At 44.8% G+C, this 143,599-nt stretch overlaps 3 protein-coding genes and 3 pseudogenes across 12 annotated transcripts; 4 read left to right on the forward strand and 2 right to left on the reverse strand.

Moving 5' to 3' along the window:
• Positions 1 to 3,866: 3,866 nt before the first annotated feature.
• Positions 3,867 to 47,761, reverse strand: LOC103237660 (uncharacterized). Of its 8 annotated transcripts, XM_073018542.1 has the most exons (6): positions 47,651 to 47,737; positions 47,127 to 47,286; positions 44,834 to 44,955; positions 44,526 to 44,692; positions 39,042 to 39,155; positions 3,867 to 7,155 (listed from the first exon to the last, which is right to left on the reverse strand). In XM_073018542.1, exons 4-6 carry the CDS (start codon positions 44,647 to 44,649, stop codon positions 5,045 to 5,047), a joined length of 2,349 nt encoding a protein of 782 aa, XP_072874643.1. In that variant the 5' UTR covers positions 44,650 to 44,692; positions 44,834 to 44,955; positions 47,127 to 47,286; positions 47,651 to 47,737; the 3' UTR covers positions 3,867 to 5,044. The 8 variants fall into 8 exon arrangements, with proteins under 8 accessions (XP_072874643.1, XP_072874646.1, XP_008000222.3 ...); XM_073018545.1 differs by lacking the exon at positions 44,834 to 44,955 and having other exon boundaries at positions 47,127 to 47,257; positions 47,651 to 47,761; XM_008002031.3 differs by lacking the exon at positions 44,834 to 44,955.
• On the forward strand, positions 39,448 to 40,190 carry LOC140712261 (transmembrane emp24 domain-containing protein 10 pseudogene; annotated as a pseudogene).
• A 59-nt stretch (positions 47,762 to 47,820) lies between the features above and the next one.
• LOC103237658 (putative uncharacterized protein ZNF252P-AS1) lies at positions 47,821 to 49,705 on the forward strand (annotated as a pseudogene).
• Positions 49,706 to 87,443: 37,738 nt separating this feature from the next.
• On the forward strand, positions 87,444 to 92,151 carry C8H8orf33 (chromosome 8 C8orf33 homolog). 3 transcript variants are annotated; one of them, XM_008002032.3, is made up of 5 exons: positions 87,444 to 87,694; positions 87,783 to 88,094; positions 88,261 to 88,345; positions 88,496 to 88,642; positions 89,214 to 92,151. In XM_008002032.3, exons 1-5 carry the CDS (start codon positions 87,689 to 87,691, stop codon positions 89,351 to 89,353), a joined length of 690 nt encoding a protein of 229 aa, XP_008000223.3. In that variant the 5' UTR covers positions 87,444 to 87,688; the 3' UTR covers positions 89,354 to 92,151. The 3 variants fall into 3 exon arrangements, with proteins under 3 accessions (XP_008000223.3, XP_037855831.2, XP_037855832.2); XM_037999903.2 differs by having other exon boundaries at positions 87,589 to 87,694; positions 87,783 to 88,133; positions 89,214 to 89,819; XM_037999904.2 differs by having other exon boundaries at positions 87,589 to 87,694; positions 87,783 to 88,133; positions 89,226 to 89,469.
• Positions 92,152 to 110,605: 18,454 nt separating this feature from the next.
• Positions 110,606 to 112,073, forward strand: LOC140712282 (tubulin beta-8 chain-like; annotated as a pseudogene).
• Positions 112,074 to 121,561: 9,488 nt separating this feature from the next.
• LOC119624787 (olfactory receptor 2V1-like) lies at positions 121,562 to 126,971 on the reverse strand. The gene is made up of 3 exons (XM_073018663.1): positions 126,924 to 126,971; positions 126,269 to 126,324; positions 121,562 to 122,558 (listed from the first exon to the last, which is right to left on the reverse strand). Exon 3 carries the CDS (start codon positions 122,527 to 122,529, stop codon positions 121,591 to 121,593), a length of 939 nt encoding a protein of 312 aa, XP_072874764.1. The 5' UTR covers positions 122,530 to 122,558; positions 126,269 to 126,324; positions 126,924 to 126,971; the 3' UTR covers positions 121,562 to 121,590.
• Between the last annotated feature and the right edge of the window lie 16,628 nt (positions 126,972 to 143,599).

Here is a 143,599-nt window from a genome sequence, read left to right on the forward strand (position 1 = left end):
GCCTGGGCGAAAGGAGTGCCCTCTTGTATCTCCTGAGCCTTTGAATCCATTCTGTTGTAAAATCAGGCAATTCTGCATGTCAGCCTCACTCAGTGTAGGCCATGACCAAATATAGTCTTCCATTAACAAGCTGCTACTGCAACTAGTACAGTCAATCCACAGCCCGCCACGTGTGCACTCATATAACAAATCCAGTCCAATCCAACATTACATTATCTCTAGTCAAACAGCCTTAGAATCTGCTCCCTTTCATATCACCCACACTTCTGCCAACAGTAAGCTGGAAAAATCTTCCAATTATTTGGCACTCCCTCTCAGGTCACACTTTCCTCTCATGCCCCAGGTCTTCTGCAGTTTCATTACAGGAAGCAATCAAAGTTGGTCAGTATTGAGAACAATCCACATGCCTGTGCAAAGTGACAGCTTTAAGAATAATATGTGTAGCTGTAGGTAATTCATTTTGACATAGTTTTCTGCTATGTTATACTTATAATCAAACTTCTTTTCTCCCCCTCTCCATGAACACTGGACTTGTTTTTCCTTTTCTTTTTTATGCTATTACAGGAACAGCTACTATCAAACATTTTGGGACACATCTTCTAGTTCTCATGCAAGCACAGCCCCAACACATAGGTGCAGGAGTGGAACTGGGTTGTGGGCTACATTTTTTTTTTTTTTTGAGACGAAGTCTCGCTTTGTTGCCCAGGCTGGAGTGCAGGGGTGCTGTTTCAGCTCACTACAACCTCTGCCTCCCAGGTTCAAGTGATTCTCCTGCCTCAGCCTCCTGAGTAGCTGGGATTACAGGTTCCCACCACTACACCTGGCTAATTATTTTAGCAGAGACAGAGTTTTGCCATGTTGGCCATGCTGGTCTCAAACTCCTGACCTCAGGTGATCCACCTGCTTCGGCCTCCCAAAGTGCTGGGATTACAGGTGTGAGCCAGTGCATCTGGCCAGGGCTAATTTTTAACTGTATTAATAATGCCAAAATATTTTCCAATGTGTCATACCAATTTCCACTCCTATCAGCAGAGTATGAGAGTAACTGTTGCTAAATATTTTTGGTGTCATTCTCTGTCAGATTTTTAATTTTTGCCAACCTAGTGAGGGTAAAATGACATCTTGCAATATCATTTTGCATGTCTGTGATTAATAATGACCTTTGCCCCTCTTTTCATACAGGTTGGTCGTGGGAATGTTTTGGGTGATGAAGAAGACTTGGCAGGTTTTATGGCAGAGACAAATCCAACTCAGTCATGCTGCCTGGAGAGTCAGGGCCTCAGAAATTGGGATTAGAGGCAGGAGTTTTAGTCCTAAAGATCTTATAGATTCCCAACAATACAAAGTGCCTCTCACCCTACATGAAAATGGGCAACAATGGAATCCGCCAATTACATTCTAATGTGTGTGAATACACGTATAAAACACAAATTAACCTTAACAATTGGTGGGGAAGATTGACAGCACAGGACTAAGCACAACAAATTAGCAGGCACTGAGGCAGAATACTTTTCACAGCAGAAAGACCAAATCTGTCCCTTTCTGATGCACATCTTCAGTTTTGGGTCAAAAGCTAGTGGTGGAGGTCAAGGCCAAGGTCAACCTAGGGAGTCCACAATAGCATGCATCAGTGGAAATGCTGCAGGACAGACAGACATGGAGGAAAAAGTAAAAACGCTCTTGTGACCATCAGCACCTGCCTTCACTGCCTAGGGAGTCCCTTCTCCTTGTAGCAAAGGCTGAGCAAATTCTCTGGGATTTTCACTTAGTAACCTGATATTCTGGCAAGTCAGACAACTGAATTAACTACGTTGAATGTTCCACTCCAACGCCCATACGTGAACCCAGTTGTCCTCACAGCCTACTGCCTCACTGCTGTGATGTCTTGGGCAGATCCTGGAGCATGATTTTGAAGACAGACCAGGGCCCTTCTCTACATCCCCCATCTCTGCCTCTCAAGTCCAGTCAGGCTATAAACATATGGCACGGAGTAGACCATCAACTACTGTGAACTCTACCAGTTCAATGAGTAGCAAATAATGTCAACAAAGTATGGCCACCAAAGTTCTCTTCTGTTACAACCGACATAGCCTGCGGTGAAAATTGATGATGCATAGAGATATGAGGGGTAGGAAACACCATCTATTTACTACAGAGCACAAGTGGGAGAGAACTATAAGGAAACACCTTTCCCTCACTACATCCCAGGGTGACCTGCAAATATGCCACTTATTCTTTTCTCTTGAGAGTATAGTGAGCATGACTAAACACAGTAGCTCTCTGGGAAGAGCAAGAATAAAGGAGTCTTCAGAATGAGTTGTAAGGTATGTATGATGCTTACTAAGCAGAACTCACAATTGTCCTGTTTAATGTCAGTCTCCTTGTTTTGAGAATGCTTCAGATGACAAAGGCCTGTGTCAGCAGTACGGATCATAATGAAATTCCTGGAAGGCTGAACCTCTGCTGGTACAGGCATAAAACTCCTCCAGAAATGGCTTCTTTTTATTAACTAAAGAAACTGAAAATGCCTTTCTCCTCTCAATTTTAATGTAATTGGTTAAGCAGCCAGGAGAGGCGAGTGTGGTGGTACACACCTGTGGTCCCTGCTACTCATGAAGTTGAGGCAGGGGAATCGCTTGAGCCCAGGAGTTCAAGGTTACAGTGAACTATGATTGCACCACTGCACTCCACCCTGGGCAACACAGCAGGATACTGTCTCAAAAAAAAAAAAAAAAAAAATGCTAGGAAGTACCAAGTGTATGATTGCTCTATGTCAATCATCGCATAGAGCAGAGACCATCTAGCTCCCAACCAACATTAATGCCATCATCAAGCCAAGTAATTAGGAAACAGAAATTTCTGACTTGAATAGAACCTTAAAAACCATGATAAATAAAATTCAGTATAATTTGGATGAAATATTTAATGGAAAATAAAAACTTATTCCAAACGGATAAGGTTAATCTGGAGAAATGTTTTAGCCATAAAACCTAAAACTGGATTTGAGTAAATACTGAGGTTCTTAGTTAAGTAAACACCTCCATTGTATGTAAACAGGTTTAAAACAAAAAAAATTATTTCCTGATTTGGTTCTGTAATCATGGGCCTCAGAGAAAGACACTGCCAAAGCTTCCTAACCCTTTTGGCATTTTTTTTTTTTTTTTTTTCCGGAGTCTTGCTTTGTGGCCAGGCTGGAGTGCAGTGGTGCAATCTTGGGTCACTGCAACCTCCGCCTCCTGGGTTCAAGCGATTCTCCTGCCTCAGCATCCCAAGTAGCTGGGACTGCAGGTGCCCACCACCACGCCCAGCTAATTTTTGTATTTTGTACAAATGGGGTTTCACCATGTTGGCCAGGATGGTCTTGATCTCTTGACCTCGTGATCTGCCTGCCTCAGCCTCCCAAAGTGCTGGGATTACAGGCATGAGCCACCATGTCCAGCTCCCTTTTGTCATCTCTTGATGGAACCTCAAAGAAGAGATCCTTGGGGGAAACTGAATTTCTTTTTGCTTCCTTCTTGAAAGTTCTCTAGAAGAAGTTGTAACTGGGTAACAAGCTCTAAGTCCCTGGCTCAGCCTGCAGGCAAGAGAGCAGGGTGAGTTGACATTGAGTTTTGACTTAACTTCAGGAGATTAAGGTTTCCAGTCACCTCAGGAAAAGACAAGAACTCTGTTCTTGCAGTGGAACATAGCTATCTGTGATGGGTAAAGTGAAGACATAAGCCACAGGCTCCCATTCTTGGACATTTTCCTGAATTTTCTTCATTACAACACATCTAGAAAACCCATCTACCGAATCCTATTTAAGTAAAATGTTGGGGTCCACGTGTTTCCTAAACAAAGGAATGAACACACAAGACAACACAGGATGAGACAAACATGGTGGCTACCCCAAACGACACGCTCTGTTTTATTTTATACAGTTGTTTGTGGAATGTTGCCAAGTCACAAGACACACTGTTGTTTTTCTGACCTTTCCCTGACTTTCTGGATTTTCAAGATGTTTACACATAAACCAGCCCCCAGGGTCTGCTGTTTGCAGCTGGCTCCTTTGTCCTCTCTGTTTGCAAGGAAGGAACACCCTGCTTCGTTTGCAAGAGCAGGACTTATCGGGAACGTCTCGTTTGCGAGCACGTAGTCTTCTACAGTAAAATGTACAATTTCCCATTTTGAATTAGTTGGATATATTGGGCCAGCTACAAGACTGCAAGCTCCTTGCTGGCAGCATCTTAACTCTTGCAAACCTGGAGGTGGAGTACAGTGTTATTTGACTTTTTAGCAAGGTCTCAACTATTTTAATCTACACAAAGACTCACCTTATTTCTTAACAACTTTTGCTTATAATCATGTTTTTCTTCCCTGCGAATTATCTGATGTTGAAAAATAACACTTCTGAAGCTTAAGGTACCATACTCCTTATCACAAAATAAAAACATTTTGAATGGGCCCAAACAAAGAAAACCCCAGTCTGGTTCCATCACACTTGGAAGTGCAAGGATCTCAACTACTTTCTCTGAAGTTGAAATAAATGATACACACACACAAAAAAAGGAAAAAAAAAAAAAGAAAGAAAATAAAAGCAAGTGGTCTCAAGTGAAATACCTAACTGTACCTTAAGGTCTGGTGCTATGAAATGCATCTAAATAATTAAGTTTCACATACCTACAGGGCTCAAGAAGGGGGCCCATCCTCTGAATCTGAAACAAGGTGTGCTATTGTGGGACTGTCGCTATACACTTCAGTAGCCTGCCTTTAGTAAGCAGCTCACTGGGAGAGTGAAATCCCTTAAGAGCTGAATCTCCCAGGAAAACCATAAAGTGACTCATTTCTCACCAGCATGACTCTCGTATAACTGTGAAGAATTTATAGACTAATCAGTTACTCTCCATTGTGAACTGTACAATGTTGAATGAAAGATGACTGTGCACTAGAGTTCCCCACACTTACTACATTCATAGGCTTGCTCTCTAATGTGAATTGTGTGGATTTTCTCATGACTACTAAGAGTTATTCTCTGACTGAAGGTTTCTCCACATTGATTACATGTTTAAGGTCGCTTCCCACTGTGAATTCTCTGATGTCGAGTAAGGTGAGACCTTTGTCGGAAGGATTTTCCACATTCAGCGCATACATAGGGTTTCTCTCCAGTGTGAATTCTCTGATGTTGGATAAATTGTGAATGCTGACTGAACGCCTTGCCACACTCACTACATTCATAAGGTTTCTCACCAGTATGAATTCTGCGATGCTGAATGAGAGAGAAGCGAATATTGAAGGCCTTCCCACAGTCACTGCACTCAAAGGGATTCTCTCCAGTGTGAATTCTTCGATGGCGGATAAGGTGTGCACTCTGGCTGAAGGCCTTCCCACAGTCACTGCACTCATAGGGCTTCTCTCCATTGTGTGTTCTCTTATGCTTAATTAGGGTGGATATCTGTCCAAAGGTTTTCCCACACTCACTACACTCATAGGGTTTCTCACCAGTGTGACTCCTCTGATGTTGAATAAGGTGTGACCCCTGGCTAAAGGCCTTCCCACATTTGTGACACTCATAGGGTTTCTTTCCATTATGTATTCTCTGATGCTGAACAAGGGAAGAAAGCACACTGAAGGCTTTATCACATTCATTACATTCATAGGGCTTCTCGCCATTGTGTGTTCTTTGATGGTGAATAAGATTAAAACTCTGGCTGAAAGCTTTCCCACACTCACTACATTCATAGGGTTTCTCTCCTGTGTGAATTCGCTGATGCTGAATAAGATGTCCCTTTTGACTAAAGGTTTTCCCACACACACTACAACCGTAAGGTTTCTCTCCAGTGTGAACTATCTGATGCTGGATAAGGGATAGACGAGCGCCAAATGATTTTCCACACTCATTGCAGATATAAGGTTTCTCTCCAGTGTGAATTCTCTTATGTTGAATAACTTGTGAGCGTTGACTAAAGGATTTCCCACATTCATTACACCTATAAGGTTTCTCTCCAGTGTGAATTCTCTGATGGACAGTAAGAGTTCGGTTCAGGCTAAAGGATTTTCCACACTCATTACATTCATAGGGCTTTTCTCCTGTATGGATTCTCTGATGCTGAATGAGAGATGATCGTGTATTGAAGGCTTTGCCACACTCCTCACGGTCATAAGGTTTCTCTCCAGAATGAATTCTCTGATGTTGAATAAGGTGTGATTGTCTGTTGAAGGCTTTCCTGCATTCTCTGCACTTGTAAGGTTTCTCTCCACTATGAATTCTCTGATGATGAATTAGATTAGAGCTATGACTAAAGGCTTTTCCACACTGATTACACTCATGAGGTTTCTCTCCTGTATGAATTTTTAGATGTTGAATATAAGATGAATGTGTACTAAAAGCTTTCCCACATTTAATACACTCATAGGGCTTTTGTCCAGTGTGAATTTTACAGTGCTGAATAAAGTATGAGTGAGCACTGAAAGATTTGCCACAATCCTCACATGTGTAGGGTTTCTTACCATTGTGGATTCTCTGATGTTTACTGAGGATAGAGGGCCGACTAAAAGCTTTTCCACATTCATTGCACTCATAGGGCTTCTCTCCACTATGAATTCTCTGGTGCTGGTTAAAAGCTGTGTTCTGATTGAAAGTTTTTCCATGCCCAGTACACTCAAACGGTCTGTCTGGATTGTTCATTCTCTGATTTTCACTAAGAACTGAACTCTGTCTGGGTACTTTCACTAACACATCTGTCTGACAGGCTCTTTCTCCTAATTGGAAAGTCTGGAGGTTAGTGAGGTCCTCATGTTGTTTCAAGTTTTCTACACTTGACACACTTGGATGGAGACTCTTCTCTCTAGACACTCTAACATGTTTGTCAAGATTTGAGTCTGTAATGCAGTTTTCTCCAACAGCATTGAACTCGTGGCCATTCTCTCTAGAGAGGGTTTTCACACATCTCATAGTAATTGCTCTGAAATTGTTCTTCTGGGAGAAGGAGTTCTTAACTCCTTCTACTGCATATTTTCTCCAGCGATTCTCTAACTTTCCCTCAGTTTTACTCATCTCTTCGGTTTCCTTAAAAATATTCCTTACATGATCTTCTGATTTTGCTCTCTGGGATTCCAATTCTTCAGAAATTTCCTGCTTTGGAATCAATTCCTCTTTTTCAATCATAGAATCATAACCTGAAAGAATGAAAAAAAAAAAAAAAAAAGTGAAACACTTGCATTTTACTATGGGAGGAAGAATTACAGAATAAGCAGGAATATTTATATCAAACAAGTATCTTGTAGGATAACACTGATACTCAGAATGCACATTTTAAAAAAGCAACAAACATGACCCCCTTGGGAAGAGGAAAAAGAGAAGCATGCTGGTAAAGCAATGAACACTGGTGTGGGAATGAAGAAGGAAGGTAATATGCCCAAGGTCAAAGGCTTAAATCTGCAACTAGGCTGACCAGGAACACATGGAGTAGGAAAGGCAAGATCTGAGAAAGGATTTGAGGAGGGTTATCAGGAAGGAGGAATTGGAGGCTGCCTCCACTATTCATGTCATTGCTGCATACTTTGTAAACAAGGTATCTTCTTATGGCTTACACATAGCATATTCAAACATTTGTTGAATATAAGTGATAAATGACTCATAATGAACGAGGTGTACATCAGTGCAACACACGATGAAAAAAAACTATTTGATCTGGACAACTTGGTTTCACAGAAGCAAATCAGGAAAAATAGAAAAAAGCAGCAACCTACTCAGGCCAAGTACACACAACAGTCCCAAATCACACATTTCCAGTGAACAAAAGTGTCCAAAAATTTGTGAAAACTATAAAACTGAATTCTGAGACCCAATGAAAGCAAGCTTATTAAAAATAAAAATCCAAAACCAACCAACGAAGCAAACAAAAAAAAAAACAAGTACTAAGTCACACAGATACAAAGACTGTGGGAAGGATAACTGAGGTTAGAACAGTAAGAGGACAGCCCTGTGTTGAGATACCACAAAATAACAATGGAATCTCCCTTTTGCAAATGGTGGTTATCATTAGTTATAACAGGATGCTCCTTGAGACTGCAATGCTTGAATAGGGAGACTGAGCTAAAAATACTAACTGGATGAGCTCTAAAATTGGGCTAAATATGGCTGGGTGCAGTAGATCACACTTGTAATCCCAGCACTTTGGGAGGCCAAGGTGGGTGGATCACCTGAGGTCAGGAGTTCCAGACCAGTATGGCCAACATAGCAAAACCATATCTCTACTAAAAATCCAAAATTTAGCTGGGCATGGTGGTGGGTGCTTCTAGTCCCAGCTACTTGGGAGGCTGAGGCAGGAGAATAGCTTGAACTCAGGAGGTGGAGGTTGCAGTAAGATTGTGCCAGTGTACTCTAGCCTGGGTGACAGAGCAAGACTCTGTCTCAAAAAATAAAATAATAAAATACAATAAAATAAATAAAAAAATTAAAAAATGAAATAAAATAGGGCTAAGTAATCTTAACAGATTTCCATGAACTACTCACGGTACTACAGAGGGACTGATTTTGCCATTCAGAGTATGAAAGGAAAAAAGCAAACTTCATAATTTACTCTAAAATCTACAAACAGTGTCCTAGACGATAAACATCCTGAATTTAGGGAGAAAAATTTCTGAGGTATCTGAGGAGTTGAGTCCTCAAGGTAGTCTCAGGACTAAAGTCTAAAAGATGATTCTATTAGGTGTTATTTTGCTGGGGAGGAGACAAAATAAATGTGAACAAAATGAGAAACCACAAGACAGAGTCATCCACAAGACAAGAACCAACATCTCACACTAAAGTTCATGTTGCCATTTCCCTCAGATATCTGGTGATCCTTGGTTGGCTGTGTGTATTTTCTTTCTCTTTTTTTTTTTTTTCTGAGACGGAGTTTTTTTGCTCTTGTTGCCCAGGCTGGGGTGCAATGGCAATCTTGGCTCACCACAACCTCTGCCTCCTGGGTTCAAGCGATCCTCCTGGGTTCAAGTGATCCTCCTGCCTCAGACTCCCAAGTAGCTGGGATGACAGGCATACACCACATGCCTGGCTAATTTTGTATTTTTAGTAGAGACAGGGTTTCTCCATGTTGGTCAGGCTAGTCTTGAACTCCTGACCACATGTGATTTGCCCACCTTGGCCTCCCAAAGTGCTGGGAGTACAGGTGTGAGCCACCACGCCTGGTCGGCTGTGTGTATTTTCAAATGAGACAATAAAAAGATGCTTGGGACCTCTGTGTATGAGTGTACTTGTTAACTGGAAAGGTACTTGAGTGAGGTGATTATAAGGTCACAGCACCCCTAAATACTAAAAACTGAGCTGTCTTTGCTCAGCTTTGGTTTCTTTTGAGGCAATTTCCTGGGTTTTGCCCTAAATATACGATGCCTTGCTGTTAGGTATTCTTAGTGCAGGGTAGGGAGAAGGATGTGGTAGTAGCATCAATCATTTCTGTATTTAGATTATTTGGATAATACCTTAGGTTCAGGTTTTTTAGGACAAAAAAACTCCAAACAAACAAACAAACAAAAAACTTCATAAGTGGTATATTTTTCTATCAAGAGGTATAAAACATCTGGTTATATTTTTTCGTGTGATGTTAACATACTTAATGGTCATTATCTAGATTCACTTTCAAATTTGGGATTGCAAAATAGTGATGTTTCAGTTCTGTCATTCCTTGGTTTTTTAGCCAAAATTTCCATGAAGTTAAACTTCTTGTCATCAATTGGGTATCCTGCCTTTCTAGTACTGTACCCAATACCAGATGTACAATACATCTAGTAAAGGCAGAATGCTCGATTCTTTTATTTACCAGTTTTCAGAGTGATGAATCAGTTTCCTAGCTTTCCTCAAACGTGACCAATGAGTAGGACTTTCTTTTTTCTACCAGCCTTAATAAAGCCTAGGACCAGCCTTTGATAAGATGACCCAATGGCATGTTATCTTCCTGTCAAAAGGAGACTTAATCCTCTCAAGAGGATATCATACAGAGCCTCTATGCCTTTTTATCTATAATAATTAACACTCAGAGCTGGCACAGTGGTGTATGCCTTTAATCCCAGAGACTTGGGAGGCTGAGGTGGGAGAACTGCTTGAGCCTGGACATTACAGACCAGCCTGGTAAGCATAGAGAAATCCCATCTCAAACACACAACACACACACCACTCAAGTATCAGAAAGCATGTGGGGAAAAAAAAGAAAGAAAAAATAAGAGATCAAGAGAGAAAATACATGATAGAAACAAACCCACAGGGGTCCCAGTGGCGTGGGCAGTGCATGGAGCAACAGTAGGCAGCCCAGCTTCGGGAGGGCTCTTGGCAAACTGCATCCCACAGGCACCTGCCACATGCCCTCCCTGCTACCAAGATGCCCAAGAGGAGGGTCAGCTCAGCTGAAAGGGCAGGGAAGGAAGAAGAGCCCAGGAGGAGATTGGTGAGGTCGTTAGCTAAACTGTTTCTGCAAAAGTGGGAATGAAGCCCAAAAAAGGAGGAAGGAACAAATCTTCAGAGAAGAATGCAAATAAAAGAGAAAATGAGAACACAACAACAAAACTGGCCAAAGTGACTAATCAGGAAACTAAAAATGATTCACCTGCAGAAAATGAAAGCTATGGTGGCAAGCACCAGTAATCCCAGTTACTTGGGAGGCTGAGGCAGGAGAATTGCTTGAATCTGGGAGGTGGAGGTTGCAGTAAGCCAAGGTTGTGCCACTGCACTCCAGCTTGGGTGACAGAGCGAGAGTTCTCCATCAAAAAAAAAAAAAAAAAAAAAGAGGGCAGGTGCAGTGGCTCACGCCTATGATCACAGCACTTTGGGAGGCTGAGGTGGGCGGATCACGAGGTCAGGAGATCAAGACCATCTTGGCTAACACGGTGAAACCCCGTCTCCACTAAAAAATACAAAAAAATTAGCCAGGCGTGGTGGCAGGTGCCTTTAGTCTCAGGTACTCGGGTGGCTGAGGCAGGAGAATGGCATGAACCTGGGAGGTGGAGCTTGCACTGAGCTGAGATCACGCCACTGCACTCCAGCCTGGGCGACAGAGCGAGACTCCATCTCAAAAAAAAAAAAAAAAAAAGGGAAGGAAGGAAGGAAAGAAAAGAAGAAAATAAAATTGAAACTAAAAATGAGAGCTGGGTGTAGTGGCACACATCTATAACCCCAGCTATTCGAGAGACTTAGGCAAGAGGATGGCTTGCAACCAGGAGTTAGAGGCCAGCCTGGGCAACATGGCAAGACCCCATCTCTAAATACAAAAACAAAACAAATCAGCCAGACATGTGACTCAAGTCTGTAATCCCAGCAGTTTGGAAGGCTGAGGCAGGTGGATTGCCTGAGTCCAGGAGTTTGAGACCAGCCTTAGCAAAATGGCTGGGGAGGTCTCACAATTATGGCGGAAAGCGAAAGGCAGGTCTTACATTGCAGCAGACAAGAGACAGAACGAGAATTAAGTGAAATGAGCTTCCCCTTATCAAACCATCAGATCTTGTGCGATTTATTCACTACCACAAGAACAGTATGGGAGAAACCACTCCATGATTCAATTATCTCCCACCTGGTCCCTCCCACAACACAGGGGAATTATGAGAGTACAATTCAAGATGAGATTTGGGTAGGAACACAGAGTCATACCATACCACCACATATTCAAGAAGCTCTGAGAATCCTAAGATACAAAGAAAACCACACCTGGGTATAACACAGTCAAAACTACTGAATACCTGAGGAAAAAAAAAATCAAAAAACAGCACGAGGAAAGACATATTATCTTCAAGGTAACAATAAGACTGAAAGCTGACTTTGTGATTTTAGAGGTGGAAAACAACAGACAAAAGGACATTTTTTAATTTTGAAGAAAATAACTGCCATGCTAGAATTCTACATCCACCAGAAATATTATTCAGAAATAAAAGCTTGAAAATTCCACTTCCAGGATAACAGTATAAACTGGAATTCAGTGGATTCACTTCTTGCAAAACAAAGCAAGAACTATTTAAAAAGAAAAAAACAAACCAAACAACCATTTAAAGTCTCTAGCAATTGCCCTGAGGGAAAACAGCAGAGGAAGAAATATTTATGCAAGAAATTCTACTACAATTTGGTAAGAATAGGGAGAGTATGTAGAATTCCTCATTTTGTTCTCCCCCTCTTCTCCTCCATCCTCTCTCTCACTTCCCTCTCTCTTCCCCGCACCAGCCTCCTTCCTGGAGAGTTTGTGGCATTTGAATCACAACCTGCTCCACCCCCTCCCTCACCCCGCGCTCAGTACAACAGATGGTCCACTCTAGGCAGATGTGGCCAAGAAGGGGCTCCCTCTCCCCTCAGTTTCCAATGAAAGTTTACCATATCTCACCAGGAGGATAGGCCTCCTGCAGTTTTCATCCCCTCCAACTCCAAGTTAAAGACGCTAAATTCCAGTGAATGAGGCTGACAGGACAAGGGCTCCCTTCCTTCATTCAGCCTCTCTCCAAGGGCAGAGGCACAGCAGGCCAAGACTATTTGGGACCTGACTGCTCTGGCCCCAGCTTGCTCATAGGCAGAGGTTCCACAATGGGAAGACCATAGACTACTGCCTCACTCACTGCCCAAGGAAGTGGCTCTGAGAGTTTGCCTAGGAGGAGAGGCAGTCCATAAGAGAATTCTCAAGCTCTCCCTTAAAGAACTGACTTTATTTGAAACAGAGCATAGGGGAGGTTCAAGTCTAGGGTAACTCTCAAGAATAGCTCTTTAAATTAATAAGACACTAAACCACAGGTCAACTGGTTTATCAGAGAGAACTAGGGAAAGAGACAGCTTTTGGAGTCAGAATAAACCTCAAAGATGGACTTTAAACAATACTCCTGCCCACATTTAATTGGATCAGACTGCTGAGCAATTCATGCCCTTGGGCAGGGGTCCCCAACCCCTAAGCCATGGACTGGTTTTGATCTGTAGCCTGTTAGGAACTGGGCTGCACAGCAGGAGGTGAGCAGTGGGTGAGTGAACGAGCATTACTCCCCGAGCTCTGCATCCTGGCCGATCAGCCACAGCACTGGATTCTCATAGGAGCATGAACCCTGCTGCGAACTGCACACGCACGGGATCTAGGTTGCGTGCTCCTTATGAGAACCTATTGCTAGATAACCTGAGGTGAAACCGTTTCATCCCAGAACCATCCCTTCTCACCTAATCCATGGAAAACTGTCTTCCATAAAACTGGTCCCAGGTGCCAAAAAAGTTGGGAACCACTGCCCTAAGGCACTGTCAAAAACACCAGAGCAATCTGCCTACAATTAGTGGACCCTAATGGGAACGATGTAATACCATCTGAAGTGGACAGCTTCACAGGCACATCAGGGAGAGAGACAGAGAGTTGTGCCAAAAAGGTTATCATTGCAGGATGACTCTGATTATGCTCGAGGCTCCACATGGTGAAGAAAATGTATGCCACTGAAACAGTCTCATGAAGTCATAAAACAAATAAACTAGCAAACAACAAAAACAAGCTCTAGAGAAGGGGGAGGGGAACTAGTAACCAGAATTCCTATATTACCTAAAATGTCCGTTTTCAAAAAAAGCAGGAGACATGCAAATAAATAAATAAATAAATAAATAACAATAAAATGTGACCCATAACACAGGAAAAATGCAAGAACACAAACTGCCTGTGAGAGGGGCCAGAAGTCAGATTTAACAGACTTCAAAGGAGCTATGATAAATATGTTCCAAAAACTCAATGAACCATGCTGACTGAAGTAAAATTAGGTATGAAGACAATGTCTTGTTGAGTAGAGAATATCAATAAAGAAAAAAATTATTTAAAAAGCAACTAAATGGAAATTCTGAAGTTGAAAAGTACAATAATCAGAAATAAAAATTAATTTGTGGGGCCAACAATAGATTTGAATGGGCAGAAGAATCAACAAACTTGAAGATAAACTGCGAGAAAAAAGAATTTTAAAAAATGAATGGAGCCTCAGGCAAGTGTGGAATATCTTTAAGCACATCTATACACACACAATAGGGGAACCAGGAAAGGAGACAGAGAAGGTGCAGAAGAAAATGTATGAACCACCAATGGTCAAAGAACTCTGAAAGGAAAATATCTTGGGCCCCCAAAATCACTAAGGAAAACTCAAGCTGGAAACTGCTTAGGGCAAACCTGCTTCCCATTCTATTCAAAATTATCCCTCTGCTCCTTGAGGTAGATGCATATCTGATTGCCTCCTTTGGAAAGGCTAATCAGAAACTCAAAAGAAAGTAACTGTTTGTGTCTCACCTATCTGTGATCTGGAAGCTCCCTCCCCACTTCAAGTCTTCCTGCCTTTGCTTCAAGTTGTCCCACCCTCCCAGGCCGAACCGATGTACTTCTTACATATATTTATTGATGTGTCATGTTTCCCTAAAATTCATTGAAAATAGATTTAGAAACTTAGAAACCTTTAGAAACTTAGAGACCTATAGATTTAGAAACTTAGAAACCTTTAGAAACTTAGAGACCTATAGACTTAGAAACTTAGAAACCTTTAGACTCATAGACTTAGAAACTTATAGACTTAGAAACTTAGAGACTTAGAAACTTAGAAGCTTAGAAAAGCCACACCAGGTGGCCATCTAAAGCACCCACCCAATGACCAGGTGGCCATCTAAAGCACCCGCCCGATGTCCGTGTGGCTATCTAAAACACCCACCCAAATTCCTGGAACTCAAACAGAAGAACAAGTCCGGGAAATACCCCGCGCGGGTTCAAACCAGGTTCAAACCAACCAATCAGAGTAAGACACCTTGCTCAGGCCATAACCTGCTCCAATCATCTTGCGCCTCAAGCTTTGTGAATTTTTGTGGTTTTTGCCTTTATAAACTGTCTGTACTAGGCATTCGGGGTCCTGTAGCCAACTTCGGACATAGGACCCTAGCGCGCTAGCAATAAATCTCTCCGCTGTGACTTCCGTGTCGAGTGGTCTCTCGCGACGACCCCTGCCCAGGAAGGAATCTAAAAACTAGGTTCCTACACATAAAACCAAGCTGTGCCCCGACCACCTTGGGCAAATGTTGTCAGGACCTCCTGAGGCTGTGTCACAGCACATCCTCAACCTTGGCAAAATCAACTTTCTAAATTACCAGAAACCTGTCTCAGGTTTTCTGGGTTCACAAAACTATCAAAAGAGTTTAGAAAGTATCTCAAAATAAACATGGAAATGCTGTCAGGCCTCTGAGCCCAAGCTAAGCCATCACATCCCCTGTGACCTGCACATACACATCCAGATGGCCGGTTCCTGCCTTAACTGATGACATTCCACCATAAAAGAAGTGAAAATGGCCCGTTCCTGCCTTAACTGATGACATTACCTTGTGAAATTCCTTCTCCTGGCTCAAAAGCTCCCCGGCTGAGCACCCTGTGATCCCTGCCCGTGGCCACCAGAGAACAACCCCCTTTGACTGTAATTTTCCTTTACCTACCCAAATCCTATAAAACAGCCCACCCCTATCTCCCTTTGCTGACTCTCTTTTCGGACTCAGCCCGCCTGTACCCAGGTGAAATAAACAGCTTTATTGCTCACACAAAGCCTGTTTGGTGGTCTCTTCACAGGGACGCGAGTGAAAAATGCAACATACCAAAACTTAAGGGATGAAGCAAAAGCAGCACTAAGAGGGAATCTTATCGCAATAAATGCCTCCATTTTAAAAGATCCAAAATAATCCCAATTTTATACTTCAAGGAAGTAGAGGTGAACAAACTAACCCCAAAGTGAGAAGGAAGGAAATAATTGAGATTAGAGTAGAAATAAATACAATCTGTAGAAAGCAATAGAATAGAAAAACAATAGAAAAAACAACAAAACAGTTGGTTTTTTGAAAATAAAAAATGGATAAAGCTGTAGCTAGATTAACTAAGAATAAAAGAGAGAAAACTCAAAATCAGAAATGAAAGAGACATTACAACTGATGCCACAGAAACTAAAAGATTGTAAGATACTGCTGTGAACAATTACATGCCAACAGATTGGACAATGTAGAAGAAATGGATAAAATCTCAGAAATATACAATCTACCAAGACTGATTCATGAATAAATAGAAAGTCTGAGTAGACCTATACCTAAAACAAGGAGACTGAAGCAGTAATCAAAAACCTCCCAATAAACAAGGCCCAGGCCAGGTGTGGGGGCACATGCCTGTAGTCCCAGCTACCTGGGAGGCTGAAGGAGGAGGATTGCTTGAATTTGGGAGTTTGAGGCTTCAGTGAGCTATGATCTCACCACTGCACTCTAGCTTGGACAACAGTGAGATTCTCTGTGAAACAACAGACAACAAAAATCATATGTTGAATCACAAGGTGATGGTATTGGGAGGTGGGACCATTGGGAGGTGATTATGCAGGCAGGTCCCTCATATTTGGGATTAGTGCTCTTATAAAAGAGACCCCAGAGACCTTTGCTTCCTCTGCCTTGTGAGGACATAGCAACAGGTTGCAATTCAGAAGGGGCCGTCATTAGAACCTGATCATGCTTGCACCCTAATCTTAAACTTCCAGCCTTAAGAACTGTGAGAAATAAAGAAAATTTATTGTGCAGAGGAGGTCAAGAATGCAGTGAGCTATGATGGCACCACTAGCTTGGGCAACAGAGCAAGACCCCATTTAAAAAAAGATGGGCTAAGTTTTTTTCTCAAAGAAATGGTCAACAGGTATCAATACATGAAAAGATGCTCAACATCATCAGGAAAATGCAAATGAAAACCACAAAGAGGTATCACTACACACATTAGAATGGCTATTACTTTTTAAAAGCCTGAAAAATAACAAGTGTTGATGATGATGTGTTGGTAGAAATGTAAAATGGTGCAGTCATGCAAATCAATATAGAGGTTTCTTTAAAAATTAAAAATAGAACCATCATATGATTCAGTAATCCCACTTTTGGGTAACTATCCAAAAGAATTGATATCAGAATCCTTTTTCTTTTTTCTTTTGAGATGAAGTCTTGTTCTGTCACCAGGCTGGAGGGCAGTGGTGTGATCTTGGCTCACTGCAACCTCCACCTCCCAGGTTCAAGCAATTCTCCTGCCTCAGCCTCCTGGGTAGCTGGGATTACAGGCACATGCCACCATGCCCAGCTAACTTTTGTATTTTTAGTAGAGACAGGGTTTCACCATGTTGGCCAGGATGGTCTCGATCTCTTGACCTTGTGCACCCACCTTGGCCTCCCAATATAATGTAATTATATTGTTTAGGCTTTAAGATGTCAACATGTATTATATATGACAACAGCACAAAGGAGGTGGATCAGAGCAGAGTTGGGATTACAGGTGTGAGCCACCGCAGCTAGCCAATGTCAGAATCTTGAAGATAGGTTTGTGCTCCCATGTTCACGGCAGCATTATTCACAATAGCCAAGAGGTGGAAACAACCTAGATGTCCATCAACAGATGGAGGTATAAAGAAAATCTGGTATATCCATATGATGAAATATTCAGCCATAAAATATTGTAGAAAAAAATGTCATATGCAACTACATAAATGAACTTTGAGGATATTATGCTAAGTGAAATAAGACAGTCATACAAGGATGAATACTGCACAGTTCCACTTATATGAGGTATCTAAAATAGTCAAACCCATAGAAGCAAAAAGTGCAATGGTGGTTGCCAGGGGTTGGGGAGAGGGAGAAATGAGGAGTTGCTATTCAGTGGGCATAGGGTTTCAGTCATGCAAGATTTTGAGAAAGTTCTAGAGATCTGCTATACAGCGTTTTGCTATTGTATTGTACACTTAAAAATGTTTAAGAATGTAGAGTGATCCTCATGTTATATAGTTTTACCACCATTTAAGAAATACTTGAATAATGGCTGAAAACTTCCGATATTTCCTGGAAAACATTAAACTGCACATCCAAGAGGCCCAAAGAACTCCAAGTAGGATAAACACAAAGATACCAACACTCAGAAACATCATGGTAAAAACATTAAATGTTAATGACAAGGAGAAAATCTTGAAAGCAAGAGAAAAACAACTGATCATGTACAAGGGAACCCCAATAAGATAAATAGTAGACTTCTCATCAGAAGTAATAGAGGTCAGAAGGCAGTGGATAACATATTCAAAGTTCTGAAAGAAAAAGACTCTCAACTAGGAATTTTCTATCCTGGCCTGGTGTGGTGGCTCACGCCTATAATCCCAGCAATTCTAGAGGCCGAGTTGGATGGATCACCTGAGGTCAGGAGTTTGAGACCAGCCTGGCCAACATGGTGAAACCCCATCTCTGTTTAAGAAAAAAAAAAAAAAAAGAAAGCTGGGTATGGTGGCGTGTGCCTGTAATCCCAGCTACTCAGGAGGCTGAGGCAGAAGAATCACTTGAACCCAGGAGATGGAGGCTGCAGTGAGCTGAGATCACACCACTGTACTCCAGCCTGGGCAACAGAGCAAGACTGTCTCTAAAAAAGAAAAAAAAAAAAAGAAGTTTCTATCCAGCAAATTATCTTTCAAAAGTGAAGATGAAATAAAAGCATTACCAGATAAATATAAACAGATAATTTATTGCTACTAGACCCACCTTATAAAAAATACGAAAGAACATTCTTCAGGTTGAAATCAAGTAAACCCAGATAGAAATGAGAACCCACCAAAAACACAAAGAACAAAGATAAAGGTAATTCTTTAATTATATAAGACAGTATAAATGTATGTATTTAATCTCTCAATTAATTTAAAAAGCAATGTTATAAATCAATTTTATATAATTATATTGTTTAGGCTTTAAGATGTAAACATTTATTATATATGACAACAGCACAAAGGAGGTGGATCAGAGCAGAGTTGTACTGGACAAAGGAAATGACAGCAGATGGTAACCTGAATGTACAGGAACATATGAAAAAAACCATAAATGGTAAATAAGAAAGTAAACATTAAAAATTTTACCAATATATACTTTCTCATTTCTTTTCTGTTTCTACAATTGACATAAAATTATATAAAGTAAAAATTATAAAAATGTATTTGTGGGTTTATAACGAACATATAATTGTAAAACAACAGTACATAAAGGAGGAAGATTAAATAGAGCTATATATGAGTAACAATTCTATATCTCATTGAATTTTGTTAGTATAAATCAGAGTAAATTCTGATGAAATGTATGTGGTAAGCTCTAGAGTTGTCATTAAGAGAATAACTTTCAAAAAGTGAAAATATCAGTAAATAAATTAAAATGTTATAATAGAAAAATTGTACTCAATGCAGCTGGGCATGGTGGTTCACATCTATAATCCCAGTCACTTGCGAGGCTGAGGTAGGAAGATCACTTGAGGCCAGGAGTTTGAGACCAGCCTAGGCAACATAAAAGCAAGACCCTGTTTCTAAAAATAAAATTGGAAAAAAAAAAAAAAGCAAAACAAAACAAAACAAAAAAAACCCCACACGCTTAGCCAGGCATGGTGGCAGACACCTGTAGTCCCAGCTACTTGAGGCTCAGGAGGAAGGATCCCTTCAGCCCAGGAGTTCAAGGCTACAGAGAGCCATGATCAGGCCACTGCACTCCAGCCTGGGAAACAGGGCAAGACCTGACTCTAAAAATAAAAATAAAGTAAAATTTACTCGATGCCAAAGAAAAAAGTTAAGGAGGAATGGTGGAACAGAAAAGACACAAGATACACAAAATACAAAGAGCACAATGGCAGATGTAAACCCAACTACACAACAAACTACAATAAATGTGACTAAACAATTCAGAGAAAAGGCAGAAAGAAAAAAAGAAAGGAAAAAAAGGCAGAGTCATAGTGGATTAAAATACAATATCCAACTATATGCTGTCTATAGGAAATATACTTTAGATTCAAAGATATAAACAGATTGGAAGTAAAAGAATGGAAAAAGATACACAGATGCTCCTCAACTTACAATGGTGTTACGTCCCGAAAAACCCATCATACGTTGAAAATATAGAAGTTGATATGGTTTGGATCTGTGTCCCCACCCAAACCTCATGCTGAAATGTAATCCCCAATGCTGGAGATAGAGTCTGCTAGGAAGTGATTGGATCATGGGGGCAGTTTCTCATGAATGGCTTAGCACATCCCCCTGGTGCTGTTTTTGTGATAGAGTTCTAGTGAGATCTGGTTGTTTAAGTGTGTGGCACCTCCTTCCTGTATCTCTTCCTCCTGTTCCAGCCATGTAAGATGTGCCTGCTTCCCCTTCACCTCCTGATATAATTTTAAGTTTCCTGAGGCCTCCCTAGAAGCAGAAGCTGGTATGCTTCCTGTACAGCCTGCAGAACTGTGAGCCAATTAAACCTCTTTTCCTTACAAATTACCCAGTATCAGGTATTTGTTTATAGTAGTGTGAGAATGGACTAATAAGTAAAAAATGCATTTAATACATCTAACCTATCAAACATCATAGCTTAGCCTAGCCTACATTAAACATGCTCAGAACATTTACATTAGCCTACAGTTGGGCAAAATAATCTAATACAAAGCCTATTTTATAGTAAAGTGTTGAATATCATGCAATTTATTGACTACTGTACTGAAAGTGAAAAACAATGATTTTGTACCATTGTGAAGTTGAAAAATCATAAATCAAATAAGATACCCTGTGTTATGCAAATAGCAACCATAATAAAGCTAGAGTGGTTATACTAATAACAACAAAATAGACTTTAAAATGTAACATGCTACCAGAGATAAAGAGGGACATTTTATAAGGATAAAAGGGTCAACTCATAAGTTATAACACTTGTAAACATATACACAGCTAACAACAGAGCTTCAAAGAATGTGCAATGAAAGGTTGAAAGAATTGGGGTGTTGGGAGCAAGCCCCCCAAAACCTGGCCATAAACTGGCCCCAAAACTGGCCATAAACAAAATTTCTGCAGCACTGTGATATGTCCATAATGGCCTTAACGCCCAAGCTGTAAGGTTGTAGGTTTATGGGAATAAGGGCAAGGAACACCTGGCCAGCCCAGGGCGGAAAACCACTTAAAGGCATTCGTAAGCCACAAACAATTAGCATGAGCAAACTGTCTTAAGAGCGTGTTCTTGCTGCAGTTAACTAGGCCAACCTATTCATTTAATTTGGCCCATCCCTTCATTTCCCATAAGGGATACTTTTTTTTTTTTTTTTTTTTTTTTTTTTGAGACAGAGTCTCGCTCTGTGCCCCAGGCTGGAGTGCAGTGGCGCAATCTCAGCTCACTGCAAGCTCCGTCTCCCGGGTTCACGCCATTCTCCTGCCTCAACCTCCTGAGTAGCTGGGACTACAGGTGCCCACCACCGCGCCCAGCTAATTTTTTGTATTTTTAATAGACACAGGGTTTCACCGTGGTCTCGATCTCCTGACCTTGTGATCCGCCCACCTCGGCCTCCCAAAGTGCTGGGATTACAGGCGTGAGCCACCGCACCCAGCCCATAAGGGATACTTTTAATTTAATATCTATAGAAACAATGCTAATGACTGGTTTGCTGTTAATAAATATGTGGGTAAATCTCTGTTCAGGGCTTTCAGCTCTGAAGGCTGTGAGACCCCTGATTTCTCACGTCACACCTCTATATTTTTGTGTGTGTGTCTTTAATTCCTCTAGCGCTGCTGGGTTAGGGTCTCCCCTACCGAGCTGGTCTCAGCAAGTGGCGTCCATTTGTGGGGGTTCGAATCCAGGTCAAAGGGTCGCCAGAGTGATGGCTGGAATGGAAAACTAGCTGGAGGACACGCAAGTACTCTTAAAGCAATCCCCATGGTGAGTAAGAAGGGGAGCTCGGAAGCGTCAGGGTAACAATGGGGCAAGTTTGGGGGCTGGTTCTTTCCACCTTGGAACTTTTTCACACTGATGATGAGGAGGAACAAGAGTATAACGAAGTAACAGTAGAGGTTACAGAGCATGTTTATTTGCCAGCCAAAGCTAAACCGGCAAAGGAAGGAGAGGTTCATCCCTACTCTTCTGCATCCCCTCATTATTATTTTGAAGAAAATGACCCCACAAATCTTTCTTTTCTGGAGGACACTGTGCAAAAAGTAGTTGCCCCAGTGACTTTTCAAGCAGTGCCTCCAGTGACTGCTCTTAATTCTATTCAGGCAGGAGTTCAGTAAGCTAGATGAGAGGATGATTTAGAGGCTTCGCAGTTCCCGGTTAGAATACACACTCCAGTTCAAGGAAATATTACAGCTACATTTGAGCCTTTTCCATTACTCAAAGAGTTAAAACAAGCTATAAATCAGTATGGACCAGGTTCTCCTTTTGTAATGGGACTGTTAAAGAATGTTGCTATTTCCAGTCGGATGATTCCTACTGACTGGGACGCTCTTACTTGAGCTTGTCTAACTCCTGCTCAGTTCTTACAATTTAAAGCTTGGTGGGCAGATGAAGCTTCCATTCAGGCTGCTCGCAAGGCCCAGGCCCAACCTCAGATTAATGTAACCGCGGACCAACTTCTGGGGGTTGGCAGCTGGGCTGGTTTAGATGCACAACTGGTCATGTAGGATGATGCCAAAGGACAGCTTAGAGGAGTGTGCATTAGAGCTTGGGAAAAAAAATCACTTCAGGTGGAAAACAATACCCTTCCTTTAGTGCTATAAAACAGGGACCAAGGGAATCATATGTTGATTTTATAACTCAGTTACAGGAGTCTCTTAAAAAGATGATTGCAGATTTGGCTGCTCAGGATATAGTATTGCAGTTATTAGCTTTTGACAATGCTAATCCCGATTGTCAGGCTGCTCTGTGACCCATCAAAGGGAAAGCACATTTAGTTGATTATAACAAGGCTTGTGATGGTATCGGAGGTAATCTGCATAAAGCTACCTTGTTGGCACAGGCAATGGCAGGACTGAGAGTGGATAAAGGAAACACTCCATTTCCTGGAGCTTGTTTTAACTGTGGGAAGCATGGTCATACTAAAATAGAATGTAGAAAAAATCAGCGAATCAGGCCGCCAGATAGGGGAAAAAAGAAAACTGTTGAGCCTGAAATATGTCCAAAATGTAAAAAAGGAAAACACTGGGCTAGTCAGTGTCACTCTAAGTTTGATAAAGATGGGAACCCGATTTCGGGAAACGCCATGAGGGACCCGTCCCTGGCCCCATTCTAAACCGGGGCATTTCCAGTTCAGGCCATTCCCTCACTCCTGTACAATGTCTGTCCCCCGCCACAGCTGGTAGTGCCACAGTAGATTTTTCCGCACAAAAGCTGTGAACCTTCTGCCTGGGGAACCCCTGCAAAAGGTCCCAACAGGAGTCTGTGGACCCTTGACAGCAGGGACAATAGGATTACTTTTAAGAAGGTCTAGTTTAAGTTTAAAAGGCATAGATATACATACAGAAGTCATTGATTCAGATTACAATGAGGAAATTCAGATTGTTATATCTGTTTCTGTTCCCTGGAAAGCAAAGCCAGGAGAGCGCATAGCACAGCTCCTGATTGTGCCATATGTGGGAATGGGAAAAAGTGAAATTAAATGAACAGGAGGATTTGGAAGTGCAAATAAACAAGGCAAAGCAGCTTATTGGATAAATCAAATTACTGATAAACGTTCTACCTGTGAAATAACTATTCAAGGAAAGAAATTTAAAGTTTTGGTAGATACAGGAGCGGACATTTCAATCATTTATCTACAGCACTGGCCGTCCACGTGACCAATTCCACCCACTCAATTTAACGTGGTTGGAGTTGGTAAAGTCGCTGAAGTTTATCAAAGTAGTTATATTTTGCATTGTGAGGGGCCTGATGGACAACCTGGGATTATTTAACCAATTATAACTTCTGTACCTACAAATTTATGGGGAAGAGATTTATTACAACAATGGGGAGCACAAGTTCTAATTCCAAAACAATTATATAGTCCTCAAAGTCAACATACAATGCTTGAAACGGGGTATGTCCCTGGTATGGGACTAGAAAAAAATTTGCCAGGTTTGAAAGAACCGTTTCAAGCGGAAAAACAGAGTTCCCACCAAAGATGAGGAAAACATTTTTGACGGCGGCCATTGTTAAGCCTCCAGAACATATACCTTTAAAATGGTTAAAAGATAAGCCGATTTGGATAGAACAATGGCCGCTAAGTAAAGAGAAACTGGAAGCTTTAGAGAAATTAGTTGCTGAACAACTAGAAAATGGGCACATAGCGCCAACATTTTCTCCTTGGAATTCTCCAGTTTTCGCAATCAAGAAAAAATCAGGAAAATGGAGAACGTTAACTGACTTAAGAGCCACCAATTCAGTTACACAACCTATGGGAGCATTACAGCCAGGATTGCCTTCTCCTGCTATAATTCCTAAAAATTGGCCTTTAATAATCATAGACTTAAAAGACTGTTTCTTTACTATGCCTTTAGCTGAGCAAGACTGTGAACGGTTTGCGTTTACAATTCCTGCAGTAAACAACCTGCAGTCTGCTAAGCGTTATCATTGAAAAGTGTTGCCACAGGGCATGTTAAACAGTCTATTTGCCAGATGTATGTGGGGCAAGCAATGGAACCTACTTGTTAAATATTTTCACAGTGTTACATTATTCATTATACGGATGATATACTTTGTGCTGCCCCCACTCGAGAATTACTCCAATGTTATGATCACTTGCAAAATTCAATTTCTCGTGCTGGTTTAATTATAGCTCCTGAAAATTACTAGGGGATATTAACTGGATATGACCTGCTCTAGGCATTCCTACCTATGCCATGAGTAATCTGTTTTCTATCCTTAGAGGAAATCCTAGTCTCATTAGCCCTCAGCAATTAACAAAGGAGGCTGAGGTTGAGTTACAACTGATTGAGAAGCAAGTCCATAAAGCTCAGATAAATAGAATAGATCCAGAGAAGACTCTAGATTTGCTAATTTTTTCAGCTCAGCATTCACCTACTGGTGTTATTGTTCAAGAACAGGACTTAGTAGAGTGGTTTTTTCTTCCACATACTAATTCACGGACTCTAACTCCTTATTTAGGTCAAATCGCTACTATGATAGGGATTGGGAGAACTTGGATTGTTCAATTACACGGATATGATCCTGGAAAAATTATTGTACCTCTCACAAAGGCACAAATACAGCAAACTTTTATAGTCTTACTTGGCAAATCCATTTAGCTGACTTTGTGGGCATTCTCGATAATCATTTTCCTAAAACGAAGCTGTTTCACTTTTTGAAATTAACTAATTGGATTCTCCCTAAAATAACTAAATTTAAACCAACTGAAGGTGCTGAGAATGTTTTTACAGATGGGTCTAGCAATGGCAAATCTTCTTATTTTGGCTCAAAAAGTAAAGTTTTCCAGACGTCCTATACTTCAGCTCAAAAAGCAGAGCTTGTAGCTGTAACTGAGGTATTGACTGCTTTTGATATGCCTATTAATGTGATTTCTGATTCCTCATACGTGGTTCACTCCACACAGTTAATTGAAAATGCTCAGTTATGATTTCATACAGAACAACAACTGATGACAAAAACAAAAAAGGAAAAGAAATATGGATTACAGGACAGCCCATACACAACTGAATCTAGCATCATTTGGTGAAAAGATCCAGTAACAAAAAGTTAAGAAATAGGCAAAATAATAACTTGGGGTAGAGGTTATGCTTGTATTTCTCCAGGCCAAAATCAACAGTCGATTTGGATACCATCAAGACACTGGAAACCTTACGAGCCAGAAGTCGAGGAAGAGACTCTGGGAGGATCCTGAGGAGCCCGAGGACCCCTCAGTTGCAGCCATGTCGAGGCTGGCGCTGAGGAGGACCCCAACTGTCACAAACAACAACCGTTGAACACAGCCACCCACCTGGGGACAGATCAAGAAGCTGTCACAGATGGCAGAAGAAAACCTAAAGAAAGTGGGGCAACTAGTCACAAAGAGTAATTTAATTGTAGCTATGATAGTGGTTATCACCACAGCCATGAGTATTCCTTCCATAAGGGCTGGTAATAATGCCTAGATGCAATCACTCTGACACAGTTACACATGCTTTCTGATCTCAGTATTTACCATAATAAATCTGCTCCTATAATTGAGGCATACTACCTTCAAAAACCTATTTGAACGTACTTGTTTAGGAAGATTGCTTTGCAGAACAGGCAGAGAGGTGCTACACAACGATTCCTATGGAATCATTATTAATTGGTCCCCTAAGAGGATGTTTAGCTTGAAATGCACCTGAGTCTGCGTGGCACGGTCACACTATGTTCAGCTGATCTGAACAAAACAGTCAGATGGTAGAAATTATAAGAAGCACGGCAAAAGTTCCTATTATCTGGAACCACGGCGATATAGTGGCACCTCAACCTCAAATGATATGGCCCGCTCTAGGAGGTAAACATAAGGATTTGTGGAAACTATTAAATGCTCTTAATAAGATCAAAATTTAGGGAAGAATAAAAAAGCATCTAGAAGGACATTCTACAAACTTGGTTTTGGATATAGCAAAATTAAAAGAACAAATATTTAAAGCATCCCAGGCACACCTGACCTTAATGCTAGAAACAGAGTGCTTAAAGGAGCTGCAGATTAGCAGCTAGTAACCCATTTAAATGGATAAAAACACTTGGAAGCTCTGTGATTTCAATGATATTGTGCTTTTAATCTGTGTTGTCTTTGTACAGTCTGCAGATGCGGATCCCAACTCCTGTGAGAAGTAGCTCATCGTGACAAAGCTGCCCTTGCCTTTATCTCTTTGCAAATCAAAGAAGGGAGACACATTGGGAGCAAGCCTCCCAAAACCTTGCCATAAACAAAATTTCTGCAGCACTGTGATATGTCCATAATGGCCCTAACGCCCAAGCTGGAAGGTTGTGGGTTTACGGGAATAAGGGCAAGGAATACCTGGCCCGCCCAGGGTGGAAAACCACTTAAAGGCATTCTTAAGCCACAATTAGCATGAGTGAACTGTGTCTTAAGAGCGTGTTCCTGCTGCAGTTAACTAGCCCAACCTATTCATTTAATTCGGCCCAACCCTTCATTTCCCATAAGGGAAAATTTTTGTTAATTTAATATCTATAGAAACAATGCTAATGACTGGTTTGCTGTTAATAAATATGTGAGTAAATCTCTGTTTGGGGCTCTCAGCTCTGAAGGCTATGAGATCCCTGATTCCCCACTTCACACCGCTACATTTCTGTGTGTGTCTTTAATTTCTCTAGCGCCCCAGGGTTAGGGTCTCTCCGACTGAGCTGGTCTCCGCGTTGGGGGGAAATACATAGTTCAACAACAGTTGTCAGAGACTTCAAACCCCACTTTCAATTTGGATAGAACATCTAACCAGAAGACCAACAAGGAAATACAGCTGGCCCCTCTGTATCTAGGTGATACAGTCTGGCTCTGTGTCCCCATCCAAATCTCTTCTCAAATTGTAATCCCAACATGTTGTGGGAGAGTCCTGGTGGGAGGTGACTGGATCATGGGGGTGGTTTCCCCCAGGCTGTTCTCATGATAGTGAGTTCTCACAAGACCTGATGGTTTAAAAGTGCTTGGCAGTCGACCCTCCCCGCCCACTGCTGCTGCTATGTAAGACGTGCCTTACTTCCCCTTTACTTTCTGCCATGACTGTAAGTTTCCTGAGGCCTTCCCAGCTATGTAGAACTGTGAGTCAATTAAACCTCTTTCCTTATATAAATTACTCAGTCTCAGGTAGTTCTTCACAGCAGTGTGAAAATAGACTAATACACTAGGGATTCTGCATCAATGGATTCAAGTGACCACAAATAGAAAAAAAATTTGGAAATTAAACAAAAAGCATGGTTGCATTTGTACTGAACATACACAGATTTGTCATTATTCCCTAGACAGTACAGTTTAACAACTATTTACATAGCATTTACATTGTATTAAAGTATATAGGAGGGGGATGTACATAGGTTATATGAAAATATTACACCATTTTATATAAGGGACTTGAGCATCTGTGGAGTTTGGTATTTGAAGGGGTTCCTGGAACCAATCCCCCATGGATACTGAGGGACAAGAGTAGAAGATTTAGAACACTATATACAAACTAGACTTAACAAACATATAAGCTGTTAGAGAATACTCCACACAACAACAGCAGAATACACATTTTTCTCAAGTACACATGGAATATTTTCCAGGACAGATCATAGGTGAGGCCATAAAACAAGCCTTGATAAGTTTAAAAAGACTGAAATTATACAAGTTTCCTTGTCATTATGTTTTATAAACATAATGGAATGAAACTGAAACTAATAACAGAAAACAATTTGCTAAATTCACAAATATGTAAAAATTAAGTAACACAGTACTAAATAACCAATGGGTCAAACAAGAAGTACAAAGCAAAATTAGAAAATACTTTGAGATGAATGAAAAGGAAGACACAACATATCAAAACCTGTGGGATGCAGCTAAATCAGTGCTGAAAGGGAAATTTGTAGCTGTCAATGCCTACATTTTTTAAAGTTAAAAAAATTTTTTTTTCTTTTTCAGAAATTTTACTTTAAGTTCTGGGATACATGTGCAGAACCTGCAGGTTTGTTACATAGGTATACATGTGCCATGGTGCTCTGCTGCACCTATCAACCTGTCATCTAGGTTTTTAGCCCACATGCATTAGGTATTTGTTCTAATGCTTTCCCTCCCCTTGCCCCCCACCCCGTGACAGGCCCTGGTGTGTGATGTTCCCCTCCCTGTGTCCATGTGTTCTCACTGTTCAACTCCCACTTACGAGTGAGAACATATCGTTTTTGGTTTTCTGTTCCTGTGTTAGTTCGCTGAGAATTATGGCTTCCAGTTTTATCTATGTCCCTGCAAAGGACATGAACTTATTCTTCTTTATGGCTGCATAGTATTCCATGGTGTATATATGCCACATTTTCTTTATTCAGTCTATCTGTGATGGGCATTTTGGTTGGTTCCAAGTCTTTGCTATTGTAAATAGTGCTACAAGAAATGTATGTGTGCATGTATCTTTATAGCAGAATGATTTACAATCCTTTGGGTATATACCCAGTAATGGGATTGCTGGGTCAACTGGTATTTCCGGTTCTAGATCCTTGAGAAATCACCACACTGTCTTCCACAATGGTTGAACTCATTCCCACTCCCACCAACAGTGTAAAAGCATTCCTATTTCTCCACAGCCTCGCCAGCATCTGTTGTTTCCTCATTTATTTATTTCTTTTTTGAGATGCAGTCTTGCTCCGTTGCCCAGGCCGGAGTGCAGTGGCACAATCTTGGCTCATGCCTGGCTAATTTTTTTGGATTTTTAGTAGAGATGGGGTTTCACCATGTTAGCCAGGATGGTCTCAATCTCCTGACCTCGTGATCCACCTGCCTTGGCCTCCCAAAGTGCTGGGATTACAGGTGTGAGCCACCGTGCCTGGCCGACAATGGGGTTTTCCAAATATACAGTCAAATAGACACAATTTGACTGCCTCTCTTCCTATTTGAATACTCTTTATTTCTTTCTCTTGCCTGATTGCCCTGGCCAGAACTTCCAATACTATGTTGAATAGGAGTGGTGAGAGAGGGTATTCTTGTCTTGTGCCGGTTTTCAAAGGGAATGTTTCCAGCTTCTGCCTATTCAGTATGATATTGGCTATGGATTTGTCATAAATAGCTTTTATTATTTTGAGATATGTTCCATCAATATCTAGTTGATTGAGAGGTTTAACATGAAGGGATGTTGAATTTTATTGAAGGCCTTTTCTGCATCTATTGAGATAATCATGCGGTTTTTGTCATTGGTTCTGTTTATGTGATGGATTACATTTATTGATTTGCCTATGATGAACCAGCCCTGCATCCCAAGGATGATGTTGACTTGATCTTGAGCATTTTTGCATCAATGTTCATCAGGGATATTGACCTGAAATTTTCTTTTTTGTTGTGTCTCTGTCAGGTTTTGGTATCAGGATGATGCTGGCCTCATAAAAAGGGTTAGGAAGGATTCCCTCTTTTTCTATTCTTTGGAATAGGTTCAGAAGGAATGGTACCAGTTCCTCTCTATACCTCTGGTAGAATTTGGCTGTGAATCTATCTGGTTCTGGGCTTTTTTGGGGTTGTTAGGCTATGAATTACTGCCTCAATTTCAGAACTTGTTATTGGTCTGTTCAGGGATTTGACACCTTCCTGGTTTAGTCTTGGGAGGGTGCATATGTCCAGGAATTTATCCATTTCTTCTAGATTTTCTAATTTGTGTAGACGTGTTTATAGTATTCTCTGATCATAGTTTGTATTTCTGTGGGATCAGTGATAATATCTCCTTTATTATTTTTTATTGTATCTGTTTGATTCTTCTCTCTTTTCTTCATTAGTCTAGCTAGTGGTCTACCTATTTTGTTAATTTTTTCAAAAAAAAATCTCCTGCATTCATTGATTATTGAAGGGTTTTTCCTGTCTGTATCTCCTTCAGTTTTGCTCTGATCTTAGTTATTTCTTGTCTTCTGCTAGCTTTTGAATTTGTTTGCCCTTGCTTCTCTAGTTGTTTTAATTGTGATGTTAGGGTGCCAATTTCAGACCTTTCCAGCTTTCTGATGTGGGCATTTAGTGCTACAAATTTCCCTCTTAACGCTGCTTTAGCTGTGTCCCAGAAAGTCTGGTACATTGTCTGTTTGGTCTCATTGGTTTCAAAGAACTTATTTCATTCTTAATTTCGTTATTTACTCAGGAGTCATTCAGGAGTAGGTTGTTCAATTTCCATGTAGTTGCATGGTTTTGAGTTTCTTAATCCTGAGTTCTAACTTGATTGCACTGTGGTCTGGGAGGCTGTTATGATTTCTATTCTTTTGCATTTGCAGAGGAGTGTTTTACTTCCAATTATGTGGTTGATTTTAGAATAAGTGCCATGTGGCACTGATAAGAATGAGAAGAATTCAAGTCCTGAATATCCTTTAATTTTAAAGGATGCTGGCTGGGTGTGGTGGATCACACCTGTAATCTCAGCACTTTGGGAGGCCAAGGTGGGCAGATCATGAGGTCAGGAGATTGAGACTATCCTGGCTAACACAGTGAAATTCTGTCTCTACTAAAAATGCAAATAAATTAGCTGGGCATGGTGGCACGTGCCTGTAGTCCCAGCTTCTCGGGAGGCTGAGGCAGGAGAATGGTGTGGACTCAGGAGGCAGAGCTTGTGGTGAGCTGAGATTGCACCACTGCACTCCAGCCAGGGCAACAGAGTGAGACTCCATCTCAAAAAAAAAAAAAAAAAAAAAAAAAGAATAAATTAAAAAAAATAAAGCATGCTAATTTTTTGTCTTGTTAATCTAATATTGACTGTGGGGTGTTAAAGTCTCATACTATTATTGTGTGAAAGTCTAAATCTCTTTGTAGGTCTCTAAGAATTTGCTTTATGAATCTGGGTGCTCCTATATTGGGTGCACATATATTTAGGATAGTTAGCTCCTCTTGTTGCATTGATCCTTTTACTATTATGTAATGCCCTTCTTTGTCTTTTTTGATCTTTGTTGGTTTAAAGTCTGTTTTATCAGACTAGGACTGCAACCCCTGTTTTTTTGTCTTTGCTTTCCATTTGCTTGGTAAATATTCCTCCATTTCTTTATTTTGAGCCTGTGTGTGTCTTTGCATGTGAGATCGATCTCCTGAATACAGCACACGGATTGGTCTTGACTCTTTATCCAATTGGGCAGTCTGCATCTTTTAATTGGGGCATTTAGCCCATTTACATTTAAGATTAATATTTTTATGTGTAAATTTGATCCTGGCATCATGATGCTAGCTGGTTATTTTGCACGTTAGTTGATGCAGTTTCTTCATAGTGTCATTGGTCTCTATATTTTGGTGTGCTTTTGCAGTGGCTGGAATGAGTATTTCCTTTCCATATTTAGCGTTTCCTTCAGGAGCTCTTGTCAGGCAGGCCTGCTGGTGACAAAGTCCCTCAGCATTTGCTTGCCTGGAAAGGCTTTTATTTCTCTTTTGCTTATGAAACTTAGTTTGGCTGGATATGAAATTTTGGGTTGAATATTCTTTTTTTTTTTTTTTTTTGAGATGGAGTTTTGCTCTTACTGCCCAGCCTGGAGTGTAATGGTGCAATCTCAGCTCACTGCAACCTCTACTTCCCAGGTATGCACCACCATGCCCAGCTAATTTTTGTATTTTTTAGTAGAGACAGGGTTTCTTCCATGTTGGTCAGATTGGTCTCGAACTCCTGACCTCAGGTAATCTGCTCGTCTCAGCCTCCCAAGTGCTGGGATTACAGGCATGAGCCACAGCACCTGGCCAAATTCTTTTCTTTAAGAATGTTGAAAATTGGCCCCCATTCTCTTCTAGATTATAGGGTTTCTGCAGAGATATCCATTGTTAGTCTAATGGGCTTACCTTCGTAGGTGACCTGACCTTTCTCTCTGGTTGCCCTCAGCATTTTCTTCCTTCATTTCACTCTTGGAGATTCTGATGATTATACATCTTGGGTTTGATCTTCTTGTGGAGTATCTTAGTGGTGTTCCATGTATTTCCTGAATTTGAATGTTGGCATATCTTGCTAGGTTGGGGAAGTTCTCCTGGATAATATCCTGAAGTGTGTTTTCCAACTTGGTTCCATTCTACCCATTGCTTTCAGATACACCAATCAATCATAGGTTTGGTCTTTTCACATAGACCCGTATTTCTTGGAGGCTTTGTTCGTTCCTTTTCATTCTTTTCTCTCTAATCTTGTCTTCATGCCTTATTTTAGCAAGGTGATCTTCATTCTCTGATATCCTTTCTTCTACTTGATCAATTCAGCTATTGATACTTGTGTATGCTTCATGAATTTCTTGTGCCGTGTTTTTTCAGTTCCATCAGGTCATTTATGTTCCTCTCTAAACTGGTTATTCTAGTTAGCAGTTCCTGTAACCTTTTATCAAGTTTCTTAGCTTCCTTGCATTGGGTTAGAACATTTTTCTTTTCTTTTCTTTTTTCTTTTTTTTTTTTTTTTTAGCTCAGAGAGTTTGTTATTACCCACTTTCTGAAGCCTACTTTTGTCAATTTATCAATCTCATTCTCCATCCAGTTTGGTGTCCTTGCTGGAGAGGAGTTGTGATCATTTGGAAGAGAAGAGGCTTTTTGGAATTTTCAGTGTTTTTGTACTGTTTTTTCCTCGTCTTCATGGATTTATCTACCTTTGATCTTTGAGGCTGATGACCTTTGGATGGGGGTTTGTGTGTGTGTGTGTGTGTCTTTTTTGTTGATGTGGTTATTGTTGCTTTCTGTTTGTCAGTTTTTCTTTTAACAGTCAGACCCCTCTTCTGCAGGTCTGCTGCAGTTTGATGGAGGTCCACTCCAGACCCTGTTGACTTGGTTATCACCAGTGGAGGCTGCAGAACAGCAAAGATTGCTGCCTGCTCCTTCCTCTAGAAGCTTCATCCCTGAGGGGGCACTAACCTGATGCCATCTGGAGCTCTCCTGTATGAGGTGTCTGTTGACCTGTTAAGAGGTGTCTCCCAGTCAGGAGGTATGGTATTCAGGGACCCACCTGGGGAGGCAGTCTGTCCCTTAGCAGAGCTGGTGTGCTGTGCTGGGAGAATCCCCCTTGTCAGGATCAGCTGCTCTCTTCACAGCCAGGCAGGAAAGATCAAGTCTGCTGAAGCTGTGCCCACAGCTGCCCCTCCCTCCAGGTGCTCTGTCCCAGGGAGATGAAAGTTTTATCTATAAGCTCCTGACTGGGGCTGCTGCATTTCCTTCAGAGATGCCCTGCCCAGTGAGGAGAAATCTAGAGAAGCAGTTTGGCCACAGCTGCTTTACCGCACTGTGGTGTTCCACCCAGTCCAAACCTCCTGGTCTCCTTAGCACTATCGGGGAAAACCGCCTACTAAAGCCTCAGTAATGTCAGAAGATGTTCCTTTCCCCTCCAAGCTTGAATGTCCCAGGTCAACACCAGACTGCTGTGCTGGCAGTGAGAATTTCAAGCCAGTGGTTCTTAGCTTGCTGGGCTCCATGGGAGTGGGACTCATTGAGAGGGACCACTTGGCTTCCTGGTTTCAGCCGCCTTTCCAGGGGAGTGAACAGTTCTGTCTCACTGGGATTCCAAGTGCCACTGGCGTATGAAGATAACCCCTACGGCTAGCTCGGTGCCTGCCTAAACAGCTGCTCAGTTTTGTGCTTAAGACCCAGGACCCTGGTGGTGTAGGCTCATGAGGGAATCTCCTGATCTGCAGATTGTAAAAACCATGGGAAAAGTGTAGTACTCAGGCCATGTAGCACAGTCCCTCATGGCTTCCCTTAGCTGGGAGAGGAGGGAGGTCCCCTGGCTCCTTGCACTTCCTGGGTGAAGCGATGTTCCACCCTGCTTCCACTCCCTCTCCACTACCTAACTGGTCCCAATGAGATGAACTGGGTACCTCAGTTGGAAATGCAGGAATCACCCTTCTTCTGTGTTGGTCTCAATGGGAGCTGCAGACCGGAGCTGTTTGTATTTGGCTGTCTTGGCCATCCCTCAATGCCTACATTTTTTTTTTTTTTAAAGGGAGCAAATCAGCAACCTAATCTTCTACCTTAAAACACTGGGGAAAACAAACAAACTAAACCCAAATCAACCTTAAAACACTGGGGAAAACAAACAAACAAACAAACAAAAGAACTACACCCAAATCAAGCAGAAGGTAGAAAATAAGGGATATAACAGAAATTAATGAACTACAGAATAGAAAAAAAGGCTTAATACTAATTCTTCACAAACTCTTCCAAAAAAACAAAAGAGAACACTTCCCGATTCATTCAATGAAAACAGTATTACCCTGATACCAAAAACAGACAATAAAAACAACAGATCAGTATCTCTAATAAATACAGACACAAAATTCTCCAACAAAATGCTAGCAAATCAAATTCCACTATATATATATATATATATATATATATATATATATATATATATAAAATTATACACCATTACTGAGTGGGACTTATCCCAGAAATGCAAGGTTTGTTTACCATCCAAAAATCAATTAATACATCATATCCATTGAATAAAGGAAAAAATCAAGAAAGGAAAACAAAGACATTTTCAGACAAAAGCTCACAGAATAATGCCAACTTAAGTACAAGAAATACTAAAGGAAAAATTTCAAACTGAAAATAATGATCTTGAACAGAAGTACAGAATTGCAGAAAGGAATGAAAAACACTAGAAAGGGTAACTCTAAATGAATATTTACTGTCAAGAAATAACAAAGGAATAAACTCTCTGGTGAGGTTTCAAAGTAGGTAGTACAAAATAAGTGAGAATAATAATGAAAGGAAGGAGAGGGACGAAAGGAATTGTAAGGATCTTGCATTTTCCAAGAAGTGGTAAAAATATTAAGGTAGACCATAGTAAGTCAAAGAGACATATTTAATCATTAGAGTCATCACTTAAGAAAGAATGTACAACTAAAAAGCTAAAGGAGAAGAAACATAAAATTACATATAAAGTTTGATTTATTCAAAAGAATATAAGAGGCCAGGCGCAGTGCTTCACGCCTGTAATCCTAGCACTTTGAGAGGCCGAGGTGGGTGGGTCATGAAGTCAAGAGATACAGACCATCCTGGCCAACATGGTGAAACCCCATCCCTACTAAAAATAAAAAAATTAGCCAGGCATGGTGGTGGGCACCTGTAGTCCCAGTTACTCGGGAGGTTGAGGCAGGAGAATCACTTGAACCTGGGAGGTGGAGGTTACAGTGAGCTGGGACTGCACCACTGCACTCCAGCCTGGGTGACAGAGTGAGACTGCATCTCAAAAAAAAAAAAAAAAAAAAAAAAAAAAAAAATATATATATATATATATATATATAGTATAGGAAAAAAGAAATAGATGAGACAAATAGAAAACAAATAGCAAGATGGCAGACTTACTCTCGACTTTATCAATAATTGTGTTACATTTACATGGACAAAGCACTCTGCAAGGAGTACCCAAATCCACCTTCATGTTCGATAATTTACTAATTTTCTGACTCACAGAACTCAGAAAAGCTGTTATGCTCACAATTACACAGTTTATTAGTACAAAACGATACAATTAAAAATCAGCAAAGCAAAATGCCACACATCGTCCAGCAGAGACCAAGTGTGAACTTCCAGGTATCCTCTTCCAGTAGGGTCACCTGGACAGACCTTAATTCTTCCGGCCACCATGTGTGACAACATACGCAAAGTGTTGATGACCAGGGAAGCTCACCTGAGCTTTAGCGTTCAGGATTTTTATTAATGGTTAGTACACCGACTTGGGGCACTCAGGTACCTTGACAGCTCCCCTCAGGGGTTAATCTGATACACTGTAGTCCAGGGACCCAGGCAAACAGAAATAAGCATTTGCTTTAAATCACATAGTTAGCATAAACTAGCATAGCCCAAGGCCCCAGGTATACTCAAATACTTTTACCAGGCAGAATATTCCAACAGCTTAGAGGTTACCTCCAAGAAGCTAGTCAAGGGGTTAGTCCTAAAGACCTTTGGAATATGCAGGATTTGGGCAGTGCAGGCCTCTGAGTTAACCCTTTACTGCACACTCTAAAAAAAATGACTGTCAGACTGATAAAATAATTCGACTTATAAGAAGTTTATAAAACATTTCATACATAAGGACTCAGAAACATGAGGGTAGAATAAAGCCATATTGAGACACAAAAGGGCTCAACCTATTTGAGGATGTACTTCAGCAAAACAAGGAATAAATAAACAAACAGACATGGAATTCAATAGATGGTGACTCCAACGTAAGAGAGTAAGAATGGAAAGTGCCAGGAAGATAGCTATTCAGCAGCCCTGGAAAGCAACGAGTCCTGGCCTTAATGCTGGACCAGTGACTGCACCTGGGGGACAAGGGAGAGAATAGTAACCATTCTTGACAACTCACAATAACTTAGGGAGGTACAAGATGAGTGGAAGGCAATGTTCACAGCAGCTTTATGTATACTGACCAAAAAACGAAAACAACTCAAATGTTAACAGAGTATGAACAAATTGTAGTATATTCAAACAATACAATATTATTCAGAAATAAAAAGAATTATTGATATACAACATAAACACATCTCAAAATAACTATGTTGAATAAAAGCCAGACCAAAAAGAATACATGCTCAATGATTCCATTTTCACATAAAACTCTGAAAATATAATTTATAGTGACAGAAAAGAGATCAGTAATTACTTCAGGATATAAGTGGGAAGGAGTGAGAAAGGTGGGAAGGAATGAAAGATGATGAAGGAGGAGAAAACTTTTGGGGGTGATGGATATATCTGCCCTAGATTGTAGCAATGGTTTCACATGTGTATACATATGTCAAAACATATAAAATCATATACTTTAAATATTTGTTTACATATTGTATGTTAATTACACCTCAATAAAGCTGGTTCCTTAAGGAAAATAAATAAGAGTATGGCGCTGAGATAAATCTGCCAGGGACCCAACCCTGTTCTGTCCCTGGCCGGCTGTGTGATCTGGGGCCACTATTTAATCTCTCTGTGCCTCAGTTTCCTGGGCACAGACTGTAAAGAGATATTGGCAAATTCCATAAATTCACTGTGACAGCACAGTGCCAGGCCTGCATCAAGCACAAATGACCAACGTTAGCTGTGTGGCAGCATGGAGCCCCAGGACTCTGTTCTGCTTACTGTTTACATGCCCAGGCCCCCCACTACACAGGAAGAAACGCTTTCTAGCTCCTCTGTTTCCCTAACACCCAGAATCAGCCTGGGATGCTCTGAGTGAATAACAGCAGGAATGAGAGACTTGGAAGACAACGTCTCTCTAAGTGGCGTCTCCAAGCAGCCAAAACAGAGCTGGTCAGCAAACCCTGTGGGCAGTGTGAAATATATATTTGGTCTTCACCCCCATGACCTGGCATACAACTCCTAAAATCCTTGTAATCTCCAAAGTGCTTTCTTTTCGTAGGCTTATGTTGACTGACAGCTTTAGGATGAAGCTGATCACTGGAAAGGCCAAGGCATGATTTCAGGGTCGGGATTCTTAGCCCCAAAGCCCCAAACTCAGAGAGGGGAAAGGAGCTAAAGGTTAAGTTGATCACCAATGGCCAATGGTTTAATCAATCATATCTACATAATAAAGTCTCTATAAAAACCTAAGAGGACAGGGTTCAGAGAGCTGCTGGATAGCTAAGCAGATAGGATCCTAGAGGGTGATGCACCCAGGGAGGGCATGAAAACTCCACACCCCTTCCCCCATACCACAGTCTACACATTTCTTCACCTTTACCCTTTATAATAAATTGGTAAATCTTTTTTTTTTTCTTTTCTGAGACAGAGTCTCACTCTGCCACCCAGGCTGGAGTGCAGTGCATGATCTCAGCTCACTGCAACCTCTTCCTCCTGGGTTCAAGTGATTCTCATGCCTCATCCTCCTAAGTAACTGGGACTACAGATGCACATCACCATGCCTGGCTAATTTTGTATTTTTTGTAGAGATGGGGTTTCACCATATTGGTCAGACTGGTCTCGAACTCCTGACCTCAAGTGATCTGCCCACCTCGGCCTCCCAAACTGCTGGGATTACAGGCATGAGCCACCGCGCCCGGCCTAAACTGGCAAATCTAAGTGTTTCCCTGAGTTCTGTGAGCTGCTCCAGCAAATTAATAGAACCCAGAGTGAGGGTCATGGGAACTCCAAATTGAATCCTGTTGGTCTGAAGTTTGGAAATCTTGAACTTACAAGTAGTGCCTTGAGGGGACAGTCTCAGAGACTGAGCCCTCAGCCTGTGGGATGTCAGGCTATCTCCAAGAAGAGAGCACCAAAACAGAATTGAATTAGAGCTGTTTGGAGCATGGGAAAAGCCCTCCACACATTTGGTCACGAAGTCTTTGTTGATTGTTGCTGTGGTGTCAGAGCAGAGGAAAAATTAATTAGCATTTTTCCCCAACAGCCTAAGGAGTGGATGACATGGAAGTGAAGGGACTGGGAGCCAGCTGCCAGAGAAAGACACTTGAGCTCTTTTTTGTGGCTGAAAGAGCATTTTCTAGGGTAAAGAAAACACAAACCTACTTATGGAGAGATAACAGGGGCAAATAACAGCAAGAAAAGAGGACAAGATAGAAAAAGGAGGAGGAAAGCAAAGGCCTGAGGGTAACAAGAGATTTGTCTGGAGCTTGCAGAGAAGGGATTCGTGAGTGAAGCTGCAGCACCTGCCACAGAAGCAGAGAGTGGGAGCAGACTCACCTTCTCTCTTGTGCCTCCAGCTCCAACTCCTCTGAGTTCTCAGGATGTGTGGGGTCCATGGTTCTTCCCCCTGCTCCAGCCTGGAGATGACATCAGGTTTGGAAGCTTGAAGTCCTGTTCCAGAGAAAGGAAACAAGAGCCAAAAATTCACCCAGGTAGAGGGTGGGATGGACCTGTGGTCTGAGTCTGTGTGATGGTTGTGTGCTTCCCTGCCACCTGGTCTCTAACCGTGAAGACAGACACAGACCTCTGCCTAAGCAGAAGAAAGGTCAAAACGAGCTTTTCAGGGGGACAGGGGGCATAGATAGGACAGCACTGTGGCCTGAACACATCATGGTAGAGGACTCATAGTAGGAGGTGTTGATGCCCAGCAGAAGGGTTAAAGGGGGAATGAGTCTCCAACACCATGTCTGGTTTGTCCGGCCCACCAGCCTGGCATAGCCCGTGTCTGTTGGCATTGCTGCTTTTGTTCCTGCTCAGCCCCAGCTTGGTCCTTGCCATCTCCTTCCATCTGCCCATTAATTCTCACAAGTGCCTCCATGAGGAGATCCACAAGGACCTGTTAGTGACTGGCGCGTACGAGATCTCCGACCAGTTTGGGGGCACTGGCGGCCTGCGCAGCCACCTCAAGATTACAGATTCTGCTGGCCATATTTTCTACTCCAAAGAGGAGGCAACCAAGGGGGAAATTTTCCTTTACCACTTACCGTTTGAAGTGTGTTTTGAGAGCAAGGGAACAGGGCAGATACCTGACCAACTCGTGATGCTAGACATGAAGCATGGAGTGGAGGCAAAAAATTATGAAGAGATTGCAAAAGTTGTGAAGCTCAAACCATTAGAGGTGAAGCTGCAACACCTAGAAGACCTTTCAGAATCTACTGTTAATGATTTTGCCTACATGAAGAAGAGAGAAGAGGAGATGTGTGATACCAATGAGTCAACAAACACTTGGGTCCTATACTTCAGCATCTTTTCAATGTTCTGCCTCATTGGACTAGCCACCTGGCAGGTCTTCTACCTGCAATGCTTCTTCAAGGCCAAGAAGTTGATCAAGTAATGAATGAGGCATATTCTCCTCCCACCTTGTACCTCAGCCAGCAGAACATCGCTGGGACATGCCTGGCCTAAGGCATCCTATCAGCAGCACCATCAAGGTGGGTTGGAGCTTTCTTGCCAGAACTGATCTCTTTTGGTGTGGGAGGACATGGGGTACCACCTACACCCAACAAGTCAATGAGGGACTTCTTTTTAATTTGGTAGAATTTTGACTGGTTTTTGCAACAATAGGTCTATTATTAGAGTCACCTATGACAGAAAGATAGGAGTTACCTAGATAATGTCAAAGTCAGCATTTGTCCTGGGTTCCCTTGTGTGATCTGTTTGAACCATGTTTTCTTTTCTTCTCCCACTTGCTCAGCGGTTTGGGCTTCCATTCTAGTTCTTTTACCAAGATTTTTGTGTGATCATATTGACTTCATTTGGATTGCCCTCTTTCAATTTCCTTGCGAAAACACTCTTAACTTTCTCCTTACCCTTAGCTGAAACGTTTACGTAGCTTCTGGTGATATCTTTTCATGATTTTATGTCTCTTAAAATGGTGATGGATGTGACACTTCGTAAAAGTGAGCTTTGAACTGTAGATAACTCTTAAAGAAAATGTCATTTTAGACAATTAAAATATTCGTGCTTAACTGCTTGAACATTTTTCGTGTATGTGTATTTAATTCTATGCAGTATTATCACATGTGTAGATTCATGTGACCACCATCATGACAGACAGAACAGTTTTGTCACATGGATCCCTTCCACTGCCCTTTTACAGCCACAGCCATATCTCTTTCTTATCCCCTCACCAAAACCTGTGGCTGCCACTGTTCTGTCCTCCAACTCTGTAATTTTGTCATTTCAAGAACGTTGTATGGATGGAATTATATAGAATGTAATCTTATGAGGTTCACTTTTTTTCATTCAGCATAATTCCTTTGAAATTCATCCAAGTTGTTGCATGTATCAATAGTTTCTTCCTTTTTTTCTTTTAAAAATGTTTTATATATTTAGGGGGTATAAATGCAGATTTCTTACATGCATATATTGCATCGTGGTGAAGTCTGGGCATTTCCTTTTGATTGCTGAGTAGTATGCTATGGTATGGATGTACCACAGTTCGCTTAACTATTCACCTACTAAAGGACATAAGAGTTGTTTTCAGTTTTTTGCCCTTACTAATAAAGCTGCTGTGAACATTCATGTACAGGTTTTTATGTGAATATATATTTTCATTTTCTGGGATAAATGCTCAAAAAGGCAACTGCTGGGTTGTGTGGTAAACACGTACATTTTTGTAAGAAACTACCCTACTCTTTTTCCAGAGTGGCTGTACCTTTTACATACAGCCACTCACACAATTCATACAGCAATGTATGACTGATCCAGTTTCTTCACATCCTCACCAGTGTTTGGTATTACTACTATTTTTTTATCTTAACCATTCACATAGCTATGTGTAATGATACCACATGTGGTTTTGATTTGCATTTTCGAGTGGCTAATGATGTTGAGTATCTTTTCATATGCTAATTTGCCATCTATATACCCTCTTCATTGAAATTTCTGTTCATGTCTTTTGTTTATTTTCTATTTAGGTCATTTGTTCTTTTTACTATTGAGTTTTGAGAGTTTTTATACATCCCAGATAAAACTCCTCTGTTAGATATGTGGTTGCTTGAATTTTTAACATAACTTCTACCAAGGAAAAATAAGTAAAATTTCCAACTCTTCTTGCATGGCCAGTCACTTAATTCCTGTCCTTCAGTGTTCCATCTAGAGAACTAAGAGGATATGATGTATAAAGTAGACATCTAGGAGGGCCATTAATAGAGTAAATACTTAAAAATCCAAAACAAATGAAAGCAAAGCCAATAATCACTGTGGTGCCTAAGGGTCAAAACTAATGTAAAGAGAAAACGTGAATATAAATGACCACGTTTATAAACAGTTATGAAAAATGTTGTCACTTGAAATCTTTCCCACATCTCCCAAGAAAGTAGGCAGGAGTTTATCCTTTCTGTAATCTCTTTTTAACCCTGCTGACTATTACAGGGCTTGTTTAATCACAGTGGCAAGAATTACATGTATCTTACAGTAAAGCAGCAGAATACTAGAATTGTTAGAGAATCCTGATGTGTTGACCTGGATAAAGTACAAAGGTGGTAGAGGGAATGAGTTATGTTGTTAAAATCTCAGGCTATTCTGTTTATGTTCCTGCTACTATGAACCCAAATCGGTTCTATTTTTTTTTTCCCTTTTGACTTCTTATATCTTCCTCTGGGGTGGCATAAAAGTAGTTCCGTTGTTAACTTGCACTACATTGCCATCTGCTGTTAAGAACTGGCAGGTACTGCTTTTGAGAACCTGGCTGCAGGTCCCTACCATAGGCAGCAGATGTTGAAAAAATCTATCTGTAGTATTACATATACTAAGTTACAGAGGATGCATCCAAGTAGAGAAAATAATATGTGGGTTAAGATCCATCCTAAAGGGTGGGCGCGGTGGCTCAAGCCTGTAATCCCAGCACTTTGGGAGGCTGAGGCGGGAGGATCACGAAGTCAGGAGATCGAGACCATCCTGGCTAACACGGTGAAACCCCGTCTCTACTAAAAATACAAAAAACTAGCCAGGTGAGGTGGCGGGCGCCTGTAGTCCCAGCTACTCGGGAGGCTGAGGCAGGAGAATGGCATAAACCTGGGAGGCGGAGCTTGCAGTGAGCTGAGATCCAGCCACTGTACTCCAGCCTGGGCAACAGAGCAAGACTCCGTCTCAAAAAAAAAAAAAAAAATCCATCCTTAAACTTTTTCTTTTGAGACAGTCTTGCTGTGATGCCCAGGCTGAAGTGCAACGGTGCTATCCTCCTGGGTTCGGATGGTTCTTCCGCCTCGGCCTCCCAAGTGGCTGGCAGTGCAGGCACACACCACCACGCCTGGCTGGTTTTTGTATTTTTGGTAGAGACGAAGTTTCACCATGTTGGCTGGGCCGATCTCGAATTCCTGACCTCAAGTGATCTGCTGGCCTCAGCCTCCCAAAGTGCTGGGATGACATGTGTGAGCCACCATGCCCAGCCTCCATCTGTAAACTTTTTAATGTGAAATTCTATCATGTACCATTAGCCTAACAAGATTTTCTTTCCTATTTCTGACTGGTGTCTTTCCCCTTTTTAGGAGCAATGAAAGCTACTCTGTTATGTTCTTCTGATGTCACAAAATGTCAAGAAGATAGAAGAGAGTATTTTATTTTGTTGATGCTTTTGTTCTCAAGTGTGACCCTAAACTTAAGTTTTGTAGGAATTGACATTCTTTCATGTCCCTTCCCTGTACTCATGCCAGAACTATCAACTGGGACATTTTGTGCTTTTGGTTTAAAAGTTAATTGATATTATACCTTGGTTTTATCCAAAAAGTAAAAGTATTTGCCTTTGACAAAAGACTGATACAAGAGGAAATAAGCTTTAAAAACAAGGGTGTTAGGTGCTTTTCTCCATTTTTGAGCATATTATCCAAAATGGTCTGTATAACATAAATGAGAATGATGCAGTTTAAGTAAATCTTGTTATACCATTGTCATGGACCCGTCATAAAGCCATTTTTCAGTATGTTTGGGAAAGAGGCATATGGGATTTATACAGATTCACTTGTAAATGTTGGATTGGAGATTTTTGTGTAAATTTTCTCAAATAAAGGCTAGCAGAAACAAAAACAAAAACAAAAACAAAAAAAAAAAAGGGTTAAAGGGAAGAATACATTCCAGTGAAAGGAAAGCAGGGCCCTGAAACTGAACAGATCCAAATCCCAGATCTGCCACCAATAGGCTGTGTAAACTTATGAAAAGTGACAGTATTTGTTAGCTTCAGGTTCATTTATAAACTGTGTATCCTACCACTGATCTTCAAGATGCAGAAAGATTAATTCAGGGATAGGAATGTACTAACTGTGCAATGAATAATATTCTCCTTCTATACATCAGGGAGGGTTGGCCAGGCATGCTGGCTCATGCCTGTAATTCTAGAACTTTGGGAGGCCAAGGAGGGAGGATTCCTTGAGGCTAGGAGTTTGAGACCAACCTGGGCAACATACAGGCTCTGTCTTTAAAAAAATAAGACAGGCATGGTGGCCCTTGTCTGTAGTCCCAGGCACTTGGGAGGCTGAGGTGGGAGGATCTCTTCAACCAAAGATGTCAAGGTTACAGTGAGCTATGGTCTTGCCACTGTATTCCAGGATGGGCAACAGAGTGAGACACTGCCTAATAAAAAAAAATCAAGGAGGGTCCCAGTACCACCTGTTCCCATCTCTGTGCAAACTAGACCTGCATGGTACCAGGGTCAAAATGTCTGGTCTTTGGGCCCAGAATATGAGGAGCCTCTGAGCCCCAAGCTTGAGCCTCATGGTTAAGGAGCAGGAAGCCCAGGAGCTGAGCCCCAGGGAGGGAACTTACCTAGTGAGACTAGGTTCTCATAGGTCTCCAGCATCACATCCCTGTAGAGGCCCCTCTGAGCAGGGATCAGACAGTCCCACTCCTCCTGGGAGAGGGGTACAGCCACATCCGCAAAGGAAACCATGATGTGGAATGACAAGGTCTTGATGCAGCCCTCAGGTCAGGACCTGGAGGGAGAAGACACTAGGCTCAGGACTGGTAAAATCCCTCTGGGAACATGTACCTGTCTTCCCCACTAATGTCAACTCTTTAAGGCAGACACTATATTGGCTCATCTTGGTGTGCCCCAACCCTGACCTCTACTGTACCTGGTCCAGGGACAGGAAAACAGTGAGAAATACATTTCAGGGTCTTGAACTCAGGAACAGAGGACATCGGAGGAGACAGGGAGCTGTCCACCCTCTGGGACCAGCCCCTCATAGACAGACTCCTGCCAAGAAAAGGCTGAGGTCACATGGAAGAGTCTCCATGAGGACCACTCACCTGGAGCCCACCAAGGAGCTGCATGACAGCCTTCACTAGGTCTCTGAGCTTGTCCTGAGGTGTGGGCAGAGCCACAGGGAGAAGAGGGTGATGGAGCCTGACCAACCTTCTGCTCCCCATAGGTGCTCTAAGAGGGCCCAGACCTTTTGTAGTAGCAGAGACCCAATTATGAGCTGCCCAATTATGAACCCCAGGAAAGGTGGATGAACTAAAAGTAGCCAGTGGTCTCTGAGATCATATCCCCTCCCCACTTTCCTACTATACTTCTCCATGTCTCAAGAGAGGCCTTCCTGAGGCCCCTGGGATGACAGCATCCTGAGGCCACCATGTGAAAGCCAGGACCCTTGCGGTGCACTTGGCCAAGAGAGAGAATGGACTGCATTTCCCAGGCCCACCTATGAGGTCCTGGGCAAACAGCTGAGAATAGCGGACCAGGCTCTTGTGCTGAGGCAGTGAATGAGCAAATGGAGAAGTTGACACGTATGTGTGACACACAAAGAATGAATGCCACAGCATGAGGGCAGCGGCTGGTGGAGATATTTTACACAGGATGGCCAGGGAAGACATCTCCGATAAAGTGACAACAAATCGGAGATCTGGATGGAGCGAGGGTAGGCACCATGTGGATATCAGGGAGGTACATCCCAGGCAGGAGGAGGGCACAAGTGCAAAGGTTCTGAGATGCAAGTACACCTGTGTTCAAGGACAGGCAAGGAAGCCAGAGGGGCTGAACAGAGTAGGGGAGAGTGAAATAGGTGGGTATCCTCTGGGGAGGGTACCTTGGAGGCCTTAGGGCTATGTGTTTTATTCTGAATGGATGGGAAGTGCCTGGAATGTCTGGGAAGAGTGATATGACCTCAGATGTGGTCTCTACAGCTGCTGCTTTGAGGGTGCTTTGAATAGACTATGTGGTGGGGGTAAGGAAAAAACCAGTCAGAAGGTTCTAGCAACAATCCAGCTAGAGATGAATGTCTTGGACTAGACTGGTGGTGGCAGAAGTGACAAAAAGCAGTCAGATTATGGATACATTTCAAAGGTACAATCAATAGGATTTGCAGATGAATTTCATGTAGGTCGAGACACCAAGAGTTTTGGCCTGAGCAACTGAAATGATGAAATTTCCATATACTCAAATGAGTAAGACTGCAGAAGGATTAAATGTAAAAGTTGTCTTGTATACAGTAATGTTTAAGATACCTATTAGATTTACAAATGGAAAATTAGGGCATTTGGATATACAAACTGAAAATTCAAGAGTGAGGTTGGGCTGGTTGGGTATATACTGAAACCTGTCAGTAAACAGATGACATCTAAAACCACAAATCTGGTTTTATTTTAGCAGTGACATGTGTCACTCCCACAAAAGCCTTCCCAACTGGCCTCGGCATACACAGCAAGTCACCTCCCCACAGCCCTCTGGACATAAACAAATTCCTTCGTTTAGTTCAGGAGAAAATGCGCCCTTTTCCCTCAGCTCTAGGTGACCGCAAGGCCCAGTTCTCGTCACCGAGATGCTAAGGGAAGTTTGCCAAGAGGCATCTGAAGGGAAGTAAGGGGAATGGAGTGACCACAAAGGAAAGTCAAGAGACACATTCTAGAGCCCTAGCACTTCACAACAAACTTTGGAACAAACCCTGCCTCATCATTTAAGCCTCTCTTGGACAGATTTTCTGACTGGCCGATGAACACAAGCTCACTGATGTCTTCACAGTCTCCAGCTGAGGCACACCTTGGTCAGAGGGAATCTTCCAGTCGTCAGACAGGGCTTGCCTTTGACTGGCCCCTGCTGCTTATGCCCTTTGTGAATCACAAGCGGTGCCTCTCAACGCACTCTGCCTTCACTCCTAAACTCATGCGGGAGGCATGTAATGCCGCCGTTAGGCGCATGGGCTCTGGACTCGAATAGGACTGAGTTCTAACCTTGGATCCACCACTTACTAATGCGGAGGTCTCAGGTAAGTGACTTGAGTTTTCCCACAGACCATAAAATGAGATTAACACTACTCCTTAAGTGACTATATTGAGTTAAATGAGAATATGTATAAAATGCTCAGCACAGTATTAGCAAACCGCAAACAATACTGTCTCAATTGTCTTAATCAGTAAGTCAGCATTTACCGAGTGCCTACTAAACGAATGAGCGTTCAGCCTGTTCCAGCGCATGTGTGAGATACCATCTCCTGCCTGTTCCTTTCCTTCCCCACAGCAGACGCTCCTTCACACCACAGCTCTACCCTTTCAATCCATTCCTGCTAAATAAAATACACTTTTCTGTCTTCTGAAAAGAAAAAAAAAAGCACAATTCAGCTCATCCCCTTACATTGCCCAAACTCCCTTCCTCTGCGAGGCCTTTTTATCCATCTGGCTTCCCTGCTTCAATGTTGCTCGGGAGCGTGGAGGACAGCCCGCGGACCCGCACGCCCTGCCGCCTCCGCTCCCGCCTCACACCACCCTCGCCCTGCCCGCCCCTCGGTCAACACAAAGCGGGCGCTCAACAACCCGCAGCCGCCCTCGGCGCGTCCTCTACGGGTCACTGAGGCCGCGAGCTGCGTGCTTTGGCCCCTGAGAACCCCGGCACCGCCCCTGCCCGCCCCAGCGCCCCTCCGGCACCTCCGCACCAGGCGCCCTAGCTCGGGACTCACTCAGCTCGACCACGGAAAGGGAAGGAGCACGAACGCTGACTCCCGTGCCGCGGCGAGCCAAACCCCCTGGACCGGAAATGCCTAATCTGAACTTCCGCCCTGCCCCTCAGCACATCAACCAATTGAATTCCAGGTTTCGTGGGTCCGCTCTAGGCGGCTGATAGTACTCAATGCTCCGGCAGTCCTGTTCCTTCTTGGTTAAGTCCATACAAGCCCGTGGCGGAATCTGCGGGTGAGAGGGCGCAGGCGCAGAGGTGCCGCCGGCGGGGTGCGGCTGCGAAGGAAGGAAGGGATCCCAACACAGGGCGTTCCTGCGGACGCTCCTCAGCCGGGGGTTGTTCTACGGCCTCTGGACCAGGCCCATGCTGACCTAGGACGTCTGGCTGCGCACTGTCCCCCTCTCGCGGGCGCCTTTTCCCCACCTCCAAGTAGTGATCAAGCTCAGAATCCAACTCGCGTCCACTATGCACCTTGCACTTCCCACCTGTAAGTCTTTTGACCTCACCGCCGCCTCGAGAAGGCTGCTGCCATCGCTTAAATGCGGAAGCCGAGGTGCAGAGAGGTTTCAGACCTGTTCCGGTGGAGCTGGAACCGCCTGGTGCTGAGACGCGCGTGCGGAACGGGCGGCGGGCGGGGGTGAAGCGGAGTGAGGAGAGAGGGCAGGTGCGACCTGGGCAGGTGAGGAGCACGGGCCCCGAGGTAGGACTTAGAGAATGGAAAGGAAAGCATCCTGTCTTCAGCGGGACAGTGGGAGCACTGAGATGTCAGAGAATGAGCAGTTGTGGGAAGAGCCATAGGGTATGTATGTTATTTTTTAGAGATGGGGTTTTGCTCTGTCGCCCAGGCTGCAACTTCGACCTCCCAGGCTCAAGCGATCCTCCTGCCTCAGCCTCCCGAGTAACTGGGACTACAGGCAACGTGCCACCACACTAAATCTTTTATAATTTTTTTGGGGGAAGGTTGGAGGTGGGGGCGGGACAAGGTGTCTCTCTGTCTCCCAGGCCAGAGTGCGGTGGCGCAATTACTGCCCGACTCCTGGGCTCAAGCGATCCTCCCACCTCAGCCTCCAGAGTAACTGGGACCACAGGCGCCCGCCACCACACCCAGCTCATTTTTGTATTTTTTTGTAGAGGTGGTGTTTTGCCATGTTTCCCAGGCTGGTCTTGAACTCCTGAGCTCAAGCGATCCACCAGTCTCAGCCTTCCAAAGTGCTGGGATTACAGGTGTCAGCCACCACGCCTGGCCCTAAATATTTTTTAAAAGTTGGATTTTTCATGGTGCCCAGGGGAAGAGACACTCCTTTCCCTTCACCAAGACCATTTCTTTTAGAAAACTTTCCAATAGAAAAATCTTTCTTTGCCCTCTTGAGATATATGCAAATTTTTAAAAAAGCTACATAAGCCTCTTGCCAGTTTTATAAACCAGGAATGTCTTTCTTAAGGACCTTAGAGTGATTTCTTTGAAATATAAAGGCCAAGGAAGATATTTCCCCTCCTTGTCTCTAGGAATTTAGCAGGTGGCTGGCTCCAAGTTGTAATTGCCTGCTTGTCATAGAGATATGAGGTTTGTTTTAACTTTGGATAAAGGCAGTTAGCTAACATGGATGGCCGCCCCAATTACCACGTACCTGCCTTCTCCTTTAGAAACACTGTGGGCCTTAGGGGCAACTCATGCAGAAGACCCAGGAATCTTCCAGGTATACTCCACGGGATGCCTGTTCCACTCTGGCCCATTGGCACAAGCCGGCCTTTTAAGGACAGTAGGGTCGGTTCCTCACTTCTCCTGTTGACTGCTATTTCTTTTCTTCCAGCTTTCCTACTCCCTTGATCCCAAACTTACTAGGGGTATTTAGTGAGCACTTACTGTTGCAGTAAAGCTTTAGCCAAGGAGGCCGGACGCGGTGACTCAAGCCTGTAATCCCAGCACTTTGGGAGGCCGAGACGGGCGGATCACGAGGTCAGGAGATCGAGACCATCCTGGCTAACACGGTGAAACCCCGTCTCTACTAAAAAAAAAAAAAAAAAAACACAAAAAACTAGCCGGGCGAGGTGGCGGGCGCCTGTAGTCCCAGCTACTGGGGAGGCTGAGGCAGGAGAATGGCGTAAACCCGGGAGGCGGAGCTTGCAGTGAGCCGAGATCCGGCCACTGCACTCCAGCCTGGGCGACAGCGAGACTCCGTCTCAAAAAAAAAAAAAAAAAAAAAAAACCACACAAAAAAAAACCACACACACTTTAGCAATGGAAGACAAAGAGACCTTTGGAGACCAAAGACAACTTTAAATCGGGCACCAGGGCAGACAGCGGACTCATGCCCAAAATGGCTGCCGACCCAGACAGAGAAAGCAGGCTTGCTTATTTGTCATTTGAAGCGTGAAAAACAAGGCAGGATACAAGTTTCAGACAAAGACAGTAAATTATTCAACCTGTGACAATTCTGAGAAAACTTACATTTAGTGATCTTGACCAGTCAACCTTGAAGCTGGACAGAGTTGGGGTAAGGGAAAACAGGAATTACAGAAGTATGCGGGAGTCGGGAGGCCGGAGGTAAGCTTGGAAGGTTGGGATAAGCTTGCAGCTGCACCTTCTTAGAAATGCTGGGCGGGGCTGCTTAAATTTCTTAGCCTATGTATAGATACCTACACTAAATGTTAACTATTACCTATGTTATGTTTATTATTTAAACTTTAATATTACTTATTTTATTTTATTTTATTTTCCTTCCGCATTATCTCTGCTGTTAGCAGCTTTGAGAAATGCTGCTATAAGATGTAGGACGTCATTAAAGGATTTAAGCAGAGAGAGGCTAGATCGGATTAATGTTTCAGAAAAATATTTACTGTTTTCCAGCTGAAACTAGTACAGTGTAATTTACTTTCTGGTCACAGCACACAGCAGTCACATCCTGGAGGAACTGTACTGCTCTAAGGTCTAGCCTGACCTGTGGTTTAAATGACATTTAGCAAATTGTCTTTATTACATTTGTACACTGCATTCACCAGTCTGCTCTTCCATGGCGAAGGGGGCAGAACTGTTATTGAGGGTTTTCTGCATCCAGTATGTTCATAAGATTTCTACCCTGTGTGAACTTCCAGATGTCGAATAAAGGCTGGATGCTGACTAAAGACCTTCCCACATTGTTTACATGTGTGTAGGGTTGCTCACCAGTAGTATTCCTCTGAGGCTTCATAATGGTTGATCCCAGAGAGAATGCTCTTTCACACTCATTACATTCATAGGGTTTCTCTCCAGTGTGAGTTCTGTGATGGCAAAATAGAACTTTGAACAAAGGCCTCTCCACATTTGTTACACTGATAGGGCTTATTTCCAATGTGGGTTCTCTGGTGTTACACAAGATTAGAGCTGTGGTTGAAGGTTTTCCTACACTGTGCCTTCATAGAACTTGTCTTTATAGTGAAATCTATGGTGTTTTCTAAATTGCATTAGTCCTTCTTAAGGCTTACCATGTTCACTACACTACACAATTCCTCTCCACGGTAATTATTTCAGTGCTCATTAAAGGCTGTACTCTGACATCCTGCGTGTTTATGAGATTTCATTAGGATGTGGGCTTTCTGGTGATTGTTAAAATGTGAGTTATCTGAAGCTGTGTCCAGATGAATTACCTTAATAGGTTTTCTCTTTTGTAGAAACATTCAGATATGCTACAGGGTTTGAGGTCAAGTCTAGGATGCTGTCAACCTTGTTATACTCCTGGCTTTTCTCCCATGGAATGTTTTTATGGATCACTATGACTTATCTTCACATTTACTTGACTAGTACTTAAACATTTTCTTAGTTTTCCTCTACAAAGATTTCCCTGATATTTCTCTAGTAGATTCACAACTTCATAGGCTTTAAAAAAGTTGGGTGCTTAGTCAATATCTCCTTTTTAACACTTACACAACCCACTGTGGTTTCATGCTTTAGGGGTTCCTTTTGGAGAGGCAACTCTTGGTTATCTGCCTCACAACCTGAAACAATACAGCAAGCAGGAAACATGGTATAATAAAAAGACCACAGCTTTTTAATTCTAAAGACCAAGGTTCTACATTTCCTCTTCTCCTTTTCAGACAACTTAGTTCCAAAGGTATAAAGTAAAGCTGAGCAAGGTAGCATCCATACCAGGGCTGGGGGAACCAAAACAGGAAAGAGCAGCAGGGTGGAGGCCATCCATATAGCAAGCCTGGCACAGTGTGTCCAGCCTGAGCAGGCTAAAGATGTCTTCATGGAAGGGCAGAGGCAGAAGGGCAGGAAGCAGAGGTTGCAGTGAGCCAAGATTGCGCCACTGCACTCCAGCCTGCGTAACAGAGCAAACCTCTGTCTCAAAACAAACAAAAATCAAAATGATGAAACCCCTATTTGTAAGACTAAAACTATAAAACTCTTAGAAAAAAAAAGGTATACATTTTTGTGACCTAAAATTAGGCAATAGTTTCTTATAAGTGACACCACAAATGCAACCAAATAAAAGATAAGTTGGACTTCACAATGAAAAACTTGTGCTTCAAGAAATACCATCAAGAAAGTGAAAAGATAACTTATAGAATGGGAGAAAATACTTGCAAATGATATATCTGATAAGGGCACAGTATCCAAAATATATAAATAACTCTTACGACTTGTCTAAATGGACTACCATAGGATAAATGGCTTTGACAAAAATTTACTTCTCACAGTTCTGGAGGCTGAAGTCCAAGATCAGGGTGCCAGCTGGCTGTTCTTGGTGAAGGTGACTCCCTGGTTTGCAGACTGTTGTTTTCACACTGCACCTTTGCCTAGCGGAAAGGGGGAGCCTGGGGATCTTCATCCTAATCCTGTCTTGGGCCTCCATCCTCATTACCGCATCTGAACCATCTCAGTGGGGACTGGGTTTCAACACAGGCATTTTGTGGTGGACACGAACATTCTGCTGTAGCACGACTCGACAATAAAAAACATCTCAACTGTAAAGGAGCTGGAAAGGCAGAAAGCAAAGGTCAGTGGGGGATTCTCTGAGCGTTTGAAGACGGTGCAGGTATCTATAAGGATCACATGCGGCTTCCCTCGCCTCCTGCTGCGCAAGGGCCGGTGCGTTCAAGGAAGTCCCACTGGGGCTTTTGGGGACCCAGCACATCTCAGGTGAGTGGGTGAGGGTAGAGAGGATACCTCAGTGTGTCCGGACACCACCGAGACCATAGTCCTCCACGGGCACCTGGAGTGGATCCAGCTGCGTTGAAGTCCAGAAGCACGTGGACTGCCTCAGGACCATGCTTCCCACCCAGGTTGTTTCCTCCCTCTGGGAGCAGGAATGGAGATGAGTCTTGGGGTGTGCGTGGTACCCCTGGCCTGGTGCTGCTGTCAGCTCTGAACCCTCCCCTGCTCTCTCCAGGAATGCACAGTTAGGCTCTTCGCGCCAGTCCCTCTGGTAAGGCTGGCCGTCTGGGACGCTCAGGCTTCCTTCCCTGACCGGCTGCAGGGTCTTTTGTGGCGTTTCTGTCTCCTTCGCTGCTGTGTGATCTATTGTTAACAGTGGTAAGTCCACATGGGTCTGCGGCAGCCTCAATTCTTGCCTCCTCAGAAGAGAGAATTTGACAGAGAGGCATGAAGCATCAGGCAGAGGGAAAGATGGAGGCAAGTTTTAGAGCAGGAGTGAACATTTATTAAAAAGCTTTAGAGCAGGAACAAAAGGAAGTAAAGTACACTTGGAAGAGGGCCAAGTGGGCCACTTAAGAGATCAAGTGCATGGTTTGACCCTTGACTTGGGGTTTGATACATTGGCAAGGTTGTGGCGGTCGGGGTGGGGGTGCATCCCTTCTCTGATTCCTCCCTTGGGGTGGGCTGTCCACATGCCAGTGGCCTGCCAGCACTTGGGGGTGGAGGTGGGGCACATGCCCAGTGTGTTTACTGGAGTTGTGCGTATGCTCACTTAAGATGTTTCTTTCCTTACCAGCTGAGTCTTCCAATAAGGTCATCAACCAGGTAAACTCTGCCACGTCACCTCCCAGTGTGCATGCTCCAGCCCGCTTGCCCAGCTCCTAAGATCTTATTGGGAAGCTGCTGATCACCAGCTTCAGGTGTTTTCTATCTGTTGGGAGACTGCCTTTCCCTGGTGCTGGCAGCAACCAATTGTTATTTGAGAGAGACAACAACTGCCTGACTATCCCCTGATGGTCACCTGGTGTTCCTGGTGGGTGGGGGGCTCTCCTGACTGCCTGACTACCTACTGTAACACTATCACCCCCACTGAAGCTCCAGAGATCTTGGGAAGACGTTATCCACTAAGCCTGTTCCCAAGAAGCAAGATTTTGACTTTACTAAGCCCTCCACAATCTGTCAGATACAGTGCTGCATGGATAAATAGCCATGGATGGCTGACCCAGGAAGGTGCTGAGGTGAGCGGGCTCCTGAGAGACAAACATGCTCGTGAGAGAACTTTCTGTTCAGTCAGCCTCTGAGCAAGCGCTTCTGTTAAACACAGCAGGCAGGTATATCAGTCTCTTCTTAGGCCTGGCGCGGTGGCTCACTCCTATAATCCCAGCACTTTGGGAGGCTGAGGTGGGCAGATCATGAGGTCAGGAGATCAAGAACATCCTGGCTAACATGGTGAAACCCCATCTCTACTAAAAATACAAAAAAATTAGCCGGGCATGGTGGCGGGCACCTGTAGTCCCAGCTACTTGGGAGGCTGAGTCAGGAGAATGGTATGAACCCGGGAGGTGGAGCTTGCAGTGAGCCGAGATTGTGCCACTGAACTCCAGCCTGGGCAACAGAGCAAGACTCCATCTCAAAAAAAAAAAAAAAAAGAGAAAGTCTTTTCTTTCATTGCTATATTCTGTCATTACTGAGACTGGGCAATTTATATTTTTTAAAAAAGGTTTAATTGACAGTTCCACAGGCTGTACAGGAAGCATGGCTCAGGAGCCCTCAAGAAACTTACAATCATGGCAGAAGGCCAATGGGAGGCAGACACATCTTACATGGCTGGAGAAGGAGGAGGAGAGAGCAAAGGGGGAGGTGCTACACACTTAAACAACCAGATGTTGTGAGAACTCACTATCATGAGAGCAGCAAGGGGGAAATCCACCATCACGATCCAATCACCTCCCACCAGGCCCCTCCTCCAACACTGGGGATTACAACTAGACATGAGATGTGGCTGGGACACAAATCCAAACCATATCACATGGATAGGCTGGGGTTGCCATAAAGACTCTATGGTGAAGGCCTAAGAATAATATAGTGCAGCCACCAGCGCAGGCCTTCCCAGATGGAGGTGGGGGCTGGGAGGTGAGAAGGAGGGAAGAGAGGGTGAAGGCGATGATGTGTGTGTGTGTCTGTGTGTGTGTCCTGAGGGGCCTGGGAAGATTTCAGGGGAGAGGATTCAGGCAGCTGGCATTACTGAGAGTTCTGATTATGCTCTGTCAGTACTTGCCCTGACAACAATGATATCATTTAGCATTTATTGAGTGTATATTCTGTGCCATTTATTCCCCAGAACAACCTCTTCAGGTGGCATATTAATCATGCTTCTCTAGAGAAGCAGAACCAGCAGAAGCTAGATAGGTAGATGGATATGGAATGACTCACACAATTACGGAGGCTGAGGAGTTCTATGATCTGTCTGTAGTCTGGAGGCCCAAGAAAGGCAGTGGTGTAATTCAGTCTGAGCCAGAATCCAAAGGCCTAAGAACCAGGGGAGCTGACGGCATAAACTTCGGTCCCAGGGCTGGAGAAAATGAAAGTAGATATCTCAGCTCAAGGTGAGACAGGAATAAAGGGGCAAATTCCTCCTTGTTCCACTTTTTCTATGTCACGTCCTCAACAAATTGGATGACATGCACCCATGTTGGGAAGGGAAATCTACCTCGCTGATTCAAATGCTAATCTCATCCAGCAATGCCCTCGCCCAGAAATAATGTTTAATCTGGGCACCCCATGGCTAGTCAAGTTGACAGGTAAAGTTAACCATCCCGGTAATTACTATTGTTTTTTCCTACTTCATAGATAAGGGACCTAAATCATATAGAAGCTGAGTAATTTGGCCAAAGTCACACTTCTAATAATTGACCAAACTAGAACTCAGCTAGACTGGTGCCCATGTACTATGATGTACTCACCAGCTGAAAAGTCTAAGACTTTGACTCAAGCTTACAGATCTTGGGCAAGTCCCTTAAGCTCTGAAAATCCATTTCCTTCATGTATAAAATGGAGATGATAACAAAATGTACCTCATCTGCCTCATTAATTAGTTGTAAGATCAAGGGAACTGTTAATAACTGGACATGAACTAATTTTTGTTAGTGTTCTCAGAGCCATATTTGTCAGCAAATGTACCTTTGATAGCTTAGGACTGTCTTTAACTGTTTTAGAAAAGAAGCATATGCTAAAATCTTGCAAAATCCAGTCTAAGTAAATGTGACTGTTATAGGAAGACCATCTCTGGAGTTGGGCCCTTTATAAAGAAGATTCCAGGGCTCTGATACCTGCCTTCTCTTCAGGACATGCACATTCCTGTCCTGCATTTTCACTGATTTTTGTGAGATGCTTATAGTCAGGAAAATTTACAGCAGTACCCTTTCCCAAACATTCTCTTTATGGAAGTATCCGGTTATTTTTTTCCTTAATTGATATCATATTCTTTTTTTCATCTTCCTTCTTGGTATATATTTTCTCATAATTTTTCCTAACTTAAAAATTAGATGTTTTTTGGCTTTTAATTTCTTGTGTGGTGGTGTCTTTAATGACTTTGTGCTTTTCATTTATTTACTGACATCCATTCTCCTATATTTTATTTTATTTTTTGAGACAGGGTCTCTGTCTTCTAGGCTGGAGTGCAGGGTGGTGCAATCATGGCTTACTGCAGCCTTGAACTTCTGGGCTCAAGTGATCCGCTTGCCTCTGCCTCCTAAGTAGCTGGGACTACAGGTACACACCACTATGCCCAGCTAGTTTTTAAAAAATTACTTTTGTAGAGACAGGGTCTCACTGTGTTGCCAAGGCTGGTCTCAAACTCCTGGCCTCAAGGAACCCTCCCAACTCAGCCTCCCAAAGTGCTGGGATTACAGGCATGAGCCACTGCACCTAACCTTCTTCTATATTAAAAAAAATCTCTTATACATTAATTATTCTTAAGATTCCAAATATTCTTTGAGGAATCAATAATCTGTAATCTTCACCTTTAGCTCATTTTTAAAAACAAATTTTGTTTGTTTGTTTTTTTAGAGGCAGAGTCTCCCCTTGTTGCCCAGGCTGCAGCCTCAAACTCCTGGCTCAAGTGATCCTCTTGCATCAGCCTACCGAGTACCTGGGGTTACAAGCACACACCATTGTATCCAGCTTTCTCTTCTATTTAAAAGAGAAAACTCAGAGGATGAAATCACTTCCTCCTCTGAAAGCCATCCTCTCTAGCTGTTCCTGATTTAGCCCCTTCCTCTACAGTCCCAGCACAATTGTAATCTTCCACCACCAAGTATCCTCTTTAACTTTACAGTCTCCCTGTCAAGTTCCTCAGTCTACAAATACCTGTAAGGAACTTTCATCCTAGTGAAACTCTTCTTGGTTCTTTGTCTCCTTCTAGCTATTGCACTACCTTTCAAGTTTACTGATGGTTTTCTATGACTACAGTCTTTGCTTTCTCACCTGTTTCACATCTTAACTGTTGCCTTCTCATTTATGTGCCTTTCTCTTTGCCAGAAATGTGGTGACAGAGATCACTGGTGACTATGTTATTGCCAGATCCAGTGTGTGCCTCAGTCCTTAATTCCCTGGACCTCTGCTGAATTTGTCATTGTGGTTAGTTAGTCCCTCTTGAAAGTTCATGCTATCTTCCCCATAAGATGTTGGTCTCTTCAAGTTTTTTTGGTTGTTTTTGTTGTTGGCTATTGCTATTGTTACCACTTGTCACTATCTCCATGTTAAAATGTCAAAAATGATCTAGTTGTTTTGGCTTTTTCCCCTATTTTCCACACCAGTCACTCTGTATGGTGACTTCTGCCCTTGGAGGGCACGTAGCAGTGTCTGTCCCACCAGTCCCAAGGCCCTGTGGGAGGAGACTGGCCTGCATCTCTCTAAGACTTAGTCTGATGCCATGCGGATCTCTTGTTCTGTGTTAAGTCAGTAGTCCAGGGGAGAAGCTTCTGCCACTTCAGAGCTTTGCTAAACTATCCTAATTTGTCCAAATCTCCCCCAAACCAGCATCTCTGACTCAAGCTTCCATGTGACAGCCTAATCCATTTCCCCGGACAGGTCTCTTTCCTGGGATGCAGCCCAGGCACCTATGCTCCTGGCACCCTTGAGGTCTCTCCTTTGAGTTGTGGTCACTAAGAGGGTTGAGGAAGCAGCACCCAAGGTCCCAGCCTTTGCAGGAGCCACCTTGGATGGAGCTGGACTTAGATCTTCTGGTGGCCTCATGTAAATCCAGCCATCAGCCTCTTCTAGAGCCCTAGCCAGGGACTGGGGCAGGAAAGAGATCACTGAAGTGAAGATTGCCTTGTCCTGTACCTCCTTCTGGCTTAGATTGAAAAATGAACTTCCTAATGGGTTAAATCCCTTAAAACAAGGAGTTGGGGGGAAGGGCGTCCTGCACTCCTAGAGAAAGGTACGCAGTCGCCTGGCTGGGAACATGCTTGGCACCGACTCCGTGGGCATCTGACTGGGTCTTCCATCTCAGGAAAAAGAATTTGGAAGAGGCTTAGCATGAAGGGGAATCAAAGAAGAGGTTGTGATTTGGTTGAAGGTGCCTGGTTTAGTTAGTGCTGTAATTGTCTTTTTATATATATATATATTTCTTGGAGTAAACATTTTAAATAAACAACATAATTGTCAAAAAAAAAAAAAAGGAAGTTCATGCTCTTCCTCTGTGAATATTTTTTCCTTGTGCCCCTACCTTCCTGATAGTTCATTCTTGGTATTCTTCAGGGGCCTCTGTCCTGTCAAAGGTCTTAGCAGTGTCAGTGTCTCTCAGGGTTCTGTCCTTGCCTTCTGCTCTTCTCTGGCTACACAGTTTTATTAGGAAACCTCTTTTCTTTCATGGCTTCAGCTACTACCTGAACTCCACCTCATATCTACTTGTGTGTAAGAGGAAATTTCCACCCAGAATTCCCAAAAGTCTCACAACTAAAAGTGTCCAAATTCAATTCCTCATGTTCTCCCACCAAATCCCCCAGATCTGAGTCTGTTTCCTTTTTCTGGACTTTAGTTATAGGAACTGTAATCTGGACATCATCTTTGGACCCTTTTCCACAGTTATCTCTCCCACACCCAATCAATACCAAGTCCTAGTGATGCCGCCTATGTATTTCTTGATTCCACTTATTTTCTTCCATCATTAGCGTTACTTCCTTAGCCCACATCTTCCTTCTTTCCTCAGTGGGCTGCTGCAGTAACCTTCTAACTATCCTCTTGACATATATTCTTGCTTTTGATCTACCAATCAAAGCCAGGACTCAAAAATCCATCACTTTTCCTAAGATAAACTTCAAATTCCTCACTCTTTGTATAAGGTATGCATTATCCGGCCTTAGTTATAGGAACTGTAATCTGGAATCAACATCCAACAGCCTGATTTCAAATCACCTTCCACCTGTCACTTCTGATCGTGCTGGCCTTGCTGTGTGTTCTCAAATACATACCACTCCTTCCTCAGAATCTTTGCCATACGTCGTTCCCTCTGCTACAGCACTCTTCTCCTACTCTGTTTCCCTGATGAATTTCTACTTACTCTTCAAGTTTTATTTATTTTTAAAATATATATTTTTTGAGACTGTCATGCTCTGTTGCCCAGGCTGGAGTGCAGTGGTGCTATCATAGCTCACTGCAGCCTCAAACTCCTAGGCTCAAGTAATCATTCCACTTCAGCCTCTTGAGTAGCTGGGACTACAGGCATGAGCCACTGCACCCAGTCACTCTTCAAGTTTTAGTTTAAACTTCATTTACCTAACCTTCCCTGAGCATCCAGGTGAGAGATTAGCAGTTCCTGAGGCATTTTTGTTTCACCCATGGCAACCACACTTATAATCCCTTGTTTGGTGTCTGTACCAATAAGCCGTTTGCTTCTTGGACTGCTTTGAGGATTAAATGACTTGCTGTATGCAGAGCTTTTGGAGTTTCTTGCACTAACGTAAACAAAATGCATGTTTTTTTATTATTATACTTTAAGTTCTAGGTACATGTGCACAACGTGCAGGTTTGTTACATATGTATACATGTTCCATGTTGGTGTGCTGCACCCATTAACTCATCATTTACATTAGGTATATCTCCTAATGCTTTCCCTCCCCACTCACCCCACCCCACGACAGGCCCTGGTGTATGATGTTCCCCATCCTGTGTCCAAGTGATCTCATTGGACATGCGGTGTTTGGTTTTCTGTCCTTGCAACAGTTTGCTCAGAATGATGGTTTCCAGCTTCATCCATGTCCCTACAAAGGACATGAGCTCATCCTTTTTTATGGCTGCATAGTATTCCATGGTGTATATGTGCCACATTTTCTTAATCCAGTCTATCATTGATGGACATTTGGGTTGGTTCCAAGTCTTTGCTATTGTGAAGAGTGCCACAATAAACATACATGTGCATGTGTCTTTATAGCAGCATGATTTATAATCCTTTGGGTATATACCCAGTAATGGGATGGCTGAGTCAAACGGTATTTCTAGTTCTAGATTCTTGAGGAATCGCCACACTGTCTTCCACAATGGTTGAACTAGTTTACAGTCCCACCAACAGTGTAAAGGTGTTCCTATTTCTCCACATCCTCTCCAGCACCTGTTGTTTCCTGACTTTTTAATGATTGCCATTCTAACTGGTGTGAGATGGTATCTCATTGTGGTTTTGATTTGCATTTCTCTGATGTCCAGTGATGATGAGCATTTTTTTCATGTGTCTGTTGGCTGCATTAATGTCTTCTTTTGAGAAGTGTCTGTTCATATCCTTTGCCCACTTTTTGATGAGGTTGTTTGATTTTTTCTTGTAAATTTGTTTAAGTTCTCTGTAGATTCTGGATATTAGCCCTTTGTCAGATGGGTAGATTGAAAAAATTTTCTCCCATTCTTTAGGTTTCCTGTTCACTGTGATGGTTGTTTCTTTTGCTGTGCAGAAGCTCTTTAGTTTTAATTCGATCACATTTCTCAATTTTGGCTTTTGTTGCCATTGCTTTTGGTGTTTTAGACATGAAGTCCTTGCCCATGCCTATGTTCTGAATGTTATTGCCTAGGTTTTCTTCTAGGGTTTTTATGGTTTTAGGTCTGACATTTAAGCCTTTAATCCATCTTGAATTAATTTTTGTATAAGGTGTAAGGAAGGGAACCAGTTTCAGCTTTTTACATATGGCTAGCCAGTTTTCCCAGCACCATTTATTAAATAGGGAATCCTTTCTGCACTTCTTGTTTTTGTCAGGTTTGTCAAAGATCAGATGGTTGTAGATGTGTGGTATTATTTTTGAGGGTTCTGTTCTGTTCCATTGGTCTATCTCTCTGTTTTGGTACCAGTACCATGCTGTTTTTTACTGTAGCCTTGTAATATAGTTTGAAGTCAGGTAGCATAATGCCTCCAGCTTTGTTCTTTTGGGTTAGGATTGTCTTGGCAATCTGGGCTCTGTTGGTTTCATATGAACTTTAAAGTCGATTTTTCCAATTCTGTGAAGAAAGTCATTGGTAGCTTGATGGGGATGGCATTGAATCTATAAATTACCTTGGGCAGTATGGCCATTTTCACGATATTGATTCTTCCTATCCATGAGCATGGTATGTTCTTCCATTTGTTTGTGTCCTCTTTTATTTCGTTGAGCAGAGTTGTAGTTCTCCTTGAAGAGGTCCTTCACATCCCTTGTAAGTTGGAGTCCTAGGTATTTTATTCTCTTTGAAGCAACTGTGAATGGGAGTTCACTCATGATTTTGCTCTCTGTTTGTCTGTTATTGGTGCATAAGAATGCTTGTGATTTTGCACATTGATATTGTATCCTGAGACTTGGCTGAAGTTACTTACCACCTTAAGGAGATTTTGGGCTGAGACGATGGGGTTTTCTAAATATATAATCATGTCATCTGCAAACAGGGATAATTTGACTTACTTTTTTCCTAATTGAATACCCTTTATTTCTTTCTTCTGCCTGATTGCCCTGGCCAGAATTTCCAACACTATATTGAATAGGAGTGGTCAGAGAGGGCATCCCTGTCTTGTGCCAATTTTCAAAGGGAATGCTTCCGGTTTTTGCCCATTCAGTATGATATTGGCTGTGGGTTTGTCATAAATAGCTCTTATTATTTTGAGATACGTCCCATCAATACCTAATTTATTGAAAGTTTTTAGCATGAAGGGCTGTTGAATTTTGTCGAAGGCCTTTTCTGCATCTATTGAGATAATCATGTGGTTTTTGTCTTTGGTTCTGTTTATATGCTGGATTACATTTATTGATTTGAGTATGTTGAACCAGCCTTGCATGCCAGGAATGAAGCCCACTTGGTCGTGGTGGATAAGCTTTTTGACGTGCTGCTGGATTCTGTTTGCCAGTATTTTATTGAGGATTTTTGCATCGATGTTCATCAGGGATATTGGTCTAAAATTCTCTTTTTGTGTGTGTGTGTCTCTCCCAGGCTTTGGTATCAGGATGATGCTGGCCTCATAAAATGAGTTAGGGAGGATTTCCTCTTTTTCTATTGATTGGAATAGTTTCAGAAGGAATGGTACCAGCTCCTCTTTGTACCTCTGGTAGAATTTGGCTGTGAATCTGTCTGCGTCTGAACTTTTTTTGGTTTGTAGGCCTTAATTATTGCCTCAATTTAAGAGCCTGTTATTGGTCTATTCAGGAATTCAACTTCTTGCTGGTTTAGTCTTGGGAGGGTGTATATGTCCAGGAATTTATCCATTTCTTCTAGATTTTCTAGTTTATTTGCGTAGAGGTGTTTATAGTATTCTCTGATGGTAGTTTGTATCTCTGTGGGATCGGTGTGATATCCCCTTTATCATTTTTTATTGCATCTATTTGATTCTTCTCTCTTCTTTATTAGTCTTGCTAGCGGTCTATCAATTTTGTTGATCTTTTCAAGAAAGCAGCACCTGGATTCAGTGATTTTTTTTGAGGGTTTTTTGTGTCTCTGTCTCCTTCAGTTCTGCTCTGATCTTAGTTATTTCTTGCCTTCTGCTAGCTTTTGAATGTGTTTGCTCTTGCTTCTCTAGTTCTTTTAATTTTGATGTTAGGGTGTCAATTTTAGATCTTTCCTGCTTTCTCTTGTGGGCATTTTAGTGCTATAAATTTCCCTCTACACACTGCTTTAAATGTGTCCCAGAGACTCTCGTATGTTGTGTCTTTGTTCTCATTGGTTTCAAAGAAGATCTGTATTTCTGCTTTCATTTTGTTATGTATCCAGTAGTCATTCAGGAGCAAGTTGTTCAGTTTTCATGTAGCTGAGCGATTTTGAGTGAGTTTCTTAATCCTGGGTTTGATTACACTGTGGTCTGAGCGACAGTTTGTTATAATATCTGTTCTTTTACATTTGCTGAGGTGTGCTTTACTTCCAACTATGTGGTCAATTTTGGAATAAGTGTGATGTGGTGCTGAGAAGAATGTATATTCTGTTGATGTGGGGTGGAAAGTTCTGTAGATGTCTATTAGGTTCGCTTGGTGCAGAGCTGAGTTCAATTCCTGGATATCCTTGTTAACTTTCTGTCCCATGGATCTGTTTAATGTTGTCAGTGGGGTGTTAAAGTCTCCCATTATTATTGTGTGGGAGTCTAAGTCTCTTTGTAGGTCTCTAAGGACTTGTTTTATGAATCTGGGTGCTCTTGTTTTGGGTGCATATATATTTAGAATAGTTAGCACTTCTTGTTTAATTGATCCCTTTACCATTATGTAATGGTCTTCTTTGTCTCTTCTGATCTTTGTTGGGTTAAAGTCTGTTTTATCAGAGACTAGGATTGCAACCCCTGCTTTTTTATGTTTTCCATTTGCTTGGTAGATCTTCCTCCATCCCTTTATTTTGAACCTATATGTGTCTCTGCACGTGAGATGGGTCTACTGAATACAGCACACTGATGGGTCTTGACTCTATCCAATTTGCCAGTCTGTGTCTTTTAATTGGAGCATTTAGCCCATTTACATTTAAGGTTAATTTTTTTTTTTTTTTTTTTTTTTTTGAGACAGAGTCTTGCTGTCACCCAGGCTGGAGTGCAGTGGCTGGATCTCGGCTCACTGCAAGCTCTGCCTCCTGGGTTCACACCATTCTCCTGCCTCAGCCTCCCAAGTAGCTGGGACTACAGGCGCCTGCCACCTCGCCTGGCTAGTTTTTTGCATTTTTTTAGTAGAGACGGGGTTTCACCAGGTTAGCCAGGATGGTCTCGATCTCCTGACCTCGTGATCCGCCCGTCTCGGCCTCCCAAAGTGCTGGGATTACAGGCTTGAGCCACCGCGCCCAGCCAAGGTTAATATTGTTAAGTGTGAATTTGATCCTGTCATTATGATGTTAGCTGGTTATTTTGCTTGTTAGTCATTGTAGTTTCTTCCTAGCATCGATGGTCTTTACAATTTGGCATGTTTTTGCAGTGGCTGGTACCAGTTGTTCCTTTTCATGTTTAGTGCTTCCTTCAGGAGCTCTAGTAAGGCAGGCCTGGTGGTGACAAAATCTCTCAGCATTTGCTTGTCTGTAAAGGATTTTATTTCTCCTTCACTTATGAAGCTTTGTTTGGCTGGATATGAAATTCTGGGTTGAAAATTCTTTTCTTTAAGAATGTTAAATATTGGCCCCCACTCTCTTTGGGCTTGTAGGATTTCTGCTGAGAGATCCGCTGTTAGTCTGATGGGCTTCCCTTTGTGGGTAACTTGACTTTTCTCTCTGGCTGCCCTTAATATTTTTTCCTTCATTTCAACTTTGGTGAATCTGACAATTATGTGTCTTGGAGTTGCTCTTTTCGAGGAGTATCTGTGTGGCGCTCTCTGTATTTCCTGAATTCGAATGTTGGCCTGCCTTGCTATGTTGGGGAAGCTCTCCTGGATAATACCCTGAAGGGTGTTTTCCAACTTGGTTCCATTCTCCCCGTCACTTTCAGGTATACCAATCAGATGTAGATTTGGTCTTTTCACATAGTCTCATATTTCTTGGAGTCTTTGTTCATTTCTTTTTACTCTTTTTTTTCTCTAAACTTCTCTTCTCACGTCATTTTATTCATTTGATCTTTGATCACTGATACCCTTTCTTCCACTTGATCGAATTGGTACTGAAGCTTGTGCATGTGTCACGTACTTCTTGTGTCATGGTTTCCAGCTCTATCAGGTCATTTAAGGTCTTCTCTACTCTGGTTATTCTACTTAGCCATTTGTCTAATCTTTTTGTCAAGATTTTTAGCTTCTTTGTGATGGGTTCGAACATCCTCGGAGAAGTTTGTTATTACCCATCATCTGAAGCCTTCTTCTCTCAACTTGTCAAAGTCATTCTCCATCCAGCTTTGTTCTTTTGTTTGCGAGGACCTGCATTCCTTTGGAGAAGAGGAGCTCTGATTTTTAGAATTTTCAGCTTTTCTGCTCTGGTTTCTCCCCATCTTTGTGTTTTTATCTACCTTTGGTCTTTGATGATGGTGACATACAGATGGGGTTTTGGTTTGGATGCCCTTTCTGTTTGTTAGTTTTCCTTCTAACAGTCAGGACCCTGAGCTGCAGGTCTGTTGGAATTTGCTGGAGGTCCACTCCAGACCCTGTTTGCCTGGGTATCACCAGTGGAGGCTGCAGAACCACAAATATTGCAGAACAGCAAATGTAGCTGCCTGATCGTTCCTCTGGAAGTTTTGCCTCAGAGGGTCAGTCGGCCCCTACTGGGAGGTGCCTCCCAGTTAGGCTACTTGGGGGTCAGGGACCCACTTGAGGAGGCAGTCTGTCTGTTCTCAGATCTTAAACTTGGTGCTGGGAGATCCACTACTCTCTTCAAAGCTGTCAGACAGGGACATTTAAGTCTGCAGAAGTTTCTGCTGCCTTTTGTTCAGCTATGGCCTGCCCCCAGAGGTGAAGTCTACAGAGACAGGCAGGCCTCCTTGAGCTGCAGTGGGCTCCACCCAGTTTGAGCTTCCAGGCCTCTTTGTTTACCTACTCAAGCCTCAGCAATGGTGGGCGTCTGTCCCCCAGCCTCACTGCTGCCTTGCAGTTCGATCTCTGACTGCTGTGCTAGCAATGAGTGAGGCTAAACCTTAAAGTACTTATAGAATCAGGAAGGAGCCATCTGTACCAATTCTAAGTTAGTATGAACTGAACGAGGTCTTATTAATAGCAAAGAATATTGAAATTTCAGACTTAACAAGGTTTTCAGCAAAAGTAAAGTTTGCTAAAAGTTAACAGTGTAACATATATTATCCTAACTTCTAATCTTATGGAAATCAGATCCTATCAGTGCCCCTCAAAGCTTAAGTCCATCAGCTCAGGGCCATACAACTAATACCCCTAGTTATAGGGTTAGGAAGGACCACTGCTACAGGAACCAGAATAGCAGGTTTATCTACTTCTTTATCCTACTATGACATACTCTCAAAGGATTTCTCAGACAGTTTGCAAGAAATAACAAAACCTATCCTTACTCTATAATCCCAAATGGATTCTTTGGCAGCAGTGACTCTCCAAAACTGCCAAGGCCTAGACCTCCTCACTGCTGAGAAAGGAGGTCTTTGCACCTTCTTAGGGGAAGAGTGTTGCTTTTACACTAACCAGTCAGGGATAGTACAAGACGCCACCTGGTGTTTACAGGAAAAGGCTTCTCAAATCAGACAATGCCTCTCAAACTCTTATACCAACCTCTGGAGTTGGGCGACATGGCTTCTCCCCTTTCTAGGTACCATGACAGCCATCTTGCTATTACTCACCTTTGGGCCCTGTATTTTTAACCTCCTTATCAAATTTGTTTCCTCCAGGATCGAGGCCATCAAGCTACAGATGATCTTACAAATGGAACCCCAAATAAGTTCAATTCAAAACTTTTACCAAGGACCCCTGTATTGACCCACTGGCCCTTTGGCTGGCCTAGAGAGTTCCCCTCTGAAGAAACTACCACTGCAGGGCCCCATCTTCACCCTTATCCAGCAGGAAGTAGCTAGAGCAGTCATTAGTCAATTCCCAACAGCAGTTGGGGTGTTCTGTTTAGAGGAGGGACTGAGAGGTGAAACCTGCTGGACTTCCCGGGTTGAGTGGGGACTTGGAGAACTTTTGTGTCTTACAAGAGGTTTGTAAAATGCACCAATCAGTGCTCTGTAAAAATGCACCAATCAGCCAGGCGTGGTGGCTCACGCCTATAATCCCAGCACTTTGGGAGGCCGAGGCAAGCGGATCACGAGGTCAGGAGATCAAGACCATCCTTGCTAACACGGTGAAACCCAGTCTCTACTAAAAATACAAAAAATTAGCCGGGCGTGGTGGCGGGTGCCTGTAGTCCCAGTTACTTGGGAGGCTGAAGCAGAATGGCATGAACCCAGGAGGTGGAGCTTGCAGTGAGCGGAGATTGCGCCACTGCACTCCAGCCTGGGTGACAGAGTGAGACTCTGTCTCAAACAACAACAACAACAACAACAACAACAAACAAATGTACCAATCAGCACTCTGTAGCTAGCTAAAGGTTTGTAAAATAGACCAATCAGCACTCTGTAAAATGGACCAATTAGCACACTGTAAAATGGACCAGTCAGCAGGACATGGACAGGCACAAACAAGGGATAAAAGCTGGCTACCCTAGCCAGCAGTGGCATCCTGCTTGGGTCCCCTTCCACACTCTGGAAGCTTTGTTCTTTCGCTCTTCACAATAAATCTTGCTGCTGCTCACTCTGGGTCTGTGCCACCTTTAACAGTTATAACACTCACTGCAATGGTCTGTGGCTTCATTCTTGAAGTCAGCAAGACCATGAACCCACTGGAAGGAATAACTCCAGACACAGAAGGATTGCTTGAGTCCAGGAGTTTGAGACCAGCATGGGCAATGTAGTGAGACCCTGTCTCTAAAAAAGTAAAAAAATCAGTTGTGTGTGATGGCACAGGCCTTTAGTCCCAGCTACTCAGGAGGCTGAGGTGAAAGGATTGCTTCAGCCTAGGAGTTAAAGGCTATAGGGAGCTAAGATTGTGCCACTGTGCTCCAGCCTGGGTGACAGAGTGAGACAATGTCTTAGAAAAAAAAAAAGGAAGGAAAGCAAACAATTTTTGGTTATGTGTGGACCTTTCATGTTCAGAGCCTCCATAGCCATAAATCATTGCTACCCTATTCTTGTATGCTTCATAAATAAGGCTCTATGTTTTGTAACTCTCCAGATATAGACATATCTTATCCCCCTCCCCAAAGTCTGAGAAGTCATCTTCATCAAAATATTTACAACTTGTATGATATTTATTTCCTTTGGATGCTATTCTGTGAATCATCAACCTGGCTAATTATCTTACCAGGTTTTATCCCCCTTAAAACAGTATATTAGTCTGATTGGGCTGCCATAACAAAATACCAGATGCTGTGTGGCTTAAACAACAGAAATTTATTTTTTCACAGTTCTGGAGGCTGGAAGTCCAACATTAAGGGGCGAGCAGTGTTGGTTTCTGGTGAGGACTTTCTTCTCAGCTTACAGATTGTGCCTTTTCCCTGTGTCTTCATATGCCTTTTCTCTTCGTGTATGCACAGAGAGAGATCTCTAATGTCTATTCATCGTTTTGTAAGGGCACCAGTCCTATCTAATTAGGGCCCACAACTTGAGACCTCATTTGACCTTAATTAACTCAAAAATACGGTCGCACTGGGGTTAGGGCTTCAACATATTAACTTGGTGAGGGAAACACAATTCATTCCATGACACATAGTCTATGGCCATTTTAATGTCTTCTAGTTATTTTTAAGGTCTCTGAGTATCAGTAAAGAAAAAACAAGTAGATACTGAAAACAGATTTTAAAATCTTGACTGATTACCTGTGATAAAAAGCCCCTCCCATTAGATTTTCTTCTGCCTTTAGGAAGAATGTCACTGAGTATCTGTTCTGTGTCAGTCCTACTTTGTGATAAGTGATAGGAAGAATTCAAGTGCTGAGATGAAAAAGCATAGCTAAGTGAAATAAAAACACAAAAGAAGCCAGGTGTCCTGGTTCCATTCTGTTTCTGCTGTCAAGTCTAAGGCAGAGCCTTTTCCTAGTTCCCTTCCCATATATCTTGAAGGTTTATCATCTCACAACTTGCTTACTTACTCTCATATTTGGATCTATCCTTTTGCCTATCCTTGTCAACCCCAACACACAATGAACTGTAGTTACTCTGTGGCTACCATATCTCCTACCATTTTGACTTTCCTTACTTCTTTCTTTGTTTTTCTTTTCCATTCTCTGGCCATGGCACATAGGGATTAGTTAGCACAGATCCCTTCATTTCCTAAGAAATAGCTATTTCATATAGTTTTCTTTTTGAATGTAACAATATTTTCTTTTCCTGTAGGATTAAAGAACAGATGATACTTACAACTTGTGTTTATTTCAGAATTGGAGGCCAAGCCTGAGAACAAAGATTTATATTTAAATCAGAAAATTTGTGAAGAAATGGAAGCACAAGAAATGGTTACAGCAGGATCAAAGCTTAATGAAATATGGGAAGTGAGGTGAATGTATGCAAACTTGATGGAAGTATGAATTTGAAACAATCTCATTCTGAGAATACTGGTTTCAGGCCCATGAAATGTATCCAGGAGGAAATCCCTACAAAAGAGTAAAGGTAGGAATGCAACACAGAGCAGATTTGGAATCAGAGCTCAGAGGCTGTATCATTTCAAAGTTTTCTGCAAGAGATATCCCAGCCATGTGATACATGTGATGGGGACCTCAATCAGAATTCACATAACAATGACTATCAAGGAATCCAGATATCAGGAAAAAACTTATATATTCACTGAATTCCAAGGACTCTTCAATTACAGTAAAACTCTTAATGAAAAGCAGAACATTCAAAAGAGAGGGAAGCTTTATGAATGTAATAAGTGTGGGAAGGTCTTTAATAGAGTACTGACTTCATTAGACATCAGAGGTACCATACTGGAGAGAAACCTAGCAGCTTACTAAATGTGAAAAAGCTTTGATTCAAATCTTTAATCTTATTCAACATCAGAGAATTCACACTGGAGAGAAGTCTTTTGAGTGTAACGATTGTGCAAGAGTATTCAGATCTCTAATCTTATTCAGCATCAGATAATTCATACTAGAGAAAAGACTTATGAAGATAATGGTTGTAAGAAATATTTTAGTGATTTCAAAATCCTCAGTGAATATCACAGAATTCACACTGGAGAGAAACCTTGCATGTGTGATGAATGTGGAAAAGCCTTTGTTAAGAGCTCAAATCTTAGCATCAGAGAATCCACACTGGAGAAAAACCCTATGTGTATAATTAATGTGGAAAGGCCTTCAGGCAAAGCACCAGTCTCATTCAGCATTAGAGAAACCATAATAGAGAGAAACCCTATGAGTGTAGTGAATGTGGGAAAAACCTTAAGACACAATTCACACTTTTGTCAGCATCGAAGGACATGATATTCGACTGACAGTGGGTAACAAAGGGAAGCTTTGTTTATGTAATAAACGTGATAAGGCCTTTAACTAAAACGTAGTTAAATCTTATCTAACATAGAACTCATACTGGTGAGAAATCCTATGAGTGTAATGAATGTGGGAAGGCTTGTGGTGCATAACCAACTCTTACTCAGCATTGAAGAATTCACACAGGAGAGAAATGCTATGATTGTAATGAGTGTGGACAAGCCTTTAGGCAGAGGGCCCAACTTACTGAACACCAGAGAATTCACTCTGGAGAGAAGCCTTATGAATGTAGCAAGTGTGCAAAAGCCTTCAATCGTAGTTCCAATTTTATTCAACATCAGAGAATTCACAGGAAAAAAGTATCTTAAGTAGGACTTCACCCCCCATATCTCATAAGCTACCTGATTCCTGTGACTCAAATACCACTTTCACAGTTCTGACATTGTGTCTGGTTCCCACTATACTAATGGGTAAGAATAAGCAAATATCAACTGTAATTAGATGGCATTATGAACATGACTATAGAAAGGGGAGAGGCAAAGACTAGCCAAGTGACCACAGGCAAGTCTGAGTCTGGTTTTGTAGCTCCCCGTTTCATTCCTTAGCAGCCTGGTGAGCCCAAGAGAACACTTTTGTATTGAATAATCACCACTAGCCAACAAAAGGATCTTTTCTGTTTTGTTACATATAAGAATGGAAAGCAGATACAGGTTGGAGGAGTGTAAAGAAAAGGATTTATGAAACAATTTAAAGTTCAAACAAAACACCCTTCATTTTTCCAAACAACTTTCCTGATACCCAATTTTTTTAAGTCACCACTATGATATTTTCCCTAGCCCTAGTTGTGAACAAAGTCCGCTATGATTTAAACCTTCAAACCTTCAAACTATTCAGAAGTGTTTACTGAACACACAAGCAAATGCTATTGAGCAGGTGTTGCTACTCACAGCCTACTGTATGCCAAGCATTGCACCAGGCACCACACTGGAGAGATGGAGAAGAAAGGTGAAACATCTCTGTTATTTGGCTTAGAGTCTATCGGTGAGAGAAGGATGCTAAAAGTGATATAACTTATTTAAATTGTGAATACAATAAGGTCTCTGAAGGAGGAATGTAATGGTGCCGAGTGAACCTATAATAGATGCCCTGTTTAGTGGATTCATGACAGAGTAACTTCTGTGGGCTAGTGGCAGCATACTCCAGGCAGCCTAGTCCTGTCCTCTTTACCTCTTTTGCTTGGTTCCATATAATTCAGCACTTTTTTTTTGAGATGGAGTCTCACTCTGCCACCCAGGCTGGAGTGCAGTGGTGTGATCTCAGCTCACTGCAGCTTCCACCTCCCGGGCTCAAGTGATTCTCCTGCCTCAGCCTCCCAAGTAGCTGGTACTGCAGGTGCCCACCACCACGCCTGGCTAATTTTTGTAATTTTAGTAGAGATGGGGTTTCACCATACTGGTCAGGCTGGTCTCGAACTCCTGACCTTAGGTGATCCACCCGCCTTGGCCTCCCAAAGTGTAATTCAGCACTCTTCAATTGAACATATTGAAATATGCATTCAGAAAAGTATGTAAATCATAAATATGTACAACTCAATTTTGAGTATGTGAGCAAGAAAGTAACCACTATCTACATAAAAATGCAGAGCAGATTATCCCCCAAAGCCTCCTTTATGCCCACTCCTGGTTATTACCTTCAAAATGGTGCCTAATGAGAGGACTCAGAGTACCATATAAAACTATAAAGGTGACAACTGGAACAGAAATCAAAATCTTGCTAAATATTGGAAACTCGACAATAAAAAGGATTGAAAGGGAAAGAAAAGTTAATATTGCTATGTCTTGGATGTGTATCCGCTCTGAATTTCATGTTGAAATGTGATCCCCAAAGTTGGAGGTGGGACCTGGTGGAAGGTGTTTGGGATGGATCCCTCATCCCTTGATGCCTTCCTAGAGGTAAGGAGTGAGTTCTCACTTTGTTACTTCATAGAGAGCTGGTTGTTTAAAAGAGGTTGGCTCCTCTCTCTTGCTCCCTCTCTTGCCATGTGACATGCCTGTTCCCTCTTAGCCTTCTTCCATGAGTAAAAGCTTCCTGAGGCCTCACCAGAAGCTGAGCAAATGCCAGCATCATACTTCCTGTGTAACCTGAAGAACCATGAGCCAAATAAACCTCTTTTCTTTGTAAATTACTCAGCCTCAGGTGTTCCTTCATAACAATGTGTAACAGATTAACACAAATATATAATGAAAATATAATATGACAGAATTAAAACTAGAACAACTATCTTAACAAATAGGATTAACTCACCTGTTTTGAAAAATATATAGTTTTGAGCCAGGCACAGTGGCTCACACTGTAATCCCAGGACTTTGGAAGGCCAAGGTGGGTGGATCACGAGGCCAGGAGTTCAAGACCAGCCTGACCAATATGGTGAAACCCTGTCTCTACTCAAAATACAAAAATTAGCCAGCCATGGTGGCATGCACCTGTCATCCCAGATACTCAGGAGGCTGAGACAGGAGACTGGCTTGAACCCAGGAGGCAGAGGTTGTGTGAGCCAAGGTCAAGCCACACTCTAAGCTAGGCAATAGAGCAAGACTCTGTCTCAAAAATAAATAAAAATGAATACAAATATATAGTTTCAAATTGAAATGAATTAATGGCATTCACAGCAACCTGGATGGGACTAGAAACTATTATTCTAAGTGAAGTGACTTAGGAATGGAAAACCGAACAGCGTATATTCTCCCTCATAAGTGGGAGCTAAGCTATAAGGATGCAAAGTCATAAGAATGATATGATGGACTTTGGGGACTCATAGTGAAACGGTGGGAAGGGGATGAGGGATAAAAGACTACAAATTCAGTTCAATGTGTACTGCTTGGGTGATGGGTGCACCAAAATCTCACAAATCACCACTAAAGAACTTCCACTAAAGAACTTACATAACCAAATACCACCTGTTCCCCAAAAACCTATGGCAATTAAAAATTTTTAAAAGTATAGATATATAGTTTCAAACTGGATCACAAAACAAAGTCCAACTCTTAAAATACAGTGATTCTGAAAGGCTAAAAATAAAAGAATAAGCAAAGTATACCAGGGAAATTTAAAAAAGAAGAAAGCATGATATTAAGATGGTAATGTTAATATCAGACAAGGTGGAATTCAGGTTAAAATGCATCAAGCAATACAAAGAAATTTACAATGATAAAGGCTATGATTCCCAATGCAAATGTAGCAGTTGTGAATATTTATGCACAAGGAGCACCGAGCTGCACCTGTGGATTTTCACAGTAATGGCCACAATGGAGCGTGCCTCCTGGTGTCCATCCCTTCTCACAGCAACTGTGGACTTCAGCCAGTGTGAAATAAGCAAATGTCACAAGCAGAGAATTGATAAGAACTGTCTCGCCAAGCCCAGTCTAAATTTTGGAATTGTGAGCAAATAAATGGTTGCTTGTAATGTGAATGCCTATAAAAGAGGAAAAAATTAATAGGATGGATGAAAATTACAAAAAATGTTAGTAAGGTAGTAGTAGCTTTTGAAGTATTGGTAAAACTCTAGATATGAGCAAGCAACTAGTGTGTGAGCTATAGGCAGGACTAGTAAGATATGTTACATGTAGATATGAAGTTAGTATCCTGTAGGACATGCTAAAGATGGAACAAATGGAATGTCTAATGCAATCAACAAGAATATTCCTTTAGATAAAAAGAGATGGGAAGATAAGTCATAAGGTGTGATCAGGCCACTTCTGGGCTGTGTTGTGTCATCAGCTGCCCATTTGTGACACCCATTATGGTCCCATTCAGGCTCCACATGTGCTCTGCCCAAGAAATGCAGATAAAACTTAGGTTTTTGTTTTTGTTTTTGTTTAGCAAGCTAATTGGTAGACTATGCAGTGGCCAGGAGTACTTGGTCTTGCATCCCTCTGATAGCACAAGCATGTATATTGGCCCCAGATAACGTCCATCTGTGGGCAACCTTGCTCCAACGCAGCTCTGGTCCTTGTAACCACACTGCTAGCAGTGAAGGCTGATAAGTCCCCATTCTTCTGAGTGCTGGACCCTTGGCAGCTACTTTTCTACTTCCTGAGATAGTGCCACTGCACTCCAGCCTGGGTGACACAGCGAGACTCTGTCTCAAAAAAAAAAAAAAAAAAAAAGGTGAAGATTTATTTGATCAATGTGTTTATTGTGTGTCTACTAAGAAGTGTGCATGCCAGACAGTATTGTCGGCCACATCAGTAGGCATAGAATACAATGGCAAACAAAGCACAGGCCTGTTCCCAGGAGCCTACAGCTTAGTAAAGGGGGCACTTAGTGTATAGGATAAACGGCCTCTGTAAGCAGGAGGGGGACTCATGGGAAGGGCATTTAAGCAGGATGCAGGAAGTGCCAAAGGCAGAAGGGACTTATAAAGCAAAAGCAGGGGACAAGTGGGAGCCAGCCCCTTGGAGAGTGAGGACAGAGGGGCAAAGCATCCATGCCCACGAAAGAGACGTGCAAGAGAAGCGGTGGCAAGACTTCCCAGGATTACCAGAGACTTTGCTGAGAGGTACAGCAGTAGAGTATTGGATCTTGACATCAGACTGAGGTAGAAGGTGGGACTCGACTCCAGAGGCAGGGCTCAGACACCAGACCAAATTGAGAACTAACTGAAACAGGTCTGGGGCAGAAGCAGCATTCCATAAGACATGCCTATCAGTGTGCCATGTCAGTTTACCATTGCCATGGCAACACACGGAAGTTACCATTCTCATCCTAGAAATTTCTGCATAAACTGCTCCCTAAATTGCATATAATTAAAAGTAGGTATAGATATGACTACAGAACCACCTTTAAGGTCTTACTCTGGGCTCACTGCCTATGGGATAGCCCTGCTCTGGAAGGAGCAGTCCCTCTGCTGCTGCTTCATTGAAAATTGCTGTCTAAAGGCCAGGCATGGTGGCTCACGCCTGTAATCCCAGCACTTTGGGAGGCTGACACGGGCAGATCACTTGAGGCCAGGAGTTGGAGACTAGCCTGGCCAACATGGCAAAACCCTGTCTCTACTAAAAATACAAAATTAGCTGGTATGGTTGCACACACCTGTAGTCCCAGCTACTCAGGAGGCTGAGGCATGAGAATCGCTTGAACCTGGGAGGTGGAGGTTGCAGTAAGCCAAGATCGTGCCACTGTACTCCAGCCTGGGTGACAGAGTGAGACTGTCTCGAAAAAAAAATGCTGTCTAACACCATGTCTCACCCCTGAATTCTTTTCTGGGTGAAGCCAAGAACCCTCCTGGGCTAATCTCCAATGTTCGGGCTTGCTTGTCCTGCATCAAGACCACAAAAGGCTGAGAAATGTGTTGAGGGGAGGGTCAGTGAACAGAGTAACTGTTAGATGTTTGGCTGTGAGTGACAGTAAAACAGGAGTGCGGCTTGAGATGGATGTGGGCATGAAGGAGAGTATGCCATGAACTGAGGATTATGATTGATTTCTTTTTAAATGAAGGGACGTTTGTTGACTTTTGGTTTTGTTATTTAATTGAGAGAGAATTAAATATGCCAAAGGATGTGAGGGACTTTTTGGAAGGGGGAAGATTTGATGCCTCAGGCTTCATCTTCTTCGACCTGTTCCATGTTTGACACTGTTGATTACTCTCTCCTTCTTGAAGCATTTCACTTTGGCATCTCAGACCATACCTGTCTCTTGGCTTTCTTCCTACCTTTGGTCACTTGTTTTAGACTCCTTTGCTCATTCCTCATTTCTCTGACCTCTAAGTATGGCTTCCAAGGCTTACTTAGGTCTTTCCTTCCTTCCTTCCCTGCCTCCCTCCCTCCTTCCTCTCTCTCTCTCTCTGTTTCTTTGTAACACTCACTCCCTGGGTGATCTTATTTTATGTTTTACTTATTAAAAAATTTTAATAGACTATTTATATATTATTAATCATCCATCCCAAAATGTCAATTAAAAAAATTTTTTGAAGGCCGGGCGCGGTGGCTCAAGCCTGTAATCCCAGCACTTTGGGAGGCCGAGACGGGCGGATCACGAGGTCAGGAGATTGAGACCATCCTGGCTAACCCGGTGAAACCCCACCTCTACTATAAAAAAATACAAAAAAGGCGCCTGTAGTCCCAGCTACTTGGGAGGCTGAGGCAGGAGAATGGCGTAAACCTGGGAGGCGGAGCTTGCAGTGCGCTGAGATCCGGCCACTGCACTCCAGCCTGGGCAACAGAGCAAGACTCCGTCTCAAAAAAAAAAAAAAAATTTTTTTTTTGAAACAGGGTATCACTCTGTGGCTGGAGTGCAGTGGCACAAACATAGTTTACTGCATCCTCCATCTCCTGGGCTCAAGGGATCCTCCTGCCTCAGCATCCTTGGTATCTGAGACTACAGGTGTGAGTCACCACGTCTGGTCCTAGACTTTGCTTTACAGATCAATTTTATGTTGATAGCAAAACTGAGTGAGAAGTCCAGAATTCTCATATACCCACTCCTCCTGCCACCTACAGCCTCCTCTGTCAACATCCCATGCCACAGCAGTACATTTGTTACTATCAGAAAACCAACACTGACACATAATTGTCACTCAAAGTCCATGGTTTACATTAGGATTCACTCTTGGTGTTGTACATTTTATGGGTTTTTACAATGACATGTAAAATGACATGTATCCACGATTGTACTACTTACGGAGTAGTTTCACTGTCCTAAAAATCCCCCATGCTCCACCTATTCATCCTTCCCTCCCCCTAGCTCCATGGCAACCACTCATCTTTTTACTGTCTCCCTAGTTTTACTTTTTCCAGAATGTCATATAAGTCGTTTGAATCATACAGTGTATTTCTGATTGGCTTCTTTCACTTAGCAATATACATTTAAGGCCCCCCAATGTCCTTTTGTGGTTTCATAGCTCATTAACTGCTGAATAATGCTTCATTGTAGTGATATAACACAGTGTGTTTATCCATGCACTCATTAAAGGACAACTGAACTGTTTTCAAGTTTTAGCAATTATGAATAAAGTTACTACAAACATTTGTGTGCAGGGATTTTTTTTTTTTTTTTTTGGACAGGGACTTGCTCTGTCACCCAGGCTGGAGTGTAGGACCATGAACATGGCTCACAGCAGCCTTGACCTCCTGGGCTCAAACAATCTTCCTGCCTCATTCTCCCAAGTAGCTGGGATCATAGACATGTGCCAGCATGCTCCACTAATTATTTTTTATTTTTTGTAGAGACACGGCATCACTATGCTGCCTAAGCTGCTCTCGAACTCCTGGGCTCAAGTGATCCTCTTGCCTCAGACTCCCAAGGTGACTGGGATTATAGGTGTGAGCCACTGCACCTCACAATTCAATTTCTTTAGTAGATATAGGCCTATTCTGGTTATCTATTTCTCTTGCATGAGTTTTCATACACTGTATTGTTCAAATACATTGGTCCATTTCATTTAGGTTATCAAATGTGTGGGCATTGAGTTGTTCATAGTATTTCTTTATTATCCTTTCAGTACCCATGGATTGATAGTGATGGTCCCTCCTTCTTGTATTAGTAATTTGTGTCTTCTCTCTTTTTTATTATTAAATAGTTAACTTGGCTAAAGTTCTATCAATTTTATTGATCTTTCAAAAAGCCAATTTTTGGTTTCATGGATTTTCTCTGCTGGTTTCCCATTTTCAATGTCATTGATTTCTGCTCAAATTTTTATTATTGATGTTGGAAAAGGAGTCTTAGTCTCCACCCAACCATATAAGAATGGGCCTTGGGTCCAGAACACTTCCTTATGAGAGAGATAAAGAGCCCTCACAGCATGTGCTGGTCTTATTAGTTTGTATGGGGATATTATTCCCTGTTTTAGACTCATGTGTAGTCTTTAGTCTTTTGTTCTGCTTGATTGTATGCATCGATGGATCTCAGGCAAGCCCATAGCTTTCTATGTTTCAGACCCCATGGGAGAGGAGTTGGGGTTCTTCTACTGCAGCAGGAAGTGGGGTGTGGGGTGTGCAATGACACTGCCCACATTGGCTGTTGATATAGTTCGCATATTTGTCCCTGCCCAAATCTCATGTTGAATTGTAATCCACAGCATTGAAGATGGGGCCTGCTGGGGGGTGACTGGATCATGAGGGTTGATTTCTCATGAATGGTTTAGCACCATCCTTTCCATGCTATCCTCACCATAGTAAGTGAGTTCTCTTGAGACCTGGCTGTTTAAAAGTGTGTGGCACCTCCTTCTCTTTTACTTGCTCCTGATTTTGCCATGTGATGTGGAAACACTAAGAAAGAATCAAAAGAAAATGCTAGAAATCAAAAACATCACGACAGAAATAAAGACTGCCACCTGTAATCCCAGCACTTTGGGAAGCCCAGACGGGCAGATCACCTGAGGTCAGGAGTTTGATACTAGTCTGGGCAAAATGGTGAAACACCATCTCTACTAAAAATTCAAAAATTAGCCAGGCGTGGTGGCACATGCCTGTAGTTCCAGCTACTCGGAAGTCTGAGGTAGGAGAATCGTTTGAACCCGGGAGGTGGAGGTTACAGTGAGCCAGCCTGGGCGACAGAATAAGACTCCATCTCAAAACAACAACAACAAAAAGACTGGACACAATTGAAGAAGAATCAATGATTCCTGAAGACGTATCAGCAGAAACGTTCAAAATAGAAATTCAAAGAGAAAAAAGAATAAAAAGGATGAAACAGAATATCCAAGAACTATGGGACAATTTCAAAAGGTGTAACATGCATATTGGGAATACCAGAAGAATGAAAGAAAGGAACAGAAGAAATATTTCAGCCAATTGTAACAGAATTTTGCAAAATTAATAACATGCGTCAAACCACAGTTCCAGAAAGTACAGACAATACCAGCAAGATAAATACCAAAATTCTATACCCAAACATACCATATTCAAACTGCAAAAAATGAAGAACAAAAAAAATCTTCAAAGAAGCCAGAGGGCCAGGCAGGGTGGCTCACTCCTGCAATCCCAGTGCTTTGGAAGGCCGAGGCGGGTGGATCACCTGAGGTCAGGAGTTCGAGACCAGCCCGATCAACATGGTGAAACCCCATCTCTACTAAAAATACAAATATTAGCCGGGTGTACTGACGCATGCCTGTATTCCCAGCTACTTGGGAGGCCTGAGGCAGGAGAATTGCTTGAGCCCGGGGGGCAGAGGTTGCAGTGACCCGAGATCGCACCATTGCACTCCAGCCTGGCCAACAAGAGCAAAACTCCATCAAAAAACAAAACACCAAGTGGTGGGGATTACAGGCATGTGCCACCACACCTGGCTAATTTTGTATTTTTAGTAGAGATGGGGTTTCACCATGTTGACCAGGCTGGTCTTGAACTACTGACCTCCGGTGATTCACCCGTCTCGGTCTCCCAAAGTGCTGGGATTACAGCTGTGAGCCACCATGCCTGGCTAGTTATGGTTTTCTATGTTTTTTTTCTTGATTGTTTCAGATTCTGAGATCCAGCTAACTACAAAAATGGAAGTTTTTAAAGAAATAGAGCCACTTGAGGCCGGGCGCAGTGGCTTACGCCTGTAATCCCAGCACTTTAAGAGGCCGAGGCAGGCGGATCACGAGGTCAGGAGCTCGAGACCATCCTGGCTAACACGGTGAAACCCTGTCTCTACTAAAAATACAAAAAAATTAGCCAGGTGTGGTGGTGGGCACCTGTAGTCCCAGCTGCTGGGGAGGCTGAGGCAAGAGAATGGCGTGAACCCAGGAGGTGGAGCTTGCAGTGAGCTGAAATCGTGCCACTGCACTCCAGCCTGGTTGACAGAGCAAGAATCCATCTCAAAAAAAAAAAAAAAAAAAAGAAAAAAAATAAATAGAGCCACTTGAGGTGGGAGGTGGATATTGGAAAGATTTATATGTAACATTCTGCAGGAAGCCAAGCTTGAAGAAATTTTTAAAAATTAGGGAGACTGGTGGCCAGGCGCGGCGGCTCACACCTGTAATCCCAGCACTTTGGGAGGCTGAGGCAGGTGGATCATGAGGTCAGGACTTTGAGACCAGCCTGGCCAATATGGTGAAACCACGTCTCTACTAAAAATACAAAAAGTAGCCGGGCGTGGTGGGGGGCGCCTGTAATCCCAGCTACTCAGGAGGCTGAGGCAGGAGAATTGCTTGACCTGGGGAGGCGGAGGTTGCAGTGAGCCGAGATCGCCCCATAGCACTCTAGCCTGGGGGACAAGCAAGACTCCATCTCAAGAAAAAAAAAAAAAAAAATTAGGGAGACTTAGAAAATTATTACAAACATCTTGCAGATGATAGGTCAAATATTTTCCTTTCTTTACAAGAGAGAGATTTCCAGGCAGTGATACTGATCCATATAAACAGTCATGCAAGGGAGGGAGGTCTTAAATGTAACAAATATAGGAGCTACATGAGTCTGTGCTCAAATGCTATTAAATATACTAGTGTTCCTACAGAAGGTGTCAGAAATGACAAGTGTGTGACTAAAATTTCAAATTAAGTTCAGACTTAACGAGACATCAGAAAAGCCTCATGAGAGAGAAATGCTGTGAATGTATGTGGAAAAGCCATTATGCAGAAATCATTCCTTATTGAACATCAGAGAATTCATCTGATAAGAAACCCTGTCAATCTAATGTATGAGAAAAAGCCTTCAGCCAGAGCTCAGTTCTAATTCAACATTAAAAAGTTCTAGGGTTGGCCGGGCACAGTGGCTCAAGCCTGTAGTCCCAGTACTTTGGGAGGCCGAGACGGGCGGATCACGAGGTCAGGAGATCGAGACCATCCTGGCTAACATGATGAAACCCCGTCTCTGCTAAAAAATACAAAAAACAAACAAACAAACAAAAAAAAACTAGCCGAGCGAGGTGGTGGGCTCCTGTAGTCCTGGCTACTCGGGAGGCTGAGGCAGGAGAATGGCATAAAACCCGGGAGACAGAGCTTGCAGTGAGTTGAGATCCGGCCACTGCACTCCAGCCTGGGTGACAGAGCAAGACTCTATCTTAAAATAACAAAAAAAGAAAAAAACAAAACCCAAAAAAGTTCTAGGGTTAAGCGTGGTGGCTCACGCCTGTAATCCCAGCACTTTGGGAGGCCAAGGCAGGTGGATCACATGAGGCCAGGAGTTTGAGACCAGCCTGGCCAGCATGGTGAAACCCCATCTCTACTGAAAATACAAAAATCAGCCAGACATGGTGGCAGGTGCCTGTAATCCCAGCTACTCAGGAGGCTGAGGCAGGAGAATCACTTGACCCCAGAGGGAGGAGGCTGCAGTGAGCTGAGATTGTGCCACTGCACTCCCTCCTGCACTACAGAGTAATACTGTGTCTCCAAAAAAAAAAAAAAAAAAAAAAGTTCTTACTGGAGAGAAACCTTATGAATGTTATGAATGTGGGAAAGTTTTTATCCAGAAATTTATTAAGTACCAAAGATTTAATCCACATAGGATCCACATAGGAAATAAGCCATATGAATACAAGCAATGTGGCAAAAATTCTCATCCAAACTTGTACCTTATTTGACATCAGGATATTTATTGCAGAGAGAAATCACAGGAGTGTAATGAATGTGGGAAGGTGTTTGGTCAGAGTCCAACCCTTCTTATACATCAGCAGATTCACATTAGAATGAAATCTGATAACTACAGTAAATGCAGGGAAGTTTTTTTTTGTAGATTCATAGCCCTTGCAGAACCTAAGGCAGTTCCAGGTAAAGAGAAACCCTATGGGTACAGTGAATATGGGAAGACCACCCAGAATTCATACCACTTTCTGGATTAAAAAGAATCAAAGAAGAGACAAAGCCTATGAATCTCATGCATGTGCAAAAACCTTATAATATGTGTCAAAACCTATTAAATATCAGGGTATGTAGTCTTTAGTAGTTTAGAGCCTGTTCAGTAGCAGAAAATCCACTGTATAGATAAACTTTATGAACATAAATACTGTGACAAAGTCTTTAGGCTAATTTTAACTTTAAAAAATCAGATTTTATCATAGAAAAAAAGAAAGTAAAATGTAATCCAAACTCGTAATTATGTTAATGGAGAGACTATATATAAACATATTTAGATGTATGTTTTCTTTCTTTCTTTTTTCTTTCTTTTTTTTTGAGACTAGGTCTTTGTCACCCAGGCTGGAGTGTGGTGGTGGAATCTTGGCTCACTGCAACATCCGCCCCTGCACCATCCCCCTTCCTGCCGCTGCCCAAAGCAATCCTCCTGCCTCAGCCTCCCAAGTAGCTGGGACCACAACCGGCTAATTTTTAAAATTTTTTGTAGAGATCATGTTGCCCAGGCTGGTCTCAAACTCCTAGGCTTAGGCAATCTGCCTGCCTTGGCCTCTCAAAGTGCTGGGATTACATGTGGAGCCGCTGTGCCCAGCCTGGATATCTGTTTTCTCAAGCTGTGTCCTTCAAGGTCTGGGTACTTCTCTTGTTCTTTCACTGTACCCATCCCATTGCCTTATTCATTCAACACCTTATTAAATATTTTGTTGTGATTTGATAAATACAGAAAAATCTTTTCTAAAGACTCATGTTTCCTGCCACAAGAGGAATCATAGAAAATATAGCATTGGAAAGGCAACAGTTCAAATCCAAGGTTATTTATGATTACGTCAACCTACAATTACTGTGCAGTTCCTACGTGCCCGGTAGTGTGCCTGGCAATGGCAAATCAGAGATGCAGAAACACTTGGCCTCTTTTCCTCGGATGTCTCAGTCTAGTTGGGATACAAAGGTACATAGAGACAGATAACCAAATCAGTACAGTAATAGAGGTAAGAATACAGGGTTGAGTGGGGTCCCAGAGGTAGGAGAGGTCTGCAGAGATGGCTCATTTTCAAAATTCTGAGAGACAATAACTGTTAACCTCGAATCGTGTTTCTATCCAAACTATCTGCCAGGAATTAGAATAAAAATAGACATTTTCAGATGAGCAAAACCAAAACACCATAATAGATTTCATTAAAGGAGCTTTAAAAGGATGTACATTTAAAGAAATGATATCAGAACTGAGATATAAGGAATGATGCCAGGCATGGGAGGCTGAAGTGGGAAGATTGCTGGAGCCCAGGAGTTCAAGACCAGCCTGGGCAACCTAGTGAGACTCCATCTCTACAAAAAATTACAAAATTAGCCAGTATGATGGTGCATGCCTGTGGTCCCAGCTACTTGGGAGGCTGAGCTAGGAAGGAGGATGAGTTGAGCCCAGGACAGCCTAGGTGACAGAGTGAGACATGGACTCTAAGAAAAAAAAAACAGTTGTGTATTTGAAAACACTGACTGTAAACAGAATTAAGTATAATATGGGGGATTTAAAAACAAAGATAGAAATGAAGTCAAGACAAAAATAGCATATGAGTCAGGAAGGTAGTGGATAAAATCAGAGGATTAAAAGTGGGGCAGGATAGGTAGTCAAGGAAGTAGCCATGTCCTCGGAATGCAGCAACTGTGGTGACTGTACAATCAACACAATAAGCCTCTGCATTCCCATTGTAGTTAAGCTCTTTCAAGCAAAACTATCTTCAGTAGGGAATTTTCCCTGCAAAGAGCATATACATTTTGATTTTACCTGTCCTCAGACTGACCCTTCGCTCATTATAATAGTAAAAAGCAGAGCCCTGGTTGGAGATTTAAGATGTTAATGAGACACGCGACATGTATGAATAATCATATACAAGTATGTACAAGCATTGTATGACAACAAGCATTGTATGAACAAGCATGTAAGAACATACAGCTACCGCACATGTGCACTCAGAGGACCGTCCAGAATGTACTAGTATCACCTCTTCCCACTTCCTTACGAATAATCATGTAAGACCCCCATAAAGGGAGTCTCCCTCATGCATCTTTGCTGTCTCCTCCTTACGAGCAGCTGGCCCTAAATCCTCTCTCTCTCAGGGTGTGCTGTCTATTGTGCACTTAACTTTCCAAATATTCTTTCTCCTTTGTAATAAATTACTCCATGCCGCATTTCCTTTGCTGTGGGTCTCGTTTAAAATCGGTTTTTTTTTTTTTTTTTTTTTTTTTTGAGACGGAGTCTTGCTCTGTCGCCCAGGCGGGAGTGCAGGGTGTGATCTCAGCTCACCGCAAGTTCCACCTCCCAGGCTGACACCATTCTCCTGCCTCAGCCTCCCGAGTAACTGGGACTACAGGCGCCCACCATCATGCCTGGCTAATTTTTTTGTATTTTTTAGTAGAGACGAGGTTTCACCATGTTAGCCAGGATGGTCTCGATCTCTTGACCTTGTGATCCACCCGCCTAGGCCTCCCAAAGTGCTGGGATTACAGGTGTGAGTCACCGTGCCTGGCCAAATTATTTTAAACTACAAAGACAAGAACCGAGGTCTCACAATAGCCATCAACAAAAGATTCTTGCATTAGTCATGAGGAGAGGTTTCATTATACAGGCATAATTGTGTCCATTGGCGATTAACTCGATCTCCAGCCCCTTTCCCCTTCCCAGAGGTTGAAGGGTGGGTCAGAACTTCCAAGCTTCTAATCAAGGCTTGATCTTTCTGGTGACCAGCCCCTATCCTAAAGCTATCTAGGGGCTTGCCAAGAGTCACCTCAGAACAAAATAGGCTGCTGTCACCCTTATCACTGAGGAAATTCCAAGGGCTTTAGGAGCTCTCTGCCAGGAACCTGGGAAAAAAACCAAACTTTTTCTTAATCTACCATAAGGATATAGATTATTTATGCTCCAATTTGAAGGCTGGTGGCAATGAAAAATGACATGTCTGGGAATAATTAACACAATGTGAAAGGTATTCATAGAGAAAGTTATAAAATTGTACTAAAAATATTTTTAAAAACCCCTATGTAAATGAAGAGGTATACCAGGTTCGGGTTAGTCTCATGATTACTAAATATGGAGATTCAATTCCCCCCAAAATGCTCTATAGAATTAATTCAATTCTAACAAAAATCTCAAAGAAGTTTTTAATAGGAAAAAAAGCTGATTTTAAAAATGTACGTGCTGGTCATGTACAGGAGCAGTGGCTCATGCCTGTAATCCCAGCATTTCGGGAGGCTGAGGCAGATCAATTGAGGTCACGAGTTCAAGACCAGCCTGGCCAACACAGCAAAGTCCGGTCTCTACTAAAAATACAAAAATTTGATGGGTATGGTGATGTGCACCTGTAGTCCCAGCTACTTGGGAAGCTGAGTCATGAGAATCACTTGAATCACGCAGGTGGAGGGTGCAGTGAGCCGAGCTCATGCCACTGCACTCCAGCCTGGGTGATAGAGTGAGACTTTGTCTCAAAAAAATAAATAATGAAAAGTATACACAAAGACAAAGGGCCAAGAATAGTCAAGGTGCCTGTCTTTGTTTTTTGCTGCTATAAAAGAATATGTGAGACTGCGCAATTTATAGAGAAAATAAATTTATTTGGCCCCTGGTTCTGGAGGCTGCAAAGTCCAAGATTGGGGGGCTGCATCTGGTGAAGGCCTTCTTGCTGCATCCTCAGAGGATTGAGGGGCTCAGTGGAGGCAGAGTACATGGAAACAGGTATGTATGATTTGTAGGGCATGGGCTGGCTGGACAGTCAGGCAAAGGGTAGTCCATGGCAATTAAGGACCTCCCGGGTTCACGCCATTCCTGCCTTAGCCTCCAGAGTAGCCGGGACTACAGGTGTACGCTGCCACGCCCGGCTAATTTTTTTGTTTTTTTTTTTTAGTAGAGACGGGGTTTCACCGTGTTAGCCACCGTCTTAGCCAGGTCTCTATCCCCTGACCTCGTGATCCGCCCACCTCGGCCTCCCAAAGTGCTGAGATTATAGGCGTGAGCCAACGCGCCCGGCCAATCTGCTGAATTTTGGGGGTAATCTGCCACACTGCAGTAAATAACTACCAGCGATGACCAAACTTTTACCCTTCCAGACCTTGCAGACCAGGCAGCTAACACTTCCCATCCCACGGTCTCAGAAAACACCACTTTCCACTCCTGTGTCCCGGACAGGAATCATCAGACAAGTCGAACTCTCACCTTCTCAAGCAACACAACCCACCCTCCTGGCCTAGCCCGCTCCTGAAGCCTCACTCAGTCTCACCTCAGCCCCTACGCAACTCCTCTCGGTTGTCAGGCCTCCATCGGCGGGGGTCGAGTGTTGTGTGTGACCCCAGGTCTCCAGCAAGGTATAGTGGGAGGGAAGCATCCGGGAGAAGAGAGGGGGTGGGATTGGGCTCTCCCTCTCCCCCATACCGCCACCCTCCCTCACGCCCATATCCTGTCCAAGGCTCTTCCAGCTTCTGCTTCTGAAATCCCTCCACATCCCTCCACCCCATGTGCCCTACTCGTTGCACAGGAGCAGAGAGATCCGCAGAACACACGTCTACGATTATGCCACTCTTCAGATTTACATCTTGCAGCAACTTCCCACTGCGTTAGAACGGAAGTAAACCTCCATGACGGGGGCCCTCCCAACTCACAGACCTCACCCGAGCCCCCACGTCCCGCGTCGCCGGCCTCTCAACCGACCGTGCCCTGACCCTCTCGGAGCGAGCGCCGCGGGCTGCGCCGGGTCCCAGGCCTGCGCCTCTTCCCCATTTCCCAGGGGTCTTTGCCGACCACCCTCCTGCGCCACAGCTGCTCAAGTTCTGTTTACTTGCTTTTCCCTCCCCACCAAAAGGTGAGCCTTGAGAAGACACACCCTTGTGTAGAGCTTTGAACTTTTATCCGGAAAGGTGCCGGACACATAGGCGGTGCCCGCGAGCACTCGCTCACAAGGTTCCTTCCGAGACCGCCCTACAGCCTCTTTCCGGATCCCCCAGGCACCCCCGACCTCGGCCTCGCCCCGCCCCGCCCTCGCCCCAGCCCCGCCCCGGCCCCGTCTCAGCTTCGCCTCGGCTTCATCCCGCCCCAGCCTGGCCCAGCCCCTCCTCTCCCCTCCCTGCTAGTCCCCTTCCCGCCCCCGCCCCGCCCCGCCCCGCCTCGACCCGCCCCAGCCCCGTCCCAGCTTCGCCTCTGCCCCCTCCCGGCTTCGCCTCAGCCAGGTCCCAGCCCCGTCCCAGCTTCGCCGCGCCCCAGCTTCATCCCGCCCTAGCCTCGCCCCTTCCCCTCAGGGCCCCGCGCCCCGCCCCGCCCCGCCCCTCCCCGTCCTGCCCCGCCCCGCCCCTCCCCGTCCTGCCCCGCCCCGCCTCGCCCCGCCTCGCCCCTCCCCAGCCCCGTCCCAGCTTCGCCTCAGCCCCGTCCCAGCTTCGCCGCGCCCCAGCTTCATCCCGCCCTAGCCTCGCCCCTTCCCCTCAGGGCCCCCGCGCCCCGCCCCGCCCCTCCCCGTCCTGCCCCGCCCCGCCTCGCCCCGCCTCGCCCCTCCCCAGCCCCGTCCCAGCTTCGCCTCAGCCCCGTCCCAGCTTCGCCTCAGCCAGGTCCCAGCCCCGTCCCAGCTTCGCCGCGCCCCAGCTTCATCCCGCCCCAGCCTCGCCCCTTCCCCTCAGGGCCCGCGCGCCCCGCCCCGCCCCGCCCGCGACCCTGCGGAACCTAGAATCGCAGGCGCCCTCTTGGAGGACGGAATTCGACGTCGGACTCTGCGCCCCGCGTAGTTCCGGTGGCGACTGCGGAGCATGGCGGTGAGCGGTGTGGAGAAGACGCGCGGGTGGCTGGGCGTTGCACTGTCGGTGGCCCTCCGTGACCCTCGTGCTGCCCCCCTTTCTCCAGGCCCTAGGACGTCTTGCCGGGGAGGCAGCGGCGGCCCCAGGCCCGGGTACTCCCTGCGCGTCCCGCAGACACCGGCTTCCCGGCGCGGTTTCCAGCGTCCGGAATCCCTCCACTGTCTGTCTCTGCCCAGGGCAACCCACGAGCAGTAACGCCGACACCAGAGCGCACCCGTTAGGCGATGAAGCCAGTGCAGCGTCGAAAAAACAAAAGAAGAAGAAGAAAACCCGGAACAGGGCCTCTGTGGCAAATGGAGGCGAGAAGGCCTCAGAGAAACCCGCCCCAGAAGAAGTTCCCCTAAGCGCTGAGGCCCAGGCAAGGGCGGGCTTCAGTCAGGAAGGGTGGAATCCCCTGGTGCGAATCCACGGGCACATGTGATCTGGGGTCTGCTGAGTTAAGGCGGGGAGGGGGATGGGATGGGGCCAGACGCTGTGTTGTGTCCCCGTGCCCTCTCACAGCCACTTCCCCAAATCTGTCACAGGCGCAGCAGTTGGCCCAGGAATTGGCTTGGTGTGTGGAACAACTGGAGCTTGGCCTCAAGAGGCAGAAACCCACCCCGAAACAGAGTAAGGGACCTTTCTAAAGAGTTGGGGAATGTGAACAGTGGCACCGCCTGGCCTGCAGGTGCTGGCAGAGGATGAAGTTGTTTCCTTTGCGGTCGGGCGGTAGGAGGTCAGTAGTAGAGGTTTTCACTAGTCCTTTGTTTTTATTCGCAGAAGAGCAGGCTATTGGAGCAATCCGAACCCTGCGCAGCAAAAGAACGCCCCTCCCCCGGAAGAGGCAGTTGATGCACTCCTTGTTTGGAGACTATAGGGCTCAGATGGAAGCCGAATGGCGTGAAGCCCTGCGGGCTCTCAGATCTGGTGAGGAGCTAGCAACTGGTTGATTTAGGAAGGCCTAATTTAAGGAGGAAGTGCCTAGGGGGTGAAAGGAAGAAGGCCCAGAGCAACAAGGCTGGTGGGGGAAGGAGATGAGCTCAGGGAAGCCTGAGGGAACAGGGAAAGAGCAAGGGTGGACCTGTCTCTCCTTTTCCCAGGACTGAACCTGGGAAGCAGCGGGGAGGTCATGGGAGGAGCGGGAAAGAGTGTGGCCCTATGTTGGTCCTGCTTCTGTCTTGGGGAAAGCTGCCTCATGTCTTTGTGTCTTGGCTCTCTCTACTGGCAATGAATCCATATCTCATAACAGTTTGAGTGCAATTCCTGGAGCCAGATGAGCTAGGTTCAAATCCTGGATCTACCACATAGTAGTACTAACACCTTTTGCAAACTACTGAACCTCTCTAAATGGTGGGTGATAGTAATATCAACCTTACAAATTTGAGGAATTAGTTAATTTATTCAAAGTGGTTAGAATTGTATGGGCAAACATAACTGTACAGGTAATGTTAGCTATTGTTATTCAGTTCTCACATACGCTGCTTCTCTCCCCTGACAGCTGCTTATTTAGCCCAGGTGCAGCCTGTAGATGGAGCCACCAGAAAGAAGAGCCGAAGGGTCTGCAGGCCTCGCCCTATAGGGCGAGCCAAAGCCACTCTGGACACTCCTGATGAAGAGTTTAGGTTCAATTTCTTTTAGCTTCTCCCCCAACTTGGAACATTCCCCCTCCCTTGGGGTGGTGTAGGGGTTTGTTTTGAGTGCAGAGCCTTTCCAGGACTTCTGTTGGCAGAGAGCCCTGGGGTTGGTCTGTCCCTGGCTGGTGCAAGGATTTGGAGCTGTTGTGAAGGTGTGAGACCATCAGATAGACAAAAGACCCCATTTGTTTTGTGATGAAATGTTCTCTCTTTCAGAACAGAGAGAGGTGCATTTAGAAAATATACAATAAATTGAAGTGACTGTTTGAAGTATTGTAGAAAGAATATCGTACTCAGTCTTTAGGATTAGATTAAGTGGCTGTTGGTAACAAAGATTAGTGGAGAAGCTATATAATTATACACTGTTTTTCACTTTTGAAAGGAATTCCTGTCAAATGGTTTAGTGCTTAATGCTGTTATGTCACATTGCCCTAGTCTCTATTTGTGATAAAATTGGATAACGAGTGAAAGAGTGTGCTGACCACCTGTGTTAGAGGAAGTACAGAAAACGGCAGGGATCTGGTTCCCTGGGTCCAGTCCCTTGCCTCGGTCCTTTGTCCATGTTGCCTTCATTCCTGAGCAGGTGTCATCCTCAGGGAACCAGCATGGCAGCCACCAGGCATGGCTCTCTTCTCAGGAGGAAGGAGCTTCTTGCCCTAACAGTTCTGGCCTGAGACCTGGATTGAGCCTCAGCAGACTTCTTGTCTAAATGTTGGCCATGTCAATCTCAGGCCCTCTGTTCCATGGAATTGGGAATCTCCAGGTGACCTAATCCTCGTTAGTGGCTTGATGTTTGCTGGTATGTTCCAAACTCGGTTCCCAGACTTGATTGATACCTGGAGCCCAGCTGCCTACTCAGCATTTCCACTTGGGTGTTTCATAGGCATTTCAAACTTGATGTGTTTAAGACACTTGATTAGGCTCCGGTTTCCCTTTGGTGAAGGGGTGGCCTGCTCCTCCACACCTGTGGGCATTTCTCGTTAGGTGGAACGAGAGACTTGAGAAAAGAAATGAGACACAGAGACAAAGTATAGAGAAAGAAAAAGTGGGCCCAGGGGACCGGTGCTCAGCATGCAGAGGACCCACGCCGGCACCGGTCTCTGAGTTCCCTCAGTATTTATTGATAATTATCTTTACCATCTTAGAAAAAGGGAAGTGAGAGGATAATAGGATCATCATAGAGAGAAGGTCAGCAGTAAGACATATGAATAAAGATCTCTGTGACATAAGTTTAAGGAAAAGTACTGTGCCTTGATATGCATATGCAAACATCTCCATAAACCTTTTTAGTGCATAAAGAGCAGCATTGCTGCTAGCACGTCCCACCTTCAGCCCTAAGGTGGTTTTCTCCTTTCTCAGTAAACAGAACATACAATCGGGTTTTACACTGAGACAGTCCATTGCCCAGGGACGGGCAGGAGACAGATGCTTTTCTCTATCTCAACTGCCAAGAGGCCTTCTTTCCTCTTACACTAGTCCTCCTCAGCACAGACCCTTCACAGGTGTCAGGCTGGGGGATGATCAGGTCTTTCCCTTGCCACGAGGCCATATTTCAGACTATCACATGGGGAGAAACCTTGGACAATACCTAGCTTTCCTAGGCAGAGGTCCTGTGTCTCTGGGTACTTGAGATTAAGAGAATGGTGCTGACTTTTCACAAGCATACTGCCTTCAGGCACTTGTTCAACAAAGCACACCCTGCACAGCCCAAAATCCATTAAACCTTGAGTCACCACAGCACATGTCTCTTGCAAGGACAAGGTTGGGGGTAGGGTAACAGATTAACAGCATCTCAAACACAGAACAAAATGGAATCTCTTATGTGTACCTCTTTCTATATAGACACAGTAGCAGTCTGATCTGTTTTTCTTTTCCCCACATTTCCCCCTTTTCTTTTCAACAAAACCACCATTGTCATCATGGCTCGTTTTCGATGGTCGCTGTCTCTTTGGAACTGTTGGGTATACCTGCAGACTAACAGCAGACAGCACAGGCACACAAGGATTAATATGAAATTTACAATAGTAGTACTTTAGATGGTCTTAACCGAAGTTAAGATTTGCGAGGCCATCAGCAACTCCTGCAATTGCCTCAGTTTATGGTACCAACACAGAGAGCACATACTTCACCAGGTAATAAAATATCACAAAGCAAGTGGAGGCAGGATGAGATCATAGGACCACAGGATGGCGTTAAAATTAAAATTAAAATTGCTAATGAAATTTCCGGTACGCATTGTCATTGATAACATCTTATCAGGAAACAGGGTTAGAGAGCAGACACCCTGTCTGACCAAAATTTATTAGGCAGGAATTTTCTCGTCCTAATAAGCCTGGGAGTGCTACAGGAGACCGGGCTTATTTCATCCCTTCAGGTTCGACCGTAAAAGGCGGCACGCTTCCAAGGGGGTCGTTTATGGGCCTACCCTCAGAGCGCATTCTCTTTCTCAGGGATATTCCTTGCTGAGAAAAAGAATTCAGTGATATTTATCCTATTTGCTTTTAAAAAGAGGAGAAACATGGCTCTGTTCCGTCTGGCTGACCAGCGGCCAGTTCAAGGTTACCTCCCTTGTTCCCTGAACATCACTGTTATCCTGTTCTTTTTTCAAGATGCCCAGATTTCATATTGTTCAAACACACATGCTCTACAATTTGTGCCGTTAACACAATCATCATAGGGTTCTGAGGTGACATATCCGCCTCAGTTTACAAAGAAGATGATGGGATTAAGAGATTAAAGACAGGCGTAGGAAATTATAAAAGTATTAATTTAGGGAACTAATAAATGTTCATGAAATCTTCACATTTCGTGTTTTTCTTCCATGGCTTCAGCCAGTCCCTCCGTTCAGGGTCCCTGACTTCCTGCACATCTGTTCTTCTGATATCACCACTTTGTTCTTCTTGCGAGTCAATGGTGCTCGATTGCAGTGTTTCCATCTCCGTGGAGGTGCAGAACTTCAAATGTTTAGTGGGTATCCAAATAGGAAGCTGATTTTCTCCTGGTGAAACAAGCAAAACCTCTTCCCCAGGTTATCACCTTCCCTATTTCCCATGTCTTATTTTTGTTTTTTCACCAAATCAGTTTTCCTTCATGTGGACTGTTCTTTTTACCAGTAAGATGTTGTTCTGCAGAAGTAATAGTCTGATTTCTATAAATGTTTAAAAAATTTGAAGTATGGAGTGCTAGATTAAGTTGCATCTGAGGAGTGGTACGCTCCTTGCTGTCTCCCCCTTTTTTTGTTTGATTAACTGAGTTTTGAGTGTTCTATTCTTAATTTTTCTATTTCTGTATCCCTAAATAATGAAATGGAGTAGAGGTTTGAATCTTATCAGATGCTATTATTAGTCCTGCGTTGGCAACCTCTGCTTGCAGAAATGTGTAACAGTCAATTAATTTGTCTCTTGTTTCTGCAGCACATAAAATATCATCAATATGGTGAATGATATAACAACATGAAAATTTGTCTCTAACTGTTCGAGGGACTTGACCTACAGAAGTCTGACAAATAGTTGGACTATTAAGCACTCCCAGAGGTAACACTTTCCACTGAAACCTGGTGGCTTGTTCTTTATTATTTATGGCTGGTATAGTAAAGGCAAATTTTTCACAATCCTGTTCTGCCAGAGAAATGGTAAAAAAGCAGTCCTTCAGATCAATTATAATTAAAGGCCAGTCTTTTGGGATCATGGCTGGAGAGGGCAATCGGGGTTGAAGAGGCCCCATGGGTTGAATTATGGCATTTACGGCTCTTAAGTCACTTAACATACGCCACCTGCTGGACTTTTTCTGAATTGCAAACACAGGAGAATTCCAGGGCGAGAATGAAGGCTCAATGTGTCCCTTTTCTAGTTGTTCCTTTGCTAATAAATGTAAAGCCTCCAGGTTTTGTTTTTGTAGGGGCCACTGATTTACCCATACCGGCCACTGATTTACCCATACTGGTTTCTCTGTTTTCGACGTTAATGGAATGGGTTTAGGAGGCTCTACAGTGGCCGCCCCTAAAAAGGATGCCCTATTCCTTTTCTTTCTTGATTTTCCTCAGTCTCAGTTGGGGCTTTAATGCCATTTTCATTTTTTCCTAGTCCCTTTTCTGGTATGTATCCCATCTTAGTCATGATTTTTTGACTCATGGGGCTGTATAATGGAGCTGGCATAATGATTTCCGCACCCCATTGTTGTAATAAATCTCGACCCCATAGATTAACAGGAATTGAAGTAATCATTGGCTGAACAGTACTTTCTTGATTATCTGGCCCTAAACAATGTAAAATCATTGTACTCTGATACACTTCTGAAGCTGTGCCTACACCAACAAGTCTTGTAACAGCTTTTGGTTTAAGCCAATTTTTTGGCCACTGATTTAAAGCAATGACAGAGACATCTGCTCCAGTGTCTACCAACCCTTCAAACTGTTTTCCTTGAATAATGGCCTTACACACAGGTCTGCTCTCAGAGACCTGACTTGCCCAATATGCAGCCTTTCCTGCTGGATCAGTGCTTCCAAACCCTCCTGTTCTTTTTATCTCACTGTTTCGAACTTTAATATAAGGTAGGAGTAATAATCGAGCAATCCTGTCTCCTGGACTGGTACTCCAAGGAATTGAGGAACTAACAACCAATTGAATTTCACCTTTATAGTCTGAATCAACCACACCAGTATGAATTTCAACTCCCTTTAGATTTAAACTTGATCTTCCTAAGATTAGTCCTACAGTCCCCTCAGGCAATGGGCCATATACCCCTGTGGGGATTTTTCGAGGAGGCTCCCCTGGAAGCAAAGACTGCTTGTATAGTACATAAATCTGCTGCACTGCCGCTTGTGGTGGGGATAATTGCTGTACTGTGATAACTGGCTTATTCCCTGAGACACTCGTGACAGTGGGGGTTGTTGTTCCCGAAAACCCTGAGGAACAAAAGTCTGAATTCGAAATGCCCCAGTTTGTTGCGGGGCCTGAGGCTGGCCCCTCCTCTCATTTCCTGACAGTGGTTGCCCAGTTTTATCAAATTTAGAATGACATTGACCCAATGTTTTCCCTTTTTATGTCTTGGACATAGGTCAGGTGGCTCTTTATCTGTTGTTGTAGTAGCTTGAGTAGTTACATTTTGTTTATTTGAGACTGGGCAATTCTTTTTTAGATGACCAATTTGACCACAATTATAACATTTCCCCCCAAATGTTCTAACTTGTCCTCTTAAAGCAACTCCTGTGATTGCTTGAGCCATAAGCATAGCTTTATGCATAGCTCCTCCAATTCCATCACAGGCTTTAACGTACTCTGAGATTACATCTGATCCTGCTGGGACCCTTCCTTTTAATGGCTTAATGGCTGATTGACAATTAGGATTGGCATTTTCATATGCCATCAGCTCCACTATGACCTTACAGGCATTCTCATCGGTAACTGACTTTTGAGCAGCATCTTGAAGCCTTGCTACAAAATCAGGGTAGGGTGCTTTAGAGCCTTGTCTTATTGTATTGAAGGATGGGCAGGTGGTTCCTGGGTCTTAGATTTTCTCCCAGGCCCTAAGGCAGATAGCCCTAATTTGCTCAATGGCCTCATTTGGCATTATTACTTGTTGACTAGCAGTGCTCCAATTTTGACTTGTTCATAATAGTTGATCTACATCTGTATTAACTGGAGGATTGGCAGTCCTATTTCTTTGGACCTGTTCTTGTGCCCCATCAATCCACCAAGTCTTAAATTGTAAAAATTGAGAGGATGAGAGTGATGATTTTACCAGAATGTCCCAATCATAAGGAATGAGTCTATGTCCATGAGCAATGGAATCTAATAATGTTCTCATGTAAGGAGAGTTGGGTCTATACTGTTTTACTCCCTCTTTCGTTTCTTTTAGCATTTTTATAGAAAAGGACTCATATCTGGCTTCAGCTACAGGAGGCTCTCCCTGTTGGGCCCCTTCTCCAGGTGGTCTTGATTCTAATATTACTGGGAATCTCCACACTTCAATATCTCCTTGTTTTCTTGCCTCATGAATAATTTTATGTAATGCACGACCCTGTCCACTAGGTGGTGCTGTAGGATTAAGTCTCATGGCAGGCGGCTGAGGCTATGGCACCCTGCCCTGTGGTGCTGGAAACATTCCTGGTTGTCCATATGGATTTTCTGGGGGCAGCCGATACTGAAGTTCGGCTGGTGGCCAGTATTGATAGGCTACTGGCGGCCGGGTCTTATTTTCTACCAGCTGATATTGTGGACACTGTATTTGTATTGGCATTGCCGTGACAGAGACTCTTATCTTTTTCTATTTGATCTTCTTTTGGAGTTTGTACCTGTTTAACCTGCATTTGAGGTTGTAAAGTTACAGGCATCTGAGCTGCTGTAAGAGGATTTGGCCATCGTGGTTTAGACTCTGATGGCCCCAATAATTCTGGACCTCTTTCTTCTAATTTTAACGTTTCAGGATGAATCACCTCCTGTAATTGATTATCATCAAGATTTTGTGTTGACCGAGCCATTACCAGCTCTGCTACACATTTACAATGTGAACTTTCCGTTCCTTTCTGGGATTCTATCCCTGCCTCTTTTTCACAATCTACTGCACAGCCTTCAGGGACATCAGAAACTGAAACTCTATCTTCCCTTGTTTGAAACGGTTCTAAAGCTACTTTAATAATGACCCAATCATTCCACACTGTAAGTGGGATGATTTTATCTTCCCTACTTGCTTGTTTTAATTCTTTGCCAATTTTTTTCCCAGTCTTTTAGATCTAAAGTTCCCTGTTCCAGAAACCATGGGCAAAACTGTTCTATTGTTTGAAATAGCGTAATTAGATTTTTGGTAGAGACTTTAACTCCCCCTCTTTTTAAGAGAATTTTAATAAAGCTACGATAAGAGGCATATTTACTTTTAGTTTGCCCCATTGTTACCCTGGGTTCTTCCAAGTGCACAAGCTTACTGCAAGGCTGACTGTAGATGTACTCGGGAGTCTCTCATTGACTTGTCCTCAATGACCATGCTTGAGCGTACCTTCACCTTAGAGAAAAGCACCCACGTTGGGCACCAGATGAAGGGGTGGCCTGCCCCTCCACACCTGTGGGCGTTTCTTGTTAGGTGGAATGAGAGACTTGAGAAAAGAAATGAGACACAGAGACAAAGTATAGAGAAAGAAAAAGTGGGCCCAGGGGACCGGTGCTCAGCATACAGAGGACCCACGCCGCACTGGTCTCTGAGTTCCCTCAGTATTTATTGATCATTATCTTTACCATCTTAGAAAAAGGGAAGTGACAGGATAATAGGATCATCATAGGGAGAAGGTCAGCAGTAAGACATATGAATAAAGATCTCTGTGACACAAGTTTAAGGAAAAGTGCTGTGCCTTGATATGCATATGCAAACATCTTCATAAACCTTTTTAGTGCATAAAGAGCAGCACTGTGCTAGCAAGTCCCACCTTTTGCCCTAAGGTGGTTTTCTCCTTTCTCAGTAAACAACATACAATCAGGTTTTACACCAAGATGTTCCCTTGCCCAGGGACGGGCAGGAGACAGATGCTTTTCTCTCTATCTCAACTGCCAAGAGGCTTCTTTCCTCTTACACTAGTCCTCCTCAGCACAGACCCTTCACGGGTGTCAGGCTGGGTGACAATCAGGTCTTTCCCTTCCCACGAGGCCATATTTCAGACTATCACATGGGCAGAAACCTTGGACAATACCTAGCTTTCCTAGGCAGAGGTCCCTGTGACCTTCGGCAGTGGACGTGTCCCTGGGTACTTGAGATTAAGAGAATGGTGCTGACTTTTCACAAGCATACTGCCTTCAGGCACTTGTTCAACAAAGCACACCCTGCACAGCCCAAAATCCATTAAACCTTGGATTAAAATCCATTAAATCCATTAAACCACAGCACATGTCTCTTGCAAGGACAAGGTTGGGGGTAGGGTCACAGATTAACACCATCTCAAATACAGAACAAAATGGAATCTCTTATGTGTACCTCTTTCTATATAGACACAGTAACAGTCTGATCTCTCTTTCTTTTTCCCACAGTTTGGCTTCTTTTCAGTGAATGGCACGACTGCCTGTCTAGTTGATTCAGCAGCAAACCTGTGTCATCCTCAATTGCTGTCTCTCCAGCACTGTATACTTCTGTATACTCTCTTTTTTTTTTTTCTTTTTTTTTGAAAAGGAGCTTTGCTCTTGTTGACCATGCTGGAGTGCAATGGTGCGATCTCGGCTCACTGCAACCTCTGCCTCCTGGGATCAAGCGATTCTCCTGCCTCAGCCTCCCAAGTAGCTGGGATTACAGGTGTGCGCCACCGTGTCTGGTTAATTTTGTATTTTTAGTAGAGATGGGGTTTCTCCATGTTGGTCAGGCTGGTCTCGAACTCCTGGCCTCAGGTTATCCAACCACTTCAGCCTCCCAAAGTGCTGGGATTACATATATACTTTTAATACTTCAACTGGCATATCAGCTCTGTCTTCAAAATAAATCTCAAGTATTTCACGTTTTCTTTATCTTCACTACTGCTCATTCTACTCAATGACTGTTCTTACCCTGCCTGCTGTGTTAGCCAGACTGACCCTTCATGTATGTTGGATCACTGTCTCCTGATTCAGTGACTTCATTGTACCTAGGATACAATATGAAGTCTTATGTACAAGGCCCTGCCTAGGCCTGCACGTGTTTATGCCCTGACGGCCTCTCTGATGTGGTCCTCCTCTGCTCCTGAGGTAACTGGACTTAATTCTGCCTCAAGGTCTTCAACCTTGCTCTTCCTTTTGCCTGGATGACTCTTCCTCCAGATCTTAGCATAACTGGCTTCCAGGAAAGTAAACATCAGCTTTGTGTGAGAAAGTGGCTCTCTGCCCTATCATTCGTCAGGCCGAGGTAACGTATTCAGGAAATAGATTTCCTCCATGGTCACTGTGCAGATGTAAAGTGTCATATAATGACCCCCTTGAGTGTCTGTTTTCCCACTGAGAATCCTTGTTTATTAAAATCATGGACAGCCACTTTGCTGTTAGAAATCATCAGTAGGAAGGAAATGTCTGATCTCAAAAAGATTCCTTGATTTACAACCCAGATGCAGAACTTCAAGTAAGGGGTTTTAGAACTCTGCATCTCAAGGAAACAGAAGCCTGGTTCACTTCACAGTTCAGACCATGTCTTTAGCCCGCTACCCAGCCCTGTCTTGTTATGTGCCTGTCAAAACACTGTTTGATTTACATTTCACTGAAACACGCTTTTACTAAATCTTCTAATACTCATGTCTCTTGTGAGATGACCCATGGATCTGATGTTCAGTCTTCCATATTAGAATGAGCCAATAAATTAACTGTCCCTTAGGGACTTCGAATGATTGGACTAGGATAGTCCTTATCTTTTGGATCTTATTATCACCGTGCTGCCCGTCCTGCATCCCCCATTGGTGGTTGGCCCTTTGCCCTCCAATCTTTTTCTGTGAGTTTGGAGTGCTTGAGTAAAGGAGATGCTAGGGCAGATCTTCCCCCTTTGTTCCTTTGCTGGTGTCTCCATGGTTCTTCCTCCAGGGGTTCCCTACTGGGCCCTGTTAAAACCACCTATTCTTGGTCTGTCCAGCCTAAAGGTCCCAGTTTGACTTAAGGATCAGGTTGGGGTTGGGTTAGGGTGAGGGTTATGGAGAGGATTAGAGAGTGACAGGGGGTTTAGGGTGAGTCTTAGGGGATAGAATAAGGGTTAGAGGGTGAAGGTGAGGTTTTAGGGTGAGGACTGGGTTAGAGTTAGTTTTGGGTCAGTGATGTGGTTAGTGTTAGATATTAGGTGTTAGGGATGATGGTCTAAGGGTTAGAAATTAGGTGAAGGTTAGGGTTTGGGGTCATAGATTCAGACTCAGCTTGCAGAGCTGTTTGTCACTAACATCATTGTTTGCCTTCTGCTATAATCCCTCCATCACCTCTAATTTCAAACCCTTCCTTAACCTGGCAGAGCTTAGCTAAGGGCTTCTCTGTATTCACCATGGTTATCATCAGGTTCCATTTCCCTTGGAAGCTTGTTCATACTTACCCATATTATTTTGTAATGTGTGCAGAGATATCTGGCTTTCTAATATGTTGTTTAAATCCCATGACCTCAATTTAACAAGTGGATTTTTTGGCAACGTTAAATTTTCTTCTTTAGGCATTCTTAGAGCAGAGCTGCTTCCTCACAGAGGATTTTAAATTATTCTTCTTGGTTGCTTTACAAGATAATTTTGCAGCTTGCACGTTTTTCTTCAAAATCTTAAAAGGTTTCATCTACTATTAGGCCAGGCGCCACGGCTCGCACCTATCATCCCAGCACTTTGGGAGGCCAAGGCGGGTGGATTACCTGAGGTCGGGAGTTTGAGACCAGCCTTAGCAACATGGTGAAACCCCATCTCTACTAAAAATACAAAATTAGTCAGGTGTGGTGGTGCATGCCTGTAATCCCAGCTACTCGGGAGGCTGAGGCAGGAGAATCACTTGAACCCGGGAGGCAGAGGTTGCAGTGAGCTGAGATCACGCCATTGTACTGCAGCCTGGGCGACAAGAGTGAAACTCCATCTCAAAAAAAAAAAAAAAAAAAAAAGTTTCATCTACTTTCTTCATTACATTTGATAAATTTACCAACTCTAGGTCCATCTGTTTTTCATGGGTTTGGCATCGTTTGCTCTCACCCAAGGAACATGTACCCCCAAATCATAGGCTGTCTAGACAGCTTAGCAGTTCTAGGACAGAGATGACAAGTTGAGTTGCCCCATGAACTGAACTAAGCGCTGATGGCATCTCACATTGAGCTGTGACAGCTGATGTTCCTTAGCTTGCCTGGTCCAGAGTCAGCACCTGCTGCCTGATGTCCCTGACTCTGCTCTCATGACATCAACTTTTGTCCTGGAGTTTACCTGCGGGGTTGGGTGTCCCTATAGATTAGGCTGCAAAGTACCCCAGACCCTCTTGGTAAGAGCTGTTGAGCAGGTCCTCGCCTGGGACATATGTGTTGGCCTGTAGAGTCCAGGGTTGTATGGGATGTCATTGCCCACTAGGTTTGTGTCTCCCTAACCATTGGTATTCAGGTTGGTTGGGTGGGTGGTTGGGCAGGTGGAACACAGGCAGGTAGAGCCAGGACTGGTGAAGTCTAAGTTTAGAATTAGGGTTAATTTTAGGGTTAGATTTGATATAGGGGTTAGAGTCATCATGTTCACCTTGTAAGTGGCTGGACAGCAGTGGCTGATTGCTCTATGAGTGTCTCTAAAAAATCTTGTTTGGGGCCAGGCACGGTGACTGATGCTTGTAATCCCAGCACTTTGGCAGGCAAAGGTGGGTAGATCACCTGAGGCCAGGAGTTTGAGAGCAGCCTGGCCAACATGGTGAAACCCTAGCTCTACTAATAATACAAAAATTAGCTGGGTGTGGTGGTGCACACCTGTAATCCCAGCTACTTGGGAGACTGAGACATGAGAATTGCTTGAACCTGGGAGGTGGAGATTGCATTGACCTGAGATTGTGCCACTGTTCTCAGCGTAGGCAATCACAAGACCCTCTATCCAAACAAACAAAACAGAAATGTTGGGGCTGGGCATGGTGGCTCATGCCTATAATCCGAGTACTTTGTGAGGCTGAGGTGGGCAAATAACTTGAGCCCAGGAGTTCAAAACCAACTTGGGAAACATGGCAAAACCCTCTCTACAAAAACCACAAAAATTAGCTGGGTGTGGTGATACATGTCTGTAGTTTCAGCTACTTGGGAGTCTGAGATGTGTGGCTTGCTTGAGCCTGGGAGGTTGAGGCTGCTGTGAGCCAAGATGGCACCACTGCACTCCAGCCTGGGTGATAGAGTAAGTTAAGTGAAATAAGTCAGGCACAGAAAGACAAATGTCACATGTTCTCACTTATTTGTGGGTGCTAAAATTTGAAACAATTGACGTCATAGAGAGTATAAGGATGTTTACCACAGGCTGGGAAGGGCAGTGAGGGAACAGGGGGTTAGTGGGGATGCGAAATGGATACAAAAAATTGTTAGAAAGAATGAATAAGACAGTATCTGATAGCACAACAGGGTGATTATAGTCAAAAATAATTTAATTATACATTTTATAAAAACAAATAGTACAATTGGATTGTTTATAACATAAGCTATAAATGCTTGAGGGGAGGGATACCCCGTTTTTTATTATGTATTACTCATTGAATGCCTGTATCAAAGTATGTCATGTACCCCCACAAATATATACACCAACTGTGTACCCACAAAAATAAATTAACAATTAAAATTAAAACCAAAGGGAGGAGAGTATAATGAGGCATGTGTGACCCATGGCTTGAACTAGCTTTTCAGGTTAACTTTGGAATGTCCTTATCCAAGAAGAGGGGTCTATTTAGTCAATAGGGGCTTAGAAATTAATTTTTAGTTTATAAGTGGAAAAAGGAAGGATTTTTAATCCTAAGCCATAGCTCTCAGTCAATCAATCCCTGCAGGGAACCCTGTTCTTTACTCTGGAGATAAACACTAGTTTTCTTTTCCACGGAATAACACCACATTTCAAAATGAAGGGAAACATCTTGAAACTAAGAGGTACAGCCTTATTAAATTTGATTTGGTTTCCATTGTAATTAATTTAATCACGTGTGTTCCAGTGTCTGTCTTCAGTCTTCTCCTACTTTAGGCCCATGATTTAAATTTGCTCAGCTCCCTGCTCAACAGCAGGAAATCAGTTAGAATTATTTAAAAACCTCATTGTGGCTGGGAGCAGTGACTCATGCCTGTAATTCCAGCAATTTGGGAGGCCAAGGTGGGCAGATTGCTTGTTGTCAGGGGTTTGAGACCAGCGTGGCCAACAGAGTGAAACCCCATCTCTACTAAAGACACAAAAATTAGCTGGGTATGGTAATTCATGCCTGTAATCCCAGCTACTTGCGAGGCTGAGGCAGAAGAATCCGTTGAACCTGGAAGGCAGAGGTTTTGGTGAGCCAAGATGGTGTACTGCACTCTAGCCTGAGCAGCAGAGCAAGACTCTGTCTCAAAATAATAAATAAATAAATATCTAATTGTGTTTCAAACAAAATTTCTTCTGCATATCCACTGCATCAACTTGCATATTAACTATAACCATTTTGTTTATATCCAATCCTGAGAAATCTTTGAGGACTAATTTCACTCTTTTCTGCCATTTTGGTAAACATACCAAATGCCATCAAACAAAATGCACAAAATTCCTGAGAAATACATTTTATCCTTGAGGAGTAGACTTGCCGTGTTAGAGGAACTCATGGCTACCAAGCTTCTAGTTTAATAAACATGACTAGAATACTCTATCTTAATATGAGTAGCTAGTACTCACAAGGCATCTAGAAAGTTAATACTTATGGTCTGAAAATAGCCACATTTTTTAGCTGGCCACAAATTACAATTGCAGAATATTTATGGCCATACAAGACATCTTCCACCAAGCCTGAAAAATGTATAAATGTCCTAGGACTGCAGCATTTTTTCTTAAAGATAATATTAGTGAGCTAGCTTAGGTCAACGGGTTAATGGTCATTGTTAAAACCAATAGCCCCGACTTCAGTGAGTACATCTGCACCTTCCAAGTTTAATTGTAACTCTTTCTCTTTATAGTTACTTATAAGTGGAGACACTAACAAAAGACAATGCATTCCTGCTCTTGTTTCCTGAGGATGTCCAACTCTGTAATGGAGTCATTTCTGATAAAATTGCTTCCTTCACTGTGCTCTCTGACTCACCTCAAACTTTTTCCTGCACAAAATCTAAGAATCCCACTTTGTGGTCTGTATCAGGACCCTTTTTTCCAGGAACATCTTTCAGCAACATCATGAAGGGACACCAAGACAAGACCCCCACTCCAAGGAAAACAAGCCACACAGAATCAATCAGCTGGCAAGTGGGTCATCTTTTAGAGCTGTGAAGCCATTCAGGTGGGCAAGAACGATTATCCACTATTACTTAAGTGAGAGGCCCTAGGGTATAATATTAGGGTAACTCAGCCCAAAGTTAGAGACTTGGGGGTGTCATACTCAGATTAGAGGCCAAGTTCACAAGGTTAGAGGCCCTGGGGTATATTGAAAAGAGTGGATTTGGCTAAAGAAGATGTTTGCCACTTTCTCTTTTGGGACTGTCCACCTTGTGCTCTCTGTCCCTCACCTGAGTGCTCTGCATCTTGTTGTCACCTTTCTGCTCACCGCCTCTGTTTTTTAGTAGCCCGGAGGCTGCCCCAGGAAAGAGGCCCCAAACAGTTTAGCTTTTACTTTCCTCAAGGATCCTCTGACTTTTAGCTGATTGCTTATTTAATTTGCCACTTGTCCAAGTGACACTGAAAACAAGAAATGTCTTGGAACCCAGTATTTTTGTACCTTAATTATCAGAAATGATCAGCAATAACCTCTGCATCATTATGACTAGGAGTTGAAATGTGGCATTTCACAGCCCTACATGATGGGATCAGATCTGCCTGTTTAGTGACAGCCTCTTTTGTGACAACCCCTGTAAACAGCCTCAAGATGGAGAATATGAGACTTTCTCTTAACAGTTTTCTCTCATTTCTTAACCATAAGGTCATCTTTGGTGAGCTGGCATAGGGCAGCTGGACCCTACTTTCTAAACCCAGCATGTCACTTTTTTCCTGAAAGAGTTTTGTCGTAGCAGTGTGAAAATGGACTAATACATCACAACGTACAAGTTACAGCCTTCCCATTCCCCCCCCTTTTTTTGCAGCTTAATTTGTTTTATGGAAGAGAAACTAAGAAACTAAATGGGAGGAAATACTTTACATACAGGCTTCTCTGATACTTGGTCAAGATAAAAAGTTAAAATGGGCTTCTATATGTTTGATGGAGGAAAAGACAAAATAAGGATGGCACATAATTGATTACCCTTCTAATGCAAGTGCCTCTTAATATTAGGCTTTTCTTAGCTGAGGCTGAACTCTCCCCTGCCAGTCCAAGTACCACATAAGAACACAGACTCCTTCCAGTTCTGGTGAGGTGTGCAACATGTTATTAATTTCTTCTAGTTTTCCAGAGTTATCTAGTGTCCGGGCATCATCTTCTCCCTGCCCTTCAAGTCCTGTCTTACATACATACCCCACTCTCAAAAAACCTGAGCTTCACCAGAACAACATGCGGTGGGGCCTCTTATCAGCTGGCAAAGTTGAATGTTTGCCCTCTCTGGGAAGTGACAGATGATAATAGGGACACTATACAGGTATACGGACCCTTTTCTATGTCTGAGTTAGCCATATGCAAGGAAAAACTAAAACAGCTTTCAGAGGTTCCAGGAAAATTTGTAGACAAATTTGAGAGGCTAATCTTGATGTATGATCTGACCAGGCAAGATTTGCATATATTTATGCTCACCTGCTACATGGTAGAAAAGCAGTATATTATGGGAGTGGCTAGAGCACAAGCTAACAGGGTGGCAGCCTGCAACCAGGGACCTGACACCTATCAAGTAGGAGGCACAGCAGTGCCTGACTAGGACCTAAAAGAGAACTAGAATCTAGAAAAGAGATTCTAATCTAGAATTAGGAAGAAAGTGGGATATAGAGAGAAAAAAATATGATCATTTGACTCCTTGAAGGAATCAAAAAAAGTGTGATAAAGCTTTTTGATTTTTACGAAGTCTGGAAAATTACTCAGGGAAAAGATGAAAACCTAGCCTTATTACAAGTGTGGATAATTTAGACTTTGAGGGAATACACTAACACTGACCCTGACTCCAAGAAGGGACAGGCATTGCTAGGAGTTTATTTTATAGCCCAGTCTGCTTCTGATGTCTGCAGGAAGCCGCCAAAAGCAGCTTTAGCCTTCCAGACTCCTGTGGATCAGATTTTAGACTTGGATTCTGCAGTTTTCCATCACAGGAATAGGGCAGAGAAAACATAAAATAAAGCAAATCTCCCAAGAGGCCCAGCTTCTAGCTGAAGCCTTGTGCTCTCCACCATTTCAGAGGCAGCCCCTTAACCCCTGGCCCTCGCAGAGGAAGTGAGAAGGTAAAAGTCCCAGTCCGTGCCTCTGGGCCACTGTGCCTTGGATATCAACCAATGTGCCTTCTGTAAGAAGGTCGGCCACTGCCGAAGGAAATGCACTGTGCTTCCAAGGGAGCCATCATCAGAGCCCAGCAGACTCAAAAGTGGTAGGGCCTGATGCTTCCTACCTCCGCTCCCACTGGACTGTTATCTATCGAGAGATGGAGGAGCCTCAGGTGACTCTTGAAGTGGCAGGTAGGAGCATTAACTTCTTATTAGGTGTGGGAGCAGATGACTCTGTCCTGATTCAATACAAGGGGCTCCTGTCTTCTCATGATGGCCAAGCCCAAAAACACTGCTTTTTGCATCTTCTAAGTTGTCTTCCAGGGGCTCTGGGTTTCTCATCTGCCTTTTTAGTACTGTCTGAATGCCTGACCTCTTACTGGGGAGAGGTTTATTGACTCAGACCAAGTGATGGTCACCCTCACAGATCATAAAGCATAGAAAATGTTACTTTTGATCCTGACCCCTCAGGGGAAAAAAAAGTTAAGAATGAGCTGTCACATTTACCACCTGAGGTGTCGTCTCAAGTAAATCTTGAGGTTTGGGCCACACAGGCTCTGGGAAACGCACTAAACCCCTCCCCCATTCAAATCCAACTTGAGCCTCGTGCTCCTCGCCCTCGAGGATTTTTTATGTCTCAAAAATAAATAAACCATCAGATCCCATGAGGCTTATTCACTGTCACAAGAACAGCATGGGAAAGACCCATCCCCCGATTCAATTACCTCCCACTGGGTCCCTCCCACGATATATGGGAATGATGGGACCTACAATTCAAGATAAGATTTGACTGTGGACACAGCCAAAGCACATCACAGGTTATGAAACAAATTTATTTAGGAGGCCAGATTTAAGAGAGATGAATCCCTTGACCATCCCAAGGAAGAGTGGTTAACAGAGGCAAGTTGTTTTATGCATCAGGGAAACAGGAGGGCTAGATATGCTGCTATTAGTCAGCACAAGAGAATCGAGGCACAAGCCTTGCTGGCCTCTACCTCAGCTCAAAAAGCTGAGTTAATTGAACTTTCTAGGCCCCTGCAGTTGGGAAAGGATTTGAAAGTTAAATACTTTACCTTTAACTCCTCGACAATACATTTTAGGGTGAGAAGCATGAGGGGAAATTCAACCCCTTATTGCCAAATTCTTGCCTATGAGTTATGAAGGCTGTGAGAGTCTCCTTACAATACTCACACGTCACCAGATGAAAAGCCTAATGGCATGAGTTACTAAGGCCGTGAGGGTCTCCTCACAATACTCACACGTCACCAGATGAAAAGCCTAATGGCATGAGTTACAATACTCACACATTACCAGCTCCCAAATTCTTGCAGTGTGAATTACTAAGGCCGTGAGAGTCTCCTTACAATACTCACATGTCACCAGATGAAAAGCCTAATGGCAAGTACAGATTTGTCAGAAACCTTAGAGCATTAATAAATGCAGTTGTCTCCATACACCTCATTGTCCCCAATACTTACCAAGTCCCAGGGGATGCAAGCTGGTTTACACTCTTAAGTCTGAAAGACACATTTTTCTGTCTCTCAATGCATCCAGATTCATAATATGTTTGCCTTTGAATGACTCATCCAGATACACATTCAGCCTCAAAACTAACCTGGACAGTCATCTCCGAAGGGTTCTGGGATAGTCCCCACTTATTTGAAAATGCTCTAGCTAAGGACTTAAGAAATCTACAGTTGGAAAGAGACACAATTATTAATATGTAGGTGACTTGCTCATTGCTAGCCCAACTAAGTAAGACTCACATTATAGTACTGTTAAGTTGGTAAATTTCCTGGGAACTTGCAGATACAGGGTATCACCATACAGGGCTCAGATTTTGACTCAAAGACTTAAATATTTGGAATCTATCTTAACCCCTAGAACTGATCAACATCCCTAGAAGATAAAAAAAGCTATTTTAGTCATCCAAGGATCCCAGTCCAACGAATGACTGTGGGCTTTTTTAGGAAATGTCTGGGTACTGCTGCTTATGGGTGCCCAGATTTGGACATGTAGCCAAGCCTTTATATGATATACTAAAGGGAAAGATTTACAGCTCCTAGAATGTCATTAGAACTGCAAACAAATGTCATTAGAACTTCAATACTCTCAAGGAGAAATTGGGCTCTGCTGCAGCCGCGGGAGTCCCCAGGTTGGATGAACCATTTTTTATCTATGTGGCCAAAAAGCAAGTCATAGGCCTTGGGTAATCTTGTCCCAAAACTGGGGGACATTCCAAGGCCAGTAGCCTAATTTTCTAAGCAGATAGACCAGGTGGCCTCAGGGTGGCCTTAATGTCTTAGAGCTATTGCTGCGACCACTTTTCTAGTAGGTGAAGCTAATAAACTAACATTAGAACAGCACCTACAGGTTTTTGACCCCACAACAAGGGATGGTGGTCCTAGAAGCTAACGGGCACCAGTGGATAATAGGAGAATATTTATGAAAGTATCAGGCCTTATTGCTAGACACTCCAGACACAACCCTTAAAGCCTGCCAAACCATAAATGCAGCTACTTATCTGCCAGAGTCCACAGGTGCTCCTAGCCTTTCCGGCATACAGGTTGTATTAGTCTGTTCTCATGCTGCTAATAAAGACATATCTGAGGCTGGGTAATTCATAAAGAAAAGAGGTTTAGTTGACTCACAGTTGCACATGGTCGGGGAGGCCTCACACTCATGGCAGAAGGCAAATGAGGAGCAAAGTCACATCTCTTAGCAGCAGGGAAAAGAGCTTGTGTAGGGTAACACTCCTTTATAAAATCATCAGCTGTAATCCCAGCACTTTGGGAGGCCAAGGCAGTGGATGACCTGAGGTGAGGAGATTGAGGCCAGCCTGGCCAACATGGTGAAACCCTGTCTATACTAAAAGTACAAAAATTAGACAGCCATGATGGTGGGTGCCTATAATCCCAGCTACTTGGGAGGCTGAGACAGGAGAATTGCTTGAACCCAGGAGTCAGAGGTTGCAGTCCGCTGAGATCATGCTACTGCACTCCAGCCTGAGTAATGGAGTAAGACTATATCTCAAAAATAAATAAATAAATAAACCATCTGATCTCATGAGGCTTATTTACTGTCACAAGAACAGCATGGGAAAGACCCATCCTCTGATTCGATTTCCTCCCACTGGGTCCCTCCCACGATGTATGGGAATTATGGGAGCTACAATTCAAGATAAGATTCGACTGGGGACACAGCCAAAGCATGTCACAGGTTATGAAACAAATTTATTCTAGCAGGCCAGACTTAAGAGAGATGAATCCCTTGACCATCCCAAAGAAGAGTGGTTAACAGATGCAAGTTGTTTTATGCATCAGGAAAACAGGAGGGCTAGATATACCATTATTAGTCAGCACAAGAGAATCGAGGCACAAGCCTTGCTGGCCTCTACCTCAGCTCAAAAACCTGAGTTAATTGAACTTACTAGGCCCCTACAGTTGGGAAAGGATTTAAAAGTTAACATTTACACTGATTCCAAGTGTGATTTTTTAGTGCTTCATGCTTATGCTGCAGTTTGGAATGGGTAGGGACTCCTGACCCCAAGGGCTTTTCCATACAACAGCATTCAGATTTCGAGCTTGTTAGAATGCTGCTTTGCTGCCAGAAAGTGACTATAATTAATTGCAGAGGACATCAAAAGAGAGACTGACCATGTAAAAGGAAATGCCCTTGTAGATGCCACAGCCAAGGCCCCTGCACTGAGAGGGCCAATGAAGCTTATGGGCGTGCTGGTCAGCATGCATAGAACTGGGCCAGAATACTCTGAAGAAGAACAAAAATGGGCCAGGGATTGCATTTCAGTCCAGGGCCCCTCTGGCTGGCTGAATGATGGTAATAAATTACTAATGCCAAGTACCAATCATAGAAATATAATTCAGCACTTTCCTGATTCTTTTCACCCTAGAAGAGATTATTTGTTTCTGTTAATGTCTCATTTGTTTATAGGGGTAAATCTTTTCAAGACAGTAAAACAGGTGTCTCAGCACTGAAAGCTCTGTGCCTGACATGACCCAAACAGCCAGCAATTTTCTCCTTCTCCAGTTAAACCTGTTCAAAATGAGGAACCTATCCAGGTGAGAACTGGCAACTCTAATTTACTCAGCTGCCTTTCTGCAGGAGATTCAAATATTTGCTAATGATACCTTCACTGATACCTTCACTGGTTAGATCGAGGCATTCCCCACCCCACCTGAAAAATGTTTACCAGAAGAAATAACTCCTCAGTTTGGGTCATCTAAAAGCCTGCAAAGTGACAAGGGCCCATCTTTCACAGCAGGTGTATCCCAGCACCTATCCTCAGCTTGAAGAATCCAATATGACCTTCACTCTGCGTGGAGACCGTGGTCCTCTGGAAAGGTGAAAGGGCTGATCCTACTCTAAAGAAGACTTAGCTAAATCAGAGGCCTGGCTATCTCTAACACCCATAGCTTACTGCAGGTTTGAACTGCTCCAAAGTAAAGCTTATAATGAAGTCCTGTTGAGTTAACCTAGGGAAGGCCTTTCCTAACCACAGATCTCCTAATAGAGGAAAGGACTCATCAATTACAAAAACATGTCCTCAATCTAGGGCAGGTGCAAGGCACTCTGTGAGTATGGAAACAAGAGTCCTTCCCTCCCACATGGGAGGAAAATTCAGTTTCCGGTCAACTAGGGATTTAGTCTTAGTAAAGACGTGGGAGGAAGTTCTCCAGCTGACCAGCTTTCCCCAACGTGGAAAGGACCACAGCAGGGACACCTGAGCTCCCCAACAGACGTTCAACGCCAAGGGATTCACAGGTGGGTACACCTGTGTGGAAGTAAAGCTGTTGCTTATTCTGGGAGCCCAATGCGAGGCTGGGGGAGGTGGGCGCGGGGCTATTTCAGCGTTGGCGGACGGCGGGCTGGGTCACTGCGCGTCTGCTCCTCCTCCTCCTCGCGTCTCTCCTGCTGCCCTGATCCCGCCTTAGCCATGCGGGAGATCGTGCTCACGCAGGCCGGGCAGTGCGGGAACCAGATCGGCGCCAAGGTTGGCAGCGGGGCCTCTGAGGGCCCAGCTCGGGCCTGCGGGTGGCCAGGGAAGATGTTGGCAGGGGCGGGGGCGGGTCCCTGCCGGGGACGCGGTGGGACTGGGCGGCTGGCGAGGTGGCCGGGGTGGACCCAGGGATACGGCGGCCTAGGGATGGGGGTGCGGATGAGGGTGGGGGTGCGGATGAGGGTGGGGGTGCGGATGAGGGTGGGGGTGGGAGAGGAGCTGGGGCACCCCCGTGACTGGCCCTGGCCTGTCCGGCCCCTCCCGTCTCGCAGTTCTGGGAGGTGATCTCGGACGAACACGCCATCAACTCCGCGGGCACCTACTACGGGGACAGCCGCCTGCAGCTGGAGCGCATCGACGTGTACTACAACGAGGCCTGCGGTGAGACCCCCGTCCTTCCCCACCGCCCTCCTGGGAACGCGGCCCTCCCCTCGCTCATGCCCTCCCGCCCCTCTCAGGTGGCAGGTACGTGCCCCGCGCTGTGCTGGTGGATTTGGAGCCGGGCACCCTGGACTCTGTGCGCTCGGGGCCCTTCGGGCAGATCTTCAGGCCGGACAACTTCATCTTCGGTGAGCTGTGGGCGAGGACTGGGGTGCGGCTTCTTAGCCAGGGCCACTCAAAATCTAGGCGTGCCCCAAGGTCATGGCCGTGGGAACCGTGGATCCAGGGCCCCTGAACACCCTCCTATCCTCCCAGTCGCTCCATCTGCCTCCTAAAGGGGCTCTGGGAGGAAGGCCCAGGTGTCTCCTCAAGGTGAAGAGCTACTGATGTCAACTCCCTGCAGGGAGCTGAGCTGGGGCCGTGGCTACTGCCTTCCCAGAAAATGGGCAGGAGCCACCTGCAGGGAGGTCTGTCAGCCTGTCTCAGGCTTGACTCCTGACTTAATTTCTAACAGGGAGGCTGCTGTCCTGTAACTCTGGGGGAGGGGTTTCATTTGCTCCACCTGCAGGGAGAACGGTGGGCTCACCTCACATGACACTTGGCCCTTTTTGCATTATGGTGACCACTGATGACCATATACCTGGCCATCGAGTGACTGGCTGTACTGTCTTACAGGTCAGAGTGGGGCCGGAAACAACTGGGCCAGGGGGCACTACACGGAAGGCGCGGAGCTGATGGAGTCAGTGATGGACGTTGTCAGAAAGGAGGCTGAGAGCTGTGACTGCCTGCAGGGTTTCCAGCTGACCCACTCCCTGGGTGGGGGGACGGGGTCTGGGATGGGTACCCTTCTGCTCAGTAAGATCCGGGAGGAGTACCCAGACAGGATCATAAACACATTCAGCATCCTGCCCTCGCCCAAGGTGTCAGACACGGTGGTGGAGCCCTACAACGCCACCCTCTCCGTCCACCAGCTCATAGAAAATGCAGACGAGACCTTCTGTATAGACAACGAAGCGTTATAGGACATCTGTTCCAGGACCCTAAAACTGCCCACGCCCACCTACGGTGACCTGAACCACCTGGTGTCTGCCACCAGGGGAGTCCGTGGTGGGGCTGGGGCCAGGGTCCCCAGGTCGCCAGGGCGGCGTGGGAACCCCAAGCCGTCCGGGGGATAAAGCGGGGGTCGGGTGGTGGAAACGCATGAGAGCTTTCCCGGGGCTGCTCCCGGAGCCCAGGCGGCTGCCCGCACACCCGCGCATGCGCGGTAGACAGCCCCGTCCTGGAACCTGGGCCGGCTCTGGGATCCCCGGGATGCTCGGTTCTCCTCGGTGTGGAGTCTCTCGCCGCCGCCGCCGCCGCCGCGCCCTGGCCCCAGCCCCACCAGGGACTCCCCTGGGACGTGGGTGGCGCAAGCACACCCTGGTCCTGCGGCTCAGCTCCAGCGGGCCCAGGCTGTCCCACCCAGCAAGGGCCCGGCAGGCCGTGGCGCTGCGGGTCCTGGTCCCCCCGGCATTGGCTCGGGCGCGGAGGCCACCAGCAAGGAGTCTGAGGGTGGGAGAGCGCCCCTTCCGGAGGAGCCAGGGCGGCGTAGGCAAAATCCCGATCCCCGCGTGCCGGGGCAGGTTGGGAGATCCCTGCTGCCTGCGCAGCCTGGCTGGGCTGTAGCGGGGCGACGGCCCCTGCTCCCTGGCTCACGAAAGCCCCCTGTGGGAGAGCCCCAGGAGCGCAGGGCATGTGGGGCGCGGGAAGCCCCGTTCCCCACGCCCGGGTGTGGGTGAAGGCGACCGGCGAGGGAGCGGAGGACACCCGCCGGGGGCCGCGTTGCACAGGCCGCCTGCGTGCGCCGGTGCCCTGCCACCCTGGCCCGGGTGCCTGGCCCTCCGGTTCTGAAACCAAATCTGAATCCGGGACTCCGGGAGGCCCGTCTCTCTGGCCAGCTCTTCCCGGGTGTCGATGCCCGGGTACGGGTTCCGCTCAAAGCAGGCTCGCAGGGCCTCCCTCTGGCTCGGGGTCCAAACGAGTCTCCTTCGCCGTCCTCGTCCTCGGGCTTCCGCCGGGAGGGCGCCGTCTCCAGGTGTCGGGAGAGCCATCGCGGGGAGACCTGGCCGGAATTCCGCGGACAGACACGGGCAGAGAGGCCGGCGGGCGCCCGTGCCCCTCAGTCGGCCTGTGCACGACGCGCAGGTCCAGCCAGGAGGCCGGTCCAGCAGGCCAGCGGCCCTTATAAAGGCCCACAGGCTCCACCCCTTCAGGAATGCCTGAGGAGCCCAGCGCCTGCCCGCCCTCGGAAGCCGGGAACCAGAGGGCCCAGGGCACTGTGGCCTGGGTGTGGGTGGGGCCGGAGAAGCCCGAGTGGGTTGGGGGGTGAGTTAGGGTTCGGGTTCGGATTAGGGTTTGGGTTCAGGTTCGGGGTTCGGGTCAGGGTCCAGCGTTCGGGTCAGGGTCCGGGGTTGGGGTTAGGGTTAGGGGTTAGGGTTAGGGTTAGTTTAGGGTTGGGGTTCAGGTTCGGGTTCGGGCTAGGGCTAGGGTTAGGACTAGGGCTTGGGCTAGGGTTAGGGTTAGGGTTGAGGTTGGGGTTAAGTTGAAGTTAGGGTTAGGGGTAAGGATTAGGCTTAAGGTTAGCGTTGGGGTTAGAATTGGGGTTAGGGTTTAGGGTTAGGGTTGGGTTTGAGGTTAGGGGTAGGGGTAGGGTATAGGGTTAAAGTTAGCATTGGTGAATGGTTTTGGGTAGGGGTTAGGTTTAAGGGTTAGTGGTTAGGGTTAGAGGTTAAGGTTATGGCTGGCGCTAGACTTGGAGTTGGGGTTGGGGTTGTGATTTGGCCGGTGTGGGGTTAAGGGTTAGATTTACGGATTAAGGATTTGGGTTAAGCTTGACGTTAGGGGTAACACCACTTGCCCTGGGTGACCCAGGCAGTGAGTCACTGACAGTCCTCTTGTTTGGCCCGTGGCACAGCGTGGAGCGAAATGGCCCACTGACCTTTCCAGACACTCGGACAATTTGTGATACAGTTTATGCAGTCATGCCCAGTAGTTCTATTGTTCAGTTTAATAGAATACCTAATTCTGTGTTTATTATGAATAAAGAGAGATTTCTTGTGGTTTTTCAGAATATGAAGCATATCTATTTTGCCTACCAGTTGGAAGTTCCAATACTACAGGAAGCATAAGTGCAGGTTATAATGATGGGCCTTTTATTATAAGACTGAATTCACATCAAACTGAATCAGTAACTCCAGCTGTATGAACAGGGTGAGATATTAAACATTTAATGAAAAGAATTCCTTTCTTAGGTCACAGCAAGGACTAAATATGTCTAATTATCATGCTCACTAAGAAGATGTATTGTGATATTTGCAGTTAATCACTCATTCAGTTCCAAGGGTATTTATTAATTGTCTGGGCATAACAACAATTGGAAGCAGTATGTTCACATGAAAAAAACTTACCTGAAGCTCTAAGTCACAACTTTCCATGAGCAGCACACATTTCTGATTTGAAATACATATCTAAAGCTTCAAATGCATAAATAGATACCCAATCTAGATCTAAGTTAATAGTTGCTTTGAATTAATTGTTTAAATTATCCTGGGAATCAGAAAGATATGTCTACATGAAACAATAAAGGTTATATTAGAATTAATAAACTTTAGAAGATGATTTTAATCTTAATATATAAACATACTACCTAAGCACAATCTTTAAATACATCTGCAACCTACTATTTTTAGATTTAGGTAAATCATTAATCCTTAAATTTGGAAAAGATTCCAGTGTTAGAGCTCTAGACTATGAAACTTGGATGTTCTTCTAAAATTTTTGAGTTTTTATCCAGAAATACATATTTTCCTGACACTGAGAACCACAAGAAATTTCACTTGGAGTCTCCACATAGTCAATCAACCATGTGTGATGTCAACATCAGTGTAATAGATACTATCACAAACATCCTGTGACTTTTATTTTTTTTTATACTTTAAATTCTGGGATACATGAGCAGCACGTGCAGGTTTGTTACACAGGTATACACGTGCCATGGTGGTTTGCTGCACCTGTCAACCTGCCATCTATGTTAGGTATTTCTCCTAATGCCATCCTTCCCCTAGGCCCCGACCCTGCAACAGGCCCCCGTGTGTGATGTTCCCCTCCCTGTGTCCATGTGTTCTCATTGTTCAACTCCCACTCATGAGTGAGAACATGCGGTGTTTGCTTTTCTGTTCCTGTGTTAGCCAAGAATGATGGTTTCCAGCTTCATCCATGTCCCTGCAAAAGACATGAACTCATTCTTTTTTATGGCTGCATAGTATTCCATGGTGTATATGTGCCACATTTTCTTTATTCAGTCTATCATTGATGGGCATTTGGGTTGGTTCCCAGTCTTTGCTATTGTGAATAGTGCTGCAGTAAACATACGTGTGCATGTATCTTTATAGTAGAATGATTTATAATCCTTTGGGAATATGCTAGTAATGGGATTGCTGGGTCAAATGGTATTTCTGGTTCCAGATCCTTGAGGAATTGCCACACTGTCTTCCACAATGGTTGAACTAATTTACACTCTCACCAACAGTGTAAAAGCGTTCCTATTTCTCCACATCCTCTCCAGCATCTGTTGTTTCCTGACTTTTTAATGATTGCCATTTTAACTGGCATGAGTTGGTATCTCACTGTGGTTTTGATTTGCATTTCTCTAATGACCAGTAATGATGAGCTTTTGTTCATATGTTTTTTGGCCACATAAAAGCCTTCTTTTGAGAAGTGTCTGTTCATATCCTTCACCCACTTCTTGATGGTTTTTTTTTTCCTTGTAAATTTGTTTAAGTTCCTTGTAGATTCTGGATATTAGCCCTTTGTCAGATGGATATATTGCAAACATTTTCTCCCATTCTGTAGGTTGCCTGTTCACTCTGATGAGTGTTTCTTTTGCTGTGCAGAAGCTCTTTAGTTCAGTTAAATCATATTTGTAAATTTTGGCTTTTGTTGCCATTGCTTTTGGTGTTTTAGTCATGAAGTCTTTGGCCATACCTATGTCCTGAATGATATTGCCTAGGTTTTCTTCTAGGGTTTTTATGGTTTTAGGTCTTACGTTTAAGTCTTTAATCCATCTTGAGTTAATTTTTGTATAAGGTGTAAGGAAGGGATCTAGTTTCAGTTTTCTGCATATGGCTAGCCAGTTTTCCCAACACCATTTATTAAATAGGAAATCCTTTCCTCATTGCTTGTTTTTGTCAGGGTAGTCAGACATCCTAAACTTTTAAATTTAAGAATTTACATTTTTTTAAAGTAACTGACAACTGACAATCATTTAAAAATCCATAACTTTAAAAAAAAATTCCTTCTATGTTTTCAACCAAGAGAAATGAAAATCTGTTGACACAAAGGCCTGAATATAAGTATTCATAACAACTTTCTTCTTAATAGCCAAATATTTTTAAAATAGCCTATCACTGAAGAATAGATAAGCTGCAATATATTCCTACAATGGTTACCATGTCTACAGAAACTCCCAAAATTAGCCACGAGTGGTGGCGCACACCTGTAGTTCCTGTAGCTACTTGGGAGGCTAAGGCGTGAGTATCGGTCGAGCCTGGGAGATTGAGGCTAGAGTAAGCAGAGAAATGACAGCACCCTGTCCATGGCAGCACATGCTCACAGTCCCACCAGGACAGAACTGAGAGCAGGGAGCGGTTGGAGTGGACCAAGGCTTTGGCCTACGGCAGGCCCTGAGCTCAGACGGGTGAAGGAGTTCATAGTTGTCTGTCATTAGAGTCGTTCTGCCTCTGGTTCAGCTGCTCAGGGCTGGGCAAAGCTAGTCACTGTCTCAGAAGGACCCACAGATTGTCCCAGAAGACAGGGAGGGCCTTGCGTAGACTGGGCCCTGCTTACTCCTCTCAGGACAGAGTCTGGGTAAGTTGGCCAGAAAAGCCATTGTCATCATTTGAGCTGGCCCTCAAAGACAAGAGCTCAAGGAGCAAAAGTGCAGATTGGTGTAAATTGTCACAATGTCCTGGAGGGGGCCTCTGAGGTCATTTGGTCAAATGCTCACAGCGTCTTCTGGGGAAACCAGGAGTTGAAGGTTGTGCTGCCTGTGGGCCTCCCCCTCTGCTCTAGTCTCTTGGGGGGTGGGGTGGGGTGAGGAGGTTCCTAATCTGGGTCCTGTCTGGAACCTCTTTCCTTCTGATCACCGGACTCTAGGCCCTGAGTTTGACAGTTTTCCCATCCGGGCAGAGGCTAACAAGACTCCTGCATTCATTTCCACCCAGGATTGGCCTGGACAAGACCCTTCTTTGGTCTTTAAACTTATTCATGTCATTAAGCTCATTTATCTGTTCTCTGCTATGCACACACTCAGTCATGGCACCACCACTCCCGCCATGTCTGCCATCTTAGCAGGGCTGTGCGTGCCAGGGCACCTGGGTCTGTGAGGGTGCGGGCACCTCTAGACCATCAAACTCAGCCGCATCTCCCTTTTCCCCACTGGGCTCATCCACATGGCTGCCCACCCCCAATGACAATGGATGCCCTGGCCCTACCCCCAATGACGATGCACGCCCTGGCCCCAGCCCCAACGACGATGCACGTCCTGGCCCCCCACCCCTGGGGGTTTCTTGGGGACATCCTAGGTGTGATCTCACTGGGTCTGGGCTGCCCCCTCCTCACTGCTTCCTAGGAAGCCCCAGTCCCTGCTCACTTTTCAGTCATCAGGCTCCGGCTGCGTCTCCCACACATTCGGAGCCAGCCTCTCCCCTCATCCGCCCGGGGCCCTTCCTCCTCCTTCTGAAACAGTCTCTCCAGCCTGCACCTAGCGTGGGTTTGGACAAAGCCCCTGTATCCTTCTGAGCTCAGGGCCTGCACGGGCCAAAGCCTTGGCCACCCCCGAGGCTGCCCCCTGCTCGCTGCAGTTCTGTGCTGATGGGGCTGCTAGCGTGCTGCCACGGCCAGGGTGCTACCATTTCACTCGGACGTGTGGAGGGTGGGGTGTCATCCTCAGGTGTCAGCTCAGGACCACACAGGCCCTGGGACAGCTCCAGGAAGGCCCTGCCTGCCCGGGTCACCCTCATGCAGGTCCCACAATGCGAACATCTGACAGTGACCACGGTGGATCTTGAGGAGACAGGTCGACCTCCCAGCACCCCAGAAACTCGGCCCTGGGAGTGGCTGTGGGTTAGAGGGGAGGGCCTTGCCCACGGGAACATCAGGCCTTGGACACTTTCCCACTGCAGTGCTCCCTGGAGGGCACCTGGGTGTGGCTTTTGAGGTCCCCAGAATCGCACCCACCCTCTGCCTGCAGGTGTTTCCCACCACCCTCCCACGAGCCCCTTCCCCTGAACGTCCCCAGTGCTGTCCTCAGCGGGGCCTCTGCTAATCCTCTCCGCAGTCAGTAGGAGCTCCCACCGGGTCCTCCTGGGCCGGCCCTCGCTGCCGCCACGCACCTCACTCTCTTTACTGTCACCAGCCCCCTGCAGTCCATCCTGTTATTATCCCCACGTGACAGATGCGGACACTGAGGCACAGAGAGGCTGGCAGCCTTGCCAAGGGCAGCAGGAGGGAGGCTGGAGTAGCCTGGACCCCACTCCGCTCTCTCCTTCACCGGCACTAGATCTGTCTCTATGGCCACATCCCGGGCTATTTCAGACCAACACGATGGCACAGGTCACTTAAATAAAAAAGAAAACAAACAAATGTAAACACCTGCGCCCGTCCCAGGCTGCCCGTGCGCTCCTCTGATTGGGATCTTGGCTCTCTGCTGCCCTCCTGTGGCCGTTGGTTGTCCTGGGTGGGGACGGGCGCTGGCCTCGGACAGCAGCGGATACTGATTCCTCCAGGGCAGACCTTGGCGCGCAACGTGATCAGGACAGATCTGAGCCCCACGGTGATAGAGAGGCCAGCTTAGCTTTCATACATGTCACAAACACATACACAGTCTTTCCAAATGGAGGTATAGAGCAATTTTTAAATTTAAAATTCATGTTTTATGTTTATTTGTTCTAGAGATGGGGTCTCGCCATGTTGCCCAGGCTGGTCTTAAACTCCTGGGCTCAAGTGATCCTCCTGCCTCGGCCTCCCAAAGTGCTGGGACTGCAGACATGAGAAACCCTGCCCAGCTGAAATGGAACATTTCTAATTTGTAGAGATAGGCTCTGTCTGAGCTGCCCTGGCTGGCGTGCAGTGACACTGCGATGTCTGACTCCCGGACTCAAGGGATCCTCGCGCCTCAGCCTCCCATCTTCAGCTGGGATTATAGGAATGAGCCGCCACGCCTGGCTTCAAGCAATTTTTATATTCACACACACAGAACATGGACCTAACTGATTGCCATGAAGATTTTTCACGTCTATGCCCCCAAACCACCCAATACAATGAACGGACAACTTGATGGGAAAGGATTTGGTAAGGCAGTAGGCAAAAAAAACTGGCCTTGAGCATTTTAAACTATCAGTTATAAAAAATGTCAGGTATACACAAAAGTGAAGCAAGTAACAAAAACTCCCACGACCCCTGGCGAGATTCTTGCTTCTTCTACTCTCCTGTGCTCTCACGTCTATTTTCTTTTTACTTTTTGTTTATTTTATTTTATTTTTTTGAGACAGACTCCTGCTCTGTCTCCCAGGCTGGAGTGCAGTGGCACGATCGCAGATGTGTGCCACCACACCAGGCTGATTTTTGTATTTTTCGTAAAGATGGGGTTTTGCCACGTTGCTCAGGCTAGTCTCCAACTGCTGGGCTCAAGCAATCCTCCCACCTTGGCCTCCCAAAGTGGTAGGATTACAGGTGTGAGCTACGGCATCGGGCCCCCTTTCACACGTATTTTCTCTGTGTATATTATTTCCTTACAAATCTCTAACAATTCTAAATCTCTAAGTTTGCAGTCGCTCACACTGAGACTAGTTGTGCAACGCTTGTTTCATAAGGAGCATTGATAGTGAACTGAATTGTGTGCCTGGACATAAGAGGACCCTGTGGAACCTTTTTGTGATCTGGAACTTGCCACATTTCTGGGTGCTGGTAGGTGTTCAGTAGATATTTTTCAACTGAATGCCTGGTCCTTGTGCAGGAAGTGAATTAAGGACACAAAATCAATGCCAATGAAATGCAAGAAAATGTAATAGGAATTATCCCACCATGATTAAGGCAAAGGCTGGTAAAACTTTTGTTTTGGCGATTGTGGTCCAAAATCCTGTGTCCATGAAAGAGGGCTAGATTAAGTTTGCTATAAATTTTCTTCCAGTCTAGAGATTCAGTGGTTATAGATAAACAGTTCTGGTTGGAATACTCAAGATACTTATGGTTTGAGGGGTGCAAAATCCTAGAGAAATCTGAGTGGGCATGAGGTTAATCAGGGATGCTTCCTGGAAGAGGAGAATTTGGGGCAAATTGAAATTTTTACAAGGCAAAAATATATGATGAGAATGAGAATACACAGAAAGAGATTTAAAATTATAGAGCTTATGGCTGGGCATAGTGGCTCATGCCTGTACTCCCAGCACTTTGGGAGGCCGAGGAAGGAAGATCACCTGAGGCCAGGAATTAAAGACCAGCCTGGCCAACATGGTGAAAACCCGTCTCTACTAAAAATACAAAAATTAGCCAGGCATGGTGGTGAGCACCTGTAATCCCATCTACTTGGGAAGCTAAGGCAGGAGAATCACTTGAACCCCAGAGCCAAAATCATGCCACTGCACTCCAGCCAGGCGACAAGAGTGAAACTCTGTCTCAAAAAAATATATACAGACAGCTTAAATTAATTTGGTAGGTTGGGCATTACCTAAGTGGTATCAGCAAGAGGTCACAGAATATACCAAGATGCATCTACACAACAGAAAATCTTGCAGCCCCGTGACTAAGGAAAGTTACTTCTATTTTCACCAGTCCTTGGAGACACCTCTTCAGGCAATTAAATGCCCAAGGGAAGGAGCCTCCTGCGAAGTTGTTTGCTCATCTCAGCTGCGACAAAAAACCCGTGTCTCCCATGGGGAGGTGAAGAGGAAAACCGGACGATGAGGCAGGGACGTACCGATCTGAGCCGCAGCTTCCTCTCCTGTGAAATGGGCATCATATTTTCACCACAGAATGTTTTCTGTGAGAATTAAGCTGAGTGGACAATCTAAAGCCATCTCCCATAGTAGGCCCTGGGTGCCACCTCCCTCCGCTTCTCTAATGTCCAGCAAACACCTCCCTGGGGTTTGGTCTAATCCTGAGGCCCAGTTCTGGCCTCTTTTCTCTCTGCCTTCAATGGAGATAATTTTTTCCGTGAAAAGAGGATTCTACTGCAAATATATGCAAAGGACAGGTACAGAGCTTGGAAGCATGGATACAAGTCCTGCAAATAGTTCAAACCGAAATACTGAAAATCAGTTTTCAAATAGCAGATGAAATTCTGTGACCATGCTCCAGTCTTCATTCCCCAAAGGGGAAGCAGTTCAGCCAGTTTTCTCCTTACAGAGGCTGAGCTGACACAGAGCGGCGCGCACTGCTAGGGCGTGGTGAGGAGACAGCAGGCTCGGGGGATTTCCACTGAATACACAAGCAAGCAGGTCTCTACCCTGTCCCTCATCATCTCAAAGACAACTTGTATGCTCCGAATACGCCTTTACGAAGTTTCCAGTTACACAGTGTGAGGGGTGGACACTCTACAAAGAGAACGATGAAGTTTTATTTTCTGCCATCTATAAGTTGTTCACCTAAGACCCCAGTGCTGGGCTATAACTGGTGTGAGACATCATGTAAACAGGTGTCATGATCCTAACCATTAATGAGAAAACCAAGACTGAAAATAAGCAAATTATTCACCTGACAATCCAGAGCCAAGAGATGGCAGAGCCAGGCACTGGATGCCTTGGGTTCAGTGCTGGCTGCCAATCCTGCAGTGGTCCAGCCCCTTCCTCAGTGCCCCCATCACCTCCCGGTTCCTCAAGCTGTAAATGAGGGGGTTGAGCATGGGAGTAAGGACCGTGTAGAAGACAGAGGCCACCTTGTCATGGCTGGGGGCCTGGTAGCACCTAGGCCTCAGGTAGATGAACATGGCTGCCCCATAGAAGAGGGTGACAGCTGTCAGGTGAGAGGAGCAGGTGGCCAGAGCCTTTTTCCAGGCCTGAGCAGAGCGCATTCGCAGCACAGTCCCTAGAATGCAAGCATAGGAGGCCACGATGATGGAGAAGGGGAGGAGAAGCATGAAGACACAGCAAGCAAAGAGGAGGGTGTCAAAAAGGGAAGTGTCTACACAGGCCAGCTTCAGTAAAGCTGGAACTTCACAGAAGAAGTGATCCACGTTCCTCGAGCCACAGTAAGGTAAGCTCATGGCTGCCACCATCTGAATCACTCCATCGATTATCCCAAAGGCCCAGGAGCTCCCAGTAATCTGGAGACGGACCTTCTGATTCATGAGGATGGGATAGTGAAGTGGGTGGCTAATGGCCACATAGCGGTCATAAGCCATGAGTCCCAGCAAGAGCCCCTCAGATCCCACGAGAGAGACAAAGAGGCCAATTTGTATCCCACAGCCCACAAAGGAGATGGACTTCCTGCCAGACAGGAAGTTGGCTGCCATCTTTGGCACAATGTTACAGACCAACATGAGGTCCATGAGGGAGAGCTGGCTGAGGAAGAAGTACATGGGGGTGTGAAGTTGAGGGTCCATGTAGATGAGGAAGATGAGGAGGACGTTCCCACAGAGGGCCACTGTGAAGACCACCATCACTGCAGAGAAGAGGACAAGGTCAGTCTGGCTGTGGGAAAAGATGCCCACGAGGATGAAGCCATCTGTGTATGATTGGTTCACCATCTTCCCATGGCGTAGTCGTTCACAGTCACCTGAGAACACAGAGAAATTATGAGACTGAGAGACATGTCTCTATCGTGCTCCAAATTCTTCCGTTCAACAGCATATGCTCCGAGACATGCAGGAGGACACGCTCGTCTTCCTGTGACACAGGTGACAGGACCTCTGCCAGCTCTGGAATTGGACTCCACATGGTTATTCGTGCATGTCCAAACCCAGAGGGTAGAAATGGGATCATTCCATGTGCCCCGGGACTGTTGGACGATTCTCCTTCAGCCAGCAAAGCCAGGCTTTCCACATAGCTGGGGTCACATGGGTTTGGTCCACTGTCTCTAACAGGCCTTGGACTATTTCATGCTCAAGAGATCATTTACATGTGTTACAAAAAGGAAAGATTATGGAGATGTGAGATGTTCTTTAGTCTTTATTTTGTTCAGGTCAAAAATCCTGGGACCATTTTCAATTTCTCTATTTCTTTAATTCCCTAGGTCCAAACCATCAGAAAGCCCTTTGGCCGTACCCTCAGTGTTTCTCAGAATCTAATTCGCTCTTCCCACCCCCACCTAAACTACCCAAGTCCCAGCCACCTTCCTCTCTCTGATGGGTTATTGTAACCTCTTCCCTGGTCTCCCAGCTTCTGTCCTTCAACCCTTGAGTCTATTGTCACAGCATTTGTAGAGAGTCTGCTAAACTGTAAGGCATTTGTGCAACTTTCCTAGTGAAAGTATGTCGATGACATCCTAAATTACTCCAAATAAAGCCCAGGTCTTACAGTGGAAAGTAAAGTCCTACATCACACACACACACTCCGAGACACACACAGACACACACACACATAGATACATATAGACACACAGACACATGGAAATACACACGCACACACATAGACACAGACACACAGATATACACACAGACATATACAGACACATGGAAATACACACACACAGACATATGAAAATATACATGCAGAAATACACAGAAACACACAGACACACACATAGGCACGTGGAAACACACACAGACACACACAGACACAGACACACAGACACATGGAAACACGCACCCCCCGCACGTCCCTCTGAGGTCCCCTGTGGCCCCTCCCTTGCTCACAGAGCTCCCGAGGGTCTCCTGGCCTGGGTGCCCACGCCCTCCGTGCTTTGCTCGTTTTCCTAGGTCTTTCCCAGGCCTCCCTCCCTCTCTGCTTCCTGTCTTTCCTCAGACGTTGGTCTTCATAGAGAGCTGTTCTGTGGCAGCGGATGAAAAAGCTGAACGTCTCGCTCTCCCAAGCCCCTTCCTGCTGCTGTTTCTCCAGGGCACCGGCGCCATCTGACACGCACACGCTCCCGTATTTGGACTGTGCCGGTCTGTGAGATCCACCAGAGTGAAGGCACCGTTTCCGTTCACCATGACCTTGGCAGCCCCCAGAATGGTGCCTGGCTCATAGCGGGACCTCAACCCATACGTGGTGACTGAATAAAGTAAGACGTGATGGAGTTACCTGTGGCTGCAATCTCCATTTTCTGCAGAAAGGCTCCCACTTCACTGGCCGTGGTCTGAGTGTCACAGGAGTTTGCTGTTTAAATCATTTCTACCAGGGACAGTGAGTGAAAATGGAAGAAACATCTTCAGCTGCTTACAAAGACGAGGACCTGCTCCACACACGGGCGGCCGTTTATCTGTGAGCCTCTGCACACTGGTGTATCCACGTCCACCTTACCTCACTGCAAGGCTAAATGCGGCTGCTCCACGGGACACCACACTCTCTGTGCCAAGACCCCGGGGAATTTCCTAAACTGGGATGGGCCTGCCCAGGCCCAGGACCCTGCAGCTGGCTGCTTGATCTGTGTCCCTAGGTAAGGGAGCTTGTCCTGGTTCGTGCCCAGGGGGGTGTGCCCAGGGGTCCTTGCCACGGATGACCCCTGGAGTGATGAGGAGGGGATTTCTACAGGAGCAGATCTGTTCCCACAGCAACCAAGCACCATCTCAGCCATATCAGCCACAGGTTCCACCAAGCAGTGAAACAAACCGGGTCCCCCCAGATCCCCCAGCAGAAGAAGGGATGCCCAGCCCTACCACGGTGTCCAGAGGCACCAGCCACAGGCACCTCCCAGGACGTGCACTCCCCACTCCTCCTCCCCAAATCTCTTAAACTACAGTACTGCCTGGGTGACTGATGCCATTTCTCCCTCCCTCCTGCGTGGTTCCCCTGCTCTCAGACTCACACCCGCTGTGCACTCAGCATCTCCCCTCAGCTGCCTCATGGGCTTGTTCCACCCGAAGTGGCTTCTCCCCTGTTCTCTCCTCTCCTCTCAGCTCAGCTCAGTGAGTGGCAGATCTGTCCAGGTTCACAGGTCACAACACTCGCGTCATCCAGGACTCCTGTCCTTCCCTCCACACACACGTCCCAAACATCGGAAACCCCTGCTGGCTCCTCTTGCAAAACACACCCCCGGCGAGCACGCACCCCTGCCAGCTCCCCGCCGGCCCGCACGCACCCCTGCCAGCTCCCGCCTGGCCCCACCACCTCTACAGCATCCCTGGAGGGTGGCAATGATCCCGACTGCATTTGCCTTCCAGTCTACCCTGGCACGCCCCAGCCTGTCCCAGTCTATCTGTCACGTAGCCCTGGGGTGGACCCATCTCTGCAAGAATAAAGCCAAAGTACTTCCAGAGGAAATGCAAGACTCCTCAGCAGCCCTCCACCACCACCCACGCCTTTCCTTCCCCTCTCCGGGGATTCCCTCCCTGTCCGTCTCCCCAGCCTCCTGGAGCTGCTCCCACGCTGCAGGACAAGGCCAGCCCCGGGGCCTGGACACTTTCTCTCATCTCCGTGCAGAAGGCTCTTCCCAGACCAGCCCTGCCTTGCTCCCTCACCTCCTCCTCCTCACCTTCTCAGCAAGGCCTTCCCTCAGCACCCGTTCAGAGTTGAAACCTTCCTCTGCCTCCCTTCCCCGCCTTGGTTCCCACAGCAGGCAAATGGGCACGGCGGGCCCCAGGCTGCTCATGCGGGTGTCTGTTCTCTGCTTTCCCAACTAGAACCCATGTTCCCCGGTGCCACGGGTGTTCGTGGTGGGATCCCTGGCTCCCAGAACAGTGCCTGGCACATCTGTTATGCGCTAGTCAATATTTGTTGAATGAATAAAAATTTTTTTGGCCAGGTACCCTGGCTCACACGTGTAACCCCAAAACTTTGAAAGGCTGAGGCAGAAAGATAGCTCGAGGTAGGAATTTGAGACCAGCCTGGGCAACATAAACGAGACCTCATCTGTATTTAAAAAACAGAGAAAATTAGCCAGGCTATCGTGCACACATCTGTAGGCCCAGCTACTCAGGTGGCTGAGGTGAAAGGCTGGTTTGAGCCTGAAAGTTCAAGCTGGCAGTGATCTGTGTTCACGCCACTGCACTCCAGCCTGGGTGACAGAGGAAGACTGTCTCCAAAATAAAAATAAAATGATACATTAGCTGGGAATGGTGGTGTGCACCTGTAGTTCCAGCTACTTGGAAGACTGAGGCAGAAGAATTGCTTGAACTCGGGGGCGGAGGTTGCAGTGAGCTACGGTCACAGCACTGCACTCCAGCTGAATGACAGAGCTATGACATTGTGTGATGTGGAGGGGATTTCTATAGGAGCAAATCTGTTCCCACAGCGACCAAGCACCCTCTCAGCCATATCAGCCACAGGCTCCACCAACCAGCAAAATACACCAGATCCCCCAGGAGAAGAACGGACTCCCCGCCCTACCACCATGTCCAGAGGCACCAGCCACTTGCACCTCCCAGGACACAGACGGCAAGACCCTGTCTCAGAAAAATAAAAATGTATTATGAAATACAACAGAATTTATTCTTGCATCTTACTGGCTCATCTTGGTGCTCTGTAACTTCAGACCTTTCCATTGGGTGTTTAGTTAATAACTTCACTTTTCTTCCTAGAAACCACAACACAGAAGAAGCCACTGCGTCTCTGCAATATTCTCCCTGGGACAGGAGGACCCCATCCCTCATCAGCCCCCTCTTTCCTACCCCTTCACCTTCGCACTCCCCACACATCTGTCCTTGTCTTCCTGTTGTGGACCACTCTCCACCCCGGGGACCCAGAGCCCAGTCTCCAACCCAGACAGAGGGAGGGGGACAGGAAAATGGGAGTAAGACACCAAGGAGAGAGAGAGAGATGTGGGTCAAAGGAAGAGGATGAGAAGAAAGAGTGAGGAGAGACACCACACCAGCAGAGAGATGCCCCTCCAAAAACCCAGACAAAACAATTACACCCTGATGGAGGCAGACAGTAGGAGGAAGAGCAAGTGCTGATGAACAAGACAAATGGGGACGTGAACCAGCAACAGGAGCAGGAGCTGCAGGGAAGAGAGAGGAGGCAACAGTACAAGACCCTCACTCACCTGTGGGTGGGTCCCCTGCAGGGAAACAAAATCAGCAGGGACGCCTGCGGAGAGATCCTAGCGTCAGAATCATGCACTCATCCTCCTGTGTTTGCTCCCACTGGGTCAGGGGGTTAGGAGGAGCCCCAGCACCAACCTCCTTCCTCAGCCCCTGCCGACTCCTTGCCAGGCTGTGGAGCCCACCACAACCTTGGCCTCCAGTGGCTCCTCAGGCTCAGGGAGTGTGGTTCACACAGACCACAACCTCCTCTGGGAGGGAGAAACAGGCTCAGGGAAGGAGCTCGTGCTGGCAGAACTTCCTCCCAGTGTCCACGCAGGTACTTAACACAGACACGGGGTGAGGAGGGGGAGTTGACTTCAGACCTCAGCTCTCAGGGGACCCCACAGACTTCAACCTCAAAGAAACAGAGCTTAGGAACAGGACTAGTACTAGGGCCACTGGGAGTCGTGTGAGGAAATACAGGAAGGGAGGGGGCCACAGCGCCCTCAGGCACAGGGATACACAAATGCATTGAAAGTTCCTTGGAACTCTGCCACCTGCTCAGGCAATTGGGCCGCCTTCTCCTCCCAACGTGTTGGGATTACAGGCATGACCCACCATGCCCGGCCTGTTTTTGTTTTTGTATTTGAGACAGGGTCTTGCTCTGCTGCCCAGGCGGGAGTGCAGTGGCACAATCACGCTTCACTGTCACCTGGACCTCCTGGGCCCCAGCTATCCTCCCACCTCATCCTTCCGTGTAGCTCAGATCACAGGCACACACCACTGCATCTGGTTAATTTTTGTATTTTTGGTAGAGACAGGGTTTCACGATTTTGCCTAGGCTGGTCTCGAACTCCTGGGCTTGGGTGATCTGTCCACCTCAGCCTCCCAAAGTGATGGGATTACAGGCGTGAACCGCTGCACCCAGTCAAATCCATCTTTTTTATTTTTTAAGCTTCAAGTCTTTTAGATGACTAAAGTCATCTTTTCCATTCAAAATTTCTTCCAAAACGCAATCCATGGTGACCTCAGCCTCCCACGAACCCCTGCAGATCTATCATCCGTACCTTTGGAGACAGGATGGCCTTGTGACAACTCCTCTACTGACATCATTGTATTTTACAGGATGAACTTGCTCATGTGCAAACAAGGAAACAACCCATACCACACTGTTTTTAAATATGATATCCCAATTCTTCTTTCTCCATCTTTTCATGGTATCTCATGGAGATTTAAGAGTGTTTTGGTCACTTTGAAGGGTAAGATGAAGGCTTATTTGTGCATTCTAAAGACCAGATCATTGAAAATCAAAACTTGGATTTCACATTCTAGTCCATGTTTTTCCCCTTGACTCAGCCTAAATCAACACTGCTTGGACTTTGGAGACCCACAGTAGGAAAAGAATAGTCTATTAATAACAATTACATTGTTTATCCTTTAAGATTTTAAAGACAGGGGAGGTGTTTTTGGAATGTCAACTTTTCACAAATAAATTACCAGGAAGTCTGAACTGATGCCTTCTTTTTATTTTGGAGACTACCTTGCATAATAGAGACCTTCTCTTTTATTTTAATGTGTAAGTCTAATTAATTTTTTGATTGGCTAATGGCATTTTAATTTTAGCAGTATAATAAAAGCAGTAACAGTCATAGAAATGTCTATGAGATGTCAATATTGATGTTTCTTTGTTAGAAATGATTTTTAATGCTCATCCTATTATTATTGTTTTTATCTTTTAAAGACAAAACCTCCAAACTGTTCTTCACAGCGATTGTACCAGTTTACACCCCCACCAACAGTCTACAAAGGTCCATTTTTCTCCACACCCTTACCAACACTTGTTTGACTTTTTCGTAAAAGGCCAAGTGATGTCTCATTGTGGTTTTAATTTGCATTTCTCTGATGATTTGTAATGTTGAACATCTTTTCATATACTGTTTAGCCATTTTTATTTCTTCTTTAGAGAAATGTCGATATGGGTCCCTGCCCATTTTTAATCAAGCTATTTGTTTACTTCCTATTGAGTTGTTTAAGCTTCTTATATATTTTGCGTATCAACCCCTTATGTAATGTATGACTTTTAAGCATTTCATTTCCATCTGCTGACTGACTTTTCATGTTGTTGATGGTTTCTTTTGCTGTACAGAAGCTTTGTAATTTAGTGTAGTCCAACTTGTTTATGTTAGTTTTTGTCATCTATGCTTTTGGTGAGATATCAAAAAGTTCTTGCCAAGGGCAATAACCAAGAGCTCTCCCCCTATATTTTCTTCCAGAATTTTTATGGTATCAAGTCTTATATTTAGGTGTTTAATTCATCTTGTGTTGACTTTGTGTATGGTGTAAGATAAGGGTCCAATTTCATGGTTTTGAATGTGGATACTAGGTTTTCCCAGCATCATTTATTGAAGACACTATCCTTTTTTCTCCATGTCTTCTTGGTGGCCTGGTCAAAAATTAGTTAACCATGTATGCTTAAGTTAATTTCTGGGATCTCCATCCTGTTCCATTAGTTTATGTGTCTTTTTTTTTTTTTTTTTTTTTTAATGCCAGTACCATACTGTATTGATCACTATTGTTTTGTGATGTAATTGAAAATCAGGAAATGTGATGCCTCCAACTTGGTTTTTCCTTCTCATGACTGTTTTGGCTACTCAGGGTCTTTTGTTGTTCCATACAAATTTTAGAATTGTTTTTTCTAGCTCTGTGAAAAACACCATTGGAATTTTGATAGGAATTGCATTGAATCTGTAGATTGCTTTTGGTAGTATAAACATTTTTACCTCATCTAGTTGGGTAGATGATGGTAAAAAAAGAAAAAATGTATACAACAAAACAAAAAACATTTTTTACAATATTAATTCTTCCAATCCATGAGCGTGGAATATCTTTCGATTTATTTGTGTCTTCTTCAATTTATTTTATCAGTGTTTGAGAATTTTCAGTGTACAGTTCTTTTGCTTCCTTGGTTAAATGTATTCCTAAGTATTTTATTATTTTTGATGGTTTTGCAAATGGGATTCTTTTCTTGATTTCTTTCTCAGATTGTTGTTAGTGTAAAGAAATGCTACCAATTTTTGTATGTTGATTTTGTATCTTGCAACTCTACTGAATTCGTTTATTTGTTCTAACAGTTTTTTAGTAGCATGTTTAAGGTTTTCTACATATAGGATTATGTCCTCTGCAAATAGGAATAATTTAATTATTCTTTTCCAATTTGGATGACTTTTACTTCTTTTTCTTTTCTGATTGCTTTTGCTAGTACTTTCAGTGCTGTGTTAAATAGAATGGCAATAATGGGCATCCTTGCCTTGTACCAGATCTTAGAGGAAAAGATTTCAGTTTTCCTTCATTGATTATGATATTTGCTGTGGGCTTTTCATGAATGACTTTTTTATGTTTAGGAAATTCCCTTCTGTACCTGTTTTGTTTAGAGCCTTTAAAAAAAAATCACGAATAGGCCAGGCGCAGTGGCTCACGCCTGTAATCCCAGCACTTTGGGGGGCCGAGGTGGGCGGATCACCTGAGGTTGGGAGTTCGAGACCAGCCTGACCAACATGGAGAAACCCTGTCTCTACAAAAATACAAAATTAGCCGGGTGTGGTGGTGCATGCCTGTAATCCCAGCTACTTGGGAGGCTGAGGCAGGAGAATCACTTGAACCCAGGAGGTGGAGGTTGCAGTGAGCCAAGATGGTGCCATTGCACTCCAGCCTGGGCAACAAGAGCAAAATTCCATCTAAAAACAAAACAAAACAAAACAAACAAACAAAAAACCATTAATGGATGTTGAATTTTGTCCAGTGCTTTTTCTGCATCAATTAAATTAATCATGTGGTTATACTGTGGTGTATCACATGGATTATTTTGCACATGTTAAACTAATCTTGCATTCCAGGGATAGATCTAACTTGGTTGTGGTGTATAATCTTTGATATGTTTCTGAATTTGGTTTGCCAGGTTTTTTTTTTTCTTTTGAGACAGCATCTTGCTCTGTTGTTCAGGCTGAAGTGCAGTGGTACAAAGGTGTCTCATGGCAGCCTTGACCTCCTGGGCTCAAGCAATCTTCCCATCTCAGCCTCCCAACTAGCTGGGACTACAGGCGTATGCTACTGTATATGGCTTATATTTTTAAATGTTTTTGTAGAGATAGGATCTCACTATGTTGCCCAGGCTGGCCTCAAGCAATCCTTCTGCCTATGCCTCCCAAAGTGCGTAGAATACAGGCGTGAACCACTGCACCTGGCCTGGTTTGCTAGTATTTTATTGAGGATTTTTGCGTATATGCAAATATGGATATTTTTGCAAATGGATATATTTGCAAAATGCTCTATGGAGCAGGCAGGATCCCCACCCTCCTGTGCGGGCTACAGACGCCCAAACTGCAGCTGCGGATCCAAGCCTCCCTGAGCTCTTTGGGAAGGGCCGGGAGCAGTCAGGATCTGCCTTCCGGGTCGGGTGTGACTGTAGCCGCCCTCCTAGTTGCAGGAGCCGGGCATCTCTGCAGCCTGTACCCTTGGGGGCCCCAGGAAGGATCCCCCATCCTGCAGGCTCAGGAGTGTCTGCCTGGCCTCTCTCCACTCCTGGTGCCTGCTCTGATCTCAGCGCGGGTTGGGGCCGAGCACTGGGGCCATGCATGGCAGCAGGAGGCAGACAGAATCCTGGGTGGAAGGGGGCATGTCCCCAGTAAGGCCGCACCTCCAGGCCAGGGAGCATCTGAAGGCTGGGAGCCCGGGCTGCCACTCCAGCAGACCAGAGTAGGGAGTCCTGGTGGCTCTTCTGGGCCCAGCATGGCTGCCCATGGGCCAATCAGCACACACTTCCTCTCCTTTGAGATCCCTAAAAGCCCTGGGCTCATCCAGAGCTGGGTAGAGGACGGCCAGAGGAGGAAAAGGGCAGACAGACCCACGATGGGACTGACAATGAGGACTGGTTGCAGCGAGGAGCACCCTCTCTGCTGAGAGCTTCGGAGACATGCAGAGACATCACGCCTGTGGAGAGCAGAGGAGCCACCCGCTCCAGGGCCTCCTCTGAGCCACCTTATCCAGGGCACCCTCCGAGCCACCTTATCCAGGGCCTCCTCCGAGCCACCTTATCCAGGGCCTCCTCCGAGCCACCTTATCCAGGGCCTCCTCCAAATCACCTTATCCAGGGCCTCCTCTGAGCCACCTTATCCAGGGCCTCCTCCGAGCCACCCTCTGCAGGACATCCTCTGAGCCACCTTATCCAGGGCCTCCTCTGAGCCACCTTATCCAGGGCCTCCGCTCTGCTAAGAGCTGAACACAAGGCTGGATGACCTGCCTCCAGAGAGGAACTACTCACTCCTCTTGAGGTGTTTCAATACCAAATACAACTGTTCTTCCTTCTTCACTTGTCTGTGTACGTCATTCTTCCTGGATGCAGAACAACTCCTGCAAAAGCTCCCATCACTCATTGACACCCCAGAGATCCCATTGTAGCAGGACGAGCTGCAGACAAAACTCCTCAGACACCGAGTTAAAGAAGGAAGGGGTTTATTCGGCCGGGGGCATTGGCAAGACTCCTGTCTCAAGAGCCGAGCCCCCCAAGTGAGCAATTCCTGTCCCTTTTGAGGGCTCACAACTCTAAGTGGGTGCATGTGAGGGGGTCATGATTGATTGAGCAAGCAGGGTGTAAAGGTAACTGAGGCTGGAGCCGAACCGAAAACAAAGACACAAGGCAAATGGCAGTGAGAATAGCCTTTATTAGGACTTGAGGGCGAGGTTCCTTGGTCCAAAGGTTTGGGCCAAGGAAGTTGCGCTGAGGGAGGAGGGTAGGGGCTTCTTATAGCCTCAGAGGGAGGGAAGCTGGTTGTGCAAACGGGGCCTGGGGGGTCTTGAAACTACTAGGGCAGGAGTTGAGTAAGGGTCACGAGGAAGGGGTCTTTGGAAACTCAACCGAAACTGCTGTTTACGAACTTGTGGAATGCAGGTGAGCTGCAGGTCATGGAGGAGTGGTTGCCCAGCCGGAACTCTGATGCATGTAAGTCTGCGGGTGTGTACAAGGGTGAAGGGAGTCTTTAACAAAAGGCCTGCTATGCCGGGTAACGCCGCCATGTTAGGTCTGGATTCCTGCCTAACACAGGGGGTACGTGACTGGGGGCTGCAGGCACCGGTAATTAGATCGGAACAAAACAGGATGGGGATTTTCACAGTGCATTTCTATACAATGTCTGTAATCTATGGAAAACATAACTGATTAGGTCAGGGGTTGATCTTTAGTGGTTAAAGGTAGTTTTAGCAGCACCGGGCTCTGTGCCTGTGGATTTCATTTCTGCCTTTTAGTTTTTACTTCTTCTTTCTTTAGAGGCAGAAATTGGGCATAAGACGATATGAGGGTTGGTCTCCTCCCTTACCGTGACGTGATGGGACATCTGCTCCTAGTTAGCCCACCTCCAGCACCCCCACAGCCACAGCCTCCCCTCAGAGCACACCTGAGGCTTCTTTTCCACTTGAAAGCTTTTCCTCTTCTCTGACAAAGTACAAGTGGCGGTGGCTGACTCCTTTACTATAGGGAACTCTGGGTAAATAGCCTTTGATTTTCTTATTTGGTTGCTCTTCATTTATTTCCAGAGCGTTCAGTAAGTATTTGTTGAATGAACAGTGAATAACCAATGACTGAGTGCCTCAAAGTACAGGCCATCAACTGGGGACGAGGTCCACGGAGTAACTGACTGCGCTGCCCTTCCTGTCAGTCATGCATTAACAAAACTCCAAGTGGAGGCAGATTCTCACGTGACACTCAGCAGGGTCCTGTTCCCTCACAGCCTCCACGAGCGAGAGCCTCCACGAGCGAGAGCCTCCACGAGCGAGAGCCTCCACGAGCGAGAGCCTCCATGAGCAAGGTGAGGGGTACAGGGTGGAAAAAAGTGGCTTCCCTCCACCTTCCTAGGTTCTTTGTCTGGGCTTCAAGTCAAATTGACATACGACCGATTGACAGGAGGAAAAATACATTTAGTTGTATACACATGGGAGATTCGCAAAACATGAGACTCAGAGACGGGTCGGACGATTGAGGCGTACACATCCTGAGCTACAGAAGGGAAGAGGAGTGTGGGGCTGTCTTGGAGACAAGTTATGGGAGGTGATGATGTGGGAGAAGTTAATTAAGAAATTATTTTAGGCAGATAGAGAGGAAAAGAGGCCCTTGGAAAGTTTTTGTTTTTAACTCAGCTCCAGAAACGTTTCTTGCCTAGCTAAAAAGCTGTGGCTTTTAGAGCTGGGCTGGCAACTTCGATATGCAAATGCCATTAGAAACTGGGTCCGCCCAAACATGGCGATTCCCGCGTCCCTCTTGCCTTTGCCCCAACAGTGCCTGGCAACATGGCCACGCCCACATATCCCCACAGCTGTAGAACATCAAGGCTCCTGCATTTGCATATTAAAAAGCTAGGGTGGGACAGCCAGTTTTTCATGGGCTACCTGAATGTCACGCCTGGTCAAACCAAACCCTTGAGCCCTGTGCAAATCAGACGCCACCTCCTCCAGTCTCTACATATACCTGGCTGGTTTCTACCCCACTCGGGGTCTCCTCTTTCAGCTTTGGAGCCCCCTCCCTCCGTCTCTGTATGGGGAGCTTCTTCCTTCTGTCTCTGTATGGGGAGCTTCTTCCTTCTGTCTCTGTATGGGGGAGCTTCTTCCTTCTGCCTTCTTCCTTCTTTCTTGCCTATTAAACTCTCCGCTCCTTAAAACCACTCCACATGTTTCCGTGTCACTGTATCTAATTCTACTCGAGACAAGAGGCCTGGTGTTCCTCCAGTCATTGGAGCCAGATCGTTTTGGTGCATGGGCCAGGAAAGGAAATTTCATTCCACAGACTGGTGAATATGGAGCGGACCTCAACTTTAAATCTGTCCTTTCATCTCAAGGCTCTCTTCCAGCTCCCCTGTCACTAAACTTTCTTTCTCTTTCTATCCACAGTCTCTTACCCTCTCTGTGTGTGTCTAATGTGCAGGGATCTTTACAGTTCAGGGAAACAGGTCTGTTACAAAGGATTGGGAATTGCCGCAGGCAGTAACTCAATAAATGGTCTCTCTCTCTACAGTCTCCCTGGTAAGCACATGGGATTTCCAAACCACCTAGTAGAAATCAGGCTCTGGGCCTTTTCTGGGAACAGGAAGCTTCTGCCTTTAGCAGTTAGGAGTAAGACGTCTTCCACAGCCAAATTTCAGTCTCGATATTGTCCCCCTGGCAGGAAAACAGCCATTCGGTTCCTACATTCCTTTAAGGCTTAATTGATAAGGGGATTTTAAGTCCAGACGTTAACCAGGACCATTTTTCTACAGGTAGATGCTTTAGTATGGGCTGTAACAGCAGGATGTAGAGTTCAATCTAGCATGCCCCCTCCATTAAACGGGCCGTGCACAATCACGTGGTTTTTCTTGGAATCCATTTTTTGGAAGGCACCCAGGCCACACAACTCTAGGAGGTCAAAGGGAAATAAAAGGCAGAGGACTGACTGCTTAGGGACAGCACGACTGAGGCCCACAAGTTCAGTTCCTCTGGTGCCGTGGCTTGGCGGGTCAGGCCTGCAGTCATGGGTGGCACATTTAAACGTGTGCCGGGAATCCAGGAACCACGGATAAAAAATAGTTGGGGGATGCCCTCTACTGTTTTCATCTCCATCCTGGATCACATACCGAACGGAAGAACACTAAAAGGACACTTTTACCCTCACTTCTCTTTCTAAATGGGTAACAGATAACATGCACTCCCCTGCAGTGTATTTTGAAGCACTGGGACCCCTTTGACCTTGAAACTTTGAAGAAAAAGTGACTTATATCCTTTTGTGCAAGGGTATGGCCTTTTAACCAGACCTTTGCCAGTGCTGCAAGATCAACTCAGCTCTTTTAGCAACAATAGTGGGCAGGCCCAGAGAAAACTGCCACTGAGGCTGCAGCCTTGCCAAGGGCGGTGGTCCGGGGAGCTGAGGGGTTTATTTAAAATAAGAGATTAAGTGGAAACTATAGATTGAGTGGCTTCCAGGCACCAGGTATCCTGGGAAACTCCGAACATTCCTTGTCTGATGTCATCCCTACCTTGGCTGATGAGATTTCTGATCAGGACAGCGGACATGGTAAGATTCCGGTTCTCTGCTTTTCCTTCCTTCTTTCCTTCCTTCCTTCCTTCCTTCCTTCCTTCCTTCCTTCCTTCCTTCCTTCCTTCCTCCCTCCCTCCCTCCCTCCCTCCCTTCCCTCCCTCCCCTCCCTCCTCTCCTTTCTTTCTTTTTCTTTCTTCCTGTCTCCCTCTCTTTTTTTTTGACAGCGTCTTGCTCTGTTGCCCAGGCTGGAGTACAGTGGTGTGATCTCAGCTCACTGCAACCTTTGCCTTCCCTTCCCAGCTCAAGCCATTCCCCCACCTCAGCCTCCCGAGTAGCTGGGACTACAGGTATACATCCCCATGCCTGGCTAATTTTTATTTTTGGTACAGATGGTTTTCACCATATTGCCCAGGCTGGTCTCGAACTCCTGACCTTGTGATCCACCTGCCTCGGCCTCCCAAAGTGCTGGGAATACAGGCATGAGCCACTGCACCCGGACGGTTTTAGGAGTTTCTATTGACATGTCCTCAAGTTCAGTGATTCCTCAGCTGTGTCCAGTTTACTAATGAGACCAAAGGCATTCTTCATTTCAGTTAGTGTTTGAACTCTAGCATTTCTTTCTGATTTTGTCGTAGAATTTTCATGTCTGTGTACATCACCTTCTGTTCTTGCATGCTGTCCACATTTTCCATGAGAGCCTTGGCATATCATTCACAGTTGTTTTAAATTCATGGTCTGTTAATTGTACCATCCCTGACGTATCTGAATTTGGTTCTAATGCTTTGCTCTGTCTCTAAACTGTGCTTTTTGCTTTTTAATGTGCCTTGTAATTTTTGTTGTTGTTGAATAACAAAATGATGTACTACTGGGTAAAAGGAACTCTGGTAAATAGGCTTTTAGTGATGTGGCATTAAAATGTGGGGGACGAGGAGTGTTCTAAAGCTTTGTAGTTGGGTCTCAGTCTTTTTTTCTTTCTTTCTTTCTTTCTTTTTTGAGATGGAGTCTTGTTCTGGAGTGCAGTGGTGCGATCTTAGCTCACTGCAACCTCCACCTCCTGGGCTCAAGTGATTCTCCTGCCTCAGCCTTCTGAGTATCTGGACTACAGGCGTGTGCAACTATGCCTGGCTAATTTTTGTATTTTTAGTGGAGACAGGGTTTTGCCATGTTGGCCAGGCTGGTCTCGAACTCCTGACCTCAGGTGATCCACCTGCCTTGGCCTCCCAAATTGCTGAGATTACAGTTGTGAGCCACTGGGACCAGCCCAGGTCTCAGACTTTTAGTGAGCCTGTGCCCTTGGGCTATGAACTTTACCACTGGTTTTCAGTTTCTTCCCACTCTTAGGTGGGACAGGAGGGCTGGGGGGGCTGGAATTGGGTATTTCTCTTCCCCCAGGTCAGTTAGGCTCTGGTAAAGTAGTTTCTCTTGAGGACGGGCTGGGTGAAAAGCAGAATGTTCTGGTGTGTTTCAAAATGGCTACGTTTCCCCTCCCGCTACTGTAATGATGAGGGGATTATTCTGTGATCTTCACTAAGAACTCGGTAGAACTGGAGGTGAAATGCATTACAGTGTAGGGACCCTATGACTGAGGCCCCCTGGAGATTTCAACTCACAGACTCGTCTGCAGGGAGCCTCCAGCAATTCTTCAGTTACTGTTCTGTCTTCCGGCCGTGGCTTTGGCGCCCATGAGTTTCTGCTCTGGTAAGTGGTGACTCTTTGTGTCTGCTTGTCTGTCTCATACTTTGGAGGCAGTGGTTTGCCGTGTGACCTCATTTCTCTGGATCTAAGAAGAGTTGTTGGTTTTTTCAGTGCGTTCAGCGTTTTACTTGTTGTTAGGGCCAAGTGATGACTTCCAAGCTCCTTCTGTGGTGGGCCAGAAACTGGAAGTCTGACCACATGCACTCTCCTGAGTTGGGGCAAGGCCTCAGCACCAAGGGACAGAGCTCAGGAGGGCCAGGAGTGGGGTGTACAGGGCCCTGAGATGATGGGAGCATTGGGTGGACCTACCTCCCTCATGCCAGAGCTTTAACAGGTTTTGTTGGCACAAATGTGTGGGGAGGGGTACGCAAGAGGGTTTTTCATATTTTTTGGCAAGTTTTTACAAGTAGGCCTCACCTGCCCTTGTCTATTTCCTTCTCCATGCCACAACCCTGGAGGAGTTTGTTATGAGGGAAGTTATTGTCTTCCCTTTTACACTCGTATCCCAAGCCCCAGCCCCGTGCCTGATATGGAGGAGGAAATAGATGTCAGGTCAGGTATGATGCCAATGCTGGAATACATAACCAAAAAATATTTTGAAAAACTAGAAATAGAAACAAGAACACACAGGATCCTAGATTAGGAAAGCATGGCATGGGCACGGTGGCTCATGCTTGTAATTCCAACACTTTGGGAGGCTGAAGTGGGTGGGTCGTTTGAGCCCAGGAATTCAAGACCAACCTGGGTAACATGGCAAAACCTCGTCTTTACAAAAACTACAAAAATTGGCCAGTTGTGGTGGCACATGCCTGTAGTCCCAGCTACTTGGGGGTGCTGAGGTGGGAGGCTCATGTGAGCCCAGAAGGCAGAGGCTGCAGTGAGCTGTGAGCGTACCACTGCACTCCAACCTGGGTGGCAGAGTGAGACCCCATCTCAAAAATAATAAGAATAAAGCATTGTTGGATTCTTGCCAGAGGCTGCCTGCAACACACCTGTAACTCTGCAAGTTTTAACACGTAGTGAAATCTCATTGTTTTAATTTGCAATTCTCTAAGAATGAATGATATCATTATCATTCATTATTATATAATATCATACATATATAAATGAATATCATTGTCATTCATTATATAATAATAAATGATACAAGTTGGGTCTATTCCTTGTTGCGGTGAGGAGGAACTCGCCCCATGGGAACTGTGGGGCATCTCAGTAAGACAGCATTAGGGGAGACTTAGTTTGGGGTTAGGACTCTTGTCAGTGATCTTGGGGAGCGTTGAAGGACGCCGGGATTTGCTGAGGTCACCTGCTCTTGAAAAGCAGGGCTGATTCTACAATGGTGTGGTGATAAATCCTGTCCAGCAGGGGGCAGACCAGAGCCACTCACATTAGCCAGGGGAGGGATTTGTGGTATTTATATTTTTGTGACTTGCACAGTGACCTTGTTTCTGTCGGTGCTCAGAAAAGATGACAGATTATCTTGTTTTTTACCTCATTTCATCACAATTACAGAGTGGCGTTGTCTGGTGTTGGTGTCCCATGGAACGTTTTATGTTCCACAGGAGCACACCAAAGCCTAGCTGAAAGCCTGGCTGAGCGAGCCAGGCCGCGTTTGAATGGTCAGGGGTGCTTTTCCCTTTTCCAGTATTTTTCAACATGGTTAATATTAAAATAATGTGCTTACTACTTAGAGAAGAAGCAGACCTCTTTGTTTTTATTTTTTAGAGACAAGGTCTCACTATATTGCCCATGCTGGTCTCAAACTCCTGGCCTTAAGCGATTCTCCTGCCTCGGCCTCCCCAGTAGCTGGGACTCCGGGGGATTTCTAGTGTGCTACCAAGCGCAGCTTTTTTTTTTTTTTTTTTTTTATGTTTTGTAGACACAGGAATGGGGTGGGGGCTGTCTCCCTATGTTGCCCAGGCTAGTCTTGAACCCCTGCCTCCAGCAATCCTTCTGCCTTGGCCTCCCAAAGTGCTGAGATTTCAAGTGTGAGCTAATGCACCCAGCCAGAAACAGACCTCTTATAAAGAATAAAGAATTTATAGTAAGCAAGTAAGCTGAGGCATATGTTCAATTTCAGTTGATAGGTAAAGATCATTCTAAATGAATGATCTAAAAGGTCATTTCTAAATTAACAAAGAAATCACAAAGATTGGTACTTGAATATAATATCTGTTTATCAAAATATCCAGGCATAAAACAAACGGAGAAAAGCCCAATCATCACACATTATGTCAAGTAAGAGCTAAGGAAAGTACAAAACCAAGTTCTTCTGTCTTGTGACCTCTTCCCAGGCCCCCGTGGCCAGTTTCTTGTCCTTGGCCTTCAGCCCTCACATCTCCTCAAGGCTTCTACTTGGTGATATCCATCCCACCCTCCTCCTCTCCCTGCCCCTGCTCTCCTTGTAATCGGTCCACCTTTCTCCAACAGCACAGACCTCATCCTGCATTCTGGGCACATGCTGCAGGGACCTAGTTTCCCTTGCCTGTATCTCACCTTCCACTTACTGGACGCAGAGCCCTATTACCGCTGCTGACTAGGAGGGGCAGTGGGCATCTTCCTCAGCTCTTTTTCTTGGGGCAAAAAAATCTCCAATGGAGGGGACGGAAGAAAAGGAGAAGGGAGAGCCCTTTCCGTGGAGTTGACACCCAACAATTCTCTAACCTCAAGCCCATCGTCTGACCCTGGCAGCTCCTGAGATTTTCTGATTCTTGTTCTGAAACTCCACACAGCAGGTTTAACAATAGATAAGTAAATACTAGCCCTTAGCACTGATCCCCCAGGACCGACACGGGCAGGAGTCCTTGTAGCTCAAAGAGCAGCAGCTGGCAGGGCTGAGTAAGGCCATTTTGGAGGGGAAGACTGGATTGGGAAGTCAGGGAGCCTCGCATTGCATTGCAGCTGGAAAACAGGTGCAAATGGAGAACTGAGCGGGCTGAAAGAAGCAATAATCTGCTCCAGAAAAGTGATGGGAGGATCAGGTGCCACTCACTGAGTCTTCACTGGGAGGCACGCAATATCCTCACTCGCACATAGTGCCAGAGACTGTGGTGCCACATCCGGACCTCTGTCTAGCACGGCTGCCCTTTGGCCTTGTTCTTTCTTCCCTGTCTACACTCCTGCACATCCCCCACTGCCCCCAGCTCCCCAGAACTGTGAGGAAATGTGCAGTGGTGATGACTCTCAGCCCCTCACCCTTCTCCCTGCAGCTTCTAACAGAGTCCACCTGAGTCAGACTCGCCCAGACCCTGTTACACCTGCAGGTTCCAGGACTCCACCCCAGACCGCCTAAATAAGTATCTGGGGTGCAGCCCAGGATCTGTGTTTATGACAAGATCTCACATGATATGGATGTGCCCTCAGTGTGAAGACCAGGCTTGAGTGCCGCCTGCTGCTGGTGTTTCCCAAGCTCTGCCCGCCCTGGCTGTGCCCACCCGCCACCTGTCCTGGAGCCTTGCCTACCGAATTTCTTGCTGTCACTCTGTGGCTGGAAGTCCTTGACAGCAGCTTCATTTTGGTGCCCAGTTCCTGGCACTCAGTGGGCCCTGAGTCAGTGTTCGCCTTTCCTGCCTGTGTGTGGGGGAGGTGGGCTGGTGGGGGAGCACAGGGAGCTGTATTTTTGTGACTGGTCAACTCACACAGTGGCTCAGGGCCCTGCTGGAGGCGATCCATCCCACTCCACAGTCTGGAGGAGATGCTGAGCCTGCAAATAAAACATGTCAGTGACAGCCCTTGGGGCGGGACAGGGCCCCATTTGAAAGCAGAAACAGAATTCCTGGTGAAAGTGGTTTAAATTGGAGAAGAGTGTGCTGGGATTCAGTGTAGGATTCCACGTGGCTGTAAAACCAGCTGAACATCCTCAGGATGGCAGGAAGTAGGATTCTGTGCCCAGAGTAGGATTGTAGTACACGTTCCACTTGAGCCAAGGGACAGGCCTTTTGCTGTGCCTCAAACAGAATTATCAAACTCCCCAGTGTAAATCTGGGCAGCACTGACCAGCGTGCATCCTGAATGGTTTTGGAATGACGTGATGACCATTCCGCTTTATTCTACAGAGGCTTAAGGTGTCAGGGGTCCCACAAGCTCTGAGGGATGGTGCATCCAAGTGGATTTAGCCTGGGGTGGGCTGGGAGACCAGCTGGGAGCTAGTGCTGCAGTCCAGGTGCAAATGATGGTATCTTGGACCAGGTGATAAGAAGTGACCTCCTGAACTTACTTGGAAGGTAGAGCTGGCAGAATTTGCCGACAGTCTAGATTGGGGTGTGACAAAGGCATGAAGGATGACACCAAGGCCGTGTGTGTCCTGAGCGATGGGAAGAATGACGTGAGTTACCATTACCCACAAGGGTGAGGAGCAGGCTTGTTGGGGAGGGAGCAGCAGGGCCTACTTGTATGCAGGTTAGGCTTGCAATGCCGCTTAGACATCCTAGCTACTCTTGCCGCCCTCTCCGAGCCACTATCCCAAGCTGCCTATGCCTGAGAAATGACCTAACCCCTCTCCCCACACTCACTTTTTTACATCCAGCCAGTTCATGTTCTAACTTCTGTATTCTGAAAGAGTGCTCAAAAGTCAAAGTCTGATTCGAATTGCGGGTGTGGCCAATCTTCCATGGTCTCCTGTTGCTCTTGAGGGAATGCCTGGCTTCCTTCTTGTGGTTCACAGACCTCCTTAGTCCAGCCTTGCTGTGACTTCAGCTTCTTTCTGCATTTCCTTCCTCTCCGGCACTGATTGCATCTCGCTGTCCCTGGCGCTTTCTCCACATTGAGCTAACTCCTCGTTCTTCAGGCCTCTCGTCCTCCCGGGACCCTCTCTGTCCCCACTCGGTCCCCGACTCAGGTAGGGATCCTGTCACATTGTGCACCCTTCACCCCCCAGTTTCGAGCCCGCAGGCTTCTGCTGTTTCAGCAGTTGGTGTCTGGTCTGTGTTCACACTGGATCCTTGGCCCCCAGGCACAGGGCCTGATGCTTTCTAGGCTTTGGGAACACAAGTTCTCAAACAGATGGATTTGCTGAGTACCTGCCGCTAGGTGAAGCCTCTTCTCTGAAGGTAGGATCCAAGTGGTCCACCAGGGCCTCTGCTGTGTCTGAGGTCTGGTGAGGCCGGCGGCACTGTGTCTACCCTGCCAGATTCTTCAGAGCTGTTTGAGCTGCCACATGGCGCCCTGCAGTTCCTCTCCCTTTGCAGTCAGAATCACTGCCATGTTTCTCTCAGAATTCTGTAGTGACCCCTCTCCCCATAGTTCGGGAACTATTTATGAGTGGTTGTCAGTACAGGGCCATGGGATTCTAGCCCTCCTTCCTCTAAGTTTTTGGAAACCTGCTTTCCCCAAAGTTGGCTACCATTTGTCTTATTAATAGACTTCATTTTCTAGATAACTTTTGGGTTTACAGAAAATTGAGCTGACAGTACAGAAAGTTCCTATTTACGCTGTATTCCCACAACTCCCAGTTTTCCATTATTAACATCTTGATTTAGTATGGTACTTTCGTGACGACTGATGAACCTGCGTTGATACCCTAGTATGAACTAAAGTAGTGTTAACTAAACTCTGTGGTTTCCATTAGGGTTTATTCTTTTTCTTACAAAGTCTTTTGCTAAGTGCAAAATGCCATGTATCCACCGTTATAGTATCACGCAGAATAGTTTCAATGTCAGAACATCTCTTGCACTGCACCTATTGTCCCTCCATTTTCCCTGAACCCAGGCAACCACGGATCTTTCACTATTTCCATAATTTTGTGTTTTCCAGTATTTCATGTAAGTGAAACTATACAGCATGCAGTTTTTAGACTGGCTTCTTTCCCTTAGTAACATGCATTTATGGTTCCTCCATGTCTTTTCATAGCTTTGTGGATCATTAATTTTACTGCTGAATAACATTCCGTTATGAGGATAGAGCCCAATGTGTTGATTTATTCACCTTTTGAAGGGTATCTTGGTTACCTCC

Source organism: Chlorocebus sabaeus, chromosome 8, assembly GCF_047675955.1.
Source record: "Chlorocebus sabaeus isolate Y175 chromosome 8, mChlSab1.0.hap1, whole genome shotgun sequence".
NCBI classification, from domain to species: Eukaryota; Metazoa; Chordata; class Mammalia; order Primates; family Cercopithecidae; genus Chlorocebus; species Chlorocebus sabaeus.

Bases quoted from the DNA above. Each gene is read 5' to 3' on its own strand.
- LOC103237660 (XM_073018545.1), bottom strand. From the start codon at position 44,649: ATGGTTTCCTTTGCGGATGTGGCTGTACCCCTCTCCCAGGAGGAGTGG. The intron at 39,156-44,525 runs GTAAGTTCCCTC...TCTCTGGAACAG, and splicing joins TGAGAACCTAGTCTCACTAG to GACTTCAAGCTTCCAAACCT. The intron at 7,156-39,041 runs GTGAGTCTGCTC...TCATTCTTTCAG, and splicing joins CTGGAGGCACAAGAGAGAAG to GTTATGATTCTATGATTGAA.
- C8H8orf33 (XM_037999903.2), top strand. The intron at 88,346-88,495 runs GTAAGGGACCTT...TTTTATTCGCAG, and splicing joins GAAACCCACCCCGAAACAGA to AAGAGCAGGCTATTGGAGCA. The intron at 88,643-89,213 runs GTGAGGAGCTAG...CTCCCCTGACAG, and splicing joins CCTGCGGGCTCTCAGATCTG to CTGCTTATTTAGCCCAGGTG.
- LOC119624787 (XM_073018663.1), bottom strand. From the start codon at position 122,529: ATGGTGAACCAATCATACACAGATGGCTTCATCCTCGTGGGCATCTTT.